This window comes from Theropithecus gelada, chromosome 11 (genome assembly GCF_003255815.1).
Source record: "Theropithecus gelada isolate Dixy chromosome 11, Tgel_1.0, whole genome shotgun sequence".
NCBI lineage: Eukaryota > Metazoa > Chordata > Mammalia > Primates > Cercopithecidae > Theropithecus > Theropithecus gelada.
In genome coordinates, this window is record NC_037679.1 from 41,534,500 (window position 1) to 41,678,678 (window position 144,179).

The 144,179-nt window shown below is 34.9% G+C and overlaps 1 protein-coding gene across 1 annotated transcript; it reads left to right on the forward strand.

Moving 5' to 3' along the window:
• The first annotated feature begins 2,073 nt into the window (after positions 1–2,073).
• METTL25 (methyltransferase like 25) lies at positions 2,074–99,748 on the forward strand. The gene is made up of 12 exons (XM_025402841.1): positions 2,074–2,080; positions 11,162–11,326; positions 14,792–14,898; positions 28,068–28,667; positions 31,852–31,999; positions 54,783–54,877; positions 58,835–58,864; positions 62,851–62,924; positions 80,762–80,855; positions 96,831–96,905; positions 97,470–97,541; positions 99,446–99,748. The coding sequence occupies exons 1-12, from the start codon at positions 2,074–2,076 to the stop codon at positions 99,536–99,538; spliced, it is 1,560 nt and encodes a 519-aa protein (XP_025258626.1). The 3' UTR covers positions 99,539–99,748.
• Positions 99,749–144,179: the final 44,431 nt, after the last annotated feature.

Consider the following 144,179-nt stretch of genomic DNA (forward strand, 5'->3'; position numbering starts at 1 on the left):
CAACCTTTGAGCATCTCTTTTATGACCTTTATAAAGAGGATTATCAGTATTCGTCAATACTGTGGTCATTAATGGAATTAAGAATAGATCAGTGTAATTTATCCCTTACGACCTCAGAATGCCTTGTTACCCTTATATCCCAATTTAGGTTTGCAAAAATTACTTAGCATTTTATCAGTATAACATTGTAGTGTGACCAATACAACAGGTATAATCTCTGCCTTCAAAAATGTACTTCTCAATAAGGAAGATAACAGATATCAATAATTGTAGTACAAAACAAAATGGAAGATGAATGGATTATACCTTTCTAAGTAGAATTTTATTCAGTTTCTTCCCATTTAATGTGGTCTGAGAATTATACTTTTTCTAGATTAAGTAATATTTGAAAGTTCATGCTCTGAGCATTGCCCAAGAAATGTTTTTCAATCTTTATATTTTTTAAATTATTGAATTTCCAACTATGTGATAGTACGTTTATCGAAAACTAGTCGATTTCATTGTCCAGATAAGTTTTTCAACCCATAAACTACAAGTTTTTAAACTCATACGTTCATCCCTCTTTTTCAACATTTTTTATCTTCTAAATTAAAAACATGTACATCTCTCATTGTATTGCTTTCCTGAGTTAGTTTTGATACTTCTCTGCAAGAAATTCTAGTCCCCCTGCTTCTGCAAGTCAAGCTGTTCTTCATTTGTAATTTTATTCTTCTCCATGTGTTTCTTAAAAATTTCAATGCCATTTTATTGGGAACTGAAGTAATCTTCTCTGACAATTATTTTTAATTTAAATCATAACAATATTTTTATAATTTATTCAAAGTTTCACCACAAATGGCTCTATCTTTGACAACAGTTATTTCTCAAAATTTATCTTCGTTTACTATCTTTGTATCTATTGACTATAAAAACATTATCAAACACAGTGAACCTATCCTTTTGTCTGGAACACTTTCATTTATAAACTTTTAATACTGCTTAATACTTTATCATATTTCCTGCAAAAGATAAATGTGGAAGCATAATTTTATTGTTAAATTATCTTTAAATAATTACTTTTTGGAGGGGGAGAGTCATTTTTAATCTTCTTTGCAAACTTTAATATGAGTCATTTTTAATCTTCTTTGCAAACTTTAATATTATAATTTATTGGCCGAGTGCTGTGGCCCACGCCTGTAATCCCAGCACTTTGGGAGGCCGAGGTGGGCAGATCATGAGATCAGGAGTTTGAGATCAGCCTGTCCAGTGTGGCGAAACCCTGTCTCTACTAAAAATACAAAAATTAGCCGGGCGTGGTGACCGACACCTGTAATCCCAGCTACTTGAGAGGCTGAGGCAGGAGAATCTCTTGAACCTGGGAGGAGGAGGTTGCACTGAGTCGGGATCATGTCATTGCACTGCAGCCTGGGCGACAAGAGCAAGACTCTTTCTCAAAAAAAAAAAAAAAAAAGAAAGAAAGAAAGAAAGAAAGAGAAAATATTGTAATTTATTTCTACTTTTATTTGTTTTCAGTCTTTTTTTCTGTTCATCTAGTATATGAATTTTAAAAAAATTTAGTCAAAAACGTAAATATCTCATGTGGCTGATTCTTCTCTGGATCAAGTGGTTGCATGCATCACCTAGCATATCTCCAGGATTATGCAAAAAGACAATAAACTTGCCTTTATTGTAGATTTAAACCTGGATCATGCAAATTTGTTATAGTCATTTACTGTTATTAACATATTTTGTCAAATGGAATACGCTGACCTGTATGTTTGGCATCTTAAATTATTTCTAGTTTTTTGTTAGCTGGGTGTTATCTAAAACACTCAGCTTAGTAATTAAAATTGTGAAGAATGAAAGAGGGTCTGTTTAAGAATGAAAATACTGGAGAGTAATGTTTAGTTTTTTTAAAGTTAGACTAATTTTAGAAATATGAAATTTATTCTACCAGTGAAAAAAGAATAATCCCTGATTGTTTAGGAAGTGAAAAACTACTTAGTTTTTCTGCTTTGAATATTTAAAATAATCTCTAGAATCAAGAGGCAAAACAGTTAATTGATTGTTTATCGTAATTTAACATTGTGTAACATGAAAGGTAAGGAAACTGTGAAAGATAGCAATGTTAGTATCTTAGGTCACAAATCCCATTTAATAGCTAATTTAAATGAATGCTGTAGAACCTCTGCCTCAAAAAAGGCTTAAGTATGCACAAATATTCGCAAAACTTTACATACAGTTTTAGGTGAATCATAGCCCTCGTAAACTCTTAGACATCAGGATAAGAACTGCTGGTTGAAAACATTATTCGTATTACAAATTGTTTGAATTCATCTTGATTTAGATCAACACTTGTGCTGCCTCTTTATTTTTTTTTCTTGTAACTTCTGATTTCTTGTTAAGAAATATTCCATTTTCAAACATTTATTTAACTAATTTTTATCAAGTGCCGAAAACTGTTCTTTCTCCTGAGTAAACACTGCATTTCAGGTTCAACCACAGAGTATCAGACCAGTGTCTCTAGGCTGATACCAATGACAGTCACTGAAGCTTAATTCTTCCCTTTTACATAATGATTGCAATCAAATGGGTAATTTAAATTTAACATTTAGGTTGGGTACTTTTTTATTTTCTGTACAGCAATTACCTTGAATAATGGCCTGTAAAGAATAAAATTCACCTAACTTTTATGAACTATACACATCATTACAAAAACTAAGGAAGTAGTAAAGAACAAGATGGTGGAGATAGGGTAGGAGCTAGATAGAAAAAAAGTATGTATTTACTGCAAAGATCTTTTGCTTATTCCTTTTACTTGGCAAATGATTATAATTTAGTTCAGTTGAGAGAGTAGAATAAACACATCTATTTTGCATTAATGTTGAAATGGAACTTAGAATAAGAATAGAAGATGAAACTGAACTCAAATTAATGAAATGCACAATGGGAAAGAAAATACATTATTAAGAGAGGGGTATGACTTAATTCTACTCCCTCAAAATCCCTTATTAGTAATTCAGTTATGTTTAAATTTACAGTTTTCCTGAGACAAAGAGTCCTTCATGTGCCTTGTCTCAATAATAAACAAACTGGCCAGGTGCAGTAGCTCACACTTATAATTCCAGAATTTGGGAAGGCTGAGGTGGGAGGATTGCTTGAGCCCAGGAGTTTGAGACCAGCCTAAGTAACATAGTGAGACCCTGTCTCTAGAAAAAATAAATTTAAAAAATTAGCTGTGCACAGTGGTGCATGCCCTTATCCAGCTACTTGGGAGGCTGAGGTGAGAGGATCGCTTGAGCCCCAGAGATCAAGGCTGCAGTGAGCTATTATCACACTGCTACACTCTAGCCTGGGCGACAGAGTGAGACCTTTTCTCAAACGATAAAAACAACAACAATAATAAACAAATTTACAAGTCTTTATTATTTTTGGAAACCCAAAAGTCTAGGCCCAGATCAAGATATAAAGAGAGGTATTGGTCTTCTCTGTAAATGGACAGTGGCAGTGGCAGTGACTAAGGTAGTGATATTTTCAGGTGCTGTGGGGCAGTGGAGCCTACAGTGGTGTTCAGAAATGACAACCTCAGTAAAAAATGATGTATCTTTGGTCAGAAAAAGAGAAGAACGGAGGTTGATATCAATTCAGAGCATTTACTGCACTGAAATAAATACATTTTGTAATATACTTTGCATCGCTTTTTAGCATTTTACAATTTGGAATTTATTTTGTATTTTGCTAACAATTATATTTGATTTATCAAATTTGAATTATTATTCAGAAAATATTTATACATATTTAATTTATTCTTAAATGCTTCTCATTTTAAATGAAGTTTAACATTTATTGGATTTCTGGGAATTTAGTATCTCTTGTTTTTTGTTATTTTTTGAAACAGTTTGAGATTATGGGAAATTAAAACATTCTGGTGAAGCAAACTTGAAACTTTATTCCAGGTATTTAAGGCATTGCTGAGATTGTGTCTACCATATTTCACATCAAATTTAGTAAGAAGTATCATTAATACTAAAACTCTCTCCTGCACTTGAAAGTTGATCCTAGGACATGATGCCCAGTGCTAACCAGTGGGTTAGCAGACAATGAGTAATTCTTGCTTTCATCCTACCTAGAGTGTAGTACTCAGCGTTAACTATTGGACCTCCATGTTGGTTCTCAAGGTGCAGTTCATCCATCCTTAGTCATGCCTTCATTCTACAGATGGAGATCTTGCACTCAGGTTTCAGAGCCCAAATCTCCTTTCTTCCAGCAGGTCCCACATTTAAAAGCTAAGTGTGCATATTGATCTTTCTCTCAATTTCTTCTCTAGTAGCCTATAAGATGTTCTGGCCTTAAATATTTGAGGTTTTAAAAATTCTGTATTCCAATAAATTTGGAAAATTGATCCAAGTGTTGAGACACTCATTAACTTAATTTGGACTTAATGGTTTGAGGGTTGCCTATTTATGGTCTAGGCTGTATGTTAGGAATATATATTAAAATATAGTTAATTATTCTCCTCTACATTTCCATGGTGTTGTCATCATTATTTCCCACTTATGAGTGAGAACATTTGGTATTTGTTTTTCTGTTCTTGCATTAGTTTGCTAAGGAAAATGACCTCCAGCTCCATCCATGTCCCTGCAAAGGATATGACCTCGTTATTTTTTATGGTTGCATAGTATTCCATGGTGTATGTAATCTGTACAATAAACCCCCATGACACAAGTTTATGTATGTAACAAACCTGCACATGTATCCCGACCTTAAAAGTTTATTTTTTTATATATATAGTTAAGTACATAATTGTATATGTGTATATGAATGTACATGTATATATGTGTATATATGTATTTGTTTATGTGTGTGAATTACATAAAACAATCCTTTAAAATAGATTTTATTCCCCATTTTATAGTTGAAGAAATTGAGTCTTAGAGCAGGTAAATAAATTGCTCATGGCCACAGGAATAGACATTCTGAGAACCAGAATTCAAACCCTAGTTCTTCCTCATTCATTCACTGAATACCTTCTATGTGCTGTACAGTATTCTAGGTTCTGAGGATACAGCAGTGCATAAAAATTCTTGTCCTCTTGGATCTTGCGTACTATACCAGGTGGTGATAAGTGCTTTAAAAAAATTAAGAAAGGATCAGAGGGTGATGAGAGTTCAGTGGGATTGCAATTTTAAACAAGACTGTCAGAGAAGTTTTCACCAAAATGGTAGCATTTGAACAAACACCTGAAAGAAGTAAGAGTGAGCCATGAAAATTCATGAGGGAAGGTGGTCTCAGACAGAGGTAAAAACAAGTGCAAAGGCTTGAGTAAGCTCATTCCATGTGACATCCAGTAGAATTCTAACTGGGAGTTGCTGAAGCTCCTTCAATCCATATGAACATTTGTTGTCTGCATATACTATAAATAGTAAAACACTAAGTCTCATAGACAATCATAAATTGTAACAAAGTAGCTTTATTCAAGTTTAGTTTTTACCTGATACGTAGTAGGTAACCCTGAATTACTTTTTATTTAGCAAATCAATTTCTAAATTTCTGTTTCTTTGCATAGTTTTGTTTTCCCTCAAATTAAATTATGAAAAGAGTCTGTTAGAGTTAAAATACTGTGGTTACATTTTTCTATTTTTACATTTAATTTCATTTTTATAAGTAATGTAGTTAAGTGTGAAACTGCTTTAGGAATGGTTAAATGCACTTTATACATTCAATGTGATGTTAATATTGGTACAATAAGGACATGCATGTCAATTTCTTGTTAATTTTTTTCCTTCTAAGAGCATGGTTTGCATGTTTATATAACATTTTTTCACTGCATATGCAACTATAAAGTGAGCTGAAATAGCTTAGGCAAAATGTTTTCTAGCACATAATTGGATGATATAAATTTATTTCTTTTGAAAGCAATAGTATATATTCTATTTTCTTCCCTTGGTAGATTATAGGATTATGAACAGACTTAAAACATTCGTAAAACTTAACTCATCCCATATTTAATTTTCAAAGTTCAGTAAGACAGACTTTAGCTTTTGGTTAAGCTGTATTAAACAATTATCAAAGATTTAAGTCAAAAGTCAACTGCTGTGGAAGGCAAAGCCTTAAAATGTTTAAATTTGCATTGAATAAAAGTAGATTTCCATTCTAGAAAACATGTTCAATTCAACTCAACCTATTGAGCATTGTCTATCGGAGTTTTATTGATAAGGGAGAAAAATTAACTATAAAGCTATTGAAGTAGTATTGGAGAGCATTAACAAGGTTTGAAATATAGTAGTGATGGGGGAGGGGGTTTTCAAATGAAGGACATTTTTACATCAGAGTTGATGGGTGGCCTAGCATGTGAATTGAGGACACAAGAAGCATTTCAGATAATGTAAAGGCTTTTTAGCTTTGCCACTGGGTGAGTGATAAGGCTATTAAACAAGTTAGAAAATAGAAGAAGGGAAAGGTTTTGGGAGCATAAAAGTGTTCAGCTGAGTTTTGAACCTTTCGAATTGAAGACATCTGTAGGACATTTATGCAGGAATGAATACAAAATACTTGTATATCATTGTGAAGATTATGAGTAAGAGGACACTGTTGATTTCTTGAAATTCTGGGCTATAAGACAGATCTAAGCTGTGTGATAATGATAGTGACCTTTCCCCAACCCCATAACAGAAAATCTCAAATTTAGTACATAATTTCATTTTGCTTTATGTCACATTCTAAATGTTTTAAATCACCTTTTTCTCATCCTGAAATTATAAACATTCACTGGTGCTATTGAAGTCCTTGTAGTAGCCTCAGTGATTGCTATTACCATAGAGCCTTAGGAGAATTTATTTTCCTTGTATAGTTGATGATGCTACAATAGTAAGTGTACTGAGGGATTGCTGTCATTCATGCATTCATTCATGCCGTGTGTAAAGTATTGTTGCTCTGCAACTGGGCATAAAGCATAGGGTTACTTTGTTTCTGCAAATAGATATCATAATAAGATTTTACAAAAATACTTCTTTTTCAGAGACTTATTATTTTATATGTAAAAATAACTTTTTAATTTCTTAAAACGTTTTGTTTTTTTGAGGCAGGGTCTTGCTCTGTTGCCCAGGCTGGAGTGCAATGGCATGATGAGGGTTCACTGCAACTTCAACTTTGCAGGCTCAAGCAATCCTCCAAACTCAACTCCTCAAGTAGCTGGGACTACATGTGTGTGCCACTCTACCCAGCTAATTTTTTAAAATTTTAGTAGAGATGAGGTCTTGCTGTGTTGCCCAGGCTCTTCTCAAACTCCTGAGCTCAGGCAATCCTCGTGTTTCAGCCTTCCAAAGTGCTGGGATTACAGGCATGAGCCACTATGCCCAGCTAATTTCTTGCAACCTTAAAATTACTTTTGGTGGAGAGGGAGGTGTAGAGGGGAGTGAAGAAAGTTATATAATTAATAAAATATAATATCTTAGGATGTCACTGTATATTGATGTCTGCCAGAGGGAATGCTTGCCAGACTTGATTCTGAGAGTCAGGTCTCCCTAATGCTTTTCTTTCTTTTTGAGACGGAGTCTTGTACTGTCACCCAGACTGGAGTGCAGTGGCGCGATCTCAGCTCACTGCAACCTCTGCTTCCCGGGTTCAAGCAATTCTCCTGCTTCAGCCTCCCAAGTAGCTGGGACAGTGCTTTTCTTTACTGCTGTCCTGCTTGATTTCCTTTGTTTGTCCACTGTACTTACAAATGTGGCATGCTAACGGAATGTGGGAATTAAGACCAAGGTCTTAATTCATACTGCCTTGGATTCATCCACCAAGTTTGTGTCTGTACAAACTTGGATACATTACAGCATTCCTGCGTCTCAGTTGTTTCCTCTGTTAATGAGGATAAGAGCATCATATAACTCACTTATAAAACTGTCACATGAAAGGTAACGTGCTTAGCACGGTGCCTGGCATATAGTATACATGCAGTAAATGTTAAAATAATAGTGATGAATTATTGTAAGACCTAACAGTACTCTGTTTTCCTTAAAGTGCTGTATAACATTCAAGTAGGACAACAGACATTTATTTGTATTTACTAATTATAAATATTATACATTCAGTGATTGTTTTACTTTATTTTTATTTTTAACATTTTATACATTTTTCTGCCTTGAGATTTTTATAATCCAAGATGTATATATATGACTCTTCTATCTTTGTCCTTGTACATTGGTCCCTTGTATACAAACAAACAATTGAAAAAAATAAACTGAGATATAATCTGGTCTCATATTTGTAGAAAATAATCTCCCCTGTCTCTTTCCTTCCCTTCTTCTCTCATGACCAATTAGACTATCTTTTAAGAACACATCTTATAACCTATCTTATCAGAAACCTCTGTGGAATAGTGATATAGGGTACATAAAAAGTAAGAGTAAGTAAAAGTGATAAGTAAAGCATATATAAAGCAGAACAGGGACTTCCAGTAGAGGGCGATGTAGGCCAAACAATCAAGCCACATAATATGCAGGTGCGATAGGCAGCAAATTTAAAGTTTTCCCTGCATAAAAAATCTAAGTAGTAATTAATTTGCTAAATATAAGTTAAGTAACACTGGAATTTCTGTTTTGCTAGTTGCCAAATCCAAAGCGATTATACAAGTACCTAGGGAAGAACTGTGAGGACTATATGTTATGTATTGCCATTGTCCCATAACTTTCTCACATAACTGTTTCAGAGATGGAGTGAAGACTAGATCATAAACACCTCTCTCTCTCTCTCTCTCTCTCTCTCTCTGTGTCTCTCTCCCTCTCTCTGAATCTTTAAAAACAGCAAGTAATGGAAGTTACAGGCTGGATAACTGGAAAACAAAGAAAGTACAGTAGCTATATTTCCATAATTCAAAAATATTTTTTCATGGAGTTCTAGACTATCTGAGTAAACTAGGGTTAGCCCTAAATACCATAAACTGTTGGAATGAATTAAAACACTATCCTTTTTATAAAAGAAAAAATATTGTTTTAAAGATAATATTGTAACTCAGGTCTTTCAATTTCTGAAATTGCTGAGACCTGTACTTAAAGAAAATTAACAGCATTTAATTCATGTTAGGTTGGATTTTTTTCAAGTTTTTTTCGGTAGGATAGTTAAGTTGATTTTAACGTTTACATTTCCAACAGAAACATCACAATTCTTTCTTTTGGCAACATTGTCCAATAGCTAACTATTATAATGGTCCCTCTGCACTTGGAGATTTAATACTCTTATTCTATCACACTCTACGAAATTGCTGCCCTGGAACCTGGGGATGTTGAGACTCCCCTTAAACCTGAGAATTTCACGTAATAGTTGACTGAGTTTTCCACTTTGTATCATGGCTAAATATTTTGATGTGGATTTTATTACTTTTGGCTGAGTTAGTAAATTCAGTTTATAAAATATCCACAGAAATTTACATCATACACAATATATATCTTGAGTTAATTTCCTCTAGTAATTTTAATTTATGTTTAGTTGATTCAGAAATGGAAGGTATATATCTCTGCTGATTTTATTCATATTAATGAATTTGGTAAACATTACCACCACCAGCTTAACAGATATTAGCTTAATATGTAGTTTTTATTTAGAATTCTACAAACCCTCATCACTTATCTTACTTATCTTGCTTTAAGTTTTGTCAGGTAACATCACTATTTTTTGTGTTTAAGAATATTTTTATAATTTAATAAGTAACTACAGAAGATTAGCTATGCTAGAGAAGATTTCATAGCCTATAGTGTGGATTTTTTTTGTAGAACTGAACTTCTTCCCTAGATTGCCGTATGGTTTCATGAGGTGAACATTTTGCATACTTCATATAAGCCTTTAAGATGTGTGTTTTTTTGAATTATTCAAAATTAGTTTTCAATGAATGCGCCTGATTGGACTTTCCCGTCTAATGAGTTCCTTTGAACCACTACAGACACATTGGAAGGCTGTCTTTTAGCTCTTAAATAAATTAACTTGCCTTAAAAATAGCCATAGAACAATGAGATTGAGCTAATCTGTCAGTGTGCCTGTGTGCATCCATCATAATAAGCAGAGCTGTGCTGCAGTAATAAGCTTAAAACTCACTTACTGAAAGCAATGAAATTTAATTTTTATATATGCTCTGTGTTCATTGTAGTTTGATAGTAATGCTGTCCTTGCTGTAGTCACTTAAGGATTCAGGCTGAGGAATGTTTCGTTTTGACACATGCTCCGATTACAGAGCTGAGACAAAAAAGAGTACTGAATCTTCTGACACCCTTAAAACTTCTGCCTGAAAATGGTTTGGTTCACCTTGGCAAGATAACAGCCACACCTGAGTTCAACAAGGTTCATGAGCCTCCTACAGAGAAGGGCACTAGGTATTTGCAAACAGCACAACAGTTTGTCATTCTAGTCTAAATTAGTATTTGGAAACTGCTGACAGTTACACACTAAGCTTATAGAACGTGTGGTTTAAAACTGGCCATGGGCAGAAAATGAGTTATTTTCACCAGGTTATAACCTGATTCGTTTTGGAACTCATATTGACAGTGCATTGAGCACATGCACCCCACCCCCCTGCCACAAGTCTGCATCACCCAAATGATGCAGGAACTGTTTGGCAGGGACATTTATATACCACTGGGGATATTACCATTGTTCCTCATGCAGTGTGGACAGGGAGTAACAGTGTTGCCCAGGCTGACTACCTTTAAATGCACAGTTATAGGCCAGCCAGGACAGTTTGTAAATTTAATACACTACTATTCAGATTTTAACCTTCCTTCCCTCCTCCCTTCCTTCCTTCCTTCCTTCCTTCCTTCCTTCCTTCCTTCCTTCCTTCCTTCCTTCCTTCCTTCCTTCATCCCTCCCTCCCTCCCTCCCTTCTTCCCTCCCTTCCTCCCTTCCTCCCTTCTCTCTCTCTCTCTGCCTCTGTCTCTTTCTTTCCATAAAAAAAGGCCTGATTGTAATTTGGAGTTTAAATTTTTAATTGCATAAAATGTTAAGAGAAAACTGGGTGTTCCTTATAGCTAATCATTTAAATAGTAAATATAAATGGAGCCATTAGATATATTGCCAAAATTCACAACAAAATGTAAATATTGGAATTTGTTATTAAAATTAAGTGTTCATTTGTTTATTAGTATCATACAAATTAACCATTAATTATTGCTGAAGACTTTTTCTATCTTCACTTTTTTAGGTGTGACTGATTTTCCCAAAATATTTTGTGAAACTTCTCAGAAGTTGGTGAGTGTGGAAGCCTTTGCTCTGGCTGCGAAATACTATTCCATACAAAACTTGGGAATATGTACTCCTTTTGAACAGTTGCTTGTAGCCCTTCGAGGAAATCAAAACCAGAGAATTGGTATGTCTATTTATGTGTGTGTATATGTGCTTTTTAGGTACTTAGAAGCAATATTTTGTTCATATATGTGTATCTTTCCAAAGTATTATTTATTATTAGACCTTAACATATAAGCCCTGACAAATTAGCTTTTGTTTAGAAGAGTAGGTTTTCCCTTGTACTATATTAAACAGAACAACTTACAGATCTCCACAATTTTTTTCTACATTAATTCTTGTAACCTTTACTTCAGATAGTTCCTGCCCCTCAAACACAGATCACAGTGAGCTACTACAATTTCTAAAATCTACATCATTTTTGTTGCCACAGGCTAATGTTCTCTATGGGAAGAGGGTGGGAAGAGTGGAAGGGGACATTTGGGGATGTGGGGAGAAGCGTGAGTGTAAGAAAGTGGGGATGGTACAAATTTAAAAAAAATATGGTAATGTAGTAGATTAAAACTTAGCTTTATCAATAATTATATTCAATGTAATTGATTCTACATGCCAACTAAAAGGCAGAGATCAGAAGGCTGTGGTTAAAAAAAATTCTCAGATTCATTTATCTTACATACACCTCTTTCATATCTCTTATTTGATCCTCATTGTTTCCCCACCTTTTTATTTTGAAAACCTCCAAACCTACAGAAAAGTTACAAGAATAGTACAATAGGCCCTGTATGCTTTTCACCTAGATTCACCATGTGTTCACATTTTGCCACATTTGCTGTAGTTCTCTTCTACACACACACACACACACACTCACACGCACACTCCTTTTTCTGAATCTGTTGAATGTAAGTTGTAGATATTGTAGCACTTTACTCTCAAATGTTTCACTCTGTATCTCAAAATATCAAGGACATTTTCCTACACATCCCATAGTTTATTGGCACACTCAGGAGTTTAACGCTGATACAGTAATATTGTCTAATAAGCAGTCTCTATTCAAGTTTCTTTACTTTTTCCAAGAATATCTTTTAGAGCCATTTTTTTTTCTTCATACAGGAATTAGTCTAGGCTCATATCTGACATTTAGTTGTTATGTCTGTTTCATCTCTTCAATCTTAAATTGTTTCTTACCTTGGCATTTGTTTTTCCTGACCCTGATACTTTTGATATCTATAGGCAGGTTATTTTATTGTTTCCCCATGATTAGATTCAGGTTATACATTTTTGATAAGAGTACTACTTAGGTGATTCCTTTTTTTTTTTGAGACGGAGTCTGGCTCTGTCGCCCAGGCTGGAGTGCAGTGGCCGGATCTCAGCTCACTGCAAGCTCCGCCTCCCGGGTTCACGCCATTCTCCTGCCTGCCTCAGGTTCACGCCATTCTCCTGCCTCAGCCTCCCGAGTAGCTGGGACTACAGGCGCCCGCCACCTTGCCCGGCTGGTTTTTTGTATTTTTTAGTAGAGACGGAGTTTCACCGTGTTAGCCAGGATGGTCTCGATCTGCTGACCTCGTGATCCGCCCGTCTCAGCCTCCCAAAGTGCTGGGATTACAGGCTTGAGCCACCGCGCCCGGCCTAGGTGATTCCTTTTGTACTTATCAAATTAGGAAGCACATATAATTTTGTCCCATTATTGGTAACACTAAGTTTACTCACTTGGTAAAGTTGGGTCTACTGGAGTTCTCCATTGTAAAAGGACTCTTTTATCTTTGAGTCCAATTCTTTTATTATTATTTTCTTTTTTTTTTTTTTTTTTTTTTGAGACGGAGTCTCGCTCTGTCACCCAGGCTGGAGTGCAGTGGCCGGATCTCAGCTCACTGCAAGCTCCGCCTCCCGGGTTCACGCCATTCTCCTGCCTCAGCCTCCGGAGTAGCTGGGACTACAGGCGCCCGCCACTATGCCCGGCTAATTTTTTGTATTTTTTAGTAGAGACGGGGTTTCACCGTGTTAGCCAGGATGGTCTCGATCTCCTGACCTCGTGATCCGCCCGTCTCGGCCTCCCAAAGTGCTGGGATTACAGGCTTGAGCCACCACGCCCGGCTATTATTTTCATTTTTTAATCTCTCTCACCAATTTAAGCAAAATCATTTCATAATGTTCCCCCTGGAGAAAGAGAGGGGCTGTTTGGTGAATTATGGCTCTTGGTAGGAACCATTATAGCTGCAGATGGGTTCACCAGCAATATTACTATGGGGGCTGTAGTCGACTGTAAATGAAAACTCGAAGGAGAACACCCTATCCCAGGTGCTGCTGACTGGCAATAAATGAGTGTACCTCTGCATCAAGGGTATCATCCTTGGCCCCTCCCCCAATTCATAAAGTTGAAGGGCCACAGGTTGGCATCAAAGTGAGTAAAGATATTGTAGGCAAGAACAAACAGCAAAACCACCATTCAAGGTCTCGATGGACTCTGTTGTGTCTGGTACAAGAAACAGTTGACTTAGCCATGTAGAGAGATGCATGCTGGTGATAGGTGAGAGTGGAGGGGCTATATTCCCCATCCTGGAGTAGTCAGCATATTTCTTTACTAGGTTAGTATCTGCCAGCAGAATGACATTGTGGAATTCAGACCTCTCTGATAGAGATCGTGTCCTAAAGTGCCCTCAGAATGTTACCAAGAAGGTGCTACCTTCCATCTACAGTACCATGAGTAACCAGCACTTATACCTGGAAAGACCTCATTAAAACCCAGTATCCCAGTGTGGTAATCCCAGGTTAAGCCTATACCAAGGCATTCACAAATGTGAACACTGTCATGCCATAATAACCATTCCAACCCTACATTACAGTTTCCCACCACCCAACTCCCACGTGACTGACAATGTTGACTACCTTGTCATATTCTCTTTGGCCATTTTAATGTACTTTATAATGTGTAGCAGACAGTGTATATTCGTACAGTCCTATAGTTCTGCAGTGATGGGAATGTCCTGTGCTTTTACTGCTCAGTACAGTGGAAACTAGCCACATGTGGCTGTTGAGAACTTCACCTTTGGCTAGTGCAGCACAGAATCTTAATTTTTCAATTATATTTGATTTCAGTATAAATTGCAATAATCACATGTGGTTAGCAGCTACTATATTAGACAGCACAAGTAATGAAATGACTGTTTAAGTTTTTTTCCCTACTTTTCTATTGGGTGATTCTTTTCATATTGATTTGTAGGAGTTTGTTTTATTTTATTCTTAGATACAAATTCTCTGTAGATATATGTGTTGGAATTATCTTCTTTCATTTGGGGCTTGCCTTTTTACCTCATAATGTTGTCTTTTGATGAAAAATTTCTTTCGTAGTCCACTTTACCAGTCTTTTCCATTGTAGTTAATTGTTAAGGAATAGTTTTAATGTTCTATGGATTTTTGCATTTATTAATTTAAATTTTATTTATAGTGGCTAAGCTAGTAGAGATCTATTCAGAAACCACAGTAGAATCTCCATATTATTTTCCTACTTAATTTCAAAAAATATGAACATCAACTGATAATTCCTACTAAATTTTGATTCTTTAATAGCAATATTTTACTTTATTTTTATTAGGTGAAACTCAGAAGGCAGTTGAGTTTATGAATATGAAGAAATCTCATGAAGTTCAGGCAATGTCAGAGCTGATCAGCAGTATTGCTGACTACTATGGAATAAAACAGGTAAGAATATTTCTCTATGTTTTTAGGTGTTAAATTATTGCCACTTTTTGGTATTATTCAAATTTCACATTTTTACTGTCAACTAGCCTTTAAAATGTTATTAAATAATAGCATCATTTAAACATCAGATCCTTTAAATATCAGATTCTTTAAGCATGCACTGTTATTTTCTAGTATATTGTAATTATAGAAAATTTATAGTAAAATCAAGACATGACTGTTAATGTTTTGCCACACATTTCATTCTTTTCAGAGTGGACAGAAGTTAAGGTTAATTCCTTTGATAAACTGTCACTCTGGTCTGAGGCAGCATTATGAAGATGACATCCTGCAAAACTGTTTGCTGCTAGATATTTTCAGGATATGGGTTACCAAGCTGTGGTCTGGGATACCTGCATCATTATATTAACACAAAGCAGTTATGTTTTTAAAACTTGGGTTATTTCATAGTGTTTAATTCACAGTGCATTTCTGTTTTGAAAAATCGTTATTATGGTATGTAGTGATGTTGGACAGTAGATGTTAAAATAAGATTAATGATTGTACACATTGACCAATAAAAATAGTAAGTTATTTTTCTTATTCCTGGTTTATAAAAATAGTAAGTTTTTTCTATTCTCTAGAGAAGGTCGGTGGTGGTGATGGAGATTTTCCTTCCTGTAATTTTTATTAGGTATTAAAACCTTTCCATGGATTCACCAAAACTTGAGAGTTTGAGGATGAGTATAAAATTATGAAAGTCTGGCTTAGGCGTGCAGAGCCACTTGTGGCAACGTGAATCTCTAGGGTAGGGTATAGGGTAAGAGCTAAGGTAATACTAGTTTTTAACTATTTTTCCAGATTATCATACCTAAGCAATATCTATCAGTAATAGTAACAGGCTCACCAATGATACTCAGCTGGAGTCGAAGAGGCAAGCCCTTCCCCATGGTGCCATATCAGAATCTTGGGGAGCGAGTACTGTTTCCAGATATCCTTCAGGTGGCAGCCAACATCTATTAAGAATAGTAATAAGGGGAATGGTCTCTAGAGGAACAAATGCATAATTTAGTTAGAATTAAAAAGGGCATAACAAGCTGAGGCTTAAGGCATCAGTTAATAACAGCAAGTCCGCTGGAGACGACAGAGCCCTAAAGACAGAAAATTCAGATAACTGGTAATCAGGTAAGCTAGATGGAAGTTCTGTACATGGATGGTACGAATCCAGTTACAGAGTAGGAGAATGGAGTAAAGGTCCAGTCTTGAGGGGAAATATGGTCTGAATGAGGCAGAACAACAAGAACTGGACTCAGATTTTATATAGAATACAAGGCAAAGACCCAGTCGTTTAGTTCGGAAATACAAACCAGAGGCAGGAAAATATAGAAGTGGCCAAAAGATAATGTGTACTATATGAAAGGGATTTTAGTCAGGATTCCTATGGGGTTGACTTTACAGATTTTTCTTTTTCTTAAAAATATAATGATGTATCACTGTGTAAGATTTATTTACACTTTAAATATAATTCAGTCTTAATCACTTTCTAGCCAATATGCAAAATTTGTACATAATCCTAACTTTATTGAGATATAAATGAACTCATGTTAATTGTACAGTATGATGTTTTGTTAGTATGTGGGTGTGCGTATATACATATATATATGTGTATCTTGATTATAGAGGTTACATGAGTGTGTGTATATATATGTATATACACACACCACATAAACACACACTCATGTAACCTCTATAATCATGATACATGATGTTTCCATCACCCCAGAAAATCTCCTCATGTCTTTTTGCAAAGGGCATTCTTTTTTTTTTTTTTCTTTTTTATACTTTAAGTTCTAGGGTACATGTGCACAACATGCAGGTGTGTTACGTACGTATACATGTGCCATGTTGGTGTGCTGCCCCATTAACTTGCCATTTACATTAGCTATTTCTCCTAATGCTATCCCTCCCCGCTCCCCCATCCCATGACAGGCCTTGGTGTGTGATGTTCACCCTATGTCCAAGTGTTCTTATTGTTCAATTCCCACCTATAAGTGAGAACATGTGGTGTTTGGTTTTCTGTCCTTGCGGTAGTTTGCTCAGAATGATGGTTTCCAGCTTTATCCATGTCCCTACTAAGGACATGATCTCATCCTTTTTTATGGCTGCAGAGTATTCCGTGGTATATATGCGCCACAATTTTTTAATCCATTCTGTCATTGATGGACATTTGGGTTGGTTCCAAGTATTTGCTATTGTGAATAGTGCCGCAGTAAACATATGTGTGCATGTGTCTTTATAGTAGCATGATTTATAATCCTTTGGGTATATACCTAGTAATGGGATGACTGGGTCAAATGGTATTTCTAGTTCTAGATCCTTGAGGAATCGCCACACTGTCTTCCACAATGGTTGAACTAGCTTACAGTCCCATCAACAGTGTAAAAGTGTTCCTATTTCTCCATATCCTCTCCAGCACCTGTTGTTTCCTGACTTTTTAATGATTGCCATTCTAACTGGTGTAAGATGGTATCTAATTGTGGTTTTGGTTTACATTTCTCTGATGGCGAGTGATGATGAGCATTTTTTCATGTGTCTGTTGGATGCATAAATGTCTTCTTTTGAGAAGTGTCTGTTCACATCCTTTGCCCAGTTTTTGATGGGGTTGTTTGATTTTTCTTGTCAATTTGTTTAAACTCTTTGTAGATTCTGGATATTAGCCCTTTGTCAGATGGGTAGATTGCAAAACTTTTCTCCCATTCTGTAGGTTGCCTGTTCACTCTGATGGTAGTTTCCTTTGCTGTGCAGGAAACACAGGTAGTTTCCTGTGCTGTGCTCTTTAGTTTAATTGGATCCCGTTTGTCTATTTTGGCTTTTGTTGCCATTGCTTTTGGTGTTTTAGTGATGAAGTCCTTGCCCATGCCTATGTCCTAAATGGTATTGCCTAGGTTTTCTTCTAGGATTTTTATGGTATTAGGTCTAACATTCAAGTCTTTAATCCATTGTGAATTAATTTTTGTATAAGGTGTAAGGAAAGGATGCAGTTTCAGCTTTCTACATATGGCTAGCCAGTTTTCCCAGCACCATTTATTAAATAGGGAATCCGTTCCCCATTTCTTGTTTTTGTTGGGTTTGTCAAAGATCAGATGGTTGTAGACGTATGGTATTTCTGAGGGCTCTGTTCTGTTCCATTGGTCAGTATCTCTGTTTTGGTACCAGTACCATGCTGTTTTGGTTATTGTAGCCTTGTAGTATAGTTTGAAGTCATGTAGCATGATTCCTCCAGCTTTGTTGTTTTGGCTTAGGATTGTCTTGACAACGTGGGTCCTTTTTTGGCTCCATATGAACTTTAAAGTAGTTTTTTTCCAATTCTGTAAAGAAAGTCATTGGTAGCTTGATAGGGATGGCATTGAATCTATAATTTACCTTGGGCAGTATGGCCATTTTCATGATACTGATTCTTCCTATCCATGAGCATGGAATGTTCTTCCATTTGTTTGTGTCCTCTTTTTTGTCATTGAACAGTGGTTTGTAGTTCTCCTTGAAGAGGTCCTTCACATCCCTTGTAAGTTGGATTCCTAGGTATTTTATTCTCTTTGAAGCCATTGTGAATGGGAGTTCACTCATTATTTGGCTCTGGGTTTGTCTGTTATTGATGTATAGGAATGCTTGTGAATTTTGCACATTGATTTTGTATCCTGAGACTTTGCTGAAGTTGCTTATCAGCTTAAGGAGATTTTGAGCTGAGATGATGGGGTTTTCTAAATATACAATCATGTCATCTGCAAACAGGGACAATTTGAATTCCTCTTTTCCTAACTGAATACCCTTTATTTCTTTCTCCTGCCTGGTTGCCCTGGCCAGAACTTCCAACACTATGTTGAATAGGAGTGGTGAGAGAGGGCATCCCTGTGTTGTGCCAGTTTTCAAAGGGAATGCTTCCAGTTTTTGCCCATTCAGTATGATATTGGCTGTGGGTTTGTCATAAATAGCTCTTATTATTTTGAGATATGTCCCATCAATACCTAGTTTATTGAGAGTTTTTAGCATGAAGGGCTGTTGAATTTTGTTGAAGGCCTTTTCTGTATCTATTGAGATAATCATGTGGCTTTTGTCTTTGGTTCTGTTTATGTAATGTATTGTGTTTATTGATTTGAGTATGTGGAAGCAGCCTTGCATCCCAGGGATGAAACCAACTTGATCATGGTGGATAAACTTTTTGATGTGCTGTTGGAATCTGTTTGCCAGTATTTTGTTGGGGATTTTTGCAGAACAGGAAATGTTGCTGCCTGATCCTTCCTCTGGAAGCTTTGTGTCAGAGGGCCACCTGGCTGTATGAGATGTCAGTTGGCCCCTAATGGGAGGTGTCTCCCAGTTAGGCTATTCAGGGGTCAGGGACCCACCTGAGGAGGCAATCTGTCCCTTCTCAGATCTCAAACTCTGTACTGGGAGAACCACTGCTCTCTTCAAAGCTGTTAGACTGGGACATTTAAGTCTGCAGAAGTTTCTGTTGCCTGTTTTCAGCTATGCCCTGCCTCCAGAGGTGGAGTCTACAGAGGCAGGCAGGCCTCATTGGGCTATGGAGGGCTCCACCCAGTTGGAGCTTCCCCCCGACTTTGTTTACCTAGTCAAGCCTCAGCAATGGCGGATGCCCCTTCTCCAGCCTGGCTGCTGCCTTGCAGTTGGATCTGGGACTGCTGTGCTAGCAGTGAGCAAGGCTCCGTGGGTGTGGGACCTGCTGAACCAGGCACAGAATACAATCTTCTGTTGTGCAGTTTGCTAAGATTGTTGGAAAAGCGCAATATTAGGGTGGGAGTGTCCCAGTTTTACAGGTACCTTTGTCATGGCTTACCTTGGCTAGGAAAGGGAATTCCCTGACCCCTTGCGCTTTCTGGGTGAGGCAATGCCCCATCCTGCTTCAGCTCACAGCTCCTGGGCTGCACCCAGTATCCAACCAGTCCCTATGACCTGGTACCTCAGTTGGAAATGCAGAAATCTCCCGTCTTCTGCATCGCTCATGCTGGGAGCTGTATACTGGAGCTGTTCCTATTCAGCCATCTCTGAACCGTCCAACTGCCGAGGGCATTCTTACACACTCTAGGCTAGAGTGTATATTGGCATAACCACTTTCAAAAACAGTTTGACACTATTTTGTAAACTTGAACAATCATATACCCTATGACTCATCAGTTCGACTTTAGGTATATACCTCCGCCTAGAAAAACTTTCTACACAAGCATCAGGAGTTGTATATCGTATAGGAATGTTCCTAAAAGCAGAAAACTAGTAATAAACCAAATGCTTATCCACAGCAGATTGGATAAACTGGTATATTTACATATTGGAACATAATACATCAGTAAAGCTTAAACTACTGCAGTATATATATGGATGAATATTAGAAACATAAAATTGAATAGGAAAAAGCAAGTTACAGAAGATTACACATTTTATGGTACTATTTTTAAGTAGTTATTAAGTGAAACAATGGTATGTTTAAAACAAAAATTATATGCAAAAAACTATTAAGAAAATTATAAACAATAATTTGATAATTGTTGCCTCTGGTTGGAGAAGCAGGGAGACAGAATATGGAAGGAAAACATAGTTATATGCAGTAGAAATATTAATATTCTAGGTATTAAGATGGATATTGGGTTTATGGACATAGCAGATGCTGTAGGGTGCCTGATCTAAGTACTTTCAGGCCTTTTGTTTCATGGTATGCCAGATTGATTTCTACCTGGCAGTGTCTGCATTTCTTCCCTGTGTGTTTTCTGTAACTGTGAAGCAAGCACTGCCTGCATACAAGTTCTGGGAATTAATTCCTCCCAGTGAGCAGCTCTGAAGCGGTAATTGATGCAGCATTTCAGGTGGGATGATTCTGAGGGATGGTATGTATTCTACACTTCAGTCTCAGAATTTCTGAGTAGTATTAAACCCAGGTTGGCTTAATGTGGTGTCTTGCTTAATAGCACATATTTTATTGGGCTGCTTTTGTTTATTTTCTCTTCTACTTTATTGCCAGTGTTCCTTTAACCTCCCAAATAAAACATATATAACATTTCATCATGCATATATACCACATTTTCTTTATCCATAAATTCATTGATGGGCACTTAGGTTGTTTCCATATTTTGGCCATTATGAATAGGGCTACAGTAAACATGTGCATGCAGTTATCTCTTCAATATACTGATTTCCTTTTTTTTTTTTTTTTGGATATATACCCAGTAGTGGAATTGCTAGATCATATGGTAGTTCTATTTTTAGTTTTTTGAAGAACCTCTATACTGTTTTCCATAATGACTGTACTAATTTACATTCCCACCAACAGTATATGAGTTATCCTTTCTCTACATTCTTGCCAACACCTATCTTAACGCTTTTTGATAATAGCCATTGTAACTGGGATGAGATGATATCTCCTTATAGTTTTTATTTGCATTTCTCTGATGCTTAGTGATGTTGAACATTTTTTCATATACCTATTGGCCATTTGTATGTCTTCATTTGAAAAATGTCTATTCAGATCTTTTGGCCATTTTTAAAACAGATTTTGCTTTTATTCCATTGAGTTATTTGTGTCCCTTATGTATTCTGGTTTTTGATCCCTTGTCGAGTGGGTAGTTTGCACATGTCTTCTCCCAGTGTATGTATATCTCTTCACTCTGATTATTTACTTTGCTGTGCAGAAGGTTCTCAGCTTGATATGATCCCATTTGTGTCCATTGCCCATTTTTGCTGTGGTTGCCTGTACTTTTGAGGTCCTACTCAAGAAATCTTTGCCTAGACCGATGTCCTAAAGTGTTTCCCCAATGTTTTCTTCTAGTAGTTTCATAGATTCAGGTCTTAGATTTAAGTCTTTAATCCATTTTGATTTGATTTTTGTATATGGTGAAAGATAGGGGTCTAGTTTCATTCTTCTGCTTATGGATATCCAGTTTTACCATTTATTGAAGAGACTGTGCTTGCCCTAGTATATCTTCTTAGCACCTTTGTTGAAAACAAGTTGGCTGTAAATGCATGGATTTAATTCTGGGTTCTCTAATGTTTTATTGGTCTATGTGTGTGTTTTTATGCCAGTGTCATACTGTTTTGGTTAGTATAGCTTTGTAATATAATTAGAAGTTAAGTAGTGTGATGCCTCCAGCTTTGTTCTTTTTGCTCAAGATTGCTTTGGCTGTTCTGGGTCTCTTGTGGTTCCACATAAATTTTAGGACTTTTTTTTTTTTCTATTTCTGTGCAGAATGTCATTGATGTTATAATAGGAATTGCATTGAATCTCTAGATTTCTTTGGGTAGTATGCACATTTTAACAATATTGATTCTTCTAATCTATGAATATGAAATATCTTTCCATTTTGTAGTGTCCTCATCAATTTATTTCATCAGTGTTTTGTAATTTTCACTGTTGAGATCTTTAACTTCTTTGGTGGCATTTATTCCTAGGGATATTATTTTGTAGATATTGTAAATGAGATTACTTTCCTGTTTTCCATCTCAGATTGTTCTCTGTTGTCATATAGAAATTCTACTAGTTTTTGTTATTGATTTTTGTCTCCTACAACTTTACTGAATTTCTTTATCAGTTCTAATAGTTTTTTGAAGGAGTCTTTCAGTTTTTCTAGGTATAAGATAATATCATCTGAAAACAAAGATCATTTGACTTTTTCCTTTCAAATTTGGATGCCCTTTATATATTTCTCTTGCCTAATTGCTCTGGCTAGGACCTCCCATACTATGTTGATTAGAAACGGTGAATGTGGGTGTTCTTGTCCTGTTCCAGATCTTGGTGGAAAGGCTTTCACTTTTTCTCTAATCAGTATGATGCTAGATGTGGATTTCTTTATTTCTATTCCTCTATTAATTTTAGGTTTGGTTTGCTCCTGCTTTTCTAGTTTTTTTTAAGATATATTGTTAGGTTGTTTATTTGAACATTTTCTACTTTACATGCATTTAATGCTGTCAACTTCTCTCTTATTAGTACTTTTGCTGTATCCCATGGGTTTTGGTATGTTGTGTTTCCATTTTTATTAGTTTCAATACATTTAAAAATTTGTATTGTAACTTCTTCATTGACACATCGGTCATTCAGGGGCATGTTGTTTCATTTCCATGTGTTTTTATACTCTTCAAAGTTTCTGTTGTTATTGATATTTGATATAATTTCAATTTTTGAGACCTATTTTGTGTCCTAACATATGGTCTATCTTTGGGAATGGTCTATGTGCTGAGAAGAAAAGCATGCAGCTGTTGAGTAAAATGTTCTGCAAATGTCTGTTACATCCATTTGGTCCATAATGCAGATTATGTCTGCTGTTTCTTTGCTGACTTTCTGTCTGGATGATCTGTCCAATACTGAACAGAAGTGTTGAAGTCCCCAACTATTATTATTTTTAAAATGTAGATTTAGTAAATACAAATTTCATGAGGTAAGTAGAAACCCAGATTCTGAAATACATAACCTTATTGGTGACCACAGAAAATTAAACAAGAAAAAATATCATTTTATCTCAACCATATTGCTGTCTACATGCTGAACACCTTTGTCTCTTTCATTCACATTACCAAAGCTTCTTAATTTTTATTTCTAAAACATGTTCACTCATTCATACTTGCATGCATTCATTCATTTAGCAAATATTTCTTAGCTCTTAACCATGTTCCAGGCATTATTTTCTATACTGAGGGTGCATCAGTGAACAAAACAAACAAGAAATACTTTTGCCCTGGTGGCATTTATGTTCTAATTAGGAGAGATTGACAATAAAATGGTTATAAGTGTATTTTAATGTGTATGTTGATACGTTTTAAAGAAGAAAACTTAAAACAAAAGGGAGGAGCTTATCTAGGGATAAAGTTTTTGATACAGAGGGGAAGGACAAGTAAGACCTTATTGTGATGGTAATAGAGTTAAATTCTTCAGGAGGTAAGCTATCCATTAGATGATCTAGAGGAAAAACTTTTCTTAGAGAGAGAACAACAGGTTCAGTGGCCCTGAACATGCCTACTTTGTTTCTGAAACATCCAGGAAGTCGGATTGAACAAGCAGAAAGTAGTAGGAGCTGAGGTTGTGGTGGAAGAGGACAGGACATTAAGTTGCAGTGTCTTGGAAGTCATTGTGATAATTTGGGTTTTTTATCCTGAATGAGATTGGAAGCCATCGTAGCCACTGAATCATTCTTTCTACTCTGTTGAGTTGTATTACGAAACACATATTTCCACTATATTTGCCTCTTTTCTTTACCAAAGTCTTTGTGGACATTCAAGCTGGTTACTTTGCAAAGTTAGCTCCTATCCGAGCAGGAGCTTCCAGAGTTGAAGCAAAAAGACTCAGCAACCATAGGAGTTAAGTGTATGAGATAAAGCCAAAGAAGCAATGAGGGATTTGCTAAGAGTAGTGATATGATTGGACTTTGTTTTTCTCTGTTGAAAATGCAGTGATAGGGGAAAGGTGAGAGCAGAGAGATCACTGAGAAAGCCATTGCAGTTAATCAGACTCAGGATGGAGTTGGTATGAAGTAGCTCTGGTAAGTGATGAGATCATGAATTTGCTCACAGTTCAGATGTAGCTTATGCGAGACAGAAGGAGTCCTGTTCTCTACCTGGAGGTATGTAGATATCACTTACTGTGATGGAGAAAATTTTAGGAGGGGCAGGTTTAAAAAGAATATCAAAAGCTCAGTTTCAAGCATATTAAATTTTAGTTGCTTATTAAGCATCTATTGAAATGAAAATGTTAAGTTTGCTGTTAGATATATGAGTATCAGTTAATGGAAGAATTCCAAACTAGAGTTACAAATTTGAGAGTCATTAGTTGGAATGGTAGGTAGATCTCTAGGTCTGTCACCAAAATGTATCTTTTCTATCTAAAGTGTAGTACCATACCAATGTTATTACAAGATTTAACCACTACCTGTAACAATGTTTCTATGGGAAAGTGTCCTAAACAATGTTGGGAGATTCAGAAGATCCCTCCCACCAGATACTGGACTAGAGACTACTCTGTCTTCAAACCTATGATGTATGGCATATGATCTAGCAGGGAAGTCTGTTGTGGGGAAGGGGCAGGAGATGAGGATGGCGGGGATTTTCCTATTCTGATCAGATAGTTTGAAGACAAAACTAATTAAATAATAGAGTTTCTACTATATAGCCCTTGCAAGAGTATGATATGGTATCTGCAGTTAGACTGTAGTTTCTCAAAGTCAAGAATTTACAGTTGTATGCTGCATAAGGACATTTCAGTCAACAACAGACCACATATAAGATGGTAGTACCATAACATATAACACTGTATTTTTATTGTACCTTTTATATGCTTAGATACACAAGTACTTATTTTGTTATGTATTCAGTACAGTGATATGCTGTATGCTGCATAAGGACATTTCAGTCAACAACAGACCACATATAAGATGGTAGTGCCATAACATATAATATTGTATTTTTATTGTACCTTTTATATGCTTAGATACACAAGTACTTATTTTGTTATGTATTCAGTACAGTAATATGCTATACAGGTTTTTAGGCTAGTTGTATAGTAGGCTGTACCATGTAGGTTTGCATAAGTACACTCAAAGATGTTTGCACAACAACAGAATTTTTTAATATATTTCTCAGAACATATTCCCATCATTAGGTGATGCATGACTGTATATAATTCTTCTATGTTTCCCTGCAATACCTATCCTAGAATAATAACATAAAATGGAAGTATAGGGAATTATTACTAAGTTTATTTTGTATTTATGAGACATTATTTACTAGAATTTTTCCTATGAACTGGTCTCATTGTAAGACCTTGAAACATTTTGAGGATTTAATTAAGGATATGCATTACTGTAAGTATAGGAATGTTTCCTTAAGTGACTCGTACTTATGTCAGGATTTCATTGACTTTAGGAATTAAAGATATGTATAAGAGTAGGTAATGATTTGTTATGGTAGTATTTCTATAATTCTCCATTTATTTTATGAAATGGCATGGCAATAATAATGTTTGTAACTTTTTATTCTTATTTTTGTTTTATTGAATTTGTAATTTAGATATTCACCAACTCTAGCTTTGATAAATTTTGGTAATTGTAACAGTTAATGTAACCACTAGCATAATTAAGAATATTCCTATCCTCCTAAAAACTTTTCTTGTGTGCTTTTGTAGGATATTTTCTCTTTCATTCTCAGAGAATCACTGATCTACTTTTAATCTTGACTTTTCTAGAACATTGTACAAATGGAATCATAGTATGTAGACTTTTCATTTCAGTTCTTCCACTCAGCACATAGCATTTGAGAGCTATTGATATCTTTTTGTGTATTAATGCCTTGTTCCATTTTATTGCTGAGTAGTATGCCATATGCTATAGTCCAGATATGCTTTTTTTTTTTTTTTATTTACCAGTTGATGGACATTTGAGTTGTTTCTGTTTTTTTCATTCTGTGAGTAAGACTTCTCTGAATATTCACATATAAGCCTTTGTGTGGACATGTTTTCATTTCTCTTGGATAAATCGGAGTGAGATGGATGGGTCATATGTAAAGTGTATATTTAACTTTATGGTAAACTCAATATTTTCGAAAGTGGCCATACCATTTTACATCTGCGTGTATCTCACTGCGGTGGTTGTTTGTATTTCTCTAGTGATACTAGTCATCTTTTCACATTGGCAATGTGTATATCTTGTTTTGTGAAGTGTACGTTTGAATATTTTGCCTGTTTTCTAACTGGGTTGCTTGTCTTCTTACTGAGTTGTAAGAGTTCTTTATTCTAGATATGTCCTTTCTCAGATGAAGGTTTTGCAAGTATTTCTTTTCATTTTTATCTTTTTGAATAGAAGTTTTCATATTAATAAAGTCCATTTTTAAAATTCTTCTGTTATTCCTGATTTTTATGTCCTACATAATAAATGTTTGCCTATCCAAATGTCACAATTTTTCTCATGCTTTATTCCATAAGATGACATTTTTTTCAATTATATTTAGATCTGTGATCTACCTTTAATTAGCTTTTGTGTTTGGTTTATAGCAGGCAAATTTTGTTTCTTTTTTTTATATCAACATCCAGTTATACCAGCACCATTTGTTGGAAAACCTATCTTCTTCATTAAATTATCTTGGGTACTTTGTCAAAAATCAGTTGATCATATAAGTGTGGATCTATTTCTGTACTGTGTTTTTCTCATTGATTTATATTTCTATTTGTATATCAGCTGTTTCTTTCCATTTTTCCATTGATTTGTGTGTCTAATTTTATACCAGCTGTAGCTATACTACACTGATTTAGTTTTATATTTTTGAATTAGTAAAATTCTTCAACCTTATTCTTTTTCAAAATTGTTTTCATTATTCTAGGCATTTTTGCCTTACTTTATAAATTATAGTATCTACTTATCAATTTCTTTACAAAGCTTAGCTAGAATTTTAATCAGGATTGTGTTGAAATGTGAAGAAAAAATTGCCATCTTAGTACTGAGTCTGCCATTTCATGAACATGGTATATCTCTTTATATCAATTTTTTAGATTTTTATGCAATGTTTTATAGTTTTCAGTGTATAGGTTTTGTACATCCTTTGTTAAATTTTTTCCTATATATTCTATTTTTATACTATTTTAATTGTTTTAAAATTTTACTTCCTAGTTTTTATTATTTTTTTTATAGAGACAGGATCTTGCTATATTGGCCAGGGCAGTCTCAAATGCTTGGCCTCAAGCAGTCATCCTTCCTCAGCCTCCCTAAGTGCTGGGATTATAGGTTTGAGCCACCAAGCTTGACTCCTAATTGTTTTTTGCTACAATATTATATATGTTCTGATGATTCATTGTTAATTCTATTGACTTTGTGCCCTGACACATTGCTAAATTCACTTACTATTCTGTTAGCTTTTTGTATATTCTTTAAGATATTCTGCAGACATGATTATGTCATCTATGTATTAAAAAAGATAGTTTTATTTTTTCCCTTATATTATTTATTTCTTTTGCTTCTTTTCCTTGACAATACTAGCTATAACCTCCAGTAAAATGTTGAATAAAAATGATGAGTGGTTGGTTTTTCATAGGAATAAAACAAATAAAATTTAAAGTAATATTTAAGTTACATAACTCATTTGTTTAAAAAATCTAAAATCATTTCTATTACCGTTTGCCTAAAATTCTTTAATTTATTCTTTTTTTCTAACTTTAGGTGATTGACTTGGGTTCCGGTAAAGGCTATCTAAGCTCCTTTTTGTCCTTGAAGTATGGCTTTAAAGTTTATGGAATTGATTCCTCAAATACTAATACTCATGGAGCTGAGGAGAGAAACAGAAAACTTAAGAAACATTGGAAACTCTGTCATGCTCAGTCAAGATTAGATGTCAATGGACTAGCATTAAAAATGGCAAAAGAAAGGAAAGTGCAAAAAGAAGTTAAAAATAAAGCTGATATTGAGGAAGTGTTTAACAGCAGTCTTACAAATCAAGAAAAGATGTCTACCTCAGATATTTTGCCTCATTTTTCTGGCTCTGTAATGTCTAATATCAGAAACCAAATGCAAACCCTTCATTCTCAACCACATCAAGAAGAAAATTTGTGTTTTGAAAATTCCTTTTCTCTTATAAACCTTTTGCCTATTAATGCCGTAGAGCCTACTTCTTCACAGCAAATACCCAACAGAGAAACATCTGAAGCCAATAAAGAGAGAAGAAAAATGACATCAAAGTCAAGTGAATCAAATGTATATTCACCTTTAACCTCTTTTATCACTGCTGATTCAGAACTCCATGACATTATTAAAGATTTGGAGGTGACTTTACTTTTGAATTATTTAATTTGATGTACAAAAACATTGTATTCAATTTTAATAGTAGCTTACTTAACATACATATCTTACTTGATCACATTAATCTAACAGACCAAGAAAATAAAAGCATAAGTAGGCTTTCGTTATTCCCACACCCATCAAAATCTGCCATGAGCCTATTCAGAATAGAGTATCCTCCACTCATTTCGAACCTCTTAAATCAAATAGAAGTCCTAGCCCAAAACTAGTAAGTAAACTAAGTTCTCATTGTGCCGTTTAGGAATTGTTAAAATTCTAAACAAGTAATTAAATTTTAACTTAAATTTGAAGTAAAGGGGCATCTAGAACAAAGTAATGTTCAATGTTGCACTTGCCAATATGGAATTTCCTTGAGCAACAGTAGCTTCCAAGTGTTCTTCAAAGCTTGAACTTTTTCTAAATTACGAGTATGTCAATTTGTGTAATTGAAAGACAGCAGATCTTAAACAAAGGCAATGTTGCATGTTAAAACAGTATTATAGAGGAGATTCTAGAAATCGTTTGGCCTAACTCACTGTCTCCAAAAAGAAAAAAAAAAAAAAAAAAAAAGGTAGCTTTTGGAGTTGTATTACCCTTGTAATTTTTTTTTTATAGAAATTTTTCCCCAAAGAAATGTGTAACTAAAAGATACTAGAGTTCTTTATGAATTTAAATCCTTGTTTGATAGCTGACCATTGTTTTACTGTTTTTTAAATGGGACATTTTTCTTTTTCCCAGATATTTTTGGATTTAAGGAAATCTAGTGTACCTTCATTAATTCTTTTTCTTATACATGAAATTAGTAATTAAGCTATTTTAGACTTTCTCTTAGGGTTAAACAATCCCAATTACTTTGGTTTAACTTAAAAAATGTAAATTTCTAGTACATTTTGTCACCTAATTTTCTCAAAATCTTTCTGAAAATATATAATGAAAACTATATACAAACTCTTGTAAGAACCATCTAAAATAAGATATACAGGAAGAATGTTCTTGGATCCTGTAGCAAATCACAATTTAATAACATAATTAACTACCACCCTCTATTCTCCTCACCCTCTCACAATACTTAAATATTTTACTAGTAGGATAATACGGTGATTGCATATTTTTGTCTCCTAGCTGCTACTTGCTAATATTAACTAATCCTGTATGATAAATACAATAAAGAATGAGGTTAAATGTTCTTGTATTTTCTTTAGTGAGAGCTAAATTAAGCTTAAAGAGAGAAATTTGTAGCTTTGTTACTCTACCCTTAATTAGTGATAAATCTTTCTTGTCTGAATTAATTTTACTGATGACGTCATAATCTCTAAATAAAACCTATCTAAACTAATCATCAAGAAAAGCAGAGTAGCTGTATAATCTTCTAAAAACTTTGCTTTGAAATGGATATTGCCTGAAGAAACTGAGTGTTCTATCAGCTCAAAACGACTTACAGGCATAATTTTTTTCTTTAGTAAGTTTGATTACAGCTCTCTTTTATGTCTAGGACATAGGCTAAAATAACATTTCAGTGAAATAATTTTTTAAAATTTTAGTGAAACAATTATATGCTGACGATAGTTATAAAAATGTACTTGAGACACAATGCTTATGTTATTTTGAATTTGTAATTTAAATTGTAATGATAAAAATGGACGATGTTTTCTGAATTTTATTATATGGTAGTGTACTAAGTCATTTACAGGGATTAGTTTACTTAAGTTTTGAAAGAACCCATTGAGATGAAGAACTGTTATTATCTCCATCTTACAGTTGAGGAAACTGAATGCTTTCCAAATCACACTGTGATAGAACTTGAATTTAAACAGACTGTTTCCCAAGACTGTGCTCTTAATGACTGTACTACAGCTTATGTAAATAGTTCATTAATAACTCTTTCTTTAACATCCCTTAAGTAAACACATGTATCTTTAATTAATTTACAGCTTTAAAATAAATTTCAGTTGGTATTGTAAAGTACCAACTAAAATTAGTTGATGAGTAATAACTTTAGAGAACACTTTGAGAGACATGATGCTTTAATTTAAAAAAACTAGAAATTAATATATCTATATTCACAGATTTACACTAAAACATGACCTTTACATTATCAGGGTTTAAGAGTGTCATCTGGAAAACTGAGAGGTTAATATTAGAAATTTTTTAGTTCCAAATGGTATAAGTATGTGATTCTAATAGGGTGCAGGTTTTCTGTATAAAATTTTTTTTCTGTACAAGTATCTTTTTAGTACTACTTTAACTAAATTTTTATGAGTCATGTCAAAGACAGAAAGGTATTATTAGTAAATTCAACCTCAAAATGATTGTTATATTGAACAAGATTCTGTGCATGTATACATTTGTACCCATTGTGTATGTGTGTGTATACATTTAAATTAGGCTTTGGATAATTAGAATAAATATTTCATAGGAGAATTTTAAATACAATATATGTTATAAAATTTGGAAAAAAAATTTTTAATTAAATTTTATATTGTCATACTTGATGCGGTACATAAACTAAGCTTTTTGTTGTGAAAGTAGAAATACCAAGTTTACAACAGTTCTTTATTTTTTGTAACAATATTTTATAAGGTTTTGATGGGCAATCTGAGAAGTGAAAATAATTTAGAAAATTAATATTATGGTCAAAGTGTGACATAAATATATAACAAAGCACAGATTTGGTCTAGATGTTACATTTGATTAGTCCAATTTTTGCTTTGTCTAGTTGTTAAACAAATATTAGTTGTAAAATGAGAGAAAATATAAACAGGTAAATAAGCAAAATCACTGAAAAAAAAAGTTGTGAAAAGAGATCATAGTTATTTTGCCTGTAAAGAAATAATTAGTTATGAAAATAAAAACATGGAATACTTTCTAGGTAGAATTTGATAATTATTAACACATTTACATATTTTAATGGACATTTAAAATCTTCACCTCATGCTGGGGGCAGTACAATGTGCTTGTAGTCCCAGCTACTTGGGAGGCTGAAGCAGGAGGATCATTTGAGGCCAGTAATTTGAGTCAGTAGCACGTGATATTCATGCCTGTGAATAGCCACCACAGTACAGCCTGGGCAACATTGCAAGATCCCATATGTAAAAATAAAATAAATAAAAATTTTAAACAACCCTCTTTTCAATTACCAAATTTTATTTTTCTTCTTGTGTTTTTAAAGGATTGTTTGATGGTAGGTCTACACACTTGCGGTGATCTGGCTCCAAATACTTTGAGAATATTTACCTCCAAGTCTGAAATCAAGGGAGTTTGCAGTGTGGGTTGTTGCTACCACCTCTTATCTGAAGAATTTGAAAACCAGCATAAAGGTACAAGTTCCCTATGTATCACAATTTGTATTCATTTGAGCATAATGACTGTTTTCTATTTCTCCCCATTTTTTCATCATTACCATGATTTAGATCAGCATTTAAGATAACATCTGACTTTCTTGCACTTTTAGTGTTACAGTGTTATTGAAATTTAATGCATCACCACCTGTATATTTGTTATAGTTTATCTGGTCATAAAATGGGCTTAATGAGTGCTGACGCCTTTGAAAATATTTGAAAATTTTTTGTGATACATATTTTAGAGAACTTCTGTTTCAAAATATTTGTGAAGTATACATTTACTGAGATAGTAAAACTGAGTTATTTTGTTATGAATATTGAATTTCAAAGTTTGCTTTTGTTTCCAAAGCCTTTTTCATTTCTGAAGGAATACTGATATTTAAAAAAGAAAAAGTTCTTTACTCTGTTTTGAAGAGTCAACATACCAAAATTTTAGAAAACTCTAAAACTGTGTGATTGCATTAAAATAATAGTAGTCAAACTATGCTACTTGTACTTAGAAGGTACCTGATGAGCAAAGTATGGAGTAGGTTTGCAAGATTTGAAGCACCCCATGTATTCATTCAGAGCAGCTCCTGAAATACCTCTGTTTGCTCCATTTTGCATGTTAAATCTTTCCATAAGATTTTGTAAGGTATGATTTCAAAACTGCTGGTTCAGATTAGATGGCTATTTAGTATACTAATATTAGCAGTTCGTTTTTATGTTAGTTAGATGGTATCTTTATCTGTGTCCTAGCTAAGAGTTTTAGATCGGGAATTTTTAGGTTACCAACTTTTGTGCGCATTAAGATGGTATTGGTTGATCTTTTCTTCGTTTTAAAACCCAGATTAATGTATTTTAATTATTTCTTATTTAGTCATGCCCAGGAGGTAAACATTGTAATTGTTTAATTTTATTGAAATGTGACAAGGTGAAACAGAAGCCATGTTTAGAATTGGCAAAAAATTTTATGAAATAGAGTTAATCAAATTATAATTATTTTATGTCAGTGTTTTGAAATTTTTATTTTAGGAAAAGTATGAAATAGTAAAATTATGAATATATAGAGATAGAATGAAAGAAAGCAAATTGGCAAAAATTTAGCACTAGTTTAATTTAGATGGAGAGTATATGATTGTCAGGCTATTATTACCAACTCATTTGTTTCTAATTTTCAAGACCAAAAATTAGGGTAAAAAATAAAAATAGAAAAAAAAAAAACTATTCCTACTAAACTATATGCCTATGTATTTACATTATGTTACAGAATTTTTATGTATCTTTTCTGAAATAAATGAAAAAATCCTTTAATGCAATCACAGTTCTACAGCTTTTTAAATATTATATGTATAATATTTTCCTTAATTGGCAATAGGGTAAGATTTATGTAGGTAAGTGCTTACTTTTGGGGTTTATTATTTGGTTGTTAGTTCAAGAGTTTTCTGTTCTGTAGGTACAATGAAATTCAATTAATAAATGGCTCAATTTGGGGACAGGTGTAGACACTTGGTGTGTCATTAAATTTAGAGACACTAATCCCAGCAATTTGGGAGGCCGAGGCAGGCAGACCACTTGAGGTCAGGAGTTCAAGACCGGCCTGGCCAACATGGTGAAACTCCATTTCTACTAAAAATATAAAAACAGCTGGCCGTGGTGGTGGGTGCCTGTAATCACAGCTACCCTGGAGGCTGAGGCAGGAGAATCTCTTTAACCCAGGAGTCAGAGGTTGCAGTGAGCCGAGATGGAGCCATTGCACTACAGCCTGGGCAACAAGAGCAAAACTCCATCTCAAAAAGAAAAAAAAAAATTAGAGTCACTATCCTTACCCTACATTTTAAGATCTTTAATTTCAGTTGCCTGCTTCCTTCTTTCACTTCATCATCATTGCCCCCAAGGATGCCTTCCCATTCCAAGGGGCCTCCCTCTGCTCTTCACACAGTACTTTTTTAAGACTCTCATCTCTGGTCCGGACCTTAGCAGCCATAGCTCTGTACTGTGAAGTCTCAGGATTTTCCCACCAAAGATGGATCCTGTCTTTTTTGGCAGCATACTCTACTCTCTCTCACACTCTTTTCTGCACAGTTGCACCTTACTCTTTCTGCGGAGTGATCCCCGGAGCTCATTCCGCTGGTTTAGGAGAGTGTCTTTCCTAACATATTTAAATTAAAATTTGTTGTGTTGCCGTGGATTGTGAGCAATTTTATCTCTCTTTTGTCTGCTTTTTGTAAAATACGTAAATAGATTCAGATTTAGGTGGCTTTGATTATTTTTTGGTAACCAGAAGGTGTCATTAGTGCCTTTTTTATCTAATGTTTGATTCTTCAATCTCGTACTTAAAAAAAGTAGCAGAAGTTACTTGCCAGGATCGAAAAAAGAAATTTAGTTACTCCTTGCTCATCCATTTTAAATCGTTTTTCCAGTACTTTTTCTAATAGATTGTTGCTTTAAACTGTTAGCAAATATTCATTGGTCATGTATTCTAACTAAAATGAATTTGAATAGGGCATGTTAGAGAGGGCTTTGAAAAACCTAAAGGAAGACAGAAGCAAGATTGTGTATCCACATATTGTCATTGCCATTTCTTTCCTGCAAATAAAAAATTGGTGGATTGATTAGTCTTGAGAGGCACAGATTCCATTCACTTTTGTATCTTCAGTACTAAGCACATTCACTCAAACATGATTGAATAGATGAATGTTTGTGTAATGTGTGTTAAAATCAAGTAACTAGGAATAGAAAAAAAAATCACTGCTTTCCTGCCTTGGCAGCTGAGTTTTACACACCTCAGAGAGTATGTGATTGCACTGAACAAACATTTATTGAGCAACTACTATTTTTCAAGGCACTGTACTTGGTACTTTATGTAAAATAATGGGAAATGGGGGAGAGGCTCATAAAAAGTCAATAGTTATGGAAAGAGATAGGAAAAATAGATGACAAGCAGAGTTCAGTTCAATATCATCAGTGCCAACTGTGTTCCACTCTGTGCTTAGGGTTAGAGATACAAAAATGAGACATCATCTTCACCCTTAAATAATTTCTTTAAAAAGCCCTCAATCCTAGGAACCAGATAATCCTTATTAGTAATTTTTTAAAAACATTCTTTTTTTGTAAAAACCATTTAGAATAGAAAATTCAAAATTACATAGGAAAAGAAAATACAAAGTAAGTCCCCATACCTATATTGTTTTTTCATGTATCTTTCCAGAAAAGAAAAAAAAAATTACATATACACATTTTATATTCTTATATATTGTGGGCAAACAAATGTATAAACTGTTCATCACCTCTTTTCACATAATGTATTTTTGATAGTCTTTCTATATCAGCACAGAGAATGTTGCTTTAGTCTTTTTCATTTTGCAAGGTATTTAATATATTGTATTTTATTTATTCAGTACTAAATAGTTAATACTTGCTTAAGGCAGTGGTATTCTTCTTTTAATAAACCAAAATTTAGTGAACTGTTGAGCAGTTCAATGTAGAGTTTAGAGAACGTAAAATATGGCACTAGTGTTCATCTTTATTTTCTTTATCATCAAACATTAGTTTCAAAATAGTATAATAGCTGCCATAAGACAACTACTGTATTACCTCTGTTATCTTACAGCAGAGTAGCATGTAACTCTGTCTGTGAGGGGTTGAGGGTATGTTCCCGTGTAGTGACACCCACTGTGTCTTGAAAGATTCAGTAGAAGTTAATCAGACAAGGAAGTAAGAAGGGTATTGCAGGCAGAATAAACAAAGGCATGCAGTGATAGATGTTTAAAATCAAGTTTTTTTTCCTCTTTGACTTCATAGTCACTCTTTCTCATTGTAATTGTCTTTCCCACGTCTTATTCTTGTTCATGTCTTTCATAGAAGCAATTATAATAATAATCCTAATGTCCATTTCAGTCAGTAAAAAGGCATGATTTTTATTGACCTCCTTTCACATTTAAGATTACTCCCTAATCTATTTTCCCAAAATCTCTTCTTGATCTCTTAGTTTCTTTCTTTAGTACTTGGTCATTCATAAAATCATCTTTGAGTTTTCTAAGAAAATTAGTTGAAGAGAATACCTCCACATTTTTGCACACTAGAAATGGAAGCCTCTCAGGTAACAGATTCTCAAGCATTAGTCTTGTATCCTGCCTGGGTAAAGGCAGTTTTGTCTTCTCTTCTGAAGTTGCTGTTGTTCACTGTGGGTTTGCAGGACATTTAGGCCACAGGATTTAAATAAGAAAAAGTGTTGGAAAGGTTTGTGAGAACTGTGACCAGCAGCTATAAACTCTGAATTTCCCACTCTATAGGGATAGTAAACTGGAAAGGCCTTCCTGTCAAAAATATCTTACCCATCAAGAATCATTGATATGATAAGGCAAACAATGCTAGGCTTCAGTAGGGAAAGCTAATAGTAATATCTTAATGTTACTTAATTTCCTGATGCATACTTGAATGAATAGATGATTGGGAGTTTTGCTTGTCGGGAAAGCAAAGAATAAGCAGGAGGAAACAGGACTGAGTGATATGATGAAATGGGTGGGGATGTATGCAACGTGAGTACCCTCAAATACTTTGGAGGTCAAGAAAACAGTTGGAAAGCCAAGAGATAAGAGAAAAATGTGGAAAAAAAAGTGATAGGAATAATGAAAGTAAACTTGGTTTATATTACAGTTTTGCCTAGCCCTGGACTGAAACACTTTCTCATCTCAAAAACCAGATGGCAAAGGTAACATACTCCCTTTTCTCTTTCCAACACTCCATCTCCATTTTTCTCACTGTATCTTTGCTGTAGTAAAACAGAGAAGATGTGAACCATCCCATGAAATTTTTATAACAGTATTTCTCAATTCTAGCTGCCTTGCTGAGTCGAATTTGACACTTTTAGTGTATAGATGCCTAGACCTGCCTCTTAACATCTGAATAATAATCTCTAGGCATAGGACTTGAATATAACTATGATTAAGAAGTTCTATAGGTAATTCTGATGGACAGCATGGTTGAAAACAAGGTATGTATTATGATTATATAAGAAGACATGAAGAATTCTACAGGATGACTTACAGATATATGTTCAATATTATGTATAGTTATTGTTCTTCTATGCAGAGACTTAGATGGGTCCTAGTCAAGTGCCAGTTTGCAAATTCATATGACAGGTTAAATTCAAAAGGGCCTAGGAGTGTGTATCAAAGTCCAAAATGCAGAGAGCTGAAGTAACTAGACCAAAACAAAATCCTTGAAGTATAGAGCTCAGAGTAAAAACCTGGGGAAAACAAACACAGATGCAAGAGGGCAGGAAACTGGGTCATAAATAGGGAATGAAGTTAAGTGGTTAGAAGCTAGACAAATTCAAGGAGAAAAATCTAGAACAAGCAAAGTATGTTTGGGATAATTATTATGGGTATCCCTAGATTTTTGATAGCTTACCTTTATCAATGAACAGATGTGACTCTGTGTGTGTGTGTGTGTATGAAGGCAGACAATGACAGAGTTTGTTCTGGGCTATTTAGCAGATACTGTTTTGATAGATGGAATACGGACATAGCCTTATTTTGTTTATACAATATATACTATGGAGTCCTACTATTCCATACTAAAATACAAATCTACCACTATATAGTTTGATCATTATGCTAAAATATCTGACTTACAGAGAAAGGGGTTTATGTGCACAAAGTTAGCATATTTCCTGTAATATATCAAGCACTGGGTTCCATGGAGTTACATCTCTGAATGGTTAAATATGTCATGTGTCCTTCTTTTAATATTTTACACACCTTCACCCTCATTTTATTTGCACAGCTGTTTTTAAGTTTGAATTGGGGCAGTGTTGCCCTTTGGGATGTAAATTTGAGTTATTAATAGTCTAATATAATACAGTAGAAAATTCTGGTATGTACATTGCTACTTTTTATGATGATATTTACTATGTAAACAATATGTGTTTTCCATGAGTGTGTTTACCCAATACAATGTGGTAGACCATAGAGGTAGTTTGTCATGAATGTCAGTTTTCAAAAATACCACAAAGCTGTATGAGCCATTGTGAATACTGAATTTATACCATATGTTTTAAAACTACTTTTAAATATTTTTACATTATAAGCCAGTCATCCCTAGGAGAATAAGAAATACCAGAAACATTTTTATTGCAGTCCTTTATAGAGTATCTGTTTGGTCAAGCTTGACTAATGTTTCAGTATTTTGAATATTGATTATTATAATAATTAATTTGAAGTGTTTACATTAGTTCTTCTTCTAGAAGTTGTAGAGAGAACTTTTTTGGGTAAATATCAAGATAACTTGGTTGTTTTCCTGATAAAGATACAAACAGAGGAAGCACTACTAGTTACCAATTCAGAGCTACACATTTTTTCTTCTTTGTTAACTGAACTATGATTTTGTTAAGGAATCATCAGTTGCTACTGGGAGCAACCCTTTCCAGGGCACAAATCTGTGACTGATCTGCTCCTTCCCTGCCTCCTCCCAGCCTAGTACCAGGGCGTCTTCTAGTATTGTTAGTGCACTCCACATTTGCACAGTCAAATATCAGTAGTGTAACCCTCGAAAGCCTGCAGGCTTAGCTTCATGTTTACCCCCAGCCTTAATATGATATGGGTTAATGAGGTGATTCTCCCATAGATTCCTCCATTTACTTTAAAAAAAAAAAAAAAAAACAGTAGCGGGTCACAAATCATCTTTTAATGGTGTCTTTTAATCTGATGCTGCCATTTCTGTATCAAACAAATTTGTCAAAGGTGCATGATACCTATCCTAGTATAGACTGTTTCTCAAGTTGTGTCATCTCTAGGAATTGTGAGGGAGGAGGCTACATATCTACATATGTAGATAATTATCTTTACTGTTGTTGAGGTTTAAAAATTGTTCCTTTGCTTTAAATTTAGAGGTACTTCATCTGAAAAGGTTTCTAGAGGTTGAAGAAAAACGTATTGAGCACATTGTTTGAATATATAACATACTGTTTAAATAAGCTTATCTTACATTTCCAGATTTCTCAAATATTCTATATATGATACTAAAACTGCTAACATAACATTAACCAGTTAATATCAGCACTAAATCATGTATTATATCATAGAGAAATGTATGACTAATGTCTTAGTCCCGTTAATGGCAATGAATTAATCCTATCATTGCAACAGTGCAAACAATTGCTGTCTTTTCAGTAAAGATCTGATAATATTTTCTGTCTCATACAATATGTATTTTCTTAAACAAGGCTGTTTACTGCTGTGGGCTTTTAATGCTGGAAGTTTGGAGGATATTGAGGAATAAAGCGTCATTTCTCTTTTCAAAACAGCATGAATTTGACTTCCATTTCCAGCAGTGTGAGAGATGAGATTTTTCTGAGGGTTCCTCCTGCTACAGTTCAGCTAGATACTGGCTAAATTAGAACATGTATTTTTTTAGGCATTGCTGAGTCCACAAAAAATAAGGGAAATCTCTATGGATCAAGAAAAATTACAAACAAAATGTTTAAAAGGAGAGAATGGGCAGAGGGAGGAAGAGGAGTTGAGACCAAAGGAGGGAACTATGAGCCATAAAGTGATAGATAGTGTTGTTCTGAGATAAATGCTGGTCTCATTGACATCTAAAGACTAATAATGGTCCCCAACTAATGGGGAAGCTGATCCTGAAATATCCATACTAAGCCACACCCTTGACTGAGACAAAGCAGTCTTCAGTCTATCTCATGCATAAGCAAATTCAAATCCTTTTAGGGAACTACTTCTTAAATTCAGGCTCTTGAAATTTCAACAGATTAAAATCTATTAAATATGAGCTAAAATCTTAGAAAATCCCAACTGAATCCTAAGATACATGTGGCTAGATATCTTGGCTGACCCTCCTATTATATTCAACTAAAAATCCTGAATACAATTGATTTTTCCTAGAAGCATTGAAATGATGGAAATATATATCCAGTCAATATAAGAAGAGTGCTGAAGTCCTCAAAGATAATGGAAACACTGAAGTTCCTGAGGGTATTTGTGTGCCATAGCAAACTTGAGCTTTAATAATTTCATGATTTGAAACCACAAAGGTGGGAACAAAAATAAGGGTACCAGTAGTAGGAAGAGAGTAAATTTGAAAAATTCAAGAAGCATTTAAGATTGTTTAAAGGAGATAAAGGAAAAGGGATTATCAAGGATCATTATCAGGTTTCTGTTTTGAGCAGCTGAGTGAGTGACAGAACGACGTGTATGATAGGAAACGCTAAGGAGGAACCAAGTTTTGGGGCAAAGGTGGAACATGTTTCTTTAATGTTTTTCTTTCATTCCTAGCATTTGCCATAAAATGGGGTATATAGCAAGCAGTCAATAAAGGAATAACTTATGAAATAAAATTATAAATGGTTAAAAAAAAAAAGCGCTGATTCAGCACTGGTCAAACCTAAAGAAGAAACAAAGGTATTTGATGAGACATCTCCAGAATAATTATATTTTAAATTAATTCTTTTCAATTACTCTCTTTTGGCCTTCCTATAAATCATTAGTATTTTGTCAAAAATCCGGAGATTAAGGCATGGATCTTTTTTTAGCAACTCCTAATTTAAACCATGAAACTAAAATGAAGACTTTGAAATTATGAGAACATAAGAGCCAATTTAGTAACAACAACATTGGGCCATAAATATCAATAAATATTCAACATAGAATATGCTGAAATTTAGGAGATATTCAGCAAACTAAGTATGCATCCACTGCCCACTTTGCTAGATACCGAGGATATCTAAATGAAACATTTTAAAGTAATATCTAATGTAATAAATAGGGTTTTTTTTTACCGATAAGACAATTGTAATATAGTTTGATAGGTACTGTATTAGAGTTACGTATAAGTTACATGCCAAGCATAGAGAGAGTGATTTCTAGATGTCCAAGGGAGTGCAGAAACACTGCATAGAAGAAAACATGCCTTGACTGACTAGCATTCTCCTCTGTCTCTCTAATATTGTGACCTGGATGAATCAGTTAGCTTTTGTGGATCATCTGTAAATTAGTGAAGCAACAGAGGGGTTAAATTAGACGATCTGTCCCTTCTGGCTCTAATGATATCATTCTATTACTTGAATGTAGCTGTCCAAAACATGCATATTATTTAAATTTAACATTATTTGTATTTATCAAGACATTTATTTTTAGTATCTTTTTTTCTTAATTATATTGGATTTGCATAAATAAATACTTTCCTGCTACTAGTCTGCATTTGGATGATAATAAGACATTTTTGAAAATTTTACTTTTACATTTATACCTGTATAATAATGGCCATAAATGTTGTTTCTCCCAGTTTTATATGTTTGGGTTTTAAGAAGTAAAACTAGCAATAATTTATAGCAAATGTATATATATTTATTTTCTTAACTATATTGATATTAATAGTGTATTAGTTTGTTCAGTAATTCAGTGAGGAACTATCAGGATCTATCTCAGCTTGAATTAAGTTTCTGGTGTGACTAGTGTAGGTATTGTTCTTTGCAACCATATAGCAGATGAGTAGACTTTACTACCAGCCTTGTAGATTCAGCTGTTTATAAGCTTTTGTTACAATATCACATTACTCCTCACTGTTCAGCTGGACCTATGTCTCAGAAACATTCTTGCCAATTAATATGGGATGAATACAGAGATTTCTAGATGTACTTGGCATTCTGTGCACAATTACCTCACTCTGACAGCTGTATATGATCTTCCGTCAGCTGTATGTTTTCTAGAATACTGGCACTGATTTTATTTTTGCCATGGGGCATCTTCTTGCTGCCTATAAGTAGTTAGAAATGGAACTTTAATATATTTTGCTTATTTCTTTCTTTAATTTGCACCTCGTTATTTTTTGTGATTAATAGAAAGTGGTTTTTGAAGCTCAGGCAGATTGGATTTATTCAGCATAAAAAAGTTCTCCTTGTGTTCATGGTAAGTAAAAAAAGCCAAGAAAGTGTTTAAATCCAAAATAGAAATTGCGTATGTCCACTTAAAAGAAGTAGTAAAGTGGAAGAGTTTATACTTTGTATATAAAGTAATATGAAAGCAAAGTTGACAGAAATTCTTGTCAGAGAGTTGACAGTCAAATTAATATAAAACAGGTTTTACAAAAACTAGATTACAATCTCCTCATTTTATATATGAATCTAGATTTTGATGCTATAGAGCAAATAACCTTGAAAAATATTTTGCTGTAATGTTCTCATTTCTTTTTCCTGGGGTAAATAAATTACCAGAAAGTTGTCTAAATTTTCTTCATTATCACCATCTGACACAATGTGTGAAATTTTTATTGGTATGAAGTTACAACATCATCTGTAATATTAGTATAAAAATTATCTGAGGTGTTCCATATATGTCTCATTATAAATTATTTTATCAAGTATAGAGTTTTATAGCAGAGGGAACCTGCCATACACAATGAGAAACTCCACTGGGAAGCTGCTATCACAGTGTTTGCCAAACCAGCACAATGTTTTCTCTCAGCACCTGGGTTTTGCCATTGTATAGTCATGCATAAAAATACCAGGACAGTTGTATCTGGACTGATTCATTAATAATAAATGTTTTAATGCAGATATGATGCCTTTAAAGTAATATACATGTCTTTTAAAACTGGGTGTTTATTTTCTTTTTTATATACATCACACTTTATGTACATATACCTTGAGATTACATTTCCAGCCTGCATTTTTAACCAAAGGATAAGTGAAATACTGGTACATTGATCATATAATGGAATTAACAGTGGAGATGAGAAGTAGAAAAAAAGGATATTGTAAATCAGGTTATGTATACCTGGTGTATTAGGCAGGGCACTCATACACACACATGTAATTAGATTTATTAAGAATGGGCTGACACAATTATGGAGGCTGACAAGTTCCACGATATGCTCTCTACAGGCTGGAGACCCAGGAAAGCCAGTGGTGTACATTCCTATGTGAGACTATAAACTCCTGAGAATGAGGAATGCCGATGGTGTAAGTCCCAGTCCAAAAGCAAGAGAAAACAGGTGTCTCAGCTTGTGCAGTGAGGTAGTGAGGGAGAGAATTCAGCCTTTCCCTAACTTTTTGCCCTACTCAGACTCTCAATGGGTTTGATGATACCCACCCATATTAGGGAGGGCAGTCTGCTTTATTCGGACCACCAATTCAAACACTCATTTCTTCCCAAAACTCCCTCATGGGCCATCCAGAAATAATGTTTAACCAGATATCTGGGCATCCCATGGCTCAATCAAGTTGACACATGAAATTAACCCTCACACTCGGCATGGCCCAGTAGGAAACAAATCAGAGATAATAAATTTAATCATTTTATTGTAATCGTTACCATTTTACTATTACCAACTCTCTCCATTTGTATTTTCTGGGAAACAAAACTTCATACATAAAGTCTATATCTCAGTGATTTAAATTGAAGGTACAGTCTGGTGAAGGCCGAAAGAAAGGAACCATAGGGGCTCAGTCCATATTTATGGAATGAATTAGTTAATTGCCATGAACATATAATCATTGTGCTGTGATTTTCTTTAAATGTCTTGAATTCTAGAATCTTTAAGTATCTCCTTTACAACTTGAATCATTGTTGACAACTGCACATAAACATTATCTTTTTAAGTTACTTTTTACACCCACATTTTTTCTGATCATTTAAGAGCAGAGCAATTTCTAGAACTTGCCTGCTTTTGAATTGCCTTCTATATTATTATTCTTATGGTTATACTATTTTAAGTTATTCTTCATTATTTTATTAATGCCGAAGACTAGGTCTGGTTTAAATAATTAATTATATTTATCATTTAGGGTTTGTTTTTGTTGTTGCTGTTGTTGTTTTGTTGTTTGAGATAGGGTCTCACTCTGTTGTCCAGACTGGAGTGCGGTATCATGATCATGGCACACAGTAGCCTCGACCTGGGTTCAGGCAATCCTCCCTCCCCAGCTTCCCAACTAGTTGGGACTACTGGTGCGTGACACCACACCTGGCCAATTCTTGACTTTTTTGTTTTTGTTTTTGTTTGTTTGTTTGTTGTCATAAAGACAGGGTTTCACCATGTTGCTTATGCTGGTCTTGAACTCATGGATTCAAGCACTCTGCCCACCTCTGCCTCCCAAAATGTTGGGATTACAGGTGTGAGCACTATGCCAGGCCTATCCTCTTAGTTTTAATATATTTTAGAAACCAGTAACATGTAAGTACTTCACAAATCTTGATAGTTCAATATAATGTTTAATACACCTTTTATCCTTAGGCAATATTTTGAATATCATATATACTTGGCCTTATTTAAAACCTGAAATGAAAATCAAGAAAATTTTATAGAATTCTCCTATAACTGATGCTAATTATAAAACTATAAAATTCTAAGGTGGGAAATGAGTTTCTAAACTTGCAACTAAACTGAGAAGTCATCTTTACTTGAGAATGTGTCAATCTACATGGCAATTCTTCAGATACCCTTGAAGGATATTTTTCAGGAAACCTAAGGAGTCTTTGTCAGTCAGAATAACATGTCAGAATAACATGGAACAGAGACTTAAGTTTAAAATCAAGGTAAAATGGCTGGTAAATGACAAATACTTGACCTTTTTTTTTTTCTAATAAAAAAACTATGTTTTGTGGGAGATTGTAAGATGCCTATCAACCTAAATTTTACTTTTATTGTTTCAAAACATTATAAAAGTGACATAGATGCATGTGACACACAAAAAGGAAGCTTTAATAAAGGAGTTTGAACTATGAATGAACTCAAAATATTAAACAACATTTATTTCTATATTTACCTTTCAACATAAGTAATAAATATATTCACATTATAAAACGAGTTTGAAAGTATGCAAACATATATGTTAAAAAGTAAAAGTTTGTTTGGCATCACATGTGACACTCCCTTCACATATTTCTTGCTATGCATGTACATATACAAATGTGTACATGTACAAATACCTCTTTTCTAACAAAAGGATTCAAACTGAATCCTTTTCATTCATTCATACATTTATATATTCTTTCAAAAATATTTATTGAGTGTCTACAACATGCCAGATACTTTTGAATGAGAAGTGGAAAAAAAGTCCCTGCACCCATGTCATTTACCTCCTAGTAGGTAGAGACTGCAGAGCAACAAGCAGATAGATAACTAGTACATCAGATGGTGATAAATACTATGGAGAAAAATAAAGTAATGTCAGTTTGGAGGCATGCTGTTTTATATAGGGTAGCCAGGAGAAGCTTTGTTGTTAAGATGACGTTGAGCAGACAGTTGAAGGATGAGGGAGCAAGCCGTGCAGCTATCTTGGAGACATAGTGTTCCAGACAGAGGGAGCAGCAAGTAAAATACCCTAAGACAGGAACCTGTTGGCCCTTTCAAGAAAGAACAAAGACCAGCATGGCTAAAACAGTGTTGTGACAAAAAGCAGGGAAATTTCTTAGGGAACTATTGCTGGAATCCAGATGGAAGATGGATAGCGCAGATCAGAGGGGAACTTTGGAAGAGATGGTTAAACACTTCTTGTGCAAGATTTTTGAAAATGCAGTTTTATGTGGGTACATGATTGCGAAAAGAAAAGCCTATCTATAAACATTAATTTGATTTGAGAAAAAGTGAAGTCATTTTATGACAAGTTAAAGCAAAAGGATCTAAATCTACCTCAGTAAAAGATTTAAAGCTGGAGAATGTAATGTCAACAAGGTTGGTGTGATTATTTTAGAAAGAGATTTGGCTTAAAACAAATTGTCAAGATAATAGGAGAAGCAGCAGATGCTGATCAAGAGGCAGCAGACAAGTTCCCAGATGCCATTAAGAAAATTATTGGAATGTAAGGGTATCTTCCTGAATAAATTTTCAATGCAGATAAAAATGCCCCATTCTGGATAAAAATAACTGCTGCAAAGAAGACTTATTAATAAGGAAGAGAAGCAAGCACCAGGATTGAAGGCAGGAAGCGATAGGCTAAGTCTACTGTTTTGTGCAAATTCAATCAAGTTTATCATCAGAAATGTCCTTATCTCTAAAACTACTAACTCCTGGGTGTTAAAGGGAAAAGATAAACATCGGTTGGCTCCTTTTCAGTTGTACAACGTGGAGGTCTGGACAAGAATCTTTTTTCTGGATTGATTTCATCAATGCTGTATATGAAGTCATGAAGTATCTTGTCCATAAGAAGCTGCTTTTAAAGTTCTTTTGCTATGATACTGAACAATGTGGCTGGCCACCCAGAACCCCATACGTTCAACACTGCTTTAAAGAAGATGTACAGACAGTTAACAAGTATATGGAAAAGTGGTCAACATTACTGATCATCAGGGAAAGGCAAATTAAAACCACAATGAAATATCACCTCATACCTGTTAAAATGACTGTTATAACAGAAAACCCCACAGGACAACAAGTCTTGACAAGGATATAAAGGGAACCCTGTTACATTGTTGGAAGGAATGTAAATTGGTGCAATTGCCGTGGAAAATGATATAGAAGTTCCTCAGAAAATTAAAAGTAGAATTACCATTTGATTCAGCATTCTGACTTTTGAGTATGTATCTAAAGGAATTGAAATCGGGATCTCAAAGAGATATCTGTACTCCTGTATGTATGACAGCATTATTCACAGTAACCTAAGATATGGAATAATTTCATCTCCATTAATGAATAAATGGATAAAGAAAATGTGGTACACACATACAATGGAATATTAGCCTTTAAAAAGAAGCAAGTCCTGCCGTTTTCTACAATATGGACGGACCTGTAGAAAATTATCTTAAGTGAATTAAGCCAGGCAGAGGAAAATACTGCATGATCTCACTTGTATGTGAAATCTAAACCAGTCGAACACAGAAGCAAGAGAAGGGGCTGGGTGGGAGAGAAACAGGGAAGTATTGATCAAAGCATACAAAGTTTTGATTATATAAAATAAAATTTGGAGATATTTTGTATGTATAATATAGGGCCTATGATTCACGGTACTGTATTGTATACTAAAAAATTGCTAAAAGGGTATGTCTTATATTAAGTTCCTTTACTACAAATGGAGAAAAAAACAGGAAGGAGACAACTTTTAAAGGTAATGAATACGTTTTTGGCATTGCTAATGATGATGGCTTGATGGCTTTACAGGTGTTGACTTATTTCTGAACACAAAAAGTTGTATACATTACATATCTACAGCTTTTTATATGTCAACCATACCTCAATAAAGCCGTTTTAAGAAAAGAAAGGGAGGGGAAAAATACATATCAGGTATGAATTGTTCATTGAAACTAAAGAATTTTTAGCCATTAATTGAGTGACTGGCCCATGTTAAGCATGTTAAGTACTCAATAAATATATATAAGATTAAAAATCCAAATTGTAAAAAGTTGAAACAGCAAATTAAGTGTGAAATGAAGCTAGCAAACTAGGCACAAGCAGATCATGTAGGATTTTGTCAGTCATACTAAGGATTGAGGTCTTAATATTAAAAGGAGAAAAGGGATTTTTTTAAGGAGAAGAAGGATTTGTTAAACAGGAAAGTGAACTGGTGAGGTTTGATTTTTTTTTTTGAGATGGAGTCTCATTCTGTTGCCCAGGCTGGAGTGCAGTGGTGCAATCTTGGCTCAGTAAAACCTCCGCCTCCCAGGTTCGAGCGATTCTCCTGCCTCAGCCTCCCAAGTAGCTGGGATTACAGGCAGCCATCACCATGCCTGGCTAATTTTTGGATTTTTAGTAGAGACGGGGTTTCGCCATGTTGTCCAGGCTGGTCTCGAACTCCTGACCTCAGGTGATCCGCCCACCTTGGCCTCCCAAAGTGCTGGAATTAAAGGCATGAGCCACCATGCCCATCCCTGATGAGGTTTAAATTTTAAAAGATCATCATGGTTGCGGAATTGAGATTGGAATAAAAGGGAGCAAGAGTGGATACTGGCACACCAATCAAGAGACTGTTGTACCAGTCCGGGTAGTTTAGGATGGTGGAAATAAAGAATTTTTAGATTTGAGGAAAATTTAGGAGATAAATAAATAGGAATTTCTAAAACAAACTGAATGAGAAAGTGTCAAAGATGTTTCCTGAATGTTTTGACTTGTGTAAATGAATAAATATTAGTGCCAGTTATTAAATTCTGAAACTTCATAAGATCTAGATTTGTATTTTGAAGTTAGTTTAATTTTAGACATGTTGATTTTAAGGTGCCAATGAAATATCCATTTGGAAATGGTGGTTAGGATATTGATAATTCAAAACTAGATCTCACAGAAGAGTATAGGATTCCAGATATAATTTAGGAATGGTAGTGGGTTGATTAATGTCTCCCAAAAAGTCATGTTCATGAAGAACTTCAGAATATGACCTTATTTGAAAACTGGGTCTTTGCAAATTTAATTGGTTAAGATGGAGTCATCATACTGGATCGGGTGGGCCCTAAATCCTAGGAGAGTGCACACAGAGAGACACAAAAAACTGCCACGTAGACAGGTAGAAAATGACAAGGATTACTAATAATCACCAGAAACTGGTAATGGAAGAAACAATGAAGTATTCTTTCCCAGAGCCTTCAGAGGGTCTGTGGCCTAGCCAACAGCTTGATTTCGGACTCGTGGCATCCAGATTTGTGGAGAATAAATTTCTGTTGTCTTAAGCCACCCAGTTTGTGGTTAATTTGTTACTGCAGCCTGAGAAAACTAATACAAGAATTATTGTTGTGTATTGTGGTATAGATAAGATATCCTAGAGAAAGAGTATAGTAAGGGGAAGAGTATAGGTAGTGCAAGGGTTAGAAATTGGCTATCACTGACAGAGGGTGCTCACAAACTAATTTTGGGCAATTTGGTCAGCTTTATTATGCCCACCTTGTGCTTTAAAAAGCAGTAGGACCCAGCAGATGTGATACTTGGTTACCATACAAATAGCTTTATACCTATTAGATCCTACCTACCACTTTATACATGTGTTTAACCACTGCAGGCATTTCAGTTTGTGAGCCTTTGTTCAAATAAAGTATTAAAGGGATGTGGGGAGTGGCAAGACTAAACCACAGAAACATTTCATAGGCAGACAGAAAATAATGAGTCAGCAAGGGAGTATAAAGAGAATTAAGGCTACAAATAAGAGAGAATGGTATTATGGAAGACAGATGAAGAGATTGTTTAAGGAATGGGGTATCAACAGTTTCCGAAAATCTACAGTGAGTGTTTTTTAATCCATTGGATTTGTTCTCATAGATTACACTGTTGAGGGAAACAAGAGCTGCTGTTGACATGGTTAATGTGTGTGTTTTAGAAAGATAATATTGCTCTTAGTATAAAGGATGGGCAGGAAGACCAAAACAAAGCGACAAAAGATTTAATGAGTAGGTATTGCATTACCAAGTTAGTAGCTAATGAAGACTGAATATGAAAAAGAAGTATAATTAAGAGGATGTATATGTAAGAACTTAGCATAATGGAAAATGGTTCTAAAGTTCAAGCTTGTTTAATTAGGTGGATAATGATATTAGCACAAGAAGGAATAACTAGTACAATCTCTAAATTTAAGAGATCATTGTTTCTAAAGCTTGCAAGAAATACTAAGAAATAAGATAGAAAACAAGAGACTTCATCTATTCCACAATTATGGAAGTGAGGCTAGGGGAAAGCAATTTGATTCACTGATAAAGGGTGATTAATGCTCAGTTTGATTAGATTTGAATATGGGTATATGAGCACAAAGAGAAGACTGATACATAAAAGTAGAAATGGTGAACTATAACTTTGATTCAGGTCATATGAGGGAACTTCAGTCTTCACTGCAGTCAGAATGAAACTAATGAACCAAATTCTGAAGATAATATTGAAGATCTACATAAAAGGCTTTGTTTGACTTTGAGGGTTTGCTGCCTTCTTATCAGTTGTTTGCACTTAACTCCATTAGATAAAGAGCAAAGGTGTGAGGCCACTGTGATCTCAACCACAGAGGAAACTGTTAAATGCAGATTCAGAAAACTTCAAGATGGTTATGTAACCGTGTGGTGTCCAGAGGAGTGATGTGTTTTCATATAGCTTTGAGCCAAGGCTGGCAGTTCGTGTAAACTGCACTCGTATCTTAAAGTTCCTAGGTGTTTTGGATAGGAATTCAGGGATCCAGGTCCATCAAGTAAGACTGCCCTTCTGTCCTTCATATGCTGTTAAATATTTAAGAGGGAGCTCTCTTACACACAGGTTGAGTACCCTCTGTCAGCCTTTGTTGTAGTAAATAGTAGCTTTATGAATTCTAAGGAAGACCATAACCCTCCTTCATAATCTGCATAATCTTCATCAGTACAAATCAGGAAACATATTTGAAGTAAGACCATCTTTTATTATGCTCCACTTCTCCAGTGACAGCCCCATGGGCTCCATGTGTGATGGCTCCCTTGCTGGCTTCCATCTGTATCACCTGGAAACAAGGGAGATCCCAGGAATCCTATTTCTCTGTCCATATCTTCCCTTTATCACCAGAAGTCAATTGGGAAGCCCAGAACTCTGTTCCCATGGAAAAATTTTCACGCCATCTTCCCTCTACCACAACACTTACAGCTTCACCACTTTGTCTCTAGAACTCTGAGGACTAATCCTATCGTGTCTTTTATGCCTATTCATATTAGCTACCACCAGAGCCCGAGGACTCACAGCTCGTTTGTTATTTCTAGAACCCCAATCACAGGTATCTCCATAAGCCCTTGGTTTTGACTAAGTGTCCCATTTTCTGGAATTCACCGTCAGTCATTATGAAAATTGCCTATATATATATTGCCTCTTCTCTGAAAGTTTCTTTATTTTCGTAACTGATCAAAACCTAGCTGTAACGAAGCACACTGCCCATACTCCTCAAGCAGTGGATTTTTTCCCCACATTCCTTGTATGGAGTAAGCCTCCTTACTTCTCATTGCTAATTGTAGACTGTGTGTGTTATCTAATGCTGTGTAAAAAACCACCCCAAAACTCAATGGCTTATAGCCACAATAATTATTTAGTATCTCTTATAGTTTCTGTGAGTCAAGAATTTGGGAGTATACTTGGCTATGGGTTTCTTATATTAGATTTTTCCTTCTAATAATATACCCTTTCTGGTGTAGTGTATTTTTCATATGTGCTGTACCCCTTTCAATCTAATGTTAAGTAATATTTTTTCCAGTCCAAGTTTTCTTTAGATTGTCACTGAGGGAAGACCTCTCTGCCTATTTTCAGGAAAGTAGACAAGCTTTTTTCCTGGCAACCTAAGATAAATTGCAGAGCAGTGATAATCCAATAATTATACCTTTCATTACAAATCAATTGTTTTTTGGATTCTTTTCATATTCTGCGCTATGTTGACTTTCATCTCTTTTTCTTCCAGTGTTATAAATCTGTTTGTAGGTATTTGGTTAGGATATTAGAAGAAGTTTAAAAATTGCTAGTCACTTATTTTAAGTTGTAAGATATTCTCTATTTTGGTTTTGGAGAGTATATCCTACTGGAAGCTCAGTTTTTAAATTTTTGTTTCATATTTCATTAAATCTTCCTCTCATCCTTATGTCATGCTTCTTTATTAGGTTGAAATCTCTGCTCAAATAGCACACCCTCAGAAAAAGACTTCTGTGTTAATTAGAACAGAGTTATTTAACTACTGTGCCATGGATGTTTTATGGGTATGCGTGAGATATTGTTTCCCTTGTTCCCTGGGGTTTGCCTGTGACCACATCATCATCCTCTGTTTATTTTAGTGTGACATACAAATTTTGCTATATTCCAAGAGTGCTGAGCTATAAAAAGTTTGACAAGCATTAAGATGAAGATTTAAATGTAAAATAGATTTAGGACCAAAGTAACAGTGACTTAAACAAGACACAGGGACATTTATATTTCAATCCAGAGGTCAACAAGTACAGCTGCTCTAGAAGCTCTGTACAAAAAAGTCTTACAGGAACCGAAGGGTCTTCTATTTTGTTGCTCTACTCTCTACTGCTCTTGTTTTCATGGTCTTAGTTCACTTGGTACCATGAACACATTCCAGACAGAAAAGAAATGAAGCAGGTAGAGGTAGAAAGTGTGGGTGAAAGAACATACACCCCCCCCATCCCTTTTAAGTACATGACCTGGAATTTACACATATGGTTTCTGCCCACATTCAATTGGCCACAACCCAGTCTTGTAGCTATCCTAGTAGTTGCATAGAAATCTGAGATTTGCAGCCTTTAATCTCAACAGTTGAGTTCTCTGTTACTACAAGGAATAAGGAGAGAATGGATGGGTAAAGGGAGGAGTAGCTGTTTTATTGGTTAGTAATGAACCAGTTTGAATATAATAGCACAACCCCATCTCTCTAGCCCTTTACTTTTTACAGCGAGATCTGTATTTCTCTTTTTATTTGTCAGAAAAAAAAAAAATACTTATCGTAACCCTTTCACTTTGCAATAATCATGTCTCAGTTAAATCATAAAAGCTTCAATAAAACCCAAACCACTCTTTGAAGTCATCTTGGAAATTGAAGTAGCCCAGAGTCCCTAGGACCTGGATAGGCTACAAGGGCTCTATGAGTCCTATCCAATTGTAAGTAAAATTGTTTGTTAATATACATTTATATAGCTTGGTGGTTAAGAGCATGAGTTCTGGAGTCAGATTGCCTGAGTTTAAATTCCAGCTCTGCCTTGTGCTAGATTTGTAAGTAAGGCAGTTGACTTAAGCTGTCTGTCTGTGCTCAGTTTCCCTATCTGGAACATGAGAATAATAGTATACCTACTTCACAGAATTGTTCTAGGAACTGAAGCTAGTTAATACATTTGAAGGACTTACAATAGTGTCTTGATGTTAAGTGCTGTGTAAATACTGGCATTTTTATTGATATATATTTGTACATATTTACAGGGTATGTGTGATATTTTGATAAATGCACAGACTGTGTAATGATCAAGACAGAGTATTCAGGATATCTACCACCTCAAGCATTTATCATTTCTGTGTATTGGGAACATTTCAGATCTCTTCTAGCTGTTTTTAAATATACAATATATTCTTGTTAACTATAGCCACCTTACTGTGTTATCGAATATTAAAACTTATTTCTTCTATCCAATTGTATGTTTGTACCAATTAATCTACCTCTCTTCATCTACCTCTCCCCACAACACACATACCCCTCCCAGCCTCTGGTAACTGTCATTCTACTCCCTATCTGCATGAGATAATATTTTTAGCTCTCACATATGAGTGAGAATGTGTGATATTTGCCTTTCTGTGCCTCGCTTATTTCACTTAACACAGTGACTTCCATTTCTACCCATATTGCTGCAAATGCAGGGTTTTTTTTTTTGACCAAATAATACTCTATTGTGTATATATATACCACATTTTCCTTATCTGTATCTATTCATCTGTTGATGGATACTTAGAATGATTTCATATCTTTGCTGCTGTGAATAGTGCTGCAATAAAGATGAGGTTGTAGATATCCTTTTGAGATATTGATAATTTTCCTTTGGATAAATATCCAGTAATGGGATTTCTGGATTGTATGTATGGTAGTTCTGTTTTTGATTTTTTGAGAAACCTCCATGTTGTTTTTCATATGGCTACATGATTTGCATTTACCTGATGATTAGTGGTGTTCAGCATTTTTTCATATAGCTGTTGGCCATTTGTATGCCAACTTTTTAGAAATGTCTATTCAGATCTTTTGGCTACATTTTAATTGGATTAGTTGTTTTGCTATTGAGTTGTTTATTTGCATTATAATTTGTATTCCTGGGGGGATGGTCCATATCTTCCATCTGATTATCAGTAGGGTCTATTATAAATTTTAATTTAATACCTGAACATCTGGATAGGCTGTGATTGTAACATCTTTCATAGGCTATGATTGTAAAATTTAAACTTGTTCTCTTTCAATCAAAAGTCATCTGGTCCCTCACGGTACAGAAGTTTACTTACTGGAATCTATCCCAACTGCATTTTCTTATAAAGCACCTTTTTGTTTTTATTTTATTTTACTTTTTATAATATAATAGAAATTAATATTTATGTTTATCTCAACTTGCTTTTAATTATCACTGGTTTTGTTTTTAATAAAATTTTCCAGGTCTTAATTTAAAATATAAATTGCTTTCTTTTCCTTTCCAAAAACCCTGTGGAACTAACAGTTCTACATCAGAAATTTTAACATCACCAAGTTGCATGTGTAACTCTATTAAGTTGAGCAGTAGATATGTGATTAAGTAATGAACATTGATTTTTGTTTTTGTTGTAAAACATAGGTGCATTTGAGCTAAATTGGGTCAGAGTTGAAAATATTACAGTCTCTTAATATAAGGAAGAAATAAGAGCCTGTAGAGCTGTTCTTTTTCTGAAGGGGGAAGGTAGTGGCTTAAAAAAATATCTGATGCTTCAACATTGTTAGGAATGACTTTATATTGTTCTATAATAAATTGCCAAATGTCATATTTAATAAGTCACTTTCAAAAAGTCAGGTAAGCAATAAATTTTCAATATCTCATTACTTACCTCCTATAGTTATAATGAATATCAAGAGTATTTGCATTTTAAATTGCTAAATCTTAGAGAAATTGTTTTGGCAAATTGGTTGGTACCAGACTTGGAACCTAAACACAAAGCAGCTGTGTTGAGCAAATACCACTTTCATAACATTAGTATGCTTTCAATTAACAAACTGGAATGAACTGTTAAACATCACCATTTCCATGTTAAACTACTGTTTTTACTTTCTCGATGACTGATTTGCTTTCTCAGTAGATTATTTATTTTAACTGAAAAAGGAAGAATTTTATTTAAATAATCCGTATTTTTCCCCCATCTGCAGAACGTACTCAGGAAAAGTGGGGATTTCCAATGTGCCACTATTTAAAGGAAGAGAGATGGTGCTGTGGTCGTAATGCCAGAATGTCAGCATGTTTGGTATGGTTATGTTTTTTCCTGGAGTAACAGCTTTATCCAGATGTTGTAGAATTTATTGTTTTTGGCTAGTATCATGGATTCAGTGCCAAATTTTGCAGAACATCCTCATTAATGCTTTTGTGCATTGGAAAGAAAAAAATGATTTTCCCTTTAAACAATATCCACTCTACATGCAGTGTCATGACAAAATTATATATAATTATTTTAATTATTATATAAAATATAATGTAAACTGTTCAATACTTTATCCAAAGCTCTGTGGTTTGTGTTTCTTTCTAGTAGATCATTTGGTTTCCTAAATTTTTATAGAATGGGAAAAATACTAAGCTAATTGAGATACGAAGTAACTATCTAATTAAATAAAACATTTATTGTGCTGCATTTGACTAGTGCCCTCAGACCTAGAACGCTCTAGCTCGTAATGTTCTCTGTTCGCGGCACTATGTCAGTTTACAAAGAAATGAGTTAAATAACGTAAGTGATTTTTGTGTTATCAGAAAATTAAAATGCTGCAGTTATGTAGAATTAATAAATTTAGAGATCTGAAGTGCAACATAAGGACTATAGTTAATATGGTATTATATACTGGAAATCTTCTGAGAATAGATTTTAGGTGCTCTTACTGCACACACACACAAAAGGTAATTATGTGAGATGGTGGATATGTTATTAATAAATTGCTTACCTATTATAATCATTTCACTAGATATAGATGCTGCTCAGCTTATGATGGGGTTATGTCCCAATAAACCCTTCATATGTTGAAATTACAGACAAAAATGCACTTAATACACCTAAGTTACCAAATATCATAGCTTAACTTAGCCTACTTTAAATGTGGTCAGAACACTTAAACATTAACCTACAGTTGGGCAAGTTCATCTAACACAAAGCCTGTTTTATAGTAAAGTGTTGAATTATAGTGAAATTGAATTATAGTAAAGTGTTAAATCTCATGCAATTTACTGAAAACTATATGGAAAGTGAAAAATTGAATGGTTGTATGAGTAGTCAAAGTATAGTATCTACTGAATGCGTATCACTTTTGCACTATTGCAAAGTTGAAAGTTGGGAACTGTTCATATGTATATATAAACATCATGTTGTACACTTTAAATTTATGCAATAAAAAATTTAACAAAGTAAAATAAAGTAAAATACAGTTGATTAAATAATACGTTTAATGTCCAACCGCAAGGTAAACTAATTCTTTCAGGGACCATTATTTCTATGCCTATTACATAGCAACATAAGAAATAGTGTGCCAGTGTTCTAAGTTATATATACTAGAATTATCTTAGAAATGTATTTATGCTAACATAATAACTTCCTTTGGTAGCCCCACTTAAACTACTTTTCTGGAAATTTGTCTTGTTCTCTCACTCTTTAGTAAATGGTACTTGTTCAAGATCTTGTTAGAATGACAGGTTCTTCTTGGGATAACTTAAGTATCAGAATGCTCATAGCCAGTGTTATACCCTTGACGCAAGAAATTGAAATAGTCTTTTTTAAGTGAACCTCGCCTCAGAGAAAAGACCTCAAGATGTTGGCATCAGGGATTTCACAGTGTAACAAGGTAGATCTATCCCTCTGTGGTGAGAACCACAACTAATAGTCCTCACTCATAAGCAAAACAGTTTTAATCAGATTTATATTATCCTCATTTTCATTATTAACAGAAAGACAAGAGTCAATACATATCTAAAGGAAGACTAACCAAAAAAATGGAGATATTTAAAGAAAAAGCAACTGGGAAGAAATGTAGACTATCTAAAAGAAAAGAACTATGTAATATCCCTTAGAAAGACAAAAGAATATGTTGTATCCATAAAAAAAAGAATTATTTCTATCAAAATAAACATTCAGAGAACCAAAACGAAGACTTTGGAAAATAAATTCTGTAAATATAGAATTAGCAGACCATGCTGGCCTTACCTTGCTGTGACCAATGTCAGCTGCCCATGGAATGCCGTTCTCCTTAGCTCCATCCCAACCCATGTCCACCTTGACTTATTTTTTTGATTCCAAAGTAATGTTGGAAAATCTAAGGAACAATTCTTTTAATATATCTTATTTTATTGCCTTTTACTCCATAACTGACATTTTTGACAAATATTCAAAGCTTAAGTGGTCTTCTTTAAAAAAAAAGAATAGATGCTTTTCTGGGAAATGATTTCAGATAAACAGTTAAGAATACCAACCAGACACAAAATATTAATTAAATTAGAGCAATCTCATTAACGTACGTTAAGCCTGATAAAACTTCTAAATTATTCCAGACTAGTATGAAATGACTGGTTGGTATGTTTTCTTCATCCTCTTTGTTCGTTGTTCAAGAATAGTATTAATGTTTGCAAAACACTTTTTAACCACCTACCTGATTATCTTTTATTATGTAATCACAATTTATTATTTCTATTTCTAAATTAAGCTCATCGGCAACACATAACAAAAGCAGTCCTGGCATATCTGATATTTTTATCATATACCAAATCGCCTCTTTTTAAATACTCTTTTTTTTTTTTAATTCAGTTTGGCCTTTAGGAAAATTTATAATAAAAATCTAATCTGAAATTAGCACAAGGAGTACCATAAATGAAAACTCATCTGGACCTGTTGCTATTTAACAGAATATGAAAATTATGTAATAGCTGTCTTCTGTATTTATAACATTCTACTTGGCTGTAGATGTTCAGTGAAAGTATCATTCAAGTAAATGGGAAAATTACATTTTTTTTCTTCAAACCATTTCTGTGAAGCCAGTTTTCATGCAATGAACTCTTTTTCCCACTAACTCAACATGGTGTGAGAGCATGATAAACCAGGATTCTAATAGCAAGTTTTTAGTTCTTGCTCTGTTCTTTGCTAACTAGCTAAGCAACTTGAGAAAAGTTACTTATCTTGTCAGTGATCTTGTGTATCTACAAAAATTGCTCTTATACTTATAAAAATATAATTGTAAATTATCTTTTCATTTTAAAAGTATATGATTAGCTATATGTAAACAGTTTCATTTATGAAAATAAAAAGACCTGAGGCAAATATGGGTATTTTAAATTTGAGTAGCAAGTACATGCACATCTCTTACACATTTATTACTTTTCTGTGTTTGAAATGTTTCCTAATTTAAATTTTTTAAATAAAATTTTAAATTTTAAAAATAAAATATAGTTTAAAAATTATATATATTTGGAAGTATATCTAAAAACTCAGTTTCAGAAGACTCTATTCCATATTTAAATTATGACAAATCTTTCATATATTTTGGATTATGAGTATTTATTACAAATGTTGGGAAATATTTTGTAAAAAGTGTTTTGGACTTTAAATAAACATAAATGTAAAAACCAGTATATATAAAATTGTAAAAATATGTGTTACTTTCTCTTCTACCTGGCACTTGATCATATGTGAATTTGATTTGAATTTGTAGATCATACAGACCAAAACTACATATAGTTTTCCAAAATAAGTTTTTAATTATAATCTGGATTTTTTTGTTCACTAAAAGATGAAATCATATGTTTATTAAAATTATGAGAAAATATGTTAAAATATGTATCTATGTCTGTATATGTGCATAATAATAGCGTCGGATTTATTTGATTGTTTTAGCTACACTAAAAATGAGCCAAGACTATGTCATTTCATTTCTTTCCTGTTTTCTAATTCCTTCTGAAATTCAAGGACTGTATATAATTAGAATTGACATTCAAGGATGTGTGTTTGTGTATATGACACACATCCATTATAAATTAGCTCTAAATTACACAAGCATACTAGTTAACATTCTTTAATGATATTAATACTGTTAAGTGCATAAACTTACATATTATCACATAATTAATCTTTCTAAATGTCAGTTTTACAAACTCTTATACAGTGTGTTTATAAATCTTATAAGATAAGACTCAATATATCAGCAATCTGTCTTGTTTTTTTTCCCCCCCCTTTAAGGCATTGGAGCGGGTTGCAGCTGGCCAAGGGGTAAGTAAGAGTGTTTCACTGATGAACAGGACAGTTTTTCTCTCAAGCACTCTTCATACTTGACCTGCTGATGAACTTAAAACCTAATGGAATTTAATAAATATCTTGTCCCAGATGCATATTCAAATTTGTGCATTTTCTGTAAGTTTACTTTAAAAGCAAAATGAACTTTTCAGAACTTTCAAGCTTTTAGGAAAATTTCTGCATTATGCTCTTATACTAATTTCTTGGTATTATGCTAAACAGTCTATAAATATTTCTGAAGAATGCTATTGTTGAAAATTGGGCTTTTTTGTGCTTAGTTCAAGCAAAGATAACCTATATTATTCAGTACATTGTTTTAACTGTAGTCCAAAACACATACTTCAGTTGATTGTTTGATAAATTTTTTCTTTACTGACTTGATTAGCCATTAGTTGCAGTAGCCAAATGAGTTTGCACTTAGAAATAGAAGTTAAATATAATCCCCCAAATATCCATGTAATTGTCTTATTCTTTACCTTGTATTCACGATTTTTTAAAGAGTTTTTGGACCCTTTCATAAATTTTTAAAATTTAACCTAAAGTTTACAAATCTTTATTTTGCTTTTGTTCAAGGAACATTAATGTGTCAATTTGAATTGTTAAAAATAATAATTAAAAAAATAATTTTAATAACAAGTATCATTTACTGAGTGAATACTCTGGGCCAGGAACATTGTTAAGCATTTTGTATGTAATTATATTTTTAATATATTCACTGTGCCTATCTTAAAATTGATAAAATCTGATTCTTTTGAAGGCGTTGGTATTAGAGCATATCATTTGAGTTTGGGAACTTTAAGTGAGTGGGACTTTAGTTACAAACTGCTGGTTTGCATCATGTCTTTACCACTTACTAGTTAATGAGCCTGAACACATGTCATAATTTCTCTCTAGCTTAATTTCTTTTTCTGTAAAATAGGGAAGAAATAGGAGTAATAATAATACCTTCCTATAGGGTTGTTAGGATGAAATGAATGAAAAATGTACAATGCTTAAAACAATGTCTAGCACATAGTAAGTGCTCAATAAATGTCAACTGTTGTTGCTGTTACAGATAATTAATAATGATGATCATGAAAATAATAGCTAATTTTGACACAGAGCTTACCAAAGTACTATTTAAAGATCTTCTCATCAATTGAGACAATAAGTACATAGTACTATATAGTATGTACTCTTGTTATCCTATGATACACATGAAGAGACTGTAAGGTAACAAAGACTGAGAGACTTGAATCTCTGAGTCTGGAATTCAAGCTCTTAACTACTATACTACCTATCAACTTAACGGTTTTCTAGGGGTCCGGGGAAAAAGAGCTTTTATCCTAATACTCCAATGCATTCATGTGGTGTTTTTTAATTTTACAAGTATTTGCTCATTCTTACACTCAATCTTATCAGTTGGTTTATCCTAAACCTACATGAAGATGATATATAGCAAAAGTTTAATAGCTTGTTCTAGTTCCCTTAATTAATTACAGAGCCCGGACTTCCAACTTAGTGCTCTTTCCACTAGACCTGTAAAATGCATGTCTGATACACATGCTTTAAGGGTATACACTTTGTGTTCCCTCCAATTTTAAAAATACATTAAAATGTTAAGTTAATGTGTCACTTAAGAGAAATAAAGTAAACTCTGAGCCACATCCACTTTATTCTTGGAATAGTCAGGCACAGACTGTTCAGGAGATATTGATTCCCTTTCCCCTTACCCATCTGTATTTACCAGGATAGATAGTCCAACTTAGTTATTTCAGGAATGCACATTTGAAGGCATTTTATAACCTCTTCCCTTTCTCTTAGGAAACAGCTGTAAAGCTCTTACTCAGAGTAACTTGAGAATGATGACTTATTCTGTTCTGCTGTATTTTTCTGTGCATTCCATTATTTATGTTCTTGTTTAAAATGAACTTCATGTTCTTTTGTGTTGTATTTTACAATGATTTTAATAACAATATAAATACATATTTATTTCAAAGTTACCTTGATACCATTTAATGTAATTTGTTCAAAGGCACGAGGAAGAAGAGATTTTAACTATTTTAAGAGTTTCATATAAAATTAAACTTACCTATTATAGCCAGTCAAACAAAAAGTTAAGAACTTTGTAAGCCATTTATAGTACTAATATTTCAATTCATGCAATACTAGATTTGCCAAAGTGACTTTGAATTTCAATAAAATGTTATAAGAATAGGGATTAATATATGAAAATGTACTTCAGCATTTTTGTGAGATAAATGAAAGGATTTTTAAGGAAGTGGGGGACAAATGACAAAATAGAGATTTTGGTGTTGTAGAAAATAGTTACTCAAGATGAGAAAATCTAAAATGGAAAATATATCCAGAGATTAAGAAATTCTAAATGAAATATTTTGGTATAATTTTTGAGGAAAGTTAAGTTTTGAAATCAATAGTTTTCTTCTCAAGTGAAGGCATTTGTGACAAATTTGGAAAGAGATTTTATAGAAGAATTTTGCCTTTGAAAAGTTACAAATTTTAGTGTGGATACTCAAACATGTATATGAGTCTACCTTCAGTGAATTATTTTAGTAGTTATTTGGGGACTGTGATATTTGTAACACTATCCCCACTAGTCCTACTTTCCAGTAGTAGAACCCGTATTCTTTCACAATGCTCTAAGAGTCTACAAGTGTGATTTTTCTCTAGTGACTTCAGAGGGCAATGCCATCAGGGGAAGATGTAAGAAAAATGATTGACCCTCAGCTCCCAACTTTTAGTTTTTGTAGTCTCAGCAGCACAGTATGGGAAGTTAATGTTAGATGAGGGAGAGGAGCAGTAAAGTAGGTTTTCTGCCTGAGCGTGAAAAATTTATTTTGCTATAAACTCCATCTGAATTCAAACATATTTGTTCTAGTTGCAAACATGTGAAAATAACAGTTTTAGACTCCACAGGATAATAAAAGTTACAAAAGGGTGGCTCCATGGATATATGCAGTTCACTGAATTTTATCTTTAAAACTTTACCAGTCATTGGACAGTTTTCAGTTTTACCTTATTTGACTTCTTAAAAGCATTCAGTATTGTTGACGTCCTTCTATTCTTACTCATTTTTTAAAAAAATAATAACTGCATGCAAGCTGGGTTGTTGTTGCTGACATTATTTTGTGTTGGATGTTCCTGTACTATCTATATCAAGATCTGTGGGGATGTGCATAGGGTTTTGGTGACTTTTGTAGTTTCTTAGTTCAAGTAATTCTGTGGCTGCAGTGAAATGCTCTTTTATAAATAGTAATGTTTTACTTTCTGCTCTTTTGAAACTATCATACTTCATTGGAGCCCTTCTCTTCAGCTACTGCCTCTTTCCATTCAAAAACCTTTGAACCTTTGGGACATCTCCCATATCTCTTTCTGCAAGAAGTGAAGCATTGCCAAGAGTGCAATCTCTTATCCTATGTTCTTTCTAAGGCTCTACTTTTCAACTCTGTAGTAACCAATATTGTCTTTCAGACGTCAGACATATCTTTATATTTCTCTACTTAGGGTAGTATCTTTCTTTGTTGGTGTGACTCCTAGCTGTTATTATCTTTATTCCACCTCCATTAAGACAAATCTACATTCTCTTCCTTTTCACATATATCCTTCCTGACTCTTAAATGCTCCAGAGCTGACTTGGTTGGTCTTGAAAGTATTTCTCATTTTTAACTGATAAGGACTTCATTTGGACATTAGCTTATTGTTCATTGATTGTAACTTTTCTTTCTTATTCACTACTGTTTCTTTTATGATTTCTTTTTTTTTTTTTTTTTCCCTCAGAATTTCTTTCACAATGAGAATTAGCCTCAGGGTAACACTTTCACTTGTAATGGAAAAATTATAAAGTCATCCTCTGTGTTTAGCAACAAAGGTTTCTGACATTCACTTTGGTTCCAACATTCTAGTATTTATTTTATTTCTGTTTTTTTGTTTCTTGTGCTTATATATGTCTACATTTTTTTCAGCTGCCTACTGAATCACTCTTCTATCGTGCTGTTCTTCAGGATATTATTAAAGATTGTTATGGCATCACCAAATGGTATGAGGATTTTATTTTAATAAGAATAACTATGTTATATTGTAAGTAAAGTGACTTTTAGTCTTCAGGTGAATTTATGCAGGGTCACTGTTATTAGTAGAAGCAACTTTGAATTTGGGCATAATGTCAGTAACAAGTATACAACAACTGTATCTTAGGTTAATTATCATTAAAGTGGAGGCTCTAATGATTTCTTCTTGTCCTGAAAGCTTGTTGTAATGATAAAATAGTCTATGTAAAATGTATTTTAGAATTTTTGAAGTATTAAAATGTTAAGTAGTTCAGTGATGATATTATATGAACAAGAGTTATATTTAGAATGTTTCACATCTGGTACAGCATAAACGCTTAACTCTAATCAGAACAGATATTGATCATAAGCAACTATTATAGCCCTTCAGGTCTCTGCCAGTAGAATACTAGCACTGCATATGTTTTGTTTTGTTCCTGTTGCCCCTAAATAATGCACTCTTTTTACAGAGAAGGGAAGGGTGGGAGAATTTTTTTCATAATATTGGTTCAACAACTGTTGTATTCAAGCATACATTTGTAAGTCTGGCAGGTTTTATGAATGTTGTCTTGCTAATTACAATTTTAGGATTCTGATAGTTATTTGGTATAACAGGATTATTCTACAAATTAAAATAAGGCAATTTTCAGCTTCTCAAAAGTCAATTCATATTTATTAAAAGATATAAAAGGGATTTTTAGATTAGCTATTATTTCTCTGTAAGAAAAAATATCAACTTTTTACCGATAGAAGTTGCTACATACAAGTACTTACACAGACTGTTTTCAACTGTCATTTCTATGTAGATAACTCCCAAATCTGTATCTCAGTCTCCATTCTCTCTCTCCATGTCAACAAAATGTCTAAAACTGAGTTTTTCATGTACTCCTGAAAACTAGTTCCTTCTCTTATATTTACCCCAAGATGCTAACCTTGTTGGAAAAAAAAGCCATAAAATTGTGCAAATTCGTGTCAACTCAAATATTTACTACCTGCCTTCTTTAAAGACCTTAGATCTGTGCATGTGTTTATTATTTCCTTTATGACTTCTTAAATTTGTTTCTGTTCCTTTCTAAACCTTTCTTCTCATTTAAAAACAACACTTTCCAACGCTTTACATTCCTGCTTTCCTTTAATACTCAGAAGATAGCTCGTATTTATTAGAAGACTTTCAATTCCTGAACCCCATTGACCCTTCAGTCACATTTGACCAAGTCGGTAATTGTTTTTTCTCTAAAATCTTTTCCTCATTATCTTCCATTATTCTATATTCCCTGGGTTTCATTTTTCTACTCTGAACACTCATCTATTTTCTTTACAGTTTCTTAATTATTATTCCATCCCCTAGGTATATCTAGCCATTCTTTAATGTTATATATGCAACTCCTATCTCTTTATATTTCCTTTTTCTCTTAGGATTCTTACTACAAATGACTCTGGAAGTATGTAACTAGCTTCCACCTCTTTTTCAGAAGTCCACATCCACTTTCTCATTTTCATCAGAATAACGTCAGTTAAGTACCTCACAAATACATCGGTCAGCTACATCCAAAACCAATGTTCTCTTCCCACCAATTCTATTCTTTTCTTCTTTCTCTTGACTTCTATCAAACAGGTGTTATTTCTGGAAATGGCATGACCATTATCAAACATTAGAGTCTAGAAATGATACTTGATTCTACTTTTATCATCAGACCACATAATTAGTTATCAAGATTTGTACATGTTCTTTTTTTTTTAATCCAGCAATTATTTATTGTGTGTCAGACAACATGTTAGGCCCTGAGAATTCTGGATGCATAGGTAATGGTTTCCACACAGGAGCAATTTATATTCTAGTCAGGATGGCTTATGTGAAAACCAAACAGAATGATTGAAGCCTGCTTTCAATGATAGACTAAATAATTAGGAATAACTTACTTCTGAGGAAACAAAACAATGCTGGAGATGTGTGTGCACATGCATGTGTGTGTGTGTTTAAATTTGTTTTTAATTGATTTGAGAACATCAGAGACCTATTGAAGTAGTTAAGAATTATAGGACAAAAATCAAAGAGGAAATGGGATTTCAAGAGAAGTAAGCCCAGCTTTTATGGCTGCACTTTCCCCAGCTTTTATGGCTGCACTTTTATGACTGCATCTGTCAGTTCTGGAATAGACAACTGTCCACCCATCAGCAGAGAGGGTGAGCACAGCTTTCAACAGAAAGATAGTTCTAGTGAAACAAAAGTTAGAGTTCATGGTCTGGTGAGGACTCAGGAGCAAGCTAAGTAAACCACTCATACTTTGAGTTAGGTCCCTAAAGATTCATACTGTAAGAATAAGAGTAAACTAGAACAGTCCTGAAATGACTAAAGCCCCATTTTGAATTATCTCAAGCTATGATTAAAGTATTTCAAATTGCTTCTGCTAGCTGCGTACAGGAAATAAATTGCCTCTGGACAAAATGATGTAAATCTGAGCCTCAAATGATCACTAATGTCATATATATATAGAGAGAGTACCTTACAAAACCAATCCAAAATAACCAGGTATGTGATGAAACAAGACAACATGACCGAAATCCAAGATAAACTACAGTCAACAGAAATATACCTTTAGGAAAGCCAGAGAAAGACTTAAAATAATTATACTTGAGAGAGTTCAACTCTGGAAATATTGAATAGATGCACTTTTCTCTATTTTTCCTGCTAAGTACAACTAAATCCCCTGAACATTATATATAAAATGAATACAAAAAGACGAAAGGTAAAGAGAATAGAGCAGACTGGCTACGGTTTCTGGACTGAAGGAACAACACAGTATGAGTCCCCCGGGTTTTCTTTTTGTTTCATACAGCCCAGGATTGGAGTTGAAAAAGGTGGTAATCCAGAACCACCGTTGGCACAGAAAAAAAAGAAATTTCAGATGAAAACTGAAAGACCAGGAAGCGGGCAGGCCTAGAAAAACTTTTATGCATAACTGCCATACTGTAGCAAAAAACAAAACAAAACAAAACAGAAATACCTGTGACTCCACTCTCACCTATGCCAACAAAGGCCAAGTAAAGAGCCTACACTTCCATCCTCGCCAGGCTGTAATGAAACTCCCTTATAACCCCTTTGTGGAGTGGTATTAGATAAGGCTGAGTAGGAAACTAGGACTTTTATCCAACAATTAACACAATACCACTACCACAGTGTCATAGAGACCATGTGAGAGGCCTGTACTTCCTACCCACCCAGCCATAATATGACACCCCTCATTTTCCCCACTAGGGTGGCTGGTATCAAGGAAGGCCTAGCAGAGAGTCAGGACTTTCATCATCACTCAGCAGTAACAAGGTAACCCCTATCATGGTGTCAGTGGAGATCACATGGGAATATGGAAGTCCCAACAATAACAAAGACCTTTAATAATCAATAGAAGCTGACTTACCTTTACACAAAAACCTGTACAGAAATGTTTATAGCAACTTTATTCCTGGTCACCCAAACTGAAAACTACCCAGATGTCCTTCAGTGAGTGAGTATTTAAGCAAACTGTAATAATCCATACCATGAAATACTAAGCAATAAAACAAAAGTATTGTGGATACACACAACAACCTGAGTGAATCTCCAGAGAATTATACTGAATGAATAGAAGCCAATCCCAAAAGGTTATACACTGTGTGATTCTATTTATATACATTCTTGAAATGACAAAAGTATAGAATGGCAAGATATTAGTGGTTGCTGAGGTAGGAATTGAAGGTGGAGTGGGCAGGAAGTGTATATGGCTGTAAAACAGCAACATGAGTGATCCTTGTGGTGATGGAAGTGTTCTGTATCTTGGCTGCATCCACATCAGTATCCTGAATATTACCGTCATGAGACATTGTGGAAATCCAGATGAGGAGTACACCAATCCTTATTCTTTCCTAAAACTGCATGTGATTTTATAATTATCTTAAAATTAAAAGTTTAATTTAAAGAGCTATGCTCAATATGCACATTGAAATAAAATGTGCATTTTATTTATTTTATTTTAAGAGAACCAAAACCTTAAAAAAGTCTAAATGAAAATTCTAGAACTGAACAGTAAAATGACTAAAATCAAGAAATCTATGGATAGTCTTAACAGAACTTTAGACACAGCTAAAGAAATAATGAATGAACTGAAAGCAGGTCAGAACAAAATATCTACAATGAGGCATCAAAAAAAAAAAAAGCTAGAGAATAGAAAACAAAGACTAAGAGCTATGCGGAATACAGGGAATAGGTTTCACGTACATGTTAACTGCAGTCTGAGAAGAAGATGAGACAGTGAATGGGGCAATAGCAATAGTAAGAATTTTTCAATCCTGACAAAAATATATCAATCTTAAGATTTGGGAAGTACACAAATCTTATGGTGAAGTAAAAAGAAAACAAGTTCTAGACACATAAGAGTAAAATTGCTGAAAATAAAGACAAAGGGACAATTCTTAAACCAGCCAGAGGTGAGAGGAGTGAGGGAGGGAAGCAGAATACCCCCAAAGGAACTAAATTAGTCTACCAGTTGAATTCTCAGCATAAACAATGGAAGCCAGAAGTCAGTGATATCTTCAAAGTGCTGAAAGAGACTATCCTACAGCCTACAGAGCCTATTAGAAAATACACTGTTAGAGGAGACAAAAAAAGAGAGAGAGAGAAAGAAAAGAATGAAATATGCCTAGAAAATAACCTCAAAAGAGTAAATTTAAGTCATGGCATTAGTCCATTTCTATGCGGCTATAAAGGAATAACTAAGGCTGAGTAATTTATAAAGAGAAGAGGTTTATTTGGCTCACAGTTGTGCAGACTATACAAGAAGAATGGTCCCAACATCTCCTTGGCTTATGGAGAGGGCCTCAGCTGCTTTCATTCATGACAGAAGGCAAAGTGTAGACAGCATGTGCAGAAACCGCATGGCAAGAGAAGAAGCAAAAGAGAGGCAAGGTGCCAAGGCTCTTTTTAACAACCAGGTCTTGTGGAATCTAATAGAGCAAGAACTCACTCACTATCCCCCAACCCGGGAGGGCAATAACTTATTCATGAAAGATCTGCCCCTATGACCTAAACTTTTCCCATTAGACCCCACCTCCAACATTGGGGATCAAATTTCAACATGAGGTTTGGAAGGGCCAAATATTCAGACTATAGCAGCCTTCAAAACGGAGTTGAAAAAGTGCAAAGGATAGAGAGCTTATTCAAGGAAATAATACAGAAAACTTTTTAGACTCAGAAAATGATACAAATACTTCAATGTAGGAAGGTTAAAGACTTTTGAACTCAACCCAAATAAGACTACTCTGACACATATAATAATCAAAACCTCAAAAGTAAAAGAGGAAGGATCAAAAAAGCAGCAAGGCAAAAAGGCAGCTCTAATTCATCTGACAACAGACTTCTCAGTGGAAAATTCAGGCCAGGAGGAAGTGGGAGGACTTTCAAAGTGCCAAAGAAACTGTCAGCCGATAATATGGTGGCCAGCAAAGCTATCTTTCAAATATGAAGGGAGATATTTTCCCAGATAAACAGAAGCTGAAGAAATTTATTACCACCAGAGGTGTCTTACAAGACATGCTAAAGGGAGTTCTTCAATCTGAAAGAAAAGGATGCTAACATGCAACAAGAAAATCAGCTGAAGGTATAGAACTCATTGGTAAAAGTAAGTACACAGAAAAAAATTCAGAAGATTCAATACTGTAAATGTGGTATGCATGCAGTTCATATCCCTGGTATAAAGACAAAAATATATCAAAAATAATCATAACATTTGTTATGATTATTAATCAATCTCTTTATTAAGAGATAGGCATAAGAAAGTAAACAGACATCAAAAAGTCAAAATGTGGGGGTGATGGAGTTAAAGTGTAGAGGTTTTTTTAACTTTTTTATAGTAACAAAATGGCAGTAGTAGTTCCTTACCTATCAATAGCATTGAAAGTAAATTGACAAAATTATTAAAAGATATAGAGTAGCTAAATGGATCAAAAAAACAAGACCCAACTATTTTTATATGCTACCTACAGGAAGCTCACTGCACCTGTAAATACAACACACATAGACCAAAAGTACAGAGATGGAAGAAAAATACTCCATTCAAATGGAAACCAAAGAAGAACAGGTATTTCTATACAGTTACCCTTGAACAACACAGATTTGAATATACCAATATTCTATAGAATTCAGCAAAAGAAATATTAAGAGCAAAGTATATAACACCTACATCAAGAAAAGTAGAAAAACTTGAGATAAATGACCTAATAGTATACTTCCAGGAATTAGAAAAGCAAAACCCAAGTGCAGGTCCACTTATATGCAGTATTTTTTAAATAAGTATATTGGAAAATATATTTGAGACTTGTGACAATTGAATAAACTTGCACACAAACCAAGTAGCCTAAAAATATCAAAAAATAAAGAAAATGAGGTATATCTTGAATGAATAAAATATATGCATATTGTTTATCATTTACTACCATACAATATATACAAATCTATTATAAAAGTCAGAATGTATATAAAAACTTATGCACACAAACACAGACCATATGTGGCACTATTCACAGTCAAGAGAAATGTAAACTAATGTAAATATGAAATATTAAATCATAGTCACATTAAATTAGCTATAGTATATAGTATAATAATTTTGTAGCCACCTCTTATTGGCATTGTAGTGAGCTCAAGTGTTGCGAGTATTCGTTTAAAACACTGTGTGTTGCAAATCTCTGTGTGATCAGTTTGTTTCTCCAATGGATTGTGTATCACAGTAAAAAGTGATCTCTCACAGTTCTTGTCTATTTTTCATTGTCTTAAGGGCAGTATCATAAACCTTGAATAACACCACCATGATATCCATATTAAGTGCCACTAGTGATCCTGGAAGTGCTCCCAATATGCAGAGAAAAGTCAGGACATTACAAGAAAAAGTTGAATTGCTTGATATGTACCATAGATTGAGGTCTGCAGCTGTGGTTGCCCACCATTTCAAGATAAATGAATCTAGCATAAGGACTACTGTAAAAAGAGAAAAAGAAATTCCTGACACCTTTGCTGCAGCTATAACAGCTTGTGCAAAAAACTTGTACTTTCTGTAAAATACAAATATGTTTTAATTGACTATGATATCGGTAAAGCTTCCAGTCAAAAGTAGGCTAGTAGTAGTTAAGTTTTGGAGTAGTCAACAGTTACATGCAAATTTTTTGCTGCACAGGGTGTTGGCACCCATAATCCCTGTGTTGTTTAAGGGTCAACTGTGCTTGCATCACATAAAATAGACTTCAAGCCAAAAGAAACAAAGGGGGTCATTATATAATGATAATCAGATAAGTTCAGCAGGATATAACAATTGTAAATATATATGCACTCAGCACCAGAGCATGAAAGTATATAAAGCGAATATTAATAGATCTAAAGGGAGAGATAGATTGCAATACAGTAATAATGGGGGACTTGAACACCCCAATTTTAGTAATGTACCGATTAACCAGACAGAAATATAACAAAGAAACTTTGTGTTAAACTACACTGTAGAACAACTGGACCTAACTGACATTTACAGGCCATTTCATCCGATTGCTGCAGCATATATATTCTTTTCATCAGCACATGGATCATTACCCAGGATCATATGTTAGCCACAAAACAAGTCTCAACCAATTCAAAAAAGTAGAAATCATATGAAGTATCATTTCTGACTGCAGTAGAATAAACCCAGAAATCAATAATGAGAATCTTTGGAAACTGTACAAATACATGGAAATTAAACAACATGACCCTGAATGACCAGTGGGTCAATTAAGAAATTAAAAAGGAAATTTTAATTTTTTTTTTCTTTTTGAAACAGAGTCTGCCTCTGTTGCCCAGGCTGGAGTGCAGTGGCACAGTCTCAACTCACTGCAACCTCCGCTTCCCGGGTTCAAGCTATTCTCCTGCCTCGGCCTCCCTGGTAACTGGGATTACAGGTGTACGCCACCATGCCCAGCTAATATTTGTATTTTTAGTAGAGATGGGGTTTCACTATGTTGGCCAGGCTGGTCTCGAACTCCTGACCTCAGGTGATCTGCCTGCCTTGGCCTCCCAAAGTGCTGGGATTACAGGCATGAGCCACCATGCTGACCTTAAAATTTCTTGAAACAAATGAAAATGAAGACAACATACCAGACTGTTTAGGATTCAGCAAAAGAAATATTAAGAGCAGAGTATATAGCAATAAACACCTACATCAAAAAAGTAGAAAAACTTGAAATAAATGACCTAATAGTATACCTCAAGGAACTAGAAAAGCAAAAACCAAATCCAAAATTCTAAAGAAAGAAATAGTAAAGATCAGAGCATAAATAAATAAAATCGAGACTGAAAAAAACCCATGGAAGATCAATGAAATGAAAACCAGTTAGCATTATCTAATAAAATGGAAAATATATATACATGTCTCAGCAGTTTTACACCTAAGTATATATATTAGACAAAATCTTATATGTCTGCTTCTGGAAAGTTTTATAAGAATGATCAATAGCAGCAATATTTATAAGAGCAAGAATCCAGAAAGAAAAAGCTCATTAATAAAGAATGGATAAATTGTTTTATATTCATGTATATGGAAATATTTTATATGTCACAATGAAAATGTATGAATTACAACTGATTCATCAATGTGATTGAATCTTGTGAATATAATTTTAACTGAAATCTCAGAAAAACTCCTGTAAAATGGTTCCACTTACATAATTCATAAAAGAGCAAAACTGAATAATTTAGGAGTATAAATATGTGGTAAACAAGCAAAAACAACATAAGTATGGTAAACACAAGATTCATTATCATAGTTTCCTGTGGGAGTTGAGGGGAACAGTGGATTATTAGGCAGAGTGATAAGGTAGGGAAGAGGAGAAGTACATATAGAAATCAAGGTATTTAATTCTAGTAATGTATTTCTCAGGTTTGGTGTTGGGTGCAAGAGTTTGTTTTATTTATATTCTTTAGGCCTTACAGATATTTTGTAAATACTTATTGCTTTTGTTTAGTATCACTAAAATATTAATCTTTTATCAGGCTATACCCCACAGTCAGTTGAGCCACATATTATACTCCCAGTATCTAGTATAGGCACCTCATTATAATAAGAAAAATTAAAATAAGTGGTTAAAAGCTTGTCTAAAGTCATATAGCCTGAAAGAACCAGGATCAGGACCAAATTCATAGTCCAGAAAGGTTTTCACCATCCCATTCTTTCTTTTAATAGTAAATTCCCTTTGAGATATTTTTAATATGAGTTGATTTGCAAGGCTCTTTGTATTAGCATTGTAAATCAAGGTTAACTTAATTGGAATTACTGGTCAGCAATAGTAATAAAGACAGAAAATAAGGTCACTTAATTACTTCCGCATTTTGTTTATTTTTCTTGCTAGCTAAAATAAATCATCTTCCAGTAATAATACTGTTTTAGAGTAATTGAAACATTATCCTGAAAGTTCTTTAAGTATAATTGTTTATATAGCCTAAGGTTAGAAGTAAACATTTTTCAGGGATTTAAAGATAACATTTTAACTTTATTATTTATAATTGTGATTTAGCCCATTTATGCTAAAACTCAATAATTTATAGAAATTTATTTATAATTAGTTCTTATCTATAATAGAAACTTTCTAAGGGTAATAAAATGCCAAGGAAGGAATTTCAGGGATTAAAAATCTCTTTTAAAACACTTGGAAAGAAAACAGGGAAAATCCAATTTTTACACTTTTTTCACTTTATTATTCTCTTGCATAATAAGAAATGTATACAGCTATACAAAAAATGTATAGTATTTTGCTACCTATAATTATGTTACTTAATTTAATTTTAATTGTGATTTTGCTATAATCAAATAGGAAAGTGAAAACTCAGATCTTAAAAACTATCTCACAAAATTAAAGATAGTAATTTAATCTATAATGTGTGGTTCAGCTGAAATTGGAAGGTATCTTTTAAACTGAAAAATAACTTGAAGATTTTTTGGAGCTCCCTTAAATGATAGCTATTTACAGCAAAATTTTATGTTGTTGATCTTTTAAGTCTTTCAATATGTATTAGCATACAAAAGGCACAAAATAATAATAATGTTACAATAATTTCTTAAATATTTTGTGATTATGGAGAAACTGAATTTTGGTACAATCTGTCCTGCATGTGTTTGTTTTCATTTATTTAGTATACCTCTGCTTCACCTTCCTCTAAAATCTCCCACAAAAATGTTGCTTCCTTGGAAAGTGTTACAAGTAAACCATGTTCTTACAATTGCATTTTTGGAGAAGCATGTGGGTGTTGTTGGATTCACTTGAGTAGAATTTTAATTAGATCCAGTGCATTCACTTTTATTAAAAGAAAGTATACTGATCCCTTTTTAGCATGCTGACCATGCTTTATTCTGACAGAGGGGCCCTTTTTAATCTGTTCTTAACTTCTCATCATTTATCTTTCCCAAATAGTCATGCCACTTTTCTAACTTTCAAATCTTTGCTAATAATTCTTTATGCCCAAACCTAAACTATTATGGTGGCATTCAAGGCCATTTCAAATCTGTTATTAATTTTCATTCCAGCCTAATCCATCATCACATTCTTCCTGTGCACCATGAGCAGTTGTCCGTGCACACTGTCCTGGCATGCCAGATTATTCATCATTTCCCATGCCATTATTTTCTTGGAGTTGTTCTCTCTACCTGGAATATTCTCCCCCCTATTTCTGCCATCCTTTCATTCCAGGACCTCTGGAAGGTGAAATTCTGTTTTTGTTTTTTTTTTTTTTTTTAAATCCAGTTCAGAAGATATCTCTGTGATAGCTTTCTTTTCTCCTTTTCTTCTTTATCTGTTCTCCTATAATACTTTAGCTGTGATTCACTGTTCTTACTGAACCTGAATAATACAATTAATTGTATTTCTACTCCTCTACTACCTTCTGAGCTCTTTGATGACCAGTTTTCAGTTTTAGTAAATGAAATGGTGTATCATAGTGATTAAGAGCACAAATGCTAAAAATCCTCTTTGTACCCAATTTTCCCCTCTAACCACACTGTCCTATGTTGGTTCTTTCCTTTACAGCAAAATTCCTTGAAAGTACTGACAATTTCTTTCCCATTTCCCTTAAACATATTTCAGTAAGATTTTATTTCCATCACTCCAGCAAATCACCCTTTTCTGGAACATGAATGACCCTATGTTGTTAAATTGCATGATCCATTCTCAGTCTTCTTCTTACTTTGACTGCCGTTAGTATTGCACCCAATTTTCCACTCTTTATTGAAACACTTCTTTCTCTCATATGCTAGGGAAAGACTCACAATATACTCATGTTTTTCTCTTGTTCTGTTTTTAGTTTTCTTGCTGATTTCTCATTTTCAAACCTCTAATTGTTGAGGTGGCTTTTTTTTTTTTTTTCTGTGTATACCTACTACATACATGATTTCATCCCATCTGGTGGCTTTAAGTATCATCTATACTGATGAATCCCAAATTCACCTGTTAATGACAATCATATTCTTCCAGGTACTCAGACCAGAAATCGTTAAGGCATCCTTGACTCTTCTGTCTCTCTCTGCCTAGGTTCAATCCTTCAGCAGCTTTATAACCTCTCCTTTCAGAATATATCTAATTTTTTTTTTTTTATCACTTTTCACCATCCTCAGGACCATCACTCTGGTCCAAGCCACCATCATCTTTCACCCAGATTGTTGTAATAACTTCTTAGTTGGTCTCCCTCTTCTACTTTTGCTCTCTATAGCCTATTCTCTACACAATAACTAGAGTGATCCCATTGATATTTTTAAGTGGACTCTTGCTCACAATCTTCCAGTGGCTTCTGTTTACCTCAGAAGTAAAGCTAATGTTTTTCCTGTGACCTGCAAAGCCTTATGTCGTCTGGCTCCTCATTTTTTCTCTGACCTCATTTCTACTCTTCTTCCCTTTGTTCATGTCTGTGCCAGATACACTAATTTCTTTAACGTTCCTTGAAAATAACAGAAACACTACCGTACTCAGGGCCTTTGATTATGCCGCATTCTCTGCCTGAAACTTTTCATCAGCTATTCCTACTATCTAATATATTAATAGTACATGTTTTATTTATTTGTGTTGTTGATCATCTCCCATCTCAAATGATTTTTTGTTTCCTTTCATTCACTTCAAGTAATAGAACCAAAGAACCCGACTCCAGAGTATTTTAGAAAAACTTTTGAAAGAGGATAAATCAGATTTTGATTATTCTGTAACTGTTCTCCAGATTGTTGTCCTAAAGTGCAATGATTCTGTGAAAATATGTAGGAAGAAAAGAATTTCTTAAAAGCGAATGCTTCATGCAATATCCTCCTCTTAAAGACTTAAGTGCATATTTATATTTTAAAGACTCCTAACAGTTTGGTGAGAGACCGCAGCGTGTCACCATTAAGAACCTAAGCACAGGACCTCTACTGCCTGGTTTCTAATCCCAGCATCCCCACTGCATCATAGCAGTATGGTCCTTGGCATATCATTTTATATCTTTTTGCCTAAGTTTTCCCATCTGTAAATTGGGGTTAATAACAGTACCTACCTCAAAAGGGTGTTTTGAAAATGAAGTTAAAATCTATAAAGTACTTATAACAATGCCTGGAACATACTGAGTGATATTTTATTATTATTAAAAGAAATCTCTTTAACTCTGTTGAAACCTATGCTTACTTGTTCATACAATCTTTCTTCTCCCAATTATATACAGACACTTAATTAAACACTGTTTTGTGGAGCCCACTCTGAAAAACACAGGAAAATCATGAAAATAATTTTTCTGATTTCTAGGGTCTCATTTGGGATTTAAGTGTTTTTTGCCTATCAACTCCAAAGGAAATGACAATAACAAAATAAATATTTTGTCATAATTTTCTTTAATATCACAAATATTGATATGGAACTATAAAATATTTTGGAGAATTCCTCTGAAATATTAGTAAGTTTAAATGTTAATATTTTCTTTTAACTACAGTAAACAGTTTATCTTAGGAACACAGCGTGACATCTTTTCTCTTTGGTGAATGATTTTTGCTCTCCTTTTATTCTTTTCTATCATGTCCGTTTAATGACAGAAGTTTCTGTGCCCATAAGGCTCTATGTGTTACAAAAAAAATTTCTTCTAGTCTGAGCTGTTGTTACATTAATACTTCTACATGGAGGCAACATAAAGAAATTATAAGTTTTTATTTTAAATTATTAAATATGAAGAGTAAAACTTTATTGGACCATAATGCCATAAATGATACTCTCAAGAAACTGTAAAGATTTTTGTGGATTTTCTTTTGTAGCATGCTGTCTTATAAATAAGACTGCCACTACTGAAAAATATAACACACCCCATATTCCTTTTGTGAATAACCCTATTCTGCCCTTTTGTTTTCCATTTAAAGATTCTTTGGCCTACCTCTTTTTCTTCTGTTGCTTAACTAATACAATTGCAGTATTTAGCCAGGTGCAGTGGCTCACACCTATAGTCTCAGCTACTCAGAAAGCTGAAGCAGGAGAATTGCTTGGGCCAAGGAGTTCGTGGCTACAGTGACCTATGATCATTCCACTGCACGCCTGCCTAGCCAACAGAGCAAGACCCTGTTTCTAAATTAAATGAATGAATAAATAAATAATTTTTAATCACAATATTTATCCTTGAAACTATAGATCCTTCTAAACACTAATGAATGAAATATTTCCCTTTCCTTGTACCTACAAAAGAGCAGATTGCATTCCATATCATAAACTCACTTTGCAGATACTATTTTTAAGATCACTTTATGAAACACCAAGACTTCTAGAAATTGGTCTCGTATCATGCAAAAGTAACCTTTAACTTCCAAAAGTTCCGAAGTCTGATTCATAATACTTAATAGAGGTAATAATGCTATACCTGACATTTCTGTTTTCTGAAAAATATCCTTTTTTTCTTGAGCCATGCACTGTATATTGAATATTTTATTTTATCCTCAGTCTTATGAGATAGATTTAACAACACCATTCTACTGATGATGAAGAAGAGGCAAAGAAGTTGTTTAATAAGTGGTAGAATGAGGATTCAAGCTTGTTTCAGTCTTTAGTTCAAAACCTGTACCAACCACTACACTATCATGCATATACAACATTTAAATAAATGTTTTTAAAATGAATGAATAAGCAACCTAATTAACATGTATAACATTTAGAAATCATAAACATACTTCTGACTGGTCCTAACTGCTGATGAGTTTGGGCAATAAGTCTAACAATAAATGACTTGGGAAGAACAAATCTCTTCCTATGACATCTATTCCCTCATATAATTTTTTAATTGTTAGAATTATTTAGTATCCCATAGTTGCACTAAAACACTAAAATTCTGTTTCCTTGATTATAGCAGGAGGGTCTGCATAGATTTTCTATAAGAATATATACACACACTTTGGTTGGGGTGGGATGGAATCTGTTTTGCTGTTTACCTGTAACACAGACGTGGCCATTCCTCATCTGCGGTTTAACAGTATTGAGTATGAATCCAATTCAAGTACTATGCTGGAGATAATATAGACTAATAGTTAATATCCCAGATTATGAAGTCAGATGTTGGAAAGTTTAACCTCTATCTACTTTAAAATCTTTAAAATGGGGATAATCATGGGACCTACCACATGGGGTTGTTGTACTGATTGAGTAAATGCAGCAAAGGACATAAGAATTACTGGTACATAGTAAACAAAATGAATACTAACTGTTATTTGTATTGTTTACTTTGCACTTTTTCTTACATCTTTCTTCAGTAGCTCTCTATTTTAAGTCACACTTATTTGTATAACTAAGCCTACCTATATGCTTATCTATTATACTTGAATATAATAGATAGACCTATTTATTATATTAATGCATTTTTCTCTTATTGTGTAACTAGATGTATTTGTTTCCACTAACTGAGAGATTATTTAATTCATTTATGGAGATCCTGCTATGTGAGATATTATGCTAGGTTCTGGGGATATTGTCACGAGCAAGACAGCTGTGTTCCAGCTAATTAGAGTAGTCTCAAACATAATTTTACGCTTCACACCTCTGTCAAGAAACATTTCTAAGCATGCATGCAAAAATGAATATTTATTTATAAGTGGTATACATGTCTCTCCACTAGCATATTGTATAGATTTTACAGTAAACTCAGAAATTGAAATTTAAAAGAGACAACATAGAAATAAAAAATCTAATATTCTCTTTCCCTTTGGATGTGTTCACCCCCTTTGGAGAATTCACTGGCTTAAAATATCAAAGGGGAGATGATCAGAGAAACAAGAGAGAGTATGTGAAGGAAAAGTTCTCTGTGTTAGGAGCCCAACTTCTGGAGGGCCAGAAAAGGCTTAGCTAAAGCAGCAATATCTGAGATAGGATCTGAAAGAAGAAGTTTGGTGTTTCCAAAGCAAAGGAATTGAGAGTATAGCGTTCCAGGAACAGTGTTTGTAGCTAAAAGCATTGTGTGTTCAAGAAACTAAGAGAATGCCAGTGCTGTTGAGGAGGCAATGTCATAAAGAGATGAAGTAACATGATCACATCATCACCTTTCTAGTACTGGTTGAGTGATTTTTTTCCTGTTATTGCTAAAAACAAGTCTGAAATAATACAGATTAACAAAGGACTTAAGGAAAAGTCTTATATAGCAAATTACTGCTTAACACACTAAAAGCAATTTTATAATAAACATACTGTGATATTTTGCAACAGTAAAAAGTAGTGTATTTTGAAAAGGAAAACTAAAACAAGGCCAAATTAAAATTGAAAATGTTTCTCTTATTTTCAAGTAGTCTGAAGGACAACACCCAGGAAACAAATCAATACCACCTACACTTACACTATATTCTCTCTTACACTTAAAATGTTTAATACTTATTTGGAAACATTTTACTCGGGGTCTTTTAACTGTATAATAAAAGGAAAATCTAGACTATAATTCCAGTAATTATGAAAGCAATATTAATGAAAGTAACAACAACAGTGTACATCATGGCTCAGTTCTGAGCACCTTATATGTGTTATGAAATTTAATCCTCATAGTGATTCTGTGAAGTAAATGCTATTGATATCCCATTTTAATTAACAAGAAACTCATAGATGATAGAGTCAGTCTGACTGGAAGCCACCCTCATATGTACTATTCTATGCTTTTTCTCAAGAGTTACTGCATAAGACAGTGAAGAATGGTATAAAATTGGAGTCAGAATAACTGGCTTATGGGAAAGACTTAAGTGCTTGTCCTTTTGGATTAAAAAAAAAAATCAAAGCTTAACAACTTTTTAAAGCTGAGCAGCAGGGAGTTAATATTAAATGGCGTATTTTCCTGACTACACAGTGAAATCAATTATTTTGTGATACATAAGATATATATCTATTATATGGTATCTGTTACACCTAAGATGTATAGGATCTGAGAATGATGTGTATGTGTAGGATTCTGTATGTGTAGGATCTGAGAATGATACAGAAACCTACAAAAGTACATTTTCTGCCTTCTGGAACCTATACCTATTCAAGTGAATATTAAATCAAGGCAGTGATAAATAACAAATGAATGGAAGAATCATAGGGGCTATAGAAATTCAAAATTAGAAAAGATTATTAGTCATGTTACCAAAAAGAACATGTACATTTACACTTTATCATAAAGTAATACTTCAGTTCAGCCAAGCTGTAGAAGAGCGTGGGGAACTGTGTAATCCATTAAGAGGTAACTGCATGAGCAAATGTACCAAGGCAGAAATGTGGAAGACAGTCTGAAACAATTAGTAGACTGATATAAGGAGAAAAAACTAAATACTGGAATGTAATGGGATATGCGTTTGAGAAATGTGGTTATAGTGGGCCCTGATTGTTTAAGGAGTTTTAAATTTATCCCAATAAATGGGAGAGGTATTGAAAGCTTTTGGAGCAGAAAAGTGACAAAATAAAAAGGCTCTTAGAAAATAACATGTAGGAAGAAGTAAAGAAGAGAGACTTAGTTTTAGAGGTCTTAATTAGGAAATAGTTGGAATAATAAGGACAAGATGTAATAAAAAGTGGAATTGAGATGTTGTCTTGAAATTGATCTGAAGGAATATGTTTTAAACATATTTTAAAGGAAGAATTGATAGAACATTATGTCTAATTAATATTAGAAGTGTTAATATTTATATTGCCAAGAGTAAATGAGGCTTTATTCCTTGTTTTTGATAATTCGTAATTTTTTTATCCTCTTGATTTTTACATTACACCTAAATTGTAACCAAATTACAATGTGAAATGTGGTACTCTAACATTGTATTGTTTAAATTCAAAACCATCCCATGATACTTTGTTTAAATTATTAATAAGAATTTGCACGGCATAAATGAGATCAAGTCAGATCCATCTCATTATATGGGGCTTACTCAGTGGCTGGTATTGAAGAAGTTCTCTTTGCATAGCTGTTGAATTATTGCCTCTACTAACAGGTGTTGTCATGAGATGTGCATTGTAATATTGAGCCAGTAAATCTCAAATGTGTTTCATATAACAATGGAAACTTTTGAAAGACCAATAGTTCCTGTTAAAAATGAGGCTTTTTAATACTGTGTTTAAAACTTCTTTCTCACAGCCTTCACTGCTGTATGTTATAAGAATTATCAGAAGCAGATCCTGAATACTTTATAACATTTAACTTTAAAATGTCCTTAAAAGTATTACTACATTTTGATCACATTTGGATCTTGTGCTATATCCACAGAAAATATTTTAAAATATTTCATGATTGAATTTAAAATCATCTAAAATTTACATTGGAAAAACTAAAAATTTATTCAATTTTGTTTTACAGTGATCGGCATGTTGGTAAAATTTATTCCAAATGTTCTTCATTTCTGGATTATGTCAGACGGTCTCTAAAGAAGCTTGGATTAGATGAGTCCAAGGTCAGTATATGATGACTCATTATTTTCAGAAGACAGAAGGACTTCTATTTTGTAATGAATTGAGAGAATACAAAATAGTTTCCTTTCTACTTTTCTCTCATTTGTGAAGAGGTCCAAATTATATTGAAACCAGACCTCCATCGTCTTTTTTCCGGTTTATCCTACTTGTCATTGTAGAAAGTTTACTGTCATGTATCTCTGAGAGTTTCCCTCTTTTAGTTTGAGTTAAAAATGTGCCAATTTACAAATCAAAATAGAATTAAAAAGCAGGACAACAGTACAAGTGAGAACTAGGAGTAAAGCAAGAGAGAATGGTTTTAATTTTGAAATGCATCTATTTACAGCTTATATAACTAATTAAAATTAAAAATCTTAAATTCAAAAGCCTTCAAATAGGAGAATCTTGAAAAGTTGTAATATCATAGGAGGCCCAAGTTAACAATTGATAACATATTATTGAAAGCAGAAAGATAAACTTGTTGACTGATAGTAATAAATATTCTACCGCTGAGAAAAAAAAAAAAGCTTTCAACGTTATTCAGACAAGCTATTAACTAAAATATTAAATGAACTTGGATAACTCCGGTATTTTGAATTCACTATAAATTGAAACAACAATAGAGTAGGTGGTCAAAGGAATGAAATAGTTTTCTTGAAAATGTTACAAGGACATAACAATGTTATATCAAAGCTAAAAGGTATTATTATTTATTAAATCAATTATTCATTTAGTCCCCAGTTGCTTTATTACTTAAAGCAGTTGAAGTGGGACTATGTAAAGTTCTTAACACAATATATATAGTAAATGCTAACTATATAATACTCCTTTTAATTATTGTAATCTTTTTATATGTACTATGAGTAATAACACAATCAACATGATGCTTATAAATATTTTAATTTAGTCACTAAAGTGAAGACTCTCCTACTTGTTGCATAAATGAAGGAGAATAGACAAGGTTACACTAATTAATTAGGTTATTTTAAAAAATATATTTTTCATTCATCTGACTGATCTTCCTTCCAATTAGTCTTACCTAGTGCAAACCTTTAGTGCATATCTCATTTCATGTCTTGTATTTAATATCAAGAACACAAACCTAAGCATTATTGTCACAGATTAAGAGCTATAGTTTTACTTAATACATTTAAAAATTTATTATCATTCTCTCTGCTTTGTTTTCCCAGTTTGTCTTTAATAATAACCACAGCAAATGTTTCTTAATATATTTATTAGTATATTAGTAATAAGAAATTAATAATAGTTAATATTTACTAAACACTTACTCTGTGATAGATATTATGCTATGGACACCACAATCATTACCTTATTTACTTTTCACAAAAACATTTACAGTGGATAGCTTCTAGTCCAGCATATAAAAGCTTGGAAACTGCCGCTCAGTCTTAGCAAGTAAAAGCTAAAAAAAAAAAAAAAAAACAGAAAAGTCCACAAATCTTAAGAGAAGTGAGGTCACAGGGCAAACTGCTACCTCTCAAACTGGAAAGACAGGCAAATACAGAGATTTACAACTTATAGGAACAGAAACCTCCACAGAAACCGGTGCCAGGGTAGGAAAACCTGAACTGTAATTGACAAATTGTTGGAGGCTCAGTGTGGACAACTTTAGGAATTAAAAACTACAGAGGGAACCACTCGTAAGGGACCACCCACACCTTTGTGAGTTTTACCTTAATGAGCTCAACCTGGTTTTAGAGAATAATAGAGAAAAAAATACCCTCTTGCTTCCATCAAGGGGAGAAGAAAAATATTTTTTAAATACACCAGAGCATTCTACTCTTCTGAATACTCTCTTATGAATAGTTTCTCAGAAGAAACTATATAATCAGAACTTAACCTGCTAGTGTTTTATCAGAGCCTAACTCACCTGAGGGAAGGAGAATACCTAGCTTCAGCCAACTCTAACATTCCATGGGGGAGAAAGAAAATATCCAACTCCAGCCTACTCTAGCCATCCTGTGCCACCCAAGAAAGGGTAAAAATACTGAGAAGCACTGATAAAGTTTGTAGTACAGAGACACAGGCTCACTAAAAGACTGAGACATAATTATAGGACTACAAACCATTGAAAATCATTTCCCCTCCCCTCACACGTTGCTATCATATCACTAAGGGCTTATTTACAGCAGCTGCTTTTACCCAGTACTTTATATCTGGCTATCTAGAAAATTACAAAGCATACTAGAAGACAACACAGAATGAAGAGACAGAGCAAACATCAGAACCAAATTCAGATATGGCAAAGATGTTAGAATTGTCAGACCAGGAATTTAAAACAATAATGAGTTCTAATGGACAAAGTAGATAGCCTGCAAGAACAAAGTGAAAATGTAAGGAAATAGATTGAAATTTTTAAAAAGAACTAAAAGGAAATGCTAAAGATCAAAAATACTGTCACAGTAGCCAGCCATGGTGGCTTACACCTGTAATCCCAACACTTTGTATGGCCAAGACAGGAGGATTATTTGAGCCCAGGAGTTTGAGACTAGCCTGAGCAACACGGTAAGATTCCATCTCAGCAAAACATTCAGAAATTAGCTAGCATGGTGGCATGCACCTCTAGTTCCAGCTACTTGGGCAGCTGAGGCAGGTGGATTGCTTGAGCCCAGGAGTTGGAGGCTGCAGTGAGCTATGCTTGTGCCACTACACTTCAGCCTGGATGACAGAGCAAAACTCTGTCTCCAAGAAAAGAAAAACAACAACAAAAAAATACTGGTATAGAAATGAAGAATGTTTTTGATGGGCTCATTATTAGGCTGAACACACCTGAGGAAAGAATTGCTGAATTTGAGGATCTATCAATAGAAAACTTGAAAACTAAAAAGCAAAAAGCCCATATGTTTCAAGCTTAGGAAGATCAGTTATGTACAAAATGACATCATACCTAAAAGTAATAAACATACTGAGTGACCTTTGCTCTATTTATTCCAGAAGATCACAGTGATACTAATCTTTGGATAACTTCCTCTATCAACCTGAGAATATCAGGAACACTTCAGCTTCCTTGCCACTGGCTTTGTCTTCCTTGACTTTTTTGACAGGATCTGCTGATGCCTTCACCTTCACATCCACTTACTTTAGTTCTTAAATCAATTATGTCCTAACCAAGAACCTTCAGTCCCACCATCAGGTGGTGAGAACTACCTCAGTTACTAACCCATCTTCTCATCACATATGATGTAGGGAGGGTCTCTGAACAACTGTGTCTGTAATCCACTCATCCAACCCACACTCTAAAAGTTACAGTATATGGTCCTCCTTTGCTTATCTAGACCCCCCTTATATAGATTTACTTTAAAAAACAAATTGAATGAATAAATACATGGAGGAGAAGAGACAAATGTCCTATGGAAAAGAGTTCCAAATAATTTATGTAGATATTTCCTCCTCAAGGAGATACAGCAAAACTCCCCATTCTTTAAGTGTGGCCTGTGCATAGTGACTTTTTTCCAAAGAGCATAGTACGTGAAGGGGGGAAAAAGAAGAACTTTCCAGTGAAGAACCTGACAAACAGAATATCAGCCAAGTAATCAAGGTCAACATGAACAGTGATAATTCATGTTGATAGTATGTACTTTTGTTATAAGGTGAGGAATATGGTACTTTATTCTTATGATGGTTCTTTCAAAAGCCTATCCCCACTCTATTTATGAGAAAAGTATCTGACAAACCCTGGTGGAGAAACATTCTACAAAATACCTGACCAGTACTTCTCAAAACTGTCAAGGTCTGCAAATCAAGACAAGTTTGAGAAACTGTCAAAGCCAAGAGGACTAATTGCAGTGTGGGTTCCCTGGATGGGATTCTAGACCTGGAAAAGGACATTAAATAAAAACTCAGGAAATTTGAATATAATGTGGACTTTAGTTAATAATAATGTATCAATACTGGTTCACTAATTATAACAAATATACCATATTGTAAAATGTTAACAATAGGAGAAAATAGTATATAGTATATGGAAATTCTCTGTCCTATTTTCAAAATTTCTGTAATACAAAACTGTTATAAAATATATTTATTTTTTAGAAACAACATGAGATAATTAATGTTTACCAAACCTTTGCTTTGTGCCAGGCACTGTGCTAAAAGTTTTGTTTATATTATCTCATTGAATACTATGGATGGCCATATGAAATAAGTGATATTATTATTGTTTTGTAGATGAGGAAATTGAGACACAGGTTAAGTGGATTTCTTTAGCCCAAAATCTAGGAAACTGGGGAGGAAGGATTCTAATCCAGGCTGTTTAACTCTAGAACTCATGCTTCTGTCTGTCATACTTATATAACTTATTAACAGACACTGAGCACAAGAATGCTTGTTTGGCATTTTTCCAAAACTAGCAATCATCAGGCAAACAATAAACCTACGAGAAAAAAATAAAGAGAAAATTCATGCTTGTCAACAGACAAAATAAATGTATTTCTAAAACAGATTAAGGAATTAAAGTTTGAAATAAAAGCAGAAGAAAATCAAGGAATGATGAATTGTACTAAAGAGTTAAAGAAGATTTGCTTGTATCCAGGACTTTAATTCGTGAAAGTCTGGCTGATAGGATGAAATTGGTCAAATGTATGAAATATTTTGGATACTAAGACATGTACTGTCTAATGCATAGAATATATTAGAGTTAAAATCACTGTCAACAAACTACAAGGAAAGTGGGAAGAAAAAAGAAAAAAAACTCTAAAGCACCTGAGCATGATTTCTTATATACTGTCTCCCACTCCAGTTTCTCTTTAGGACTGGATATCTTCCTCTAGGTGATTCAGAGCCCACTAAGTAGCCCTACTAGGGCCCTACTGCACAACTTAACTCATGCTAGTTCCTTTTTCTAGAGACTAAGAGTTGAGCAGTATGGAGCAATGGCATTCATGACCAGTACTTTCAGCTGCCATTCAGTGTGCGCACTCAGTTTTTAAGTTTGCATGTCTGTTCTTGCGTAAGGATGATCTATACCAGGCAGTGCTTCCATTCGAATGCCTTCCTTTTATCTTCAGGAAGTTGAAGAGGCTCTCATTTGCTTTAACACTTAGTAATGATGTCTATGATATGAGACCATGAATATACAGTGCTGTAGACTGCTAGAACTTAATTCTCTTATCTAGCTATAATTTCGTATTCTTTAACACATCTTTCCCTATACCCCACTTCACCCTACCCTTCCAAGCCTCTGGAATCCTCTGTACTATATTTTATTTCTATGAGATTAATGTTTTTTCCAGCTTCTGCATATGAGTGAGAACATACTATGTTTAACGTTCTGATCCTGGCTTATTTCATTTAACATAATGTATATACATAAATATACATGTCTATAACATGAGACCATGAATATACTTCTGACATCTGTCTTTAAGGTGTATATATACAGCTTAAATGAGATACTCTCTTCATTTTAAAATTTTCTTTTATTATTATTATTACTATTATACTTTAAGTTCTAGGGTACATGTGCATAACGTGCAGGTTTGTTACATATGTATACTTGTGCCATGTTGGTGTGCTGCACCCATCAACTCGTCAGCACCCATCAACTCGTCATTTACAATAGGTATATAATCTCTGTAATCTAATGAGCCTAATTTTTAAGCATTTAATTTAAAAAGTTGATTAAAGCATGAAATCACTCTTTAAGCACTGAATTTTTCACTTAAAAATACATGAATACAGTCATTCCTTGCTGTCCTCAAGGGATTGGTTCCAGAACTCCCATGGATATCCAAATCCGTGGATGCTCCAGTCCCTAGTGTCACAGTATTTGTATAGAACCTATGCATATCCTTCTGTATACTTTAGATAATCTCTAGACTACATATAATACCTAATACAGTGTAAATGCTTTGTAAGTAGTTATACTGTATTGTTTTTTATTTTTTAAATGGACAAATAATAATTGTACATATTTATGATATACATAGTGATATTGCAATATATATTGTGTATAGTGATTAGACCAGGATGATTAGCATATCCATCATCTCAAACATTTATCATTCCTTTGTTTTGGGGACATTCAGGATCCTCCTTCTAGCTATTTGAAACTACATAGCATATTATTGTTAACTATAGTCATCCTACAATGCTATAGACCACTAGAACTTAATCCTCTTATCTAGTCATAATTTTATATTTTTTAACAAATCACTCTCTATAATGCACTTCCCCCTACCCTTCCAAGCCTCTGGAATCCTCTGTACTACATTTTACTTCCACGAGATTAGCTTTTTTTTTTTCCCCAGCTTCTGCATCTGAGTGAGAAGATACTATGTTTTTAACATTCTGATCCTGGGTTATTTCACTTAACCTAATGTTCTACAGTTCTACACATGTTGCCAGGAATTAAGGATTTCAATGTTATTTATGGCCAAATCATATTTCATTGTTTATACATACCACATTTTCTTTGTCCCTGTTAATCTGTTGATGGACACCTAGGCTGATTCTATATCTTGGCTGTTATAGATAGTGTTAAGTAAACATAGGGATGCAGATGTCTCTTTGATATATTGATTTCTTTTCCTTTGGGTAAATGTCCAGTAGTGGGATTGCTGGATCATATGATAGTTCCATTTATAGTTCTTTCAGGAACCTCTATCCTCTTCTCCATAGTGGCTATACTAGTTTACATTCTCACCAACAGAGTATGGGAGTTCCTTTTTCTCTGCATCCTTGCCAACGTTTGTCATTTTTTATCTTTTTCATAATAGCCATCCTAACTGGGTGAGATGATACCTCATTGTGGTTCTGATTTGCATTTCCCCGATGATTAGTGATGTTGAGCAATTTTTTTCTATATTTTTTGGCCATTTGTATGTTTTCTTTTTTTTTTTTTTTTTGTATTTGAAAATATTGTACTTTTATTTTTTATTTTTTTTTAATTTATTTATTATTATTATACTTTAAGTTGTAGGGTACATGTGCATAACGTGCAGGTTTGTTACATATGTATACTTGTGCCATGTTGGTCATTTTCTTTTGAGAAATGTCAGCTCAGATTATTTGGCCTTTTTTTCCTTGGATGTTTGGGTTTGTTGTTGTTGTTGTTGTTTTGCTGTTGAGATATTTGAGTTCCTTGTATATTCTGGATATTAATTCTAGGTTGGATGAAGAGTTTACAGATATTTTCTCCTAGTCTGTAGATTGTCTTGTTCACTCTGATGATTGTTTTGTTTGCTCTGCAGAAGCTTTTTTAGTTTCATATAATCCTCTTTGCTTATTTTTGCTTTAGTTGCCTGTGCTTTTGAGGTCTTACTCAAAAATATTTTCCCAGAGCAATATCCTGAAGCATTTCAATGCCCTGTGTTTTCTCCTAGTAGTTTTGTTGTTTTGGGTCTTATATTTAGGTCTTGGGATCCATTTTGAGTTGATTTTTGTATAGGATGAGAGGTGAGGTGTCTAGTTTAATTCCTCAGCATATGGATATTCAGTTTCCCCAGCAACATTTATGGAAGTGATTATTCTTTCCCCAATGTATATTCTTGACATCTTTGTCAAAAATTAGCTGATTTTGGTGGACACATGGATTTATTTCTGGGTTCTCTGTTCTATTGCATTTGTCTGTGTTTCTGTTTTTATGCCAGTATCATGTTGTGTTGGTTATTACAGCTTTGTAGAACATTTTGATGTCTAGTAGTGTGATGCTTCCAGCTTTGTTCTTGTGGTTCAAGATTGCTTTGGCTATTCTGGATGTTTTGTAACTCCATACAGATTTTAATACTTTTTTTTTCTAATTCTGTGTAGAATGTCATTGGTATTTCAATAGGGATTGCATTGAACCTGTACATTGCTTTGGGTAGTATGGTCATTTTAATATTATTAATGCTTTGGATCCATGAGCATGGGATGTTTCTCCATTTGTTTCTATCCACTTCAGTTTCTTCAGTATTTTGTTGTTTTCCTTGTAGAGGTCTTTTACCCCCTTGGTTAAATTTATTCATATATATTTTATTTCCTTTATGACTATTGTAAATGGAATTGACTTCTTAATTTTGTAATCCAGTTCATTTTGTATGGAAATGCAATAATTGTTGTATGTTGATTTTATGTTCTGCAATTTTACTAAATTTGTTTATTAATTCTAAGACTTTTTTTTGGTAGAATCTTTAGATTTTTCTATATATAAGATCATATCATCTGGAAACAGGGATAATTTTACTTTCTCCTTTCCAACTTGGATGTCCTTTATTTCTTTTTCTTGCCTAATTGCTCTGATTAGAACTTCCAGTACTTTGTTGCATGAGCGTGGTAAGACTGGGCATCTTTGCCTTGTTAAAGTTCTTAGAGGAAAAACTTTCAGTTTTCCCCCTTTCAGTATGATGTTAGCTATGGAATTGTCATATATGGCCTTTATTATGTTGAGGCATGTTTCTTCCATGTCAAGGTTGTTGAAAGCTTTTATCATGGATGGATGTTGAATTTTATCAAATGCTTTTTCTACATCTATTGAGATAATACTACAGTTTTTATCCTTCATTCTGTTGATGTCATGTCACATTTATTGCTTTGTGTATGTTGAACCAGCCATGCATTCCTGAGATATATCTCACTTGATCATAGTGTGTTATCTTTGATATTCTGTTGGATTCAGTTTGCTAGTATTTTGTTGATTATTTTTGTGTTTAATGTTTGTCAGAGGTTTTGACCTGTAGTTTTATGTTTTTATTGTTGTGTCCTTATCTGTTTTTGGTATCAGTGTTATGCCGGCCTCGTATAATGAGTTAGTAAGAATTCCCTACACTTTAATTTTTTAAATCTGTATTTCTGTCTTGGTGTTTCTCACTTTTTTGGATGTCAACATTAACATAAAGTATTTCTACATCATATGGAAGATGCTGCAACTGCATATGGTTTTGTTGACAGACCTTCTGTATTAGTCTGTTCTCACCCTGCTATAAAGAACTGCCCAAGATTGGGTAATTTACAAAGGAAAAAAGTTTAATTGACTCACATTTCCTCAGGGCTGGGGAGTCTTCAGGAAACTTAAGATCCATTGCAGAAGGGGAAACAAACACATTCTTCTTCACACCCCAATAGGAAGGAGAAGAATGAGAGCTGAGCAAAGAGGGGAGCCCCTTATAAAACCATCAGATCTCATGAGAACTTACTATCATGAAAATAGCATGGGAGAAACTGCCCCCATGATTCAATTACCTCCCACCAGGTCCCTCCCAGGACATGTGGGGATTATGGGAACTGCAATTCAAAATGAGATTTGGATGGGGACACAGCCAAACCATACCACCTTCTAATTGGAGCTTTGCAGAGTGCAGGTGAAAGACAAGTGTATGCAGAAGATATCTATATTATTGAGGTTAATCTTTATGTCATGGATTAAAGTGGTGCTCTTTGAGGTTTATGCCCATGACTGCAGAAGACAGTGACCAGATACTACCATGTCAGACATATTTTAAACTCCAGGATTATTTTTCTATGTCAGTTTCATCTAGCATTTCAACATGTCAGTGGTATCGGGTAGAGTGAGTCTCTAGCTCAAAACTCTGTGTAATCAGCCTCATTGTTAATATAGTTCTCATTTTTTATACTAAAACTGACTCAATCCTTCTGATCATTGCAGAGTTCCCTTTCCAACATGAACACTTCAGAATTGTATGTTCTCTTTAGACTCCACAAATCCTGTGTCCATCAAAGAGAATAATCACTGACAATGTAGGAAATGAAATTCTATCTTGGCCACCAAAGCTGTTGAGAAGAAAGAAATAGGACTTAAAAAATCTGATTTGAGAGTATTTGAAAGAAATTCATGATTATTTCTTATTTCTATATTATAACTCCAAATGTTACATTTCTTAGGTTCCTCCAAGGGTTCCCAAATGAACCCAGGTTTTTATTTCATTCATGGAAATAAAATAGGAGTTAGTCTCATTTGACTATAACAGGTGTGTTTATTTTCTCATGGCTCTGGAAATATGATGCATTCAGTACTTGATCCCTGGATCAGGGTAGCCATTTTACCAGTCGAAAGAAGCTGAGTATTTTACCTGTCAAAAGAAGTGAGTATGGACCAAGTAGACACTACAAGGAGAAAATCATTTGCCACGTGATTAAACACATTTATGCTGTTTCTACTAAAATGCTAGGCACTACAGTAAACAATGCTAGGCACTACGGTAAACAACCATCAGGCTCTCTGAACTAATTTTTACCGGGCAGAAGTGAAGAAGACAGGGCAGAAATGAAAGGGAAAAGAGGAAAGAATAGGAAAAGAAAAAAAAAAAAAGACTTTCTGCCTTAGAAAAGTTACATTGCAAGTATTATAGTGTTTGAAACTCTCACTAGTTTCAACCCAAATTCTAAACTTGTAAATGCCTTCAAACCACTTATATATTTAAAATTGTTTCAGAAAGTTGAAGGGTCTTTTTCATATCAAATTAATTATGGTATTATTTTTCACAATTCAATTGTGAGGCTTATTGTAAAGATATCTTCAGTTATCAGTATAATTGTTGAGAAGTTGAGAAATATAGATTTGCAAGGGCTAGATTTGTCAGAAAAGAGACATTTCTACATGAACAGTTAAGGCTGGGTATTAATTTTGACTTCAATTTAAGTAAACCCTGAATAATTCATGCTTGGGGTTTAGAGGTGCTCCCACCATAATGGTCTAGGAGGACAAGAGGCTTGCTTTCAAAGGGCACATTTTCAACACTGTTCTGCAGAGGTATAAGAAATTAATAGATCCTTTGAATGAAGGTCCTATGGGAAAATAAAATTGTGACTCATGGTATTTCAGATTTTCTAAATGAGACCAGCCTGATCTGACCTAAATGTTTTTTTCATACTACAGTGTTTTATTTTTCTTAAATTGACGCAACATGCATAAATACCTTGGAATTTGAAATTAAAACTCAGATTTGTAGCTTCTCTGAAAAGACTAGGCTAGCTTAGACTGCATTCCTGTGTGGTCAGGGCCCCACTAGATGGGGCCACATTCTCTAGCCCTGCCTCCTCACTTTTGTTACCTATCTGGTGCCTACAGGGCTTTCAGTTTATGGCACCTGCCCTATTCTCCATACCCTTCCTGGATATTTATTATGCATGGTAAAGCCTCTGGGAATATGGTTGGCTTTGTTTAACACAGCATTGCCCAAACTTGTTTGAACACATGAGCACAGTGACTAGTAGCATTCTGTGAAACAGAATATATAGGGTCTTAGGATACCAAACTGGATTAAGAATAGGGTGAGAGTTCTAATCCTAACTCTTAGCAGTAACATCATATGACATTAGGGCATGATGTTCTTTATGTCTAAATCTTTTTCATCTATTAGATGTAATCATTTCCATACCAACTATGTCATATGATGATAACTCCAATAAAATGTTACTTGTGAAAACACTACAGATTCTGAAGCAGTTTGGAGAACTTACTTAAAAATACTATAGAAATGCAAAGTATTTTCTCAGTAAATAATTTCAATGGTGTTATATTCATAAGTCTCTTGGGTATCTTTTTAATAGTTTATTTTTGAAAAAGTTGATGAGAAATTTTGCTGCCCTCTTATACTATAAAAAATTTGTCAATAACTGAGAGAGAGAATAGATAAGAGGGAGAAAGGGGTAGAATTTACTTAATATGAATTTTTCCTATAAATATATTAATCTTATAGATTGCATTGAGTTTTGTTTTTTGTTTTTGATTCTTTGAGATGCAGTTGAGATTCCATTACCTACAATCTGTCTTGGGACATTGGGACATTGGAGTAATTAAGACTGTATATTTAAACTTAAGAAATTTTTCACATCTTTAAGAAGTAGCAGAGCCAATTGTTCACTTATGTCTATAAAGATGAAATAATTTTGTGAGTACATGAAAGTGTGAGGAACTCTTAGTGGTTGTCTAGGTTCATTTGTGCACTCATCAGTAAAATGTTTTGTCTTTTTCATTTTGAAAAAAAATGTTCTAGGTCTATTCTGTTATGAAGCTCTCAATTGTATTTTTTATTTCATTCCTTGAATTATTCAGCTGTGGGATTTCAATTTGGTTCTTTTTTATATCTATCTCTTTAATTTATCATTCTGGATTTCATTGACTTATCTATTTGTACTGAGTCTTCTTAAGATTATTATTTTTGAATTATTTTCTCTGGCATTTTGTGTCTTTCCTTATAGTTTGGTCCCACTACTAGAAGATTATTGTGTTCCTTCGGAGGTGTCATGTTTCCTTGCTTTTTCATGTTTGATGTTTCCCTGCATTGGTTTCTATGCACTTGGTGGAAAAGTCACATCATCCAATTTTATAGAGTAGGTTTCATAAGGAAAGGCTTACTCATATGAATGGGTTTTGGGATATTAGTAGGGTGGGGTACATTGGCTGTGGTCCTAGGTGGATGCAGTAGTGCAGTGTCCACATAGATTGTTCAGATGCAGTTCATGCTAGTGGCACTCATGAGTGTCTCAGTGGCCTAGGCTGAGAGAGTCTGTGGACAGTGGTGGGGCAGCTTTGCTAGGGGTGGCCTCACTGCGCTGTTTCTCAGGTTTGGGGTGCATGCCTGCATATGATGGGTCAGCCAGCTTGGAGCTGGCACTGGGGTTCTGGGGAGTTACTCTGGCTGGGAGCGCATATACACAGTTGTTCAGTCAGCTTGGGGTGGGACTGCAAAGAGCTGCCCGCAGGGCTGTTTCTCAAGGCCTGGGACAGGGGTGCAAGGCTGTTCAACTGACCCTAGGGCATGTCGGCCAGGTCTGTCCTGGGCAGGGCTGCTTATCAAGCCTGGAATGTAGGCACACAGCTACTCGGCTGGCTTGGAGGCTTGTATAATGGGGATGGTCCCCAGAGCTATTTCTCAGGCCTGTGTCATAGGCCCACAGCTGCTCAGTGAGCCTGGGTGATTGCCCTCTAGGGGCAGACTGTGGGACTGTCTTTCTCAGACCCTGATTGAGTGCATTGGACCTTTGGGTAGCTCAGGGGGTGTGGCACCAAAGGGCTGTTTGTACATCCTTGGGTGTGGGTGTGTAGTACTTCACCTGGCCCCAGAGCATGTCAGTTGTTTGGAGGCTTCACGGCCTCTCCCCTCAGGAGAGGGCGTGCAGCAATTTTGCCAGTTCAAGGGTAGGTTTACACTAGACAGGACTGCCAGACTGTTTTTGTGTCTAGAAGTGAGTTGGTTTCTCTGCTGTGTAGGACCAGAGTGACAGCCAATCCTGGACCCAGGCCCCATGCAGCTTAGGTTGTGGCAGTCAGCCACCCATATGGGCTTGGTGGAATGAAGATAGAGCCCCAGTGGTGTAGAGGTAGTGTCACTGACTTTCAGAACAGGGTGCACTCCTGATGTTACTCTGGTCTTAAGATGGCTCTGTGCTGTAGAAGCTTGGCATACAAGGCTAAGTGGGGGTGGGGAGTGCACGCATTGTACTCCTCATCTGGGACAATGCAGCTGTGAGGGTTCCTGGAAGCTCCCAAACTGGGCTCACTACTTATGAGGACTATGAGATTCTCCTATAGAAAGGATGGTAAGTGTTTGTTATGGCAGTAGGGGCTGGTAGCATTCTTCTGCTTACTTTTTCCCTGTAACAGGAAGTTTCTGCTGATTTGGGGCAGACCTCATCCAATCAGAGAAGATGGAGCTACAGAGGCTAGGTGTGTCCAAACTGCCCACCTGGACTTCTAATCACCACAGGTGCATCTCCACTTCCCTGCTATACTCCAGTGCTCTCCATTCAACACTCCAGTCAAATCTCATCTGTATATTCATTGCCTTGTGTCTTTATTGTATGGGGTGACTGGCATCAGGCATCTGTAGTCAGTTGTCGTGCTGATGTCACTTTGCATTGTTATTTTGTGTGTGTGTGTGTGTGGATATTTCTGATCTGCAGATGATTGAGTCTGTGGGTACAGAACCTGCAGTTAGAGAAGGCCAACTGTATACTTCTTATGCATTTGTAAGAACAAGGCCATTTTTGGTTTGATTTGGTTTGGGTTTTTTTGCACACAGGTTTGCGTATGGTTTCACTGTTTGGAGTTCTCCCTTGGCTTTTTTGCATCAAACATACTTACAATGCCTAGTCTATAATATCTAGTTTTGGATCTCCTAAAACAACAAACTTTTTTTTAAACATTAGAGTAAAAAGGTGTTCTCACCTTTTCTCTCCAGAATACATTCAAAAGCAGCAAACAGAATGAGAAAGAGAAACAAAACTCTCTTTGTCAATATCAGAAAGAATTTGAAATCTTAAACTATGTATATTACAAAGTATAATGAAGGTAAAAGAGGGATGCAGAAAGATGTCAAGAGGAAATGCCCATGGTTACAGATCTCAGACAAAATCAACAGAACATATTTATCTAAAATGTCTTATCCAGAGGAACAAAATCAACAATCTCTAGTTTGAAACAAACATAAATGATGACCAGCATGGTGCTTCCCAATTTAGCACTAAAGAAAACAAAGAAAATGAAGCACCCAAAAAATCATATTGAAGAAATACGTTTTTAGGGAGCAAGTTAGGAAAGATTATGAGTTCTGAGTTACCTTACAACTGCTGATCTTCAGATGATAGAGGAGAGAACTAAAGAGTGTAATTCAACACACACAATTTTGTGAGATGGGAGTTTTTGCTGCCTTGAAGTTCAGGCCTGGGTTTAGTCCAACATATTCTTCTGCAAAAGTTTGTTCCAGCAGGGACTCATTTGATTCAGAAAATGGCAAACTTTTGAAAAGGATGGGGAGTGTGTAATCTGCATGGGTTCTGTACAAAGGGGGAGAGTTTTTCTGGAAGGCTTCACAAGAAATTGAATGAGACAAAGCCTTACTTTCCACTACCCTTTATAGTTTTTTAAATTCAAAAGAAATTTAGTACAATAGTAAAAAAAAAAAAAAGGAATTTGAAAAAATAATAAATTTATTTAACCATTTGCAAATAAATCTGACTACAAGTCTTTTCAGATTTTCACTCGTTTTATCCAGCCTTTCATTTGTGCTGACCACATCTAATTGACAATTTCTTTTGGTAACTCTGCTTTATCAGGCCTTTCACAAAGGCATTCAACTTATAGAATCAATTTTTCCTGCTGCTTTCATATTTCATTTGTTATGTAATACTTATTTACATGATAGGTTGAGTATTCCTTATCTAAAACGCTTGGGACCAGAAGTGTTTCAGATTTCAGATTTTTTTTTTTAAATATTTACCTTATATACTTACCATTTGAGCATCCCTAATCTGAAAAATCCGAAATCTGAAGTGCTCCAGTGATCATTTCCTTTGAAAGTCATGTTGTCACTCAAAAAGCTTCAGATTTTGGAGCATTTCAGATTTTGGATTAAGGATACTCAACCTGTATGTTATGACAATAATGTAACTGGCATAGCAAGTTTAGAAATAAATACAATTGATTCAGTAACAAAGCTCATCTAGCAGTAGCAAAAGCACAATTGAACTAGAGAGTGGCCTGCTGAATACAAGAGTTCAACATACTATACATATTTGTTTTAGAAAAAAAAGAAAAAGAAAGAAAAGTAATTCTCTCTGATGGACTTGTCAAGTGGATGTTAGAAGAAACTACCTTAAGTATGAACATATGCCATTGTGTTTCTCTCGCCTTTGAATTTTGCTCAAAGATGTCTTGTTTTAGATAGAGTGTTGTAAAATTTAATTTTAGTCAAAAAATATTTGAGCTCCTCCTGTATGCCCGAAGCATAATAACAAATGAAAGTAAACATTTCCTTATTAGTTGTTGAAATTAAACAATATTAATGGAATGTTACTGGTGGTTTTATTTATGATGTGCTGCATAACCTCTATCAGTGTAAAAGTTTTAAGTAATTTAGAGTTATCTTGACTTGCTTCATGAATATCCTTAGAGCAAGTTCTTCAGACACCTAAGTTGTATTAAATTGATGTCATGTTGATTTTACTTTAGGATATGTTTGACAAGGAAAAATATTTTTAAACTATTGTTAAATTTATTGTTGTTTTTTATCTTGAAGCTGCCAGAAAAAATTATAATGAACTACTACGAGAAGTATAAGCCTCGAATGAATGAGCTGGAAGCTTTTAATATGGTAAATCTCAGAGTTAAGCATATTGAATTGGATATATTGCTAGACTTGAATAGGGTCCTATTAAATTTTATTGTGGGCCAAGCAATCTATGGTGTTTTTCTCTTACTGTAGAAAAACTGTTTTGGATCATTTCCTATTTCAGGACTATATTAGGTGTCAGTAATGTAATAAAGAGAACACATGGTAGATTTCTCTTTAAAAAGTATTATAAATGCACAAAAAGTTTCAGAGTTCTTTGAACACATATTGGTCCCAATGCAGTTATTTCACAAGCATTCCTTTTAATGAATTTCATTCTTAGTACCCCTTTAAAAGCTTTCTATCACGTATGATTGCTTGTTGGAGTCTACCTCACAGTCACTTAAAGGACATTCTTTTCCTATTATTAAAGAAAAACTTTTGATCTCTGAAATATTCATTTTCTGAAGTTGTGCATTGGTATTGGAGATTCAGCCTATATAAACTTCTGTAGATGCATTTACTTAAACATAGGTTTAAGGAAATAAACTAGTCTTTTCTTTTTTTAAGTACCACCAACCTACCTATCTAATTTTTTTATTATAGTTGAAAGTTGTTCTGGCTCCCTGTATAGAGACTTTGATTCTTCTGGATCGACTTTGTTACCTGAAAGAGCAGGTAAATTATGTTATTTTAAAATACATAACAAATATTTTATTAAATACAGTAATATAGAGCCACTTATATCTAGGATAAGAGTCACATAAAACTAGTAAGAAAATTTTTCTCATTACATTTTCATAGTTTAAATGTTCATTCCATCTCTTTTTAAACATAAACATATGTACAACAGATGTTTTCAGCAAGGCTGCTATAATAAAGTTTACATTCTTTTAATTGTATGGTAATTACTATACATAGGCAGTGAACATAAACCACTATATATGAAATATTGTATAGCTGAAATTAATAAAGGCCTGACATAAAAGATATTGTATATACATTTCATTTTGTACGAATTTGTCTTTTAATTCACTTTTGGAGTGTTGGCCATATGGATTCTGCAGAATAGAAACTTCTTTCTGATCAAGGAAGATTCCTTCTGTTTTTTCACAATTTGTCTATGGTAAATGACAAAAATACTGTCTTTTGGGTTGTCTTTAAGGAAAATATTTTTTGCAGATTCTACTATGAGCTATGGTCAAAACAGTTTCGTGAACTTTTTAAATTAAACCCATTCATGGATTCACCGAGTGTTTCTGCTGTAGACTCTTTAACAGTTTTATTTTGTCGTATGGGAAGCTTTACTTTCCTATTTTGATAATTGGAACAAATGCTGATTGGAACAAATGGATATTTTAAAATGTTTTCTTTGTTCTAATTTGTATTTTTATGGAGAAAGGCAATTTTTAAATATGTAAATAATGATGTACTTTCCCAAGCTGCCAGCTAACTTCAAATCACAGGAAAGCTTTGGTTCCTAAGTTACTGGGTGATAAAATCAGTACCTATTTTACTAGATTCTCACATCCCTTTTCAAAACAATCTCCAATGACCTATGTACAAGAGGTAAGCAAAACAATATGCACAAAGATTAATAGGTTGTTATGAAATTATAGAAATTATAGAAATGTTATATTTAATATTTCAATCAATATCTTATAAAATAATGCACATTTATGTTAAAAAATTTAAAATACAGGGTATATAATAAAGAAAATTGGCCGGGCGCGGTGGCTCAAGCCTGTAATCCCAGCACTTTGGGAGGCCGAGACGGGCGGATCACAAGGTCAGGAGATCGAGACCATCCTGGCTAACACGGCGAAACCCCGTCTCTACTAAAAACACAAAAAATTAGCCGGGCGAGGTGGCGGCGCCTGTGGTCCCAGCTACTCGGGAGGCTGAGGCAGGAGAATGGCAGGAACCCAGGAGGCGGAGCTTGCAGTGAGCTGAGATCTGGCCACTGCACTCCAGCCTGGGCGACAGAGCGAGACTCCGTCTAAAAAAAAAAAAAAAAAAGAAAATTAAGAGTAGTCATAATCCTACCTTTTATTTAATAGCTCCAACTATTAAATTTTTAATACATTTAAGGAATCTCTCAAATATATGTGGTTATGTATATATATGTATATATATAGTGCACATTATTTGTACTTTAATTAAATTTACAATAAAATTATAAATGCAGTTTTACATCTAATTTATTTTATTTTATTCAGAATTTCCCACCATATTAAATGTACTAGAAAGTGAACATTTAATCATAAAATAATTTATTTAACTAATATTCATTTGTGATTGGCCACTTCCAGTTTTTCACAACCGTAGCAAAGAATAAACTTGGAGTTCACTCTCTATGTACATCCTTGTTTCCTCAGCATAAATTTTCTTGAAGGTGTAATTGTGAATGTTAATTTTAACAAAGAATAAGAATTTTCTGTGAAGCACCTTCACAGAAGAGAACACATGGTAGATTTCTTTGTTTTTATGTATTTTTTATATTACAATATATAATCCGACTCATCTCTCATTTTTTTTCTTCAACAAATGGTTGTATTTCTAAATCACTTATCAATTTGCAGGAAGATATTGTGTGGTCTGCTCTTGTGAAGTTGTTTGATCCTGTGAAATCTCCCAGATGTTACGCTGTTATTGCTCTGAAGAAGCAGCAATGATTTCCATTGAAGCAAATTATTAGATGTATTTCTCTATGAGACCTGTTGCTGAGACTGCTTTTCTAAACATGTATGTCCTGTTATATAAAAATGTTTAAATGATTGCTATATATTTTAAATAATAAAATAATGACTAACAATAGAAGGTTATAATCCCTTTTTCCATTGTCAAAGCATGCATTAATAAAATAAGAACATGTGATAATAATATAAAACGGTTGACCTACATTCCTGAGTTAGTACATCAGTAGAACATTGTAATCTATGTCTTAATTCCTGTTCAATATTTAAGACCCCTTATATTTGCTACAAATCATGTTTTGATTTATTGAATTAAATACCGATAAGAGGTAAAGGTACCTGGTGCTGAAGATCATTTGCAATTTCTTCCACATTTTAGAAGAGTTTTTCTGTTTTACCAGGAGGGGAAAATTCTGCACTTATAGGGAAGAAATACCCAGGAACAAGGTCAGAAATTTAAAAGTGCCTCATTTAAAGCACATTTTACACTGGGTTTTAATCTAAGTACATGGGATAATTCCCTTAAAGAAAGTTGTATCTTATAAGTAAGATATTCTCTTTAGGGATTCTTGAGGCAATTCATCTTGCTAAAATAAAGTGATGAGTTGGCACTTAATATAACTACCTTATGCTCTGTAAAAGCCAATCTGAGTAAACCAAGAGTCAATGGAATGAGGCCAACACTCTGCCCATTGTGAAACAAGTTCCTTTCATTAGCAGAAAACTTGAGGATTCTAATGCATACCAAAGAGATGAACAGCTGGGATAAAGCTTCCTTGATCCTCAACTAGAGAGATTTTATAAAATTTTCCAAAGCAAAAACTGCTTTTTTAAATGTTGGCATTGTTCCACAATTAAGAAGAATAATTATATGTATTTGTATTGTAATATAAATATTGAGTTTACAGCCTATATATATATATATATATATATATATATATATGGATAATCAGGTTCTTTGTACAGATAGTACAATACTTAGAAATTAAGCCATTTTTAAGCTTTTTTCCTGCAAAATTTCAAACATATCCAGAAGTGGAGAGTAGAGTATAAGGAATCCCCACGTACTCATCACAAAGTGCAATAATTATCAACATTTTACCAATTTTGTTTCACCTATACACACATAAACATGAACATGCACACCCATCCACACATACCTAGCTGGAGAATTTTAAAGCAAATTCCAGGCAGTTTATTATTTCTAACAGTTATGGGGTTTTGTTTTGTTTTGTTTTTTCAAAATAACATCTATAATTGTCCCATTCACATATCTGCAATTGGCTGAAAAAGTCTTTATATCAGTTTCTTCAATTCAGAATCTAAACAAATTTAACACATTTGCATTTGCTTGATGTGTCTCAGGTTGTTTTAAATATATAAGTGTTTCCCCTCCATTTTTTAAAACTTCATATCATGTTTATTTATTTAAGAAACTAGGTAATTTATCCTATAAAATACAGATAGATTCTCTAGGATAAATTTCTATATTTATCAGATTATACCCTCAGAGAGCCATTTAATACACCCATCCCAAGTAGTTCCTAAAAGCTGTTATATCTAGAAACTTATGAGAGTTAAGTTATTATGTGTGTGTTTATTTTTTCTTTTGGCAAAAATACTTCATAGTTAGTGTTATGTACTTTCTATTGCATCACATCAGGAGACACGTCTTGTTTGGCTGTTCCATAGTTAGTGATCCTAAGATTGATCAGCAGCTTCAGTTGTTTTATTTATTCAATATAAAGTTTTCCCATTAACCTTCCTCTGAATGGTTTTAGCAGTCAATGGCAATGATAGAAAACAGGAAAAAAGAAAAGAACCAGACTATGAGTTCATTTGTGATATTCATACTGACTGCCTAAGAATCCTTCTCAGTTTCAATTCGTCAATTGCATTCTTCTAAATAGCCTTCTTGGTTCAGCATGCTGTGATTTGCTCATATTGTTGACTATAAGAGTAACTATTTCAGGAGCATAAAACCTTTTCAGCCAACTTTTTTCTTTTATAATTTTACTTTCTGTATTAAAATTTAAAATCCTTTCCTGGTACCCAAATATTTTTATAACATCTATTTCTCATTATAATAAAGAAAAATACTTTATATATGTAAAACACCTTTTATTATAGAGAAGTAAATTACAACAGGTCGGGTGCGGTGGCTCATGCCTGTAATCCCAGCACTTTGGGAGACTGACGCGGGCAGATCACCTAAGGTCAGGAGTTCCAGACCAGCCTGACCAACATGGTGAAACCCCGTCTCTACTAACAATACAAAATTAGCCCGGCATGCTGGCACATGCCTGTAATCCCAGGTGCTCGGGAGTCTGAGGCAGGAGAATCACCCGAACTGAGGAGGCGAAGGTTGCAGTGAGCCGAGATCGCGTCATTGCACTTCAGCCTGTGCGACAAGAGTGAAATTCCGTCACACACACACAAAAAAAAGTAAATTACAACAGTTTCATTAGCAAGGCAACTTGATAATAATTTCCCTATGTTTTAAACAATTGTCAGAAATTACGTGTATCCATTAATGGTTTCCATTTTTATTAATCAGTTAAATGTGTGACGCAAGCATCAAATCAACATGAGATAACCTGCATTCATCACACTGAGATGTAGAATTTATTTCTACAGAAAGCAAAGAAACAGAGTATTTAAGACTGCAGCTTTGTACACATGAATCCCTTTGCAATGGTTGTAGACTCCCATTTTATAAAAACTGCACTTTGAGAACTAGTTTACAGTTTAGCCAAAGAGTGTGGTGCCTGGGCATGAGCACAAATTCTGACAATTAAATTCTGAGTGAACTAAATCATGACAGTGCTTTACATCTTGTAGCCTTATTTGTAAAATGGGGTTTTATTTACTTTCATTTTATAAACATTTATTGAATATCTACCATTTGTCAGAGATTACGCTAGGCATTGACAGTATGGAGACAAACAATATGCCACTGTCTTCAAAGAGCCTATAGTCCAGTGAGAAAGGTAAACAATAAAAGTATTAATTACAATAGTTACAATAGTCAAGATCAGAACTGAAGGGTTCAGGAAAAAGGATTCTTAAGGGTGTCTTCAGAGGAGTAGCTAAAGGGAACAGGGACTCAGTAATATTAGTAGTATAGTTTTGACTCATGCGAGCTAAATTGTTTTGTGTCATTGAGTAAGTCACTTAACTGTTTAGTGTGCCCCAGTTTTCTTATCTGTAAAAAGAGCATAAGAATAGAACTCACGCTTAAGGTTGTTAGGAAGATTAAGTGTGTGACTATGTTATTGAACTACCTGAAAATGCCTCCAAAACAAGCTGCTAATGAAGTAAAACTAAGTTTTTTTATAACTCACTGCAGTAAAAGAGGCCATTGCCTTGACAGTCTTCACAGTGCATCTGAAGGGGGAGATTAGGGGAAGATATATTTATAGGATTTGGAGGTCTGGGCCCAAAGGTAGAGAACAAACTGGGATTTGAAAAAGTTTATGACATAAGAGATTAGGATTAGCATAGGGTCTTGAAGGGTCTCGAAGCAAGTGTTGATAAGTAAATTGTTGCTTGATACATGAATTCTTTGAGAAGTGGAAAGGATTGAGATAAATTAATGTATAGGGATTTTCTGAAGCAATGAAATTATTTATTGAGGTACAGTCTTATTCCTATGCAAAGTTTTCCTGTAAAAAAATAAATAAATAAATCATGTTAACACAGGTGATTTCAGTTCTTAAACCTAGTATCTCTGTCATGCTGATGCAGATGTTTACAGTTCTCAATGTAAAGCACTTAATTGTACATAATGCATAGTATAAAACAGTTGTGTTTGCTAAATTTTCTAGAGAGACTAAAATGTGAACTTAACCATATTTATAACATCGATTTCGTAAGAAAAGTGTTATAAATTCTGACTAAACAACTTACAAATGGATTTTTCATATCCCCATTTAAAAGCTCAAGAATTCTTCACATTTAAAAGTGAAATTGCACAGCCAACATCATACTGAATGGTCAAATGCTGGAAACATTCCCCTAAGAACAGGAACAAGACAAGGATGGCCATTTTCACCACTCCTGTTGAAAATAGTATTGAAAGGCTTGGCAAGAGCAATCAGTCAAGAGAAAGAAAGAAAAGGTATCTAAATAGGAAAAGAACAAGTCAAGTTAGCTGTGTTCACTGATGATATGATATGATATGCAAAAAGGTGCCTAGAACTGATAAACGACTTCAGGAAAGTTTCAGTGTACATAATCAGTGTACAAAAATCCGTAGCATTTCTGTACACCAAAAATGTTCAAGCTGACTGACAGCCAAATCAAGAGGGCAATCCCATTTACAATAGGCACCTAAATAAATAAATTAAAAACACCTAGGAATACGTCTAACCAAGGAAATAAAATATCACTACAAGGAGAACTACAAACAAATCGTTTGTAAGAAAGAAATCGTAGATGACAAACAAATGGAAAAACATCCCATGCTCATGGATGGGAAGAATCAATATCATTAAAAAAGCTGTACTGCCCAAAGCTGTCGACAGATTCCATGTTATCCTTATGAAATGACCAATGTCATTTTTCACAGGATTAGAAAAATGTATTCTAAAATTTATATGGAACCAAAAAGGGGGCCTGAATAGACAAAGCAAAAGGAACAAAACCAGAGTCATCACACTACCTGACTTCAAACTATACTATAAGGTACAATCGCCAAAAGAGCATGATACCAGTTCAAAAACAGACACGTAGACCAATGGAACAGAATAGAGAATCAGAAATAAAGCCACACACCAATAACTATCTGATCTTTGAGAAAGTGGTCAAAAACAAGCAATGAGGAAAAGACTCCATATTCAATAAGTAGTGCTGGGATAACTGGCTAACCATATGCAGAAGAATGAGACTAGACCCCTAATTTTCACCATAAAAATGAACTCAAAATGGATTAAATATTTAAATATAAGACGTCAAATTATAAGAATACTATAAGAAAACCCGGGAAATACCATTCTAGACTTTGGTTTGGGGAAAGAATTAATGACTATGCCCTCAAAAGCAATTTCAACAAAAAATTTGATGGGTGGAACCTAACTGCACTAAACTGCTTCTGCACAACAAAAGAAACTATCAATAAACAGGCAGCCTACAGAATGGTAGAAAATATTTGCAAACTATGCATCTGACAAAGGTCTAATATCCAAAATCTATAAGGAACGTAATGCAACAAGCAAAAAACAAACAACCATATAAAAAGTGGGCAAAGCACATGAATGGACACTTTTCAAAAGATTTACAAGTGGCCAACCAACATATTTTAAAATGCTCAACATAACTGATCCTCAGAGAAATGTACATCAAAGCCACAATTAAATACCATCTCACACCAGTCAGAATGGCTATTACTAAAAAGTCAAAAAGTAGCAGATGCTTGTGAGGATACAGAAAAAAAGAGAACATTTATACATTGCTGGTGGGACTTTAAGTTAGTTTAACCACTATGGAATGCAGTTTGGAAATTTCTCAAAGAACTTGGAACTACCATTTGACCCAGCAATCCCATTACTGGGCATATACCCAAAGGAAAGTAAATTGTTCTACCAAAAGGACAGCTGTACTCATATGTTCATCATAATATTATTCATAATAGTAGAGACATGGAATCAACTTCGGTGCCCATCAATGGTGGATTGCATAAGGAAAATATGGTACATAAAACACCGTGAAATACTACACAGCCATAAAAAAGAATAAAATCATGTCCTTTGCAGCAACATGGATAAAACCAGAGGCCATTATCCTAAGCAAATGAATGCAGGAACAGAAAACCAAATACCACATGTTCTTATAAGTGGGAGCTAAACATTGGATATGCATGACATAAAGATGGGAACCACAGACACTGGGGACTACAAGAGGGGTGAGAAAGGGTGAGGGCGGGGGCTGAAAAACTACCTATTGGATACTATGCTCATTACCTTGGTGACAGGCTCACTCACACTCCAAACCTCAGTGTTAGGCATTAAACCCATGTAACAAATCTGTACATTATAATGAATCTAATTATAATGTGAATCTAAAACAAAAGTTGAAATTATTTTTAAAAAGAAATACAAAAAAGGATACTTTTGTCCAATATTAATTAAAATATTAAAACCTACTTTGATTTTGATGTAACTTCCTTTTCATGAACATTTGCAAATATGCCTTTTTCCTTTCTATTAATTTTGAATTTTTTGTACTTACATGTTTTATATATGTCTTGTCTAAACAGCATATTGTTGGACCTTAGTTTTGCAGGTCAGTCTTTGTGTTTTAACTGAAGGATTTTATTTACACTCAGTAGAATTGCTGATATATGTGAATTTAAGTCTGCCATTCTATTATTTGCTTTCTAAATGTACTGCCTGTTCTGTTTATTTTTGTCTTTTATGGCCTTTTTTTTTTTTTTTCTAGAGAGACAGAGAATCATTATCACACTTACATGTAGGCAAGCAGGGCCCCCTGTTCTAAGCCCCACACATCAAAGGTCCTTGAACATTGGAGTCCTCTCTGGTGCACGGGACCATCTGGCTTGACAGTGTCATCTGGGCAGGACAGCCCTCACAGCCCTAGTCCTGATTACAAACTGTTGCAGGCCTTCTCCCCTTTAATCAACTCTTAAAGAGACAGCCTTTGTAATGAAAACAGTTTCAATTTTTCAGGAAGATATAATAATTCTAAATTTAGTTAACATATTCAGTTAACATAATCTCAAAATATATGAAGCAAACATTAACACAACTACAAGGGGAAATAGATAAATCTGCAGTCATTCCAGAAGTATCTTTATGTTCCTATCTATTGTATGGAAAAAGCGAACAAAATTATAAGGATATAAGATTTGAACAATGAAATAAGTAAAACTAGCCTAATGGACCAATACAGTACACTGTACCCAATCAGTACAGATTACATAATTTTTTTAAGCACATATGGAACTTTTAGGAATTTAACTATGGGCTGGGCTTTAAAGCCAATTTCAATAAATTTCAAAGATTGACATCATATACAGTATAATCTTTGATCACAATGTATTGAAGCTGAAAAAACAATGCTTTAAAATGAGTAGAAAATCTTCATTTGCTTTGAATTTTAAAATCGTACAGTGAAATAATTTGGGAGTAAAGGAAATCACAGTAGACATCACAAAATATTTTGAAGTGAATAATAATGAAAATAATTGAATGGAAACATAGTGGAAAATTATGCATGAAAACCAATATTCTGAGCTAAAGTCATGCTATAATTACAGTACTACTTAGGCCACAAATATGACAAAAGTACTGACATGTACTTTGATTGTAATGAATTTGATTATAATGAAAGAAAAGAATTTGATTATAATGATTTGATTATAATGAAAGAAAAACACATCAGGGGTGATGAATGCATTCAAAAATCACTTCTTAGATAACTAACAAAATTGAAACAACTCTGTCAAAACTTACACTTTTTTTTTTAATAGAACATTTAACCAATATCAGGAATTGAAAAGGGAACATCACTATAGATCCTACAGAAATTAGAGCAACCCTATGATGGTAGATGTATAAATTTATATGAAATGGAAAACATTTCTAAAAGAAATGCAATATAGCAAAACTACCTCAAGAAGGAAAGTAAATCACAAATAACATTACTGTTTAATTGAATCTGCAATTAATTCTTTATTAAGTACTTTCAATGATAGTACTTTGTTGATGTTGCATGTAATTTAATTGATTACCATCTCTTAGTTAGCTGCCCTGTGACTAAGACCATGCTAGACACTAAAGGTGGGGAGAAAGATTTTAGAACTTTGACAGTTCCTAATTTCAAGAGTTTATAATCTAGACATTGAAACATATATGAGAGGTATATGGAAGAGTTAAGGTTTAGATAATGACTTTGAGAAGAGAAAAAAATAAGTTGCTACATGAACACACAATCTTTACAATGAACTATGTCCTAGTACTATTCACTTCTGTTGCCAACTGTGAGTATGGTGCATTACTCATAGTTTCCTTCATGTTGTTTTTCAGTGTGCTCAGTACAGTGGCTTATTTTCATGGAGAAGGACTGTTTAAGAAATAATCTACTATATGAAATATGTGCTGTGGTTAACCTGTGACCAAAGGAACTCCAAGCTCCCACACCTTCGTGGATGGCTTGTACTTGGCTACTGGCTATATGTATATCGTAATTTATTGATGTATTTATTTCAGTAGTTTGCCTTATTCAGTTTGCAAATATTTTGTCATTGAAAGGCCTTTTAAAAAAAATATACTGTTTTCATTAGAATTTTCAGATGCACAATCCAGCAAAAAAGAGTTAACACATGTCAGCATAGAACAAAGTAGCATGTATTTAAATCTCATGGGAGGAAAAGCCCTTACCTTGCATTAAGTTATGATTGAACATAGTCAATTTTAGAAAAATAGAGAAATTATGCAAGTTCCAGCCTAAAATATACCACATTGCCTTCCATTTGGTCAACATGGGATTTTGTGTGCATCAGATGATGTTGAAGTAACTGCACATATATTGTGATTTAGCTGCCTTCTCAGGAAAGGCAAAATCTTCTAATATTGCTTCAACTTTTCTAAGAAAAACATTTCATCTGAATGGTGGTTTTTCAATCAAGCAAAGTATATTCAAATAGTGTCTCTCAAGAGCAAGATAAAACAATTCCAGATACCACTGGATTATAACAACAGACATATTTAGTGTTTTGGTGGCTTCCGTATATTTCTAATTTTAGTAGATAATATAATTCTGTGTAGGTAGACCACTGAATAAAGGAAAAAGAGACAGACTTTAAATCATAAAGAAAAAAGTATTATTGCTCTACTTCCACTTAAACTAACTTAAAAGGATTGAACTAAAAAATAAAATAGAAATCAGAGGACGGTTCAGTTTTAATGTTGTAGGATGTTAGACATTGTTCTGTGTATACAAGTAATGCCTTAAAGAGTCCACATTTGCATTCACATTATTAGCTTATACTTAATTTAGAAAGTTTAGGAAGCCATCCTTAACAGCATGTTATACTGAACTAAAGAATGATTTTTAAAGATTTTGAGGATCAGTACTTAGAGTTTAAGAACTGAAGGCTTTTGCAAGATAAATTATTTCACAGGTAACTTTTGTCTCATTAATAGCAAGCACAGTTGTTTAGCTTCAGATAAACAGGTCTTTTTTTTTTTTTTTTCTTTGAGACGAAGTCTCGCTCTTGTCCCCCAGGCTGGAGTGCAATGCTGTGATCTCGGCTCACTGCAGCCTCCGCCTCCCGGGTTCAAGCAATTCTCCGGCCCGGGCCCCCCCAACCTGAGTAGCTGGCATTACAAGCACCTGCCACCACATCTGGCTAATTTTTGTATTTTTAGTAGAGATGGGCTTTCACCATGTTGGCCAGGCTGGTCTAGAACTCCTGACCTCAGGTGATCCACCCGCCTTGGCCTTCCAAAGTGCTGGGATTGCAGGCGTGAGCCACCGCGCCCAGTCAGGTTTGAAGTTCTTAAAAATATGATTCATACTTTTAGATGTCTAGCACAGTTTTGATATCTACTTTTTTAATGTGGTTATTGGCAATGTGTTTTCATTCTAATACATTGGTAGTAAATGCTTGGAGAAGAATTAATATTGTTGCTATTAACAACATAGCTTCTAACTTTAACAAAGTAGGGGTAAATCAACATAAATTTCCTTAACTTTCTTTTATTATTAAAAAAAATTAAGTCCCTTAAGCTTTGTTTAAAGTTAGGTAAATATACTGTCGTTGTAGAACTTCTGAAGATTATAGTAGACTAATGAAGTCCCATCATATACACATTTAATGTATGTCCTGATTTTTAGATTCTAACTTCTCTATAAAATGTAAATTAATAAGGTGTATAGGATAGCTGTTTGTTGGGACCAAAACAAAAATGCCACCTCTGAAAGACAGGAAACAGGAGACTCAGTCTCTACACCTTTTCAACAATTGGTGTGTGTGCGTGTGTTTCGGATCAAGTAACATTTTCAATCCCAACAAAACTTCATTGAACATCTATGAGCTGGACACTGTACTAGGTGATTTTACACTTATATCCACCCTCAGAACAATAAACTAATTATTAAATTAGTGTTATAGATCATTAATATCAAAACATTCATTTACAGCTAGGGAAAGAGCAGTAATACTTTATTTTATTCATTCCCTCTAGGGTTTTGTTTTTTCTAAAGCGTAATGATAGATTTCATGGGCCGTTCTATACACATGATCATGTTGTTTCCAAATAAAGACAGTTTTACATATTTAAAGAAAAGGGAATGAAGAAAACTTAACGGAACCTGTAAACAACCCCAAAAGAGCCAAGCTTCAAGTCATAGAAGTATAAAAGCAGAAGAAAAGATAAATGGGGTAGAAAGCTTATTTAGAGACATAGTAGTGGAACACTTTCCAAACCTAGAGAAAGATGTAAACATCCAGGTACTGGGAGACCAGAAGTCTCCAATCAGATCCAATCCAAATAAGACTACCACAAGACATATCCACACTATCAAAAATCAAAGACAAAAAGAGTATCAAGAGAAAAGAAATGAGTAACATATAAGGGAGTTCCAATATGCCTATCAACAGACTTCTCAGCAGAAACATTATAGGCCATGACAAAGTATGATGATATATTCAAAGTGCCAAAGGGACAATACAAAAAACTGAACCAAGAGTACCTAGCAAAGCTGTCCTTCAGGAATGAAGGTGAGATAAAGACTTTCCTAGAAAAACAAAAGCTGAGGGAGTGTGTTACCACAGATCTGTCTTATAGGAAATACTGAAGTGAGTTCTTCAAGCTAAATGAAAAGGATGCTGAATATACAATCTGAAAAGATATAAATTTTGACATTAAAACTTCAAAATGGGTGGCGGAGAGAGGGGTAAAAATGTAGAGGTATTTTGTGATCAAAGTTAAGTTGTTAGCTTAAAATAACCTTTCATAGTCATAAGATTTTTTGGTAAGTCTCATGTTACCCCATAAAGCAAAAAAACTTATAGTAGATACACAGAAAGTAAAACGGAATCAGAACATACCACTAGAGAACACTACTTAACTACAAAGTAAGGTAACATGAAAGGAAGTAAGGAACAAAGCCTCTGCAAAACAAATAGAAAACAATTAACAAACTGCTAGTAGTAAGTCCTTACCTATCAGTAATTACTTTGAATATAAATGGACTAAATTCTCCAATCAGAAGACATAGAGTGGCTAAATAGATTAAAAAAAAAAAAAAGACTCAAGTATACACTGCCTTTAGACATACTTTATCTAAAAGAACACACATAGCCCAAAAGTGAAAAAGATATCCCATGCAAATGAAACCATAATATAGCAGAAGTAGCTATACTTATATCAAAAATGTAGACTTTATGTCCAAAACTAAAAAGTGACAAAGAAAGTAATTATACAATGATATGAGTCAATTCAGCAAGAAGATATAACAATTTGTAAATATATATAAACCTAACATCAGGACACTGAAGTATATAAAGCAAATATTAATACATCTGAAAAGAGAGACCACAGCACAAAAAATAGCGGGGGACTTCATTACCTCACTTTCAGCAATGAACGGGTCATCCAGACATAGAATGAATAAGGGGATATTGGACTTAAACTGGACTTTAGATCAAGTGAATCTAACAGACATATACAGAACATTCTTTCCAAGAGGTGCAAAATATACATTCTTCCCAATCATACACGGAACATTCTCCAGGATAGTGCATATGTTAAGTTACAAAGGAATTGAAATCATATCAAGTATCTTTTCTGACCACAATGGTATAAAACTAGTATTAGTAAAGGAGGAACCTCAGAAAATCCACAAATATGTGGAAATCAAATAATCAAAATTTAATTTAATAGTAAATATTTATTAAATAATCTTGAATAATCAGTGAGTTAAAAAAGAAATCAAAAGGGAATTTTTTAAAAAATGCCTTGAGACAAATGAAAATTGAAACACAACATACCAAAACTTATGGGATGCAGCAAAATTTCTACAAGGGTAGTTTACAGTGACAAAGTCCTACATTAATAGAAATATGTCAAATAAATAACCTAATTTGATACCTCAATATACTAGAAAAACAAGAACAAACTAAGTCCAAAATTAGTAAAAGGAAGAAAATAATAAAGATCAGAGCAGAAATAAATGCAATAGAAACTAGAAAAACAGTAGAAAATATCAATGAAACTAAGAGTTCAGAAGATAAATAAAATCAACAATCCTTTGGCTAGACTTAGTAAAAAGAGAGAAGACTCAAATAAAAAAGCTCAGAAATGAAAAAGGCATTACAAGTGAAATAAAATACATGGGATCATATAAACCTAAGAGAAATGCATAAGTTCCTTTTCACATACAACTGCCAAGACTGAATTATGAAGAAATAGAAAATATAAATAGGGTAATCATGAGTAAGGAGATTCAATCAGTAAGAAGTCTCCCATCAAAGAAATTCCAGAATGTGATGGTTTCACGGCTGAATTCTATCAAACATATGAAGAAGAATTAATAAAATCCTTCTCAATTTCTTGGAAAAAACAATCAAGGGGAAGGAATGCTTTCAAACTTGTTTTACAAGGCCAGTATCACTCTGATACCAAAGCCAGGCAAGGACACTATAAAAAGGAAAACTAGAAATCAATATCTCTGATGAATATAGATGCAAAAAATCCTCAACAAAGTGCTAGCAAACAAAATTCAACATCACATTAAAAAGATCATTCATCATGATCAAGTGGTATGTATCCCAGGGGTGCAAGGATCATTCCATATATGTAAATTAATAAATGTGATACATCACATTAACAGAACAAAGGACAAAATCCATACAATCGTTTTAATAGATGCGGATAAGACATTTGACAAAATTCAACACCCTTTAATCATAAAAACTCTCAAAATTAGGTATAAAAGGAATGTACATCAATACAATAAAGGTTGTGTATGACAAATTCACAACTAACATACTCAGTGGAAAAAAATTGAAAGCTTTTTTCTAAGATCCAAAACAAGACAAGGATGTTCACTCTCAACACTTCTATTTATTATAATACTGGAGGTCCCACCCAAAGCAATTAGGCAAGAGAAAAATAAATAAAAGGCATATAAATTGGAAAGGAAGAAGTTAAATTATCCCACTTTCCAGACAGCATGATCTTATATATAGAAAACGCTAAAGACTCTGCAAAAAAACTATTAGAACAAATAAAATAAATTCAATAAAGTTGTAGTATACAAAATTAACATACAAAAATCAGTATTATTTCTATATAATTAGAACTATATGATGAAGAAATCCAGAAAACAATCCCATTTACAATAGATGCAAAATAAAATCAAATACTTGAGAATAAATGTAACCAAGGAGGTAAAAGACCCTTACACTAAAAAGCATAAGCCATTGATGAAATAAATTGAAGGAGACACACATTAATGGAAAGATACTCTGTGTACATGGATGAGTAGAATTAATATTGTTAATATACCCATACTACCCAAAGCGTCCTACAGATTTAAGGCAATCTCTGTTACAATGCCAATGACATTTCCACAGAAATAGAGAATAGCAATCCTACAATGTCTATGGAACCACAAGAAACCCTGTAGAGCCAAAGTATCTTGAATTAAAAGAAGATAAATAAAATCAACAATCCTTTGGCTAGACTTAGTAAAAAGAGAGAAAACTCAAATAAACAAGCTCAGAAATGAAAAAGGCATTACAAGTAAAATAAAATACATGGGATCATATAAGCCTAAGAGAAATGCATAAACAAGAGGCAATACACAACCCAACTTCAAAATATACTACAAAGCTACAGTAACCGAAACATCATGGTGCTGCATAAAAATAGACACACAGACCAATGGAACAGAAAACAGAGCCGAGAAATAAATCTGCACATTTACAGCCAACCCATATTCAACAAAGTTGCAAAGAACACCGAATAAGGAAAGGACAGTTTCTTTAATAAATGGTGCTGGGGAAATTGGATATTTACATGCAAAAGAATGAAATTAGACCCTTTTCTCACATTATATATAGAAATCAACTGAAAATGGGTTAGATACTTAAATGTAAGATCCAAATCTATGAAACTAATAGAAGAAAATGTGAGGCGAAAACTCCATGACATAGGTCTGCCCAATGATAATTTGGATATGATCTCAAGAGGTAATAAAAGCAAAAATAGACACATGGAAATGTCACAGTAAAAAGCTTCTGCACAGTAAAGGAAACAATCAACAGAGTGAAGAGACCACGTACAGAAATTTGCAAACTATCCTTTTGATAAAGGATTAACTAAAGAGTTCAATTTAATAACAAGAAAACAAATAACCCAATATAAAAGTGGGCAAAGGACCTGAGTAGACGTTTTCTTAAAAGAAAACATACAAATAGTCAAGAGGTATATGAAAAAATGCTCAACTTCACATATTATCATGGAAATACAAATCAAAACCACAATGAGATATTACCTTACACCTATTAGAAAGGTTATTAAAAATGATAACAAGTATCGAGTAGGATGTGGAAAAAAGGAACTCTCACAGTGAGCAGGAATGTAAATTAGTACAGCCATTATGAAAAGCAATACGGAGTTTTCTCAAAAAAATTAAAAGTAGAACTACCATATGATCCAACTATCCCACTACTGGGTATATATCCTAAGGAATAGAAATCAGTGTGTTGAAGAGATATCTGCACTTCCATGTTTATTCCAGCACTTTCCACGATAACCAAGATATAGAGTCAACCTAAGTGTCCATCAATGGATGAATGAATAAAGAAAATGTGGTAAATACACATAATGGAATACTATTCGGCCATGAAAAAGTTAATCATTTGCAACAATATGGATGAGCCTGGAGGACATTATGTTAAGTGAAATAAGACAGATACAAAAAAACAAACCCCACGTGGTTTCTTCCATAGGTGGAATCTTAAAAAGACTGATCTCATAGGAGTAGAAAGTACAGTGGTGGCTACCAGGGCTGGGGTGGTTGGTGGGGACAGCAGGCTGGTTGGGGAGATGTTGGTCAAAGGACACAAAAATTCAGGAAGGTAGGAGTTATAAGCTTAAGACATCTATTGCACAAGTCAAGTGTAATATGTTTAAGAGATATATAATTAACATGATACTGTATTCTTGAAAAATGCTGACAGTGGATTTAGGTGTTCGTTCCACAAAAATGGACACCTATGTGACATAATGCATATTTTAATTTGCTGTATTTAGTCACTTTACAATGTTTATATACTTTAAATCATCATGTTGCATGCAGTAAATACACACAATTTCATCTGTCATTTAAAAAAATTAATTAAAAAAATTTTATATTATCTATATATCAAAAACTCTAGCTTCTATAAATATATATTGCAGTTTTAAAAACATAGCTCTTTAAAAAGTCTTTATAATTTTTTGGTAGACTCTGCACACCAAATTCTGTGCTTTTTCTGTTTCTCTCTGATTATGGCTGTCTTTTCACCCATAGGTTCTTTTTACATTAATAAAGGTAGCAAAGCAATTGGCATTGGAATTTACACAGAATTTTAAGAAAAGCAGGATACAGTGAATTCACTGAGGCAAAGAAGTCAGGTTACTGGTCCAAAGCTCAAATTGCCTTAACATACAAGCTGTCATTTTTACAAATCCATGAAAAATGAGTAAGGAAATTGGTTCTTGAATAATATGGTCATGCCACTTTAAGCTGTTGTTTTTTCTCTTTTTGTTAAAAGAATGAAGAAAATATATTTAAAATACTCATAGTCCCACCACAAGTATACATATTTTTCATTTGATTCAAATGTATTCATTATTTATATTTGCCTTAATAATGAACATATCATTTAATATTCTGCATCTTTTACTTAATATTATATAAAAAGCATTTTCTTATGATTCTACATCACCCTCATGATAATTATTTTTAAGACTCCATCCTAATGAGACATACACTATTTACCATAATTTTATTGTTAGATCTCTAGGTTGTTTCTGATTTGTTGCTGTTGAATGCTAAGACTGCTGTGAATGCCTTGAGCTTAAAGCATTATTCCCTTTCTTCAATTATTTCCTGTCTCAGAGCATATATTCCCAGAAATTTTCCATTTTAAAATATATATATATTTAAAATATGTAATTACATTGTTCTTCATAACAGCTGCCAGCTTGGGAAATTACTGATGGTTAAACACAGGATTCAAGGACAGCTTCATGACAATGAAATGCAAGCTTTGAATATTCTACTGCTTAGATATTTGTACATAAAAATACCAGAAAACATAGACAAGCAATCTACTAATGATTTGACAGAAATTTATTCAGATAAATGAAGTCTTCTATATAAATGTGCCAATAAACTTAATTCAAAAATATTACCCAAAATGCACAAATGACCAGTAACCAAACACATACATAGCATTTTCTATGTACCCCATATACTATAATTTTTTAAACACCCTATAACTTAATCTGTGTTGCAAACTGTTTTCTCTGCCCCAAAGGATCCACCTCTAATCTAGTAAATGCAAAAAGCATATAGATTAAGTGAAACCATGAACAGACACAGAAGCTCAATTTTAAATGTCATAATAAAAAAAAGTACACCACTTACCTATATTAGTTAATAGATGTCAAAATGGCCAGCTTGACAGCAATAGAAGAATGGGACCACTTCAGTTACAGATTTCATGGAATTCCCCTCAGAATTTCCATTTTTATTGGCCTCTTATATGCAACCCAAAGGTGTTGCATAAGCCCCTTCCTGGCAAGCAGGAGTACATCATCAATTTTTTTTGACAGTTTTGAAAGTCTACAATTTAAATTGCTGTTTCACCATTTCAGACTCCATGGAAAGTTCCAGTATGTTAACATAATTCCAGATTCACTATTCTCAAGTGTGCTGGCAACTGAGCAGCCTTCTCTGAAGGAGTCTTCTTGAGTGGCCAGATCTGTTTTAAAAATTTTAGAGGTGACTCCAACTTTATATTCCTCTTATACACATACATACCATTCATACACAGTGTCCTTGGCAACTACTCAATTTTTAAAAGGTTCTTTAAACTCCAGATGGCATGATGGATTATAATAATAATGTCAACTAAATATTTATTGAGTGCCTATTCTGTGCTAGGTGCTGTTCTAAGCACTTTATATTTATTAATTTATTTAATCCTCACAACAATCTTAAGAGGAAGGGGTGATTTTATTTCTGCTGCAGGAAATTGAGATACAGAGAAGGTCAGGCACCTTGTTCCAAGTAGGCGTAGCTAAAGAGAACAATTGAATGGTAAAATCAAGGTTTAAATTCAGGCATTCTGTCTTGAGAGTTTAACCACATAACCGCTACAGATACTCCCTTACCACTTAATTAAGGGTCTTCTGTGTTGATCTTCTATTTTTTCCATTTCCTCTTGAGAAAAGCAAGATATTACTGGACATATAGCCCTACAGACCTCAAGCACTTGATGATACCTTGGTTTCCCTGCCTCTGAATAGGTAGGTCTCATAATCTGCCAAGGAATATAATGGATTTTACAAATGGGTAAAATAATATTTGATTTTTCTTAGATAGAAACCTAAAAAAGGTCTTACTAGGAAAATATGTGTACAACTAAAATCATATATAAGTTGATTTTGAATTTTCTGTTTGAAATAATAATAGATATTTGCTTTAGTTTTTATATTGGAAAGTTAAAGCTGAAAGTTAAAGTCATTTTTCCCCAAAATTACCTAGCTAAAACTTGAAGATGCTAAAACTCAAAATAAATAACAATTATGGACAATGTTCAGACAAGGCCACTTAATGACATGTCTGAAACAAGACAGACAAGGTCATTCTCAACATCCTCTCTTCTGATTAACATGAGTGATTGCTACTTTTTTACTAGTAACTACTCTGGGTCTACTTTAATTCTCCTGCCTCCTAGACTAAAATAATAATAACAATAATAATTAAGGCCAGTTATTGACTTATCCCAGCTTCTTAAGAACATCCAGTACAGAACTGGACTCCATGTTTTAAAATCCAACCTTCAACCATGCAATTCAAGGCCAAATCATATAAGAAGTTCCTGGCCGGGCGCGGTGGCTCACGCCTGTAATCCCAGCACTTTGGGAGGCCGAGGCGGGTGGATCACAAGGTCAGGAGATCGAGACCACGGTGAAACCCCGTCTCTACTAAAAATACAAAAAAAAAAAAAAATTAGCCGGGCGCGGTTGTGGGCGCCTGTAGTCCCAGCTACTCGGGAGGCTGAGGCAGGAGAATGGCGTGAACCCGGGAGGCGGAGCTTGCAGTGAGCCGAGATAGCGCCACTGCACTCCAGCCTGGGCGACAGAGCGAGACTCTGTCTCAAAAAAAAAAAAAAAAAAAAAAGAAGTTCCTGCAAACTCTCTTTTACTAGGACAACCCATGGTTTCTCTTGGAGTGCATTCTTACTGGCAGCAGTAAGCTAAATAAATCTAACATGGACTTACAGGTACGTTCTTAGAGCTCTTTGGTTGATGGCCTATAATAGTTTCTCGATTGTTTGGCTACATACAAGGTGGTGCTAAGGTATATTAAAAAATAATATTTGGGAAAAAACTTCAAATTTCCTATTTTGTATATGTTGAGTTTAGGATGCTTTTGAGACATTCAAACATTGTTAAAGAAGTGATATCACAAAGGGGAAGCTTGGATGCCACTTTAGAAATTACCAATATATAAATGGAAATGGAAGTCAGGGTATAGATGATATCACTCAGAGTAAAAAGCATAGGAAAGGAAGAATGGGAAACTATCATTGAATCTGGAATAACTCCAGTATGAAGGTTCTGTAGGGAAGGACAAACAAGAAAGGCTGAGAAAGTTCATCCAAAATTCAAGTATAAAAACCAAGAGCATATCATCACGTAAACCAAAGAAGAGAATATGTCAGGGCCTATGGAGTGACCAGTGTTTGAAAACATTTTAGAGACCAAGTAAGAAGACAATTGAAAAATGCCCTTTGGAGTGTGTGAGATTAAGTGTCAACTTCATTGCATTGAAGTATGCAAAGTACTGTTTCTGGGTGTGTCTGTGAAGGTGTTGCCAAAGGAGATTAACATTTGAGTCAGTAGACTGGGAGAGGCAGACCCACACTCAATGTGGGTGGCCACCATCTAATAAGCTGTGAGTGGTAGCAGAAGAAGGTGGGAGAAGCTGACTTTCTGAGTCTTCTGGCCTTCACCTTTCTCCTGTGCTGGATGTGTCCCACCCTGGAACACCAGACTCCAAGTTATTCAGCTTGTGGACTCTTGGACTTACACCGGTGGTTTGCCAGGGGTTCTCGGGGTTTTTTTTGCTACAGACGGTCTGCCTCCCTACTTTTGAAGTTTTGGGACTCAGACTGGTTCCCCTTGCTCCTTAGCTTGCAAAAGGCCTGTCATGGGACTTCACCTTCTGATGTGTGAGTCAATACTCCTTAATAAACTCCCCTTTACATATACATCTATTAATTCTGTCCCTCTAGAGAACCCTGATTTAATACAGAGTTCATCATTGGTATTTTTGTGAGAGATTTTTTTCAGAGTTGTGATGGAAACAGAAGCCAGATTACATGAAAGAGGAGTAAGTATGAGGCAAGCTAAGTGAAGAAAGGAGGAAGGATCATCCAGAAAAGGGGACAGCATGATAGTACTATAAGTAGTGGTTAAATGTGTAGACTCCTGGAGACTGTTAGAGTTCAAATTCCAAATTTGTCTCTTACTAGCTGTGTGACCTTGGTCAATTATTTAACTTATTTGTGCCTCAGTTTCTTCATTTGTCAACTGGGAGCAAAACAGTAACTGACCACATGGGGTTGTGAGAAGGAATCGGTCAATTAATAGAGAGTCCTGAATGTAGAAATTTCTCAATGAATATTAGGCAACAATTATTACAAAAACATGAAACAGCCTGACACCCATAGGGGCTTGAACATAGATCAACGTGAATGGTGGGTGTAGTGCTAAGACTGGAGAAATTGACAGGGTTGTGGACATAGAGGATCTTGAATGCCACGTTAATGAGGTAGATCTCCTCTCAAGCCATAAGATTCATTTAAGGAGTTTAAGAAAGGAGAGCTATGATTATATTTCTATTTTAGAAAAATCACACTGACTGTCAGCTACATGATGGATTGGAGTAGAACTGATGTGGGGGCTAGGACAGCAATTAGTAGCCTATTCCAGAAACCTAAAGGAAAAGTGGTAATGCATGGATTAAGACAGAGGAAGCAGAAAAGAATGTTTTTAAATTGTGAGAAAAGTCAAAGAGGTACAATTATTATGACTTGATTACTGATTGATATTGCAGAAGAGGGACAAAATGAAGTCTAGGATACACACCAAGTTGAGTGGCCGCTAGCTGGGTAATGCAGCTATTTACTGGGGCAGAAAATCCAGGAGGGACAAAGGGCTAAGGGGTTGCTTGGGAATTGGGAGGATGAATGCTCAGTTTTGGATATGTGGTATCTATGGGACATGGGACACCAAATGAAGATACATGACTTAGAACCCATAGGAAAATTTGAGCTCAAGATTTATAATTATTGTTTCTGTCATGAATGTTCAAATGGTTACTGAGAAGGACTAGAGAGGAAAACATGCTTGAAAAAAAATGTTATTCAGAAGAGTTATTTTAGGCAAATGATGGCAGTTGACAATAGACAAATGCCGAATCTTATTGAGAATTTAGAAGAAGACAAATAATGGCAACTTCTATAGCTGCCTAACATCCTCAAATGAGGTTCTTTTATTCAACAGTAGATATTAAGGATGAGGAATAACAATGGGGACCAAGAAGCCTAGCCCCTCTCTCTTCTCCTCAGCCTCCCAGCTTCTCCCTGTGGTCCAGGTTATGTGAGAAAAATAAGCATCGTACATTGGAGAGAGTGGCAGGGGAAGAAGTGCCTGGAGAGCTAGCCACACTTCAGGGAAGCACATGTATGGTAAAAAGGTATATGGTGTAGGGTAGTTGGTTTTCTCTAAATGGGGACTTCCACAGGACCTCAGTGAAAAGGATGGTAGCAGTAAGGGAGTGAGTGAGAAGAAGGAAGAACACAGCAGTACAGTCAGAGCATAAAGAAAGCTAGATGATTGGAGGGGCATGTTTTGTCCATTGGGGAAGGACAACGAGATGAAGACATGTATTTCTGAGTTTGTTATTCAAACAAAGCTGCTGAGAGACCTCAGGTGGTCACTTTCTGTCCCTGTGGTAAGGGGTATGATAATTCCTCAGCCGAAGTATTAGCTGTTGCATACTTATCCCAAGTGAAACCCTTTTCCTTACCTTCTTCCTGGCATGCTGTACTCACATTTCCAGACCCACCTTAAATGTCATTCTCTCTAGAAATCCTCCCCAACTAACTTTAGCAGGCATAATTTTTCCTTCCTCTAAGCTTCCATGGCTTTTGGTGTACCTTGTAAGTACACCTTGTAAGTACACCATTGTTTACTGGCAATGGTGTACATTGTAAGTAAAACATTCCCACTCTACAGTGGAAGTCAGAAAGATGTACATGACTTGCCCAAGATTTTCTAACTCCAAGACCAGTGTTCTTTGTTTTGTTTTGTTTTGTTACATGTAGACACGTATGAGGCCACTCACTGTTGGCTTAGTCTTTTAAAAAGAGAAAGGTACCAAATTCTAATATCTTCTAGATTTATAGAAAATAGCACCATGTTTGCCAGGATAGCTAGTCTTTGCTTTTGCTCCAACACAGCGGGCATGTTGCCTTGCTTCTGACACGTAGGAAGAATGCAGAGAACATGGCCCTCATGGAAAGGGACTCAAGAATGTACCACTGCTCAGGTAACAAAACTATCAAGTGGGCATTTGGCATATGTGAAATGCTTACAAATTACATGATTTGAAAGATATGTCTCTGTCAGACAATCCATTCTTTGGATAAAATGACTTGCCATTTTCAAAACATCACAACATCTTTGTTTAGTCCCTACAATGCCTTTTGTTTTGTTTTAATTTTTACTTTACGAATAATAAGCGTATATAAAATTTATGGAGTACAATGTGAAGTTTTTATATATGTATGTACTGTGGAATGATTAAATCAAACTAATTAACATTTATCACCTCAACTATATTTTGGGGTAAAAACATTTAAAATCTACTCTTTTATTAATTTTGAAATATACATTATTAACTGTGGTTACCATGCTGTGCAATAGACCACTAAAACTTACTTTTTATAAATGAAACTTTGTACATTTTGACAAGCATTTCCCCTTTCCTCACCCTCCCATTGCTCATGCCTCTGGTAGCAACCATTCTACTCTACTCTACTCTATGGGCTCAACTTTTTTAGATTTCACATACAAGTGAGATAATGCTGTACTTGCACCTCTGCGCCTGTCATTTCACTCAACATAATGTTTTCCAGGTTCATCCATGTTACAGAAAATGACAGAATTTCCTCCTTTTTTAAGGCTACATGGTATTCCATTGTGTATATGCGCCACATTTTCTTTATCTATTCATCCACTGATGGACATTTAGGTGGCTTCTCTTATCTTGGCTATTTGTAATGATGCAATGAACATGGGAATTCAGGTATCTCTTCTACATACTGATTTCATTTCTTTTGGATATATATTCAGAAATAGGATTGCTGAATCATATTGTTATTCTATTTTTAGGGTTTGTTTTATTTTGTTGTTGTTGTTGTTGTTTGAGCTGGAGTCTCGCTCTGTCGTCCAGGCTGCAGTGTAGTGGCGCAATCTCAGCTCACTGCAACCTATGCCTCCCGTGTTCCAGCGATTCTCCTGCCTCAGCCTCCTAAGTAGCTGGGATTACAGGCGCGCACCAACACATCTGGGTAACTTTTGTATTTTTAGTAGAGACGGGGCTTCACCATGTTGGCCAGGCTGGTCTCCAACTCCTGAACTCAGGTGATCCGCCCACCTCGGCCTCCCAAAGTGCTTGGATTACAGGTGTGGAGCACCATGAGCGAGATTCCATCTAAAGAAGAGGGAGGCGAGGGGAAGTGAAGGGAGGTGAGCGGAGGCGGGGCGGGGTGGGGCGGGGAGAGGCGGGGCGGGGTGGGGCGGGGAGAGGCGGGGCGGGGTGGGACGGGGAGAGGCGGGGCGGGGCGGGACCAGGCGAGGTGGGACCGGGCGGGGCGAGGCCAGGCGAGGAGAGGCGGGGCGAGGCACAACGTGGGGTAGAAACTGAAAGGTCACAGTGTATAAAGAAACTCCAGAGACAATGTTTGACCATGTGAAGCCAATGTTATGGGGAATTAACAACTATATATGAAGAGATCATGAGAGAGGAGAGATTAAGGCAATACAGACAGAAAGGTCATAAGATCCAAGGAGGTAGAGGGAACACCTGATACCTGAGTTGCTTTCTGGAAGCCAAAGAACCACTATTCCTATGGTTTTTCCTTTCCATTCACTATCTGTTGTCTCCCAGTCTTCTTTGCAGACTCTTCTCTATTTTTCCTTTAAATATTAGTCTTCTTCATTGAGGGCTCTGACCTTGGGCTTTCTTCAGCCTATTCGCTTTCCAAGGGGCATGGCCATGGCTTCCCATACTGCCTATATACAGATGAGGCCCAGATATTAATTTCTAGGATCTCTTTCCTGAGTTCGAGTCTTGCTTATCCAGCTGCCTGGTGAACATTGCCGCTCCCCAAATACATTTTACTAGCCCTCAAAATGAAATTATCTAAAATGGAACTTTCCTGTCAAATCTTCCCTTTTTCTAATACTTTTTGGTAAAGAAAACCCTCAGCTGAAAACCAAGAATCATCCTAGAAATCTCTGTCCTTTTAATTCACTTAAACATTGTTATATTCATTATACCTTTTTCATTTCTTTTGACTCCCTCTTCTTCCAGTCCCACTGCTACTGTCTAAACTCAGGGCCTCTGAGCTGCCCTTTTAGTTTCCTGGCATCAGTCTCCTAACCCTGCTCATAACTCTTCTGTGGCCATCCCATGTTCTTACAGGAAACCCTCAACATTTTCGCATGGCATTCAAATCCTCCATGAGGCTTCCCCTGGCTACTTAATCAACATAATATTTTGCTGCACTCCATCTAACCCCAGGTTTCAAGTTATCCAGACTTTCTGTGACTCCCACAACCTCTCAAGTTGTTCCCTCCATCTGGACTTTGCTCTCCCTGGTCTCCCTTCCAGGAAAGCTAACTTCCCTTTCTCTTCCTGTCAACACTTTCCTATGTTGTCCTTTAATATTTATGATCCTGCCTCCACAGGAAATCGCTATCTTTTTATTATGTCCCAACTATACGCTGTACAGATGCCTATGACAACATCGATAGCACTTTATTACACTTAATTTTAAAACTTTTGCATCCCTCTATTTGACCTGGAGGAGCAGAAAATATATCAATTTAACTGTTTGTCCTATGCCTAGCAGTGAAAACATTCAGAATATGCTTTGGAGGAAAGGAAGGAAATTAACACACTGATCCTCTATGGAAAAAATAAATTAGTTCATCCTCTGAGAGAAAAGAATAATTCAAGGTAAGCGAAGTCATGAAATGCAGTGGTCATAATTCAAAATGCTCACACAGATACACACACACCCCACACCATACAAACCTCTTTTACGGAGGACAAAAAAGGGTATCGTCTTCTTCCTCAGAAAGCTGTAACATCACCTCAACAATTGGAAGCAGAAACTTTCAAAGGTAGGATAACTAAGCAAAGAAGACAATTCTTGAACTACATAGATAAATTCTCAGGTATATAAAGACTTTGTATTTACATACGTATCTTAGCAAGAATACTAGGGAATAGGCAACTGGAATTTGCTCCACGTTGATACTCGCAAAGAGAAATTGGAGTCCTTCACAGAGGCATGGTCCCAAGTACACTGGCAGACAGGAGGCAGGAAGGGCTCTGTCACAGTCTTTAACAGTGCTAAAGAGTCAATTAGTCTCTAATTAGCTGAGGAAAAGCTGCTGCTGCTGTTTCTGTGAGCCTAAAGAAAGGTTTTAAGGACAGTTGAAATTGGAACGTAATCATCTCTGTTTAGGATGTAATAAATGATGCATGTAATCAAGGATGAGAGAGGACCTTCACTGCTCTAGCTAGTCTGGGTTACATGGGCTAAGGTACTTAATGAGAAATTGGGGCTGTGAGTTAGTAGCCAGGTGTTCCTCCCATTTGTACTGTGGTATTTAAGTGCACAATCGTGTGCCACCCTTCAGTCCAGGAGTTAAGGAAATTGCTAAGGCCGAGGAGGCACACTGAGTGTGGGTTGAGAAAGAGCATAGGAAACAGGGAGGAGGCCCTGATGAACAGCCTTCTTCATTCAACAGCTCTGCCCCTTCTCACGGTTTCTGGGGAAAAGGACTGAGAGAAAGAACTTTTGCCTCCCAGAATGGAACGGTAAAGGGCAAACTGAATATTCTAGTCAAGAATGGGAACGTGCTTTGGCTTCCACATTTTGAGGATGATTTCTTCCTTAATGTAATGTATGCTGAGGGAACTGGGGACAGGCAATGCATTCTTTATTTCTCCCTTGGCAGTTCTTCTGCCCCAGAACTGTAGGCATGGAGTTGAGTTTGATGCTTGCACATGTTTCCTTTGTGTGAAACATTCTCTTTCATCTCTACTTAATGCCTTCTTACTCTCCAGGATTCCTCATGCACTTTAATTCCTGTGGGAAGCATTTCCTGATATTCTGCCCACACCTCTACCACCACACAAGAGAGGGGTAAGAACGTCATCTAGGTCACTCTCGTATGTGATTATTGGAGCACATAAACATTATAGTGCCATGGCCTATTTATGTATCTACCTACGATATTGGATGTGAATTCTTCACAGATAGGAATCATCTGATTCATCTTTGAATCTCCAGGTTCTGACATGGAGCATTGTCCAGTCTCATTCAATAAAGGTTTATTGAACTAAACTGTGTAAGATAAGGTAAAGCTGGTTATAATGCAGTATTCAAAATGGAAGCATTAAAGACATTGTAATGTACTTCCCAGGGTAAAGGACAACCTAAGGAGTAGGAGGCCTGGGAAATGGGAATAAAAATGGCATAGCTAAACTATTTCTAGACCATGGACCTTTTGACAGTCTGGAAATGCCTTTATACTTCTTCTCTGACAATATTTCAAATATACAGTAAAATACATAATATGACAAACTAAAGTATTTTTTGATGAAAATGTAGAAAATCTTTGTGACCTTTGGTTAAGAAAAGCTTTCTCAGGACACAAAAAGCACAAACCATAAGCAAAAAAAATTGACGAATTGGACTTAGTCAAAAATTTAAATGTCTGCTCTTCAAAAGAACTGTTAACAAAATGAAATACAGGCCACATATTGATAAAAGAAAAACTGCAAAGCACACACCTGATAACTTGCATGCAGAATACATAAATAACAAAACATTCAACTCAGTAAAAAGAAAGGCAAAGAGTTGGAACAAATGTTCACCAAAGAAGATGTACAGATATGGTCAATAAACAAATGGAAAAATACACAATATCATTAGTCATTAGGGGAAACACAAATCAAAAGTGAGATATCACTATACTACCAATAGAATGGCTAAAGTTAAAAGAATTTATAACATTAATCACTGGACACAATACAGAACAACCAGAGCACTAATATGTTGTGGATGAGAATATGAACAATAGAGTTATTTTGGAGAACAATATGGCAGGCTTTTATAAAGTTAAACATATACTTACCCTATGACCCAACAATTCCACTCATAGATATTTACTCAAGAGGAATGCAAACATATGTTCACACAGCAAATGTTAATAGCTGTTTTATTCACAGTAGCCAAAATTCCATTAACAGGAGAATGGCTAAAAATATTGTGGTATATTCATACAATGGAATACAGCTGAGCAGCAAAGAGGGCCAAACTACCAATATATGAAACAACATGGGTGTATTTCCAAATCCCATTATACTAAGTGGCTAAGTCAAATAAGCCAAGCACAACAGACTACGTGTTATATGGTTCATTTATATGACATTCTAGAAAAACTGTGGAAACGAAAAACATATCACTGGTTGCCTGTGAACTGTGAGGGAAGAGAGGCATTGTCTACAAAGAAACATGTGGGAACTTCCTGCGGTGATTGAAAATATCCCAAATCTTCATTTTGGTTGTAGATATACAACTTGTATGTTTGTTAAAACTCACTAAACTGTATACTTAAAAGGGGTCAGTATTACTGCATGTAAATTATTTTTCAATAAAACCTGAATTTTTTAATCTTAAAGTTTTATCAGAGAGAAATTATGAGTTACTAGTTATTAGTGCTACTAAAGCTAAACTGCCCTTTTAGAGAATTCAAGCTCAGGTTTTCCCCCCGCCCAGAGGAAAGGCATTTGTTCATGCTCTAAATACTGAGAGGAACAGATGCATTGGCTCAGCATCTTACTGAGTTTGTATGCTATTTGGAAATTGGATTGCTTTGATAAATTACTTGCTAGCCAGGAAGAGCATTAAGGGATTATTCATCCGCCATGATTTCAAATTTTTCCCTAATGATAAAATCATTTGAAGTAAAAGAGTGCAGCCAAAGTAGTTTTACTTGGGAAGATATTATTTCATACGTAGACATGTCAGAAACAGTGTAAGCATGAAAAGGAAATATATTCTAATGTTCCCTTTTTTACTTACTTTAAGGGTTATAAATAATAGCACCAAACAATTTCAATCCTAAATAGCACATACTTCAGAATTCCCTTTAAGTGCTTGTCATCTTAAAGACTTGAAATCATATGTGGATGTGTGTGTTGTAAACTTCAGCCTTCAGTTTGAATCTTTACCTCTCAGTTCACGTTACTACCTGCATTAATTCTAACGATCTGGGGAGACTACCAGATTATAGCACTGCTTTAGCATGTTTATGTGCTCTAATATTTGCCTACTGCATTGTATCACATTTGTTTTAATAGTACTCTATGTGTTTTAAGAATTTCCTTGCAAATCATTGATATTTAAACCAATAATGCAAAGAAAAATGTTAAAATCTTCATAAAGGCAATTTCTTTCATTTATTTGTTAATAGAACATTAACATTATCTTCCTTATCCAAAACAATTCTCATCTACAGTTTATGGAATGAAGAGTTACTGCTTATTTTAAATGGGTTCCTGTGTAACTATCAAATTAAATAAACTAATTCTTACCTTTAGGCGTTTTCAACGTTTTGGCATAACATTAGTTGTTTTAATGAACTGGTGGTAGATAATTTAATTATTTCCAATTTTTTTTTTTTTAATTGCGAGAAAGACCAACTAACTGCCAAGTTAGCACATATTTTTACATTTTTCCTTGTATAGAGTTGGGCTTCAGGTAATTGTGCAATGTCTTTACATGAAGTCTATTCTTTTACATATCTAGATCTGCTGATGTCTGACACAGTAGCTACTGGCCACATAGAATTATTGAAATTAATTAGAATAAAATTAAAAGTGTGGTCATCCTAGATAAATTTCATGTGCTCAATAGCCACAGTGGTTTGTGGCCATCCTACTGCTCAGCACAGATATAGAACATTTTTATCATCACAACAGTTGTATGACACATTGCTTGTCTAGTCCAGGGTCAGAAAACCTTTTCTTAAAGCATTAGATAGTAAATATTTTAGGATTTATGGGACAAGAGGCAGATTTGGATCTATCATTTAGATGATTATTTAACCATGTGAAAAAATCAGCCCATTTAAACATGGAAAAACCATTCTTCTCATGAAGGCTGTAAAAAACAGACAATAGGCTAGATTTGAGCCATAATTTGCCTACTCGTGGTATAGATCATTCAATCCTATATTCATTAAGCACATCTTTATTGAGCGCCTCTGTGTTATAAGCAGTGGCCTAAATATTAAGCTTAGAGTAGTGAACAGGGAAACATAGTTCCAACTCTCCTGGGGTTCAAAACATAACAGAAAAGACATGTCAAAAATCAGACAATTATTCAATTGTTATAATTTGACAAGTACAATGAAGAAAATGTAGAAGATGTACAGGGAAAACCAAAGCAGCCTAAAAGTTAACTTGACTCTAAAAATCATCTGCAACTAATACTATGTTTTAATATGTGGCAAGTGCTGTTTATTTTAAACTTTCCAACTGATCTATGTGAAAAAGATGTTGTATACATTAATGAATCTAGCTAATATTTTTAATGGATTTATATTCAGATGTATAATGTTCTCATAAATCATCTGTTCTATAAATCTGAAATAATGGTACATCTAATGATAAAAAGTATGTTTGAAAAAATATTTGTTAATATTTATAATTTTCTTTTACTTTTCTTTATCTAGAATCTTTTGTAAGAATAAAAATATATGAATTGAATGTTTCCTTGTAATCAGAAAAACTTGCCACAGATTACTCCTACAAGGGCCCATATTTTCTATTAATTGCTTTAATCAAAATTCAAATGAGTTCTTCATTAAACAAAATATTATGATGCACATAAAACCAGCCAACTTTGACAGACTTTTTTTAGGACACATGACTTCCTTTTATTTATGAAAACTCAGTATATATCATCAGCAAAGCAAAATAAAAACATATTCTCCACTCTCTTTCCCTATACTAGCAATGTTCATTAATATTATATTTGATTTTCTTAGGCCTTTCTGGCATTTTGCAGTTTATTTAAATGCTGCCTTTTTATTGTTAGTGTCAAGAACTTTATTTAATCTAAATATTTGATCACTGCGAGTGTTTGTGTAAGAGAGACTTGAGCAAGCAAAAACCATTTTAAATTGAGCACACACCCTAAATGACAGACAAATAGGCCAAATTGAAATTGCTTTTAGAGATTAAATCATGCACCACATATCTGCTTTGTTGCAATAAATAAACCCCAAACTGTTAATTATGGCTGTTTATATATCGCGATGAGGATGAAATAAAGAGAATGAAATATTTCCCAAGGTCATAACATTGAATTTTTATTCTTCAGTTTCACTAAAATTAACAGTCCCAGAAGTAAATCCTTCTACTGTCTCAGAGTTATATTGTTCTTTCCTGGTGACAAATTAAGTGTTCCAAGAAATTATAATTTGACACTCCCTTCATATTTTCTTAGAACAATGCATGTTGGAATGATGCCAAGAATATTGGAATTTAAAACCAAATAAAAAAAGTAATGACTGAGTCCATGAAGAAAAAAAGTTTCTGCCTCTGAATTGCTAGCTGCAGCACTGCTTTTTGATCCCTTTTGCACAATTCGTAGCATAGAGCTGCTACTGTTGTTCTTTAACACAGCTTTTTACATATAAATTAGCTTCTGGTGCCCTCAAGGTAAATGTCCTCAGTTTATCTTTATTTAGAAAAAAAAAAAAAAAAAGAGTGATAGCCATTTAATTTACAGGATTGAAGCCCTTCCACAGTAATAAAGTCTTGCTGTTGTCTGGGGAGAGGTCATAAGGGATTTTGACCGCTGGTGTACATTTTCCTTGTGGAGCATGGAACATCTAAACACCTGATAATAAATTCGTAGATTATTTTTCCTGTGCTTCCTCCATCTGCTTCCTTCATCTTCAGGAAGGAGCTAGGCTCCAACTCGCTCACACAATACCATCACCACTGAACCTGGAGGTACTCTTCCAATGATTTCCATTTGTTGGAAACTTGACACAGGAATTGGTGTTGGTGCAGAGGTGGAAGAGGGACACAGTCTGCTGCTGAGGCCATAAGAGGTGATAATATAGATGCATTAGGCTATCTAGGACCTGCTCCACCCTTTGTTTCTACATGGAATCTTCGTCAGTTGGATCAGTATGTCCTAATGCTGATTCTTGAGGTCTCACCATATCCAAATGTTGTTTGGCACAGTTTCTACTTGCGTTTCCACCATTATCTTATGTCATTGAGGCCCCTCAGTTTTCTCACTGAGTCTATCAACCCCACAGGAAAGCTCAAAATTTTGCCAGCATCTCTTTTCCCCCAGCAGAAGCTCTCCGCTGGGTTAAGATCAATCCTCAGCCACTAGGGAAAATAACAACCAACAATTGCCAGCTTATTTCAGAGTGGTTCTCCTTCCCTTGGAATTTTTGTTCATTCTATTTTCTTACTCTGATATCTTTACAAATATGTTTATTTGTGGTTTATTTGGCTTTTGCTGGTTGTTGCAGTGTGTTGGCCTGTGCTGACGTGCCTGACAACAGACCTACTAATTTCATTTCAACATGCTGATGTATGTCTACTGTACCCATCAATGCCTCTGTTCTGCACAGCAAAAGGAAAACCTACCACAATGTATTTGATTCGGTTAAGAGATAGAACTTAGCACACAGTTGTATTCTTTACAGTTTGGAAACAAACTATCATCATTTGTATTGGTATATGTTTGAAGATACCACAGAGACACAAAACTGTTTTTAAAAAAATCGAGCACACACAAAGAAACAAAAGTTGAAAGTAGTTCACTTGTAACCTATGTTTTTAAAAAATGCTAAAGAAAGGAATTCCTGGGAATATATATACACACACACACACATACACACAATAAATACGTATGTGTATATATATATGTATGTGTGTATATATGTATTTATTGTGCATCTATTTACCTTCTTATTTTAGACAGAACTATTCAAATGCATTCCATTAATAAAATGTTTAGGAACTCACTTCCCACCCTCATTTCTGTGCTTTTAACTTCTGAGCATCAGGACTAACAACTGAGGAAAACGTCTAAGCGTGTTAAGTCTGCTCATACACCGTCATTTATACCCCGACAATACACACACAACCTACAAGTATATACACAAATGATACTTAATGGCATGTGAATTTTATCAACCTACTCTATTCTGTTGAATGCTTTGAGGCACAGATTAATATTCTTACAAATTGTTTTGTAATTTTTAAATATACTTTTTACTTCAAGATAATTTTAGACTTACAGAAAAGTAGGAGAAAGAGTTCTCATATACCTCTTACCCCAGTTTTCTCTAATGTCGCATCTTACGTTCCCACAGCGGATGTGTCAAAAGTGAAAAAGAAACATTGGAATATTACCATATTAACTTAACTCCAGACTTTATTTGGATTTCAACAGTTTTCCATTAATGTCTTCTTCCTCTTTCATGGCCTAATCCAGAATACCGCATTGTATTTAGTGTTTTGTGATTTTTTTGAAAAAGTGGATGTTTTATAAAGTTCCACATTTTTTATTCAGTGTCTTGTTTGTGCTTCTATATAAGCATTTAATGCAACAGTGTTCATCTGAGTATTGCTTTTGAATGCCAAAATACCATGTTTTTCACACTCCAAACTCTTAGGCAGGCTTCTGAAGATAACTTGTCCCTTATTTATGATACTATATATTTAAAGTAACTGAAAATATGCAAAATAATGCTTACTTTGTGCAGAGTCCATGAACTCTAACCAAAACACATAAATGTCAAATTTGAGCAATATATTTTGATTGATTTTAAAATTCCATTTGAGGCACTACTTTTCTGAATAGATGCCCATGGAAAATATTTTAAAATATTGTTTTATTAAAAAATTGTTTCCTATAGAATCTGAAAAGTTCTTTAGGTAGACTTTTAGTAAAATGTTTGAACAATTTAAATGCTATTTCAGACTGTCAGAATGATGAATGTTTTTTAATTATTTTCATAATGATTTATCACTCCAGTTTACAGTACCTGAAATATTTTTTTCGCTTCACCTAAACAACTGGCGTTTTTCTGTTATGTTCTTTTCCTTGTTGTATACTCTGCTCTGAAGTACTTTCAAATTAAAAAAAAAAAAAACAGTATTGTATTCTAGGGCCATTAGTGATTGTGCATGAGCTATTATAGTCAATGAAATGAGCATTATATGATTGAAGATTAACTAAGAAAATGGATTATGGTGCAATTAAAAACAGCAAAAAGGGCGGGATGCAGTAGTTTATGCCTGTAATCCCAGCACTTTGGGAGGCTGAGGCAGGCGGATTACCGGAGTTCGAGACCAGCCTGGCTAACGTGGGGAAACCCTGTCTCTACTAAAAATACAGAAATTAGCTGAGCATGGTGGCAGGCATCTGTAGTCCCAGCTACTTGGGAGGCTGAGGCAGGAGAATAGCCTGAACCCAGGAGGAGGAAGTTCCAATGAGCCGAGATCATGCCATTGTACTCCATTCTGGGCAACAAGAGCAAGACTCCATCTCAAAACAAACAAAAAAACAAAACAAAAACACCAAGATATTCCTGAAAAAGCTATGAAAAATGCTTTTCAGTTAAGGGGAAGCACTTATCAATGCTGCCAGTCCTGGTAAAGATTGTCGACTCTAATGTAAAGCAGATATTTCTTATAATAAACATGAAGAGGATATTAGCCTTGATCATAGCATAACTGTCTCCCAGGTAGGACTCCAGCTTCTGAAAGTAATTTTTTAATGCTCAGCAACTGAAGATGACTGTAGAGCTTGGCACCAGTTCATGGAGGCAGCCATGATTCTGATTAAAGTCTGGGCCTAGAGAGCTGTATGGAAAGGTTTGGAATAGAGATGATTTAGCCTAGAGAAAATTGCTAAACCTTGGGTTACACACTGGTGGCCTGTAGTCCTATTTTGTTAGACAGAGACAATGGATTTTCTTTGTTTTTCATATTTGAATTAAGAATTCTTGAATATTGGCAGATGGTTCTACAGGAGTCTAAATAACTCTCATTTCTGCATGTCATTAAAAAAAGTAGAGATGAGTAGCAGGCCCCTTTTCCCTGGGGTATGTGCTCCCCAGCTACACACACAGCATCCACCACACCAGAGAGTTTCCCTACCTGGCAACTACCAGTTATCATCACTCCTTAGGCAGCTGTTTTCTTACAGTGTAGAAGTTCTGTTTCCATGGTGCTATCAAACGTAGAAAACGGAACTATAGTTTGAGAGGCTGTGTTCTTAACCCATTGATGCTCCTAATGGGCCCTGAAGGTATCTGACCTTGTGACCATGTGTAATAAGGTGATACATGTTTATTGAAGGGTGGTGTCCTGCTCCCCTGACTTTCAAATGGAATTCAGATACAATTTTTACCCTTAAATTGTTCTTACCTTATTGCTCATAGTAACAGCTTAGTAGTTTTAAGCACAAACTCTACAGCTAAACTGCCTCAGTTTAAATTCTTCATGATTACCTACAATTATAATTATGCTACTTCTAAGTATATGACCTGGGGCAAGCTTCTTGCCTCGCTATGACCTCTCTATGCCTCACATTCCTCAACCATAAATAGGGGATAAAAATAGTACCTACATCAGAGTTGTCAAAAGGATTACATGAGTTAATGTGTGGAAAGCACTGAAGATAGTGCCTGGTAAATACATGTACCATGTGAAATGTTCACTGTTGCAGTCCTCATTTATTTTCTGATTATACTAATATTTCACTTATTCTGTGTTCACTTCATGTCACCTCCTAATTTGTAAGTGACTGGTAAAAAGAAACTTGTCCCAAGGGTATCTGACCTTCACCCTCACTTTGCACCTCCATCAGTCTGCATCAGTTTTAGGGCCTGGAAATGTATTTGCATATTGAAGGAGGTAAATAACTACAGTGAATAAGATAACATTCAGAAATTCAGGACCGCAACCTTAGAGATCATCTAGTCCAGGAGTTGGCAAGCTTTTTCTGTAAAGGGCCAGATTGTAAATATTTTGGCTTTGTGGCCATATTGTCTCTGTGGCAACTACTCAACTCTGCTGGTGCAGTGCAAAAGCAGCCATAGGCTATCTGGAATGAATAGGGGTGGCTGGATTCCAATAACACTTTATTTATAGACACTGAAATTTTAATTGCATATAATTTTCACATGTCATTAAATATTATTCTTCTTTTGATTTTTTTTCAACCTTTTAAAAATATAAAAACCATACTTAGCTCTGGACCATAAAAAACAGGTGGAAGGTTTCACCCAGGAATTCCACCTGGGAAATTTTTGTTGAACAGTGAAGCTACCTGGGCCCCACTCCAAACCCATTGAATAAAAGTCGCTGGGTGTTGAGGCAATGGAATCTGTGCTGTGAACATGCGTGTGATCCCTACTGTTTGGGTGAGGGAAAAGGGACAAGATGGAGGAAGGTGAACAAGATGGAGCAGTCCCCATTGTTTCCGGGTTCTTCATCACAGATTTTCCCGCGCCCGGGAAAAGAACCAAATCAACTGAACATGCGCAGAATGACGTCAAGCCGGGGACACCGAAATTCAAGAAGCCACTCCTACATACACGCCCCAAACTCCTCCCCTTCCAGCTCCCAGGCATAAAAGTCCGCAGCCGGCAGGAGCCAGCGTGACTTCTTCGGCCCTCCGCATTTGTGGACCGGAGAACATCACCCGAGAGCGCCAGCGCGACTTCCCTGGCCCCCCACACCTGAGGACCAGTGAACCTCGTCTGAGAGTGTATGCATATTTGCAATAAAAGACTGCCACTTTCTTACGTACTTTGGCCTCATGTTTAATTACTTAGCTCTCCTAAATTAAGTTAAATTACATTAAATTAAAACACCTACCAGTGTGGCTCCAGGGACCACGCTTTAAGAAACTACCAAAGGCCTTCAAATGAGTGTGGAGACTTTATGGCCCTCCTCACAGATCTAGAAATGATTTATTAAGGTTAATTGTAACAAGCACCACATTGCAAATATGAATATGATCACTTTTGACTTAAATTACGTAAATTTACTCTTCACGTTCTCTTATTTTTCTTATCAAAATTTCTTGTAGACAAAGGTCATTATTTTCCTCTGCTATGTTTAAGGAATTTAACTTACCCTAAAATCATTGTACATTAGAGAAATCCTATTTCATGTTTTCATTAATGTAGGAATATGTGCATGTTTATTGGCATTCTTTGTGGTGACAAAAAGTAAAATAAACTCTGAAAGGAACTTTGTCCTGGTGAATAAATTCTAGTGCATACTTACTTAAATTATGATGTCTATACATAAAAGAATGTGTTTAGCTACATGTACTGCCCTGAGGGAGGGATGTCCCTCACATACTGATAACAACAACAAAAAAGCAAAATGCAGAATAAAGTTTACAATACAATTTCATTTTCATGAAAAAAGGAAATACATGGATAATATTGGTTACCTCAGGCAGTTAAGACCAAATAGGGAAGTGGTAGGGGAAAAGAAAGCATTTAATTTTTTCTTTAAACACATCTTTATTAACTTTTATAGTAATTATTTTTAAACAGAAAAATTTTAAGTGCAATTGGGAACAAAACCTCAGCCTTTATAGTCTATGGGTACAAAACCTCAACCTTTATAGTCTATTTGGTACACAAATCCATTTCCCTGACAAGATAACTCAGCTTCTAACACTCACAGACTCAGGCAAAGTGCAAAGATTTAACTTACTTATGATGTGAATTCACCTGCAAAATAGCATCATCATCAGATTTTTTTTGCTAAAGGGGAGTTACATTTATATAAAGCTCATCTAAAGTCAAGTAGAGTCCTGACTTTGAATAAGCCTTGCTTTGACTAAATAAGTCAGAAAGAGGCAATCCATTCTGCGATTTTGGTCTTTATTTTCAATACACAGAGTATAATTGTCATAGGCTATGATTTGTTCCATTACAGAAAGTTTCTCAGAAAACTAATCCGTCCAAATAATTGCTAATTACACAGCTCATGTTAGGCTTCCACTTTGCCCTCATACTTTTCAGCAACAGATTTCATAAGAGTTGTGGAGAGCACGATTATCAAATGCTCAACTAAATTATTCTGTCTCATTTGGGCACGCTTGTCATTTCTATGTAACTACATATGAGCATTAGGTGACTTACGCTTTCTAAAGTAAAGAAAATAGATCAATTTAATAAATCTATTAAGCACCCAAAATTAAATATGCTTAAATTTAAAGTAAAAATTTTTAGACAAAAAGGAGAACTTCATTCTCTAACTGCAATTTGTTCATTTGTTCACATATCATTTATTGAGTGTATACTATGGCAGGACGTGTGCTAGTAAATTTATATGTACTATTGCCCAAAATGATTATTCATCCTCTTTTTACTCAGTAGAAAAAAGAAGCTTGGAAAAGTTGGCTTACATGTAGTCATATACTAATAAGTGCCCAAGTAGAGATTTAACTCAGATCTGTGGAGGAAAATTATTACAGCACAGTGCCAGCAATTATTCCAGGTAATTTATAAATATTAATGCATCAGATCTTCATAATGATTCCCAAGGTAGAGACTTGTGTACATACCGTTTTGCAGGTGAGTTCATTCCCACAGAGGGAGGGTAAGTAAATGGCAGAGCTGGAATTCAAACCCAGGCAGCCAGACTCCAGAGGCCTTGCTTTGAACCACCACTAGATGGTCTTTTCCATCCTAACAGCTTGTTGCTCCCATTGCACTGGTCTGCTTAGGAAGGCAAACAGACACATGAGGAAAGAATAGAATGAATTGAGTGCTGAGGTCAACAGCTGTGGCTATAGCATTTGGACCTCTGTCACATTTAGTGATGAAAATTCAGTGCAATGCTTTGAGGAACAAAAGAGGGGAAGCAATTATCATGCTATGGATTGAATGGTATCCCCTCCAAACGTATATGTTGAAGCCCTAACCCCTAATGAGACAGTATTTGTAGATAAGGCTTATAAACAGGTAATTAAGGTTAAATGAGGTCATAAGTGTAGAGATCCAATATGATGGGATTAGTGATCTTATAAGAACTGACACCAGAGTCTCACTTAAGTGCTTGCACTTTGGTTCACTCTGTCTTTCACTGTCTCAGCATGCACAAAGAAGATGGCATGTGAGCACACAGTAAGATGGCAGCTTCCCACAAGGCAAGAGAAGAGGCCTCAGAATGAAACCTACCTTCTCAACATCATGATAGGAAATTTCCAGCCTCCATTACATTGAGAAATAAATTTCTGTTGTTTAAACCATCCAGTCTATGGTATTTTGTTATGGCAGCCTGAATAGACAAAGACTTATTGAAACGAGATAGTTCCCTTGATCTCTTCACAGGACTCAAGAAGGGGTTGGCTCATTTACTCAGCCTGAAGCTCTCAACCCCTCACAGGAGGGAGAGTATGCAGGTGAGTGGGTGCAGAGGGCAGGATGAGTGCTCCTGGGTGCCAACAGGAGTAGAACTCTGTGTGGTCCCATGGCAGCATCTTGTGGGGTACCTGTAACCCGTGGAGCCCCAGAGTTGGTGTGTTACAGTGTGCTCTTTTAGCTTTGCCATCCACAGATGACTTAAATGTTTAACAGCTCAGTGCAGGGTCACGGTGATATCCTTTTGCACATACCCTCTTGGTACCTGAGTTCTTGTCTGGTATCCAGGAAGAATCAGGTCGTACAAACAAATTGAAGTGTGGTGAATGTGGAGGATTTTATTGAGTGGTGGAAGTGGCTCTCAGCAGGATGGGGAGCTGGAAAGGGGATCGAGTGGGAAGGTAGTCTTCCCCTGGAGTTCCTCCGTCCCAAGCCAAACTCTTCTCCAAAGCCCTGCCATCAAGCTGTCCCTTTGAAGTCAAGCTGCTTCTCTCTGATGTCCGCCTGCGTCATCTCTCCCTCTCTGCCACTCTGCCACACTGCAGCTCTGCCACTGAAGCCTGGGGTTTTTATGGATACAGGATGGGGCATGGGGAAGGCCATAAGGCAACATTTGAGTGGAAAAACAGGAATACATGTTTTCACTCTGGACCACAGTCCCAGGCTTGAAGGTGTGGCCCTCTCCAGAGACTGCCCTCTTCTACCCAGTATTTCCCTGGCTCCCGTCCATATAAATATCATGTCTCTGAAAAGTCCTGGGGTTAAACACCTCCTGTTAACATGGGATCCTAGTGCATAATTATAGTGAAATTTCAGGGGGAAGAATGCTTCTTTCCCCATAGTTCTAACAAAAAGGTTGCAGTTGAGCCTTACTGGCCTAGCTTAGGTCAGAAATGTATCCTTCAACCAATTACTATGGCAAAGGCAATGTAGGCAGTGATTGGCTAAGCCTGGGCTACTTATCTACCCCTGCAACCCCTAGCCTTTGGTCAGCCCCATCTGAACAACAGGCTGAGGATGGGGAGGGGAGGCTTCCCAAAAGGAAATCAGAATGCCTGCACCAGGAGAGAGAGAGAAAGGAATGCCAAGAAGGCAATATCACTCAAATCCACCAGTGTTGCAAACCTACTAGGCCATTAATTCCCAATCACAGCTATGTGCTGAAATGTTCCAGGAGTTTGAAAAAAAAAAAAAAATTCTATGCCAAAGGCTTACCTTCAGATATTCTGATTAGATGCTTTTCTCAGAACTCTTTCTACAGAAACTGAAGACTCTAAAATACTGGGTTTTTTTTTTGTTGTTTTTTTTTTTTTTTTGGAGCTTAATGCTGAGGTTCAGCCTTTTCAGGTATAGGTTATTAGGAACTAATGAAAGAGTCCCAATTCAACCACTTTTTAAATTTGTTTAAAATACTCCTCAAATGCACCCATGTAGCAAAAATGATAATATTCCTTTCCATAAAAATTAGGGAGTAGAAGAAAAGTGTTCTTTGAGAAGCAAATTATAAGATCTACAATCAATGGATTACAGTATAAATATGCAAAGCAACCTAAAGGAGCCAGAAAGGAGTTTAAGGCCAGCAGGACAACAAGCACACAATGCGTTCTTACCACTATATTTTGTCAATTAGCATGAAGTCATGGTCAGCTTTGGTGCCAATAATGTGCACTCCCAACAGGAAAAGAGCTACAGTGCAGCCTTCTCTCCTCCAACCATTGATCACTGCCAAATTCGCTAATTTTAGTACTGCCATTGATATCTTATTTCTATATTTCTGGTTTTCTGCTTGTGTAAGCAATAAACATGGGGAAAAAATCTAACTGAAACAAGAAGTAAGAAACAAGAAAAAGAAAGAAGGTAGACCTCAGAAGAGCTGTGAAACCCCATTTTTCATCACTGCTAAGTTCCTAGCTGAAGAAACTGCAGGGGCCTTCAAAGAAAAGGGAACTGAGTGTATTTTATTTGGGACAGTGGTCTTCAGCTCATAGGAGTGCCTAAACATCTATGAATATGGGTATTAACAGAGGTGTTAATCTTGCCTTGAAACTGTCAGGAGAAAAAATGGAAATGAGAGGGTAAGTAGTGATGGGAAAATAGTTACAATATTCTCTTAACTGGAAGCAACAGAAAATAATTCTGTCCTCATGTTTAAACAGAAATTGAGTTTATTAAAAGAATAAAGACTAGCTCATAGAAGGACCTTATGACAGAAACACCGGGCTTAGAATGTGAAAAGAAACAAGGTTAGACCAGAGCCAAAATCATGCCACAAGCCAGTCTGATGATGACACCACTGGTTGACCATGGGAATCTGGGCCTTGAAGTCTGCTCCTCCCACAATGGACATTATGGGGCATTGTCACATGCATTCCATGGCCCACATTATGCACATTCAGTACAGACAGTAATTTCTAGAACAAAAACTCCTTCATATAAGAAAAGTCAATTGCAATCATATTGCTTATATTTAACTTATTTAAAGAATGTGTAATTTATCAATATATAATAAAAATTAAAATGTTCACAACTTATACAGTAATTCCTTTTGGGTGTATATGCCTTGGTGAAATCCATTCAGAATACACAAGGATCAACATATCCAAGAATGTTCATTGAAGAATAATTTTCCTGTTCAAATCTTTTATCAGTGGCTTAAAAGAGGAATTAAAATAATTCTTACAAACTATCAAAGGTAAAAGATGGGATAGAGAAAAAAATAACTTTATAAAAATTAGGCTGAGTGCCTGTAATCTCAGCACTTTGGGAGTCCAAGGTGAAGGACTGAGCCCAAGAGTTTGAGACCATCCTGGGCAACATAGTGAGACCATGTCTCTACAATTTTGTTTTAAACTAGCCAGATGTGGTAGCATGTATCTGTAGTCTCAGTTACTCGGGAGGCTGAGGTGAGACGATTGCCTGAGCCCAGAAGGTTGAGGCTTCAATGAGCTGAGATCATACCACTGCACTGTAGCCTAGGTGACAGAGCAAGATCCTGTCTCTAAAATAAAAAGTGAATAATACATAAATACATAAATAAAAATCAGTTCTTCTGCCGGGCGCGGTGGCTCACGCCTGTAATCCCAGCACTTTAGAAGGCCGAGGCGGGCAGATCACGAGGTCAGGAAATCGAGACCATCCTGGCTAACACGGTGAAACCCCCGTCTCTATTAAAAACGCAAAACATCAGCCAGGCGTGGCGGCGGGCGCCAGTACAGCTACTTGGGAGGCTCAAGCAGGAGAATGGCGTGAACCCGGGAGGCAGAGCTTGCAGTGAGCCGAGATCGCGGCACTGCACTCCAGCCTGGGCGACTGAGTGAGACTCCGTCTCAAATAAAAAAAAATAAAAATAAAAATAAAAATCAGTTCTTCTGCCTCAGAAAGGGGATTCCAAATGTTTGTAAAAGCCTGGAACAGTAGTGTAAAATCAGCAAAATAGAGTCAAAAATGATACATTGTTTCTTTTTTTTTTTTTTTCCCAATAACCAACTGCACAAGTACAGGATGAGCAAGACTTGACTTGTGGGATTTTTCTTATAAAAAAAACTTGATAGGTTTGAGTTGACCACAAACCTAATATACGTGTTATGACAGCTGAATGGGCTCAACTCTTAGGTTACACCTGGGCCTTGTGTCCAACTAAGGAAGATGTAACTGTCTTCCAATACCACATAGAAGAGAGAAAACACTGAAAACCATAGAATGTCAGTTAAGCATGAAATGTATTCCTCTGGGGAGTAAAAGATGAACAAACTGATAAAAATTAAATGAATACGGATTTTGTTTTAGTTTAAGAAATAACTTTCTGGCATCTGTAGGTTTCCAATAGTTTAGAGAAGTAGTAAGTTACCACTTGAAGTTATCAAGAAGAAACTTGATGGCTGTCTATTCTATATTGGGTGAGAGATTTTAAATATTTTAAATTTTCTTAATTTTTTAATTCAAAATTTTTATTTTGTAGGTAAGAAAATAGGCCTGCAGATTAAAGAAGAAAGAATACTAACAGCTTTGAGAAAATACTATATTCAAGGTTCTTTATCTAACTAATCTTATTCAGAAACCATGGGACAAAGCAAAAGGAATATCCCCACTGAGAAGTACTAAAGGTGAAGAGAGAGATAAAAATATGGTTATTTAAAAATTTTATCTCATCCTGGCCGGGTACGGTGGCTCACGCCTGTAATCCCAGCACTTTGGGAGGCACAGGTGGGCAGATCACGAGGTCAGGAGATCGAGACTATCCTGACTAACATGGTGAAACCCCGTCTCTACTAAAAATACAAAAAATTAGCCAGGCTTGGTGGCGGGCGCCTGTAGAACCAGCTACTCAGGAGACTGAGGCAGGAGAATGGCGTCAACCCAGAAGGCAGAACTTGCAGTGAGCCGAGATCGTGCCACTGCACTCCAGCCTGGGAGACAGAGCAAGACTTCGTCTCACACACAAAAAAATAAATAAATAAAATAAAAAATAAAAAAACAAAAAAAATTATCCCATCCTGTACAAGTAACTGCATGATGAGGAAGACCTGACTTGTGAGGATACTTCCTATGAAAATAACTTCAGGGGTCCGAGTTGCCCACAAATCTATGAGATAACACACATTACAGAAAACTATTACAAAATAGCCTTATTTTTGTCTCTTTTTCTCTTTAGTAAAGCGCAATGGAGCTATTCTTTTCCCTATTTGGATGAAATCTTGAGCCAGCTTATAACTTCACTGATTACATTTAGATGGTAGTCCTGCAGTCACTTTAAATCGCAAACACAAGCTAATTTATAATGTAAAGCATCCATGATTGTGTTATAATCAAACGTTTGAGCCTGATTTAAAGTGGAAACACTCCTGCCTCCTCACTTCCATTGGCCGGAGCCTGTCGTTGGTAAGCTGTTTGCAGCGGGACAGAGCCGCAAAGGAAGGAAGGGTCATGGAAAGAGATAAGGTACAAAGGATATTTCTCCCTGATGGGTACTTTTGTAAGATGGTGATATATTCTTCAGGGAGCTACTGAAGGAGTGGAGCAGTTATTTGATGCTGATGTGTTCTCTCATGGGCTCCTTTAAATTTCTGGGAACTCCCTCAAGACCTTCCAACTGCAACCCCCCTTTCATGGGCAGGCCTTTAGCATTGGTGCGTCTCCATCGTCCTCCCCAGCATTCCTGCCCTGGCTGGTATAGTTGCTGTATCTGCAGTCTCCTTTCCCTGGTGGACCATGTACTTGAGGGGATCCCTTTAAGAACAACTCCAGGTTGACATCACAACCAGTTCTAGCTCCTGAGATCCAATTACCTTGAACCTACTATTGGACAAGACAGGTGCAGTCACTTCTCAGGAGCAGCCCTCGGCTCTGTTGTTATCAGCTGTTTTACTTGTTCAATCCTGAGGTAGGGCTCAGTCCACAGGTCCAGTAACACCTGTTATACTCTCAGTGCTCTTGCCAAGCCCCTCTCACCTGACCTAGCACTGGGCGACAGCACCACTATACCCCTCCAGCTGTCAACTAAGAAAGTCTTTTGATAAATCCTCCCCAAATCCCACTCTTCTGGTCCTTTCATATCCCTGCTCTGTGTAAAAGATAGCTGGGAATGGGGCTCATGGGACCAATGGACCCAAATATTTTCTTTGTAAATTTCATTTTGAGCATCTGTCATATCCAATATCCATCACATCTTGGTGCCATGGTCACGAATTCCAATTAAACATCATTTATACTCATATTGATTCCTATTATATTCCTCTTAACCACCTATTTGACAGGCCTTAATAGTCACATTTTACAGATAGGAAAACTGAGGCACAGAGAGATTAAATATTTGCCCAAACTGGACCATACAACTTGTAAATTGTGAGACATGATATGAATCCAGAATCTTTTCTCCAGGCTGTGCATCATGTTGTTTGGATTAGCTGGTTTCATTGTATAGAAGAATCAATCTATACATTACTTTTCCTTGAGGAAAGGGAGGGTAAAACCAGGGTGGGGAGGCTGTTGCTACTGTTCAACTGGAACCAAACATCAAATAACAATCCTTGGGTTTTAGTCAATGGCTACGTTAAAGGTTTCCCTTGTAGATTGTTATATCCTTTTGTGAGCAGAGGGAAAGCAGCTACATTTGTATGCCATTCTGCCAATTTATCTGTTACATTTATATGACACATAATTAACATTTGTTGAGCATTCACTAAGTGCCATGCATTATTCTTGCCATGCATTAATCTAAGTGTTTTATCCAAATTCTTTCACTCTTTCCTCTTAACAACAGTAAGACTGTTTGTGTTGTTGTTTTCTCATCTTAAAGAAAGAGTTTCCAGGAAAAACATCGGGAGAAAACACCAAGGACAGAAGAGCAGCATTCCTCTTTCTGTTCCACCATTTACTAGTACACAGAGTTTGCTAGACCAGTCACATAACTCCTTAGGGCCATATTTTCCTCATCTGTAAAATGGGAAAAATAATAACAGTCTTCTTTGCTTTGCAGGATCCTTGTGAGAGTCAAATGAGACAACAAATGGGTATGTACTGCCCATATTGAAGCAAATATTATCACTGTGTTATTCCTGAGA

Coding starts and splice junctions, on each gene's coding strand:
- METTL25 (XM_025402841.1), top strand. Junction 28,668..31,851: donor ACATTATTAAAGATTTGGAG/GTGACTTTACTT, acceptor GTGTTTTTAAAG/GATTGTTTGATGGTAGGTCT. Junction 58,865..62,850: donor GGGTTGCAGCTGGCCAAGGG/GTAAGTAAGAGT, acceptor CATTTTTTTCAG/CTGCCTACTGAATCACTCTT.